At 51.5% G+C, this 132030-nt stretch overlaps 8 protein-coding genes and 1 long non-coding RNA gene across 14 annotated transcripts in view; 5 read left to right on the top strand and 4 right to left on the bottom strand.

Moving 5' to 3' along the window:
- Positions 1 to 3997: 3997 nt before the first annotated feature.
- LOC113630030 (putative SEC14-like protein 6) lies at positions 3998 to 9538 on the bottom strand. Its single transcript, XM_027125253.1, is given in 10 exon segments — positions 3998 to 4137; positions 5285 to 5454; positions 5534 to 5685; positions 5762 to 5864; positions 6209 to 6296; positions 6402 to 6462; positions 7641 to 7736; positions 8246 to 8434; positions 8523 to 8610; positions 9501 to 9538. Coding segments are annotated over 10 exon segments (1098 nt in total). The 5' UTR covers positions 9512 to 9538.
- Positions 9539 to 16574: 7036 nt separating this feature from the next.
- GAL3ST1 (galactose-3-O-sulfotransferase 1) lies at positions 16575 to 23239 on the bottom strand. Of its 2 annotated transcripts, XM_027124306.1 has the most exons (4): positions 23153 to 23239; positions 22900 to 23033; positions 18793 to 18932; positions 16575 to 18009 (listed from the first exon to the last, which is right to left on the bottom strand). In XM_027124306.1, exons 2-4 carry the CDS (start codon positions 22945 to 22947, stop codon positions 16869 to 16871), a joined length of 1329 nt encoding a protein of 442 aa, XP_026980107.1. In that variant the 5' UTR covers positions 22948 to 23033; positions 23153 to 23239; the 3' UTR covers positions 16575 to 16868. The 2 variants fall into 2 exon arrangements, with proteins under 2 accessions (XP_026980107.1, XP_026980106.1); XM_027124305.1 differs by having other exon boundaries at positions 22900 to 23239.
- Positions 23240 to 33531: 10292 nt separating this feature from the next.
- PES1 (pescadillo ribosomal biogenesis factor 1) lies at positions 33532 to 50361 on the bottom strand. Its single transcript, XM_027124304.1, has 15 exons — positions 50229 to 50361; positions 47547 to 47626; positions 43735 to 43888; positions 42473 to 42582; positions 40887 to 41058; positions 40714 to 40803; positions 38158 to 38274; positions 37964 to 38038; positions 37674 to 37763; positions 37394 to 37521; positions 36877 to 37002; positions 36561 to 36745; positions 35930 to 36096; positions 35628 to 35789; positions 33532 to 34050 (listed from the first exon to the last, which is right to left on the bottom strand). Exons 1-15 carry the CDS (start codon positions 50250 to 50252, stop codon positions 33967 to 33969), a joined length of 1764 nt encoding a protein of 587 aa, XP_026980105.1. The 5' UTR covers positions 50253 to 50361; the 3' UTR covers positions 33532 to 33966.
- A 261-nt stretch (positions 50362 to 50622) lies between these two features.
- LOC113629681 (uncharacterized) lies at positions 50623 to 71013 on the top strand. Its single transcript, XR_003436658.1, has 4 exons — positions 50623 to 50700; positions 61050 to 61158; positions 69178 to 69300; positions 70903 to 71013. It is a non-coding gene; the product is annotated as an uncharacterized LOC113629681 (long non-coding RNA).
- TCN2 (transcobalamin 2) lies at positions 71002 to 84789 on the top strand. Of its 4 annotated transcripts, none has more exons than XM_027124300.1 (10): positions 71002 to 71119; positions 71422 to 71632; positions 74615 to 74807; positions 75547 to 75704; positions 76701 to 76862; positions 78095 to 78267; positions 78393 to 78579; positions 79422 to 79593; positions 81968 to 82083; positions 84219 to 84789. In XM_027124300.1, the coding sequence occupies exons 2-10, from the start codon at positions 71569 to 71571 to the stop codon at positions 84278 to 84280; spliced, it is 1287 nt and encodes a 428-aa protein (XP_026980101.1). In that variant the 5' UTR covers positions 71002 to 71119; positions 71422 to 71568; the 3' UTR covers positions 84281 to 84789. The 4 variants fall into 4 exon arrangements, with proteins under 4 accessions (XP_026980101.1, XP_026980104.1, XP_026980102.1 ...); XM_027124301.1 differs by having other exon boundaries at positions 71003 to 71119; positions 71425 to 71632; XM_027124303.1 differs by lacking the exon at positions 76701 to 76862.
- Positions 84790 to 86366: 1577 nt separating this feature from the next.
- SLC35E4 (solute carrier family 35 member E4) lies at positions 86367 to 96587 on the top strand. Its single transcript, XM_027124297.1, has 2 exons — positions 86367 to 91039; positions 95584 to 96587. Exons 1-2 carry the CDS (start codon positions 90421 to 90423, stop codon positions 96015 to 96017), a joined length of 1053 nt encoding a protein of 350 aa, XP_026980098.1. The 5' UTR covers positions 86367 to 90420; the 3' UTR covers positions 96018 to 96587.
- Positions 96588 to 109845: 13258 nt separating this feature from the next.
- Positions 109846 to 113603, bottom strand: DUSP18 (dual specificity phosphatase 18). Its single transcript, XM_027124299.1, has 2 exons — positions 113212 to 113603; positions 109846 to 111307 (listed from the first exon to the last, which is right to left on the bottom strand). Exon 2 carries the CDS (start codon positions 111235 to 111237, stop codon positions 110671 to 110673), a length of 567 nt encoding a protein of 188 aa, XP_026980100.1. The 5' UTR covers positions 111238 to 111307; positions 113212 to 113603; the 3' UTR covers positions 109846 to 110670.
- On the top strand, positions 113524 to 119746 carry CUNH5orf52 (chromosome unknown C5orf52 homolog). The gene is made up of 4 exons (XM_027125281.1): positions 113524 to 113625; positions 113743 to 114005; positions 116083 to 116196; positions 118976 to 119746. Exons 1-4 carry the CDS (start codon positions 113524 to 113526, stop codon positions 119151 to 119153), a joined length of 657 nt encoding a protein of 218 aa, XP_026981082.1. The 3' UTR covers positions 119154 to 119746.
- Positions 119747 to 127309: 7563 nt separating this feature from the next.
- Positions 127310 to 132030, top strand: part of OSBP2 (oxysterol binding protein 2) — a 139503-nt gene continuing 134782 nt past the window's right edge. For both annotated transcript variants that reach the window (XM_027124295.1, XM_027124294.1), the window contains exon 1: positions 127310 to 127965. In XM_027124295.1, coding sequence (XP_026980096.1) covers positions 127310 to 127965 — 656 coding nt within the window. The remainder of the gene's footprint in view (positions 127966 to 132030) is intronic.

The raw sequence follows: 132030 nt of genomic DNA, 5'->3' as shown, positions 1-132030 counted from the left end.
TGATTGCAAACAAACTGCCAAGCAGCTGTAATTCCTCTCCCAACATTGAGAAAATAATTCTCTAATAGTTAAAAAATGTATGGTGCTGAAACACCGGCTTGGGTAACTGGGTTTGAATCTTGGCTTCCTCTCAAATGTGCTATGTGAGCTTGAGTCTCAGATTTCTCATCTGTAAATTGGGGCTAATAACATTCCCTTCTTATAAGGTTAATGGGATGGTTAGAAGAGGCCAATAAGGTACATCACCCACCACCTGGCACATGGTAAGCACTCAATAGTGTTGGCTTTTATGGTTATTATTGGGCTGCTCACCCAGCCTGCCTTCAACTCCAGGACAAGAGCACGACTAGGCGAGCCCATCCTTTCTGGTTACTGGACCTGTAAAATGGGGCTATAATTCCCATCTCCTTCAGGGTTGCATGTAAAGGGGCTGTGCAAACTGTGGAATGCTGTGCCATGGAACTCTGGTGAAGCCGTGACTGTCCCACAGTGGTGTCCTCTCCAACCTGGACTCTTGGAAGGTGAGCTGGACTGGGGTGGAAATTTGGGGGGCAGGAGAGCCTTTCCAACTGCATTGAAAAAACCCCTATAGGTCCCTCACCTGCATCCCCCCCTCTCCCGCCACCAGAAGATTGTGGGGCTTTCCATCCCAGAAGATGTGCTGGGACCGGGAGGCCCTGCCTCCGTTCCTCTGGACAGGTGAGGCCTGGGTATTTCCAACCACCTCATTCTGAGTAAGTTTTGATCTGTGGCCTCCTGCCAAGATTCTGCCATTCTTTCCTGACAGACAACACGGCTGTTTTGTAATGTGCCTTATAAAATGGTTTTATTAATAATTATCAAATGTGTATACACAGTTGTTCGCAAAGAAATCATAAACATCAGAGAGCGCCGCCCAAGAGCCCTTCCGGCACCCCTCCGGCCTCAAATACCCCACAGCCACCCTCACCCCATTCCTCAGTCTGTAAGACTCGTCCGCACCTGGTCACCCCCCCACATCTCTCAGTTCTCCCTTCAAGGGTCCCTTCCTCGGACAAAGTACATCTGATTCCCCATCAGGCTTCTTTGCTGAGAGCTCCCCTAGAATTTGGCTTCTGCCCCTCCAAGCACACGTGGTGATGACACGCCCACTTGATAATCATTGGAGTCACTTCTGCCTCCCTCAATATAGGTGAGCTTCCTATTAGCGTCAGCCCAGTCTCCCCGAGGTCCCCAGGGCCTGCAGTACCTGGCGCTGGGCAGACACTCAATAACCGTTGATGAATGAATGGATAAACAAAGAAACAAGCTTCGGGTAAACAGCCCCTTTCTGGCTACTTCCTTTTTTTAAAATTTATTATTTTTTAAATTAATTCTTTTTTGGCCTTGCTGCGCAGCATGCAGGGTCATGTAGGGTCGTAGTTCCCCGACCAGGGATTGAACCCGGGCCCTTGGCAGTGAAAGCATGGTGTCCTAATCACTGGACGGCCAGGGAATTCCACCACACACACCTTTTTTTTTCTTAAAGTGTTAAGACACAGGGATGGAGGTTGCTGAAGACATGCTCCCTTTCTATCTCCCAAAGTGCCCCTCCCCCCTTGCCAGGTAGGAGATTCTGCTCTCACCTCTGCAGGTGACTGCTGCCCTGCCGGCTTAACAGAGGTGTGCTCTGCCAGCTCTGGGATTCAGTGTCGCTGGTGCCCACACCTGACCCCCTTATCACAGCCATATTTGTATAAATTCTCTGTGGTCAGAGCCTTGGGAAACCCCTGTGCAGCGGAGTCTTTGCTGCCTGCAAGAAAACCACATGAGGCAGTGCTGATGGTGGGAAGTTGGCTATGAGTGGTTAGAAAGGCAAGGGTCATTGTTCACATCTATGGACCCCTTGTCTTTACGTGGGGGGCATGAAGGTGGAAGTAAGGCACTGTGAGCCCCCATCATGACAACAGCTGGGAGCAGTGAAACCTGGCACAGGGTCCTCCCAGCCCCAGTTGGCCGTGCCCTCCATAGCCTGCCATGGGCAGTGGGAAGATGGCCCTAGGAAGCCAGGACCTCTGGGGGCTCTGGATATCCCTGCATCTGGGAGGCTGCACAGAGGGTGGCTGTGCAGTGCAACTGGGGTGACGGGAAAGCCTGCCACATCTGGGATGCAGGAGAGGACCTTGGACACAGAAATGTCATGTGATTTTTGCCTGACAGCCTCAGGCCATCTCTTTGGTGCTGGTATGCAGTTTTTTTCTTGCCAAACTATTCAAACACTGTTGGGCCAGGAGTGCCTCATGGCGCTGGCTTATGGCATTTGGTTTTATTTAGTTTGCTTTTTATAGCAGCAGAACCTCTGCTCAGACTCTGTGCTCCATCACTCGTGGTGGATGGAGGGCTGGGGACCCAAGGACCTCACCTGGCTCACCGGAAGATCCCACCTTCCCAAGCCTCATCATGCTCTTGTCTAAAACAGGCTCTGGGAGATCGAGAAACCTCTTATTAACTGGAGAAGATGAGAGCACAGAATCTGAGAGTGGGAAAGGGACCAGAGCTGGGCTTCTTGCTGGTAAAGCACCTGGATAGTGGGGCTTGCGGAGGCTTCCGGTCCCTGGGAAGGGCCTGGGCAGCCAGGATGCTAATGCTTTGCAGCAAGGACCCCTTTTACACGTACGTCTGACCACTCACTCCCGGGGACGTCACCTGGGTGGCCAGCACTCCACCCCGTGGGACAGTAGTACAGGCGCAGGGATCCAGAGCCAAGGGCCGAGCCACCCTGGGGTTGGGTCTTCAGAGGTGCTGGGGGCCAGTGGCCTGGCCCAGCCAGAGGGCAGGGAGCAGGATGAAGGGGGCAGGGCAGCAAAGCCTGGGCTCCCAGGCCCAGGCTGAGGGCTTCATTGCCACCTAGAGTCAACCACAGAGGCACAGCCATCTCAGCGGCTTCCTCGGCTCACTTCCAGGCATGGGCTGCCCTGCTGGGTGCAGTGCGGCCAGCAGCGGTCCTGACTGTGGGCTGTGGTGTCCAGGAGGGCCAGCCATTGAGAAATGAAGCCTTCACTGGCCAGCTACTGAGTTGCATTTGGGGTGGGGGAGGAGGGGGGTTGGCAGCCAGCCTTCAGCTGTCCCCTTGGTGAGACACAAAGATGGAGGAAAAACCTGATGGTTCTCCAAGAAGCAAGTCAGAGTCTAGGATGAGCACCCTGGGAGGGCAGCTCCACCCTGCACCCCAGTATGTTCATTCCACCTCCCTCCAGCTTTGCTTCGGTCCCAGCCCCTATCAGAGCCGGAAAGAACCCAAGTTGAAGGTGGGCTGGATCACAGCAGGCTGGGGGTGGGGAGACACTGGGAATTCCCCGGAGACTCAGTCACACCCACTCAGCTCTGCGTAAGGCTGAGCGCGGGCTCTTCCTCCTGATGGTTGTTCCTGCCGGCTCTCGCTCTCCGTTTCTGATTTTCCCTCCAAATGCAGTAGAACAGCCCTGGAGGGTTGATGCTCTGTCAGAACCGAGACTCTCAGCCCTGCCCGTCCTTCCACCCAGCTGTTTACAGCTGGCCCTGCCCATCCCTTCTGACCCCCTGCATGTGGAGAATGGGGCTTCCCTGCTCTTCAGGCCTGAGGCTGTGCTCCCTGCAGGCCCTGGCGCTCATGCGCATGTCCTCCAACCACGATGCCAGGTGTGGGTGAGGCCTGGGATGGGGGGGACCTTGTCAGGAGGGACACAAGGGCAGCTTCTGCAGGTAGGACCCTTCCTCAGTGGACACAAGCTTATCCTCAGGGTTCTCATCCTCATTTTCTGTGAACAGGGGATGGGGTGTCCGTCTGAATCCTCAGCGTGGCCTATGCACCAGGGTTCCCCTTCCTGCTCGGCCACAGAGCCAGGTTGGCCCACAAGGAGCTGAGATGGTGATGGCTGAGGTGGGTGGCTCTCTGCAGTCACCTCCAGCACCGCCCTTCCTGGGGGCGGCGGGCAGGGTCAGGGGACAGGGAGGGGTGCTAAGGGGTTGGAGAGCACAGGCACAGGGGCGCCCAGGGTCTTCATTGCAGTGGGGACTGTCTTGTTGCCTCGAGACTCTGAATCTTCTCCTCGGAGGCCTTGTCGGGGAGCAGCACCTCCACAGTGTAGCTGACCCTCTTGGCATGCATCAGGCTGTAGGTGTTGTCAAAGCGCAGGACGTCTGCAAGGACGGAGAAGTAAGCAAGCAAAGCGAGCCTGGCACATCTGCACGCCCAGTGCCCTTGGGAGTGGGCCGCCCAGAACTGTGGGTGGGGCTGGAGGGTCTGCCCCAGCCCATCACTCCTGACTATCTCCTTGGCCGATGCTTGTGCCAACCAAAGGAATAATGGTAACCACCAGCAGCGTGCATCAGCCCCGTCTACGGGCACTGAGTCGGTGCTCACAGCTCCCTGAATCCTCAAAGCAATCCCACAGAAGGCACTATCACCCCCATTTTATGGATAAGGAAATGGGCTTAGAGGTTGGTAAGACTTATGATTCCAGAGCAAGGGAGGGGAGGGACTGGGATTCCCTTATCCTGATGTTCCAACCCAGAGGGGAGCCCTGCTTTCCCCAGAAGAGAGGGCTGAGTTCCATCAGCCACATTCTCATCATGCCTTTTTTAGAGGCATTTTGTTTGACACCAAGGTCCAACATGAATGCTGGGACGTGGTGACTCATCCAGATTTCTCTGTCTCCACCCTTCTCATTCTCCCTTTGCCACGAAGATGAACTAGATGTGGATGAACTAAAGCATTAGCAGAACTCCTTCTCTTCTCCAGGGGAGATCAGCTTTGGGTTTCCCTTCTCCTAGCTCTGTTCCCCACAGAGGTGGGAGGTTAGCAGTGGTCCTGGGCAATGTCGCTTCTGCTAAAGCGGACCAAACTGCATCTGGCCTGGGAGGCCTGGGAATGGGGGAACAAAAACCTGGAAGAGTCATCTCCTCAGGATTCCCAAAGTGGGGTGGTCCACACATCCGGACAGGCTGGGAGCCCTGATGCTGAGCCCATGGCTGTTTTCCAGCTGTCTCTTACTTAGCCTGTTGAGTGCAGTGAGGGGGCTTTCCAGGAGCTGAGCCCACGGCTGTGAACTGTGCTCTCCACCATGTGTCTCTGCCCTTGTATCCACACCTGGGGGCCACTCATAAGATCCAACACCTGAAACAAATGTCCCTGGTGCCTGTGGGATCTAGGAGCTAGCGCAGACTCCCACACCCTCCCTGAGATCTGGAAAGAGGAGAAAACAGAGAGGTCAGACTGGCAAGAGACGTCAGATCATTTCTCCGCCATGAGGAGGAAAATGACTCCAGCGAACCCTATAGATCTTACTGACGCCGGCCTGGAGGCAGGTGAGGCTCCCGTCCTCGGGCACCAGGTGGGTGTTGTAGCGCTGGCTGGGCAGAACCTCCATCATCTCCCCGGCCCGCTGCCGCTCTCCCATCTTGGTCTTCAGGAAAACCCCGAAGCCTATGTCCACCTCGTCCGATGCGAACCGCCACCTGTAGGGGACAGGGCCCCACTGACAACCACCTGCCTGGGCTCTGGGCCCCTCCCAACCATGCCCAGGTGTGGAGTGGCCGCCATCCCTAACTGAGCACACAGCCTGGGAACAGGATCTCGTTCTCCACTTGCAGGGAGGAGCCTCGGCCCACGGTCACCTGGTGCTTGTACTGCACCCTCACCTGGTTGCGCAGGTAGTAGCTCCTGGGCACCTCGCCCCCGTAGTTGATCTGTGGGCGAGGGTGGGTGAGAGGGCACTAGACCATGGCTGTCTCCCCTCCCTCCCCATCCTCTGGGCACCTGTACCTTGGTCAGGCACTTGGGGTTGCCATCGGTGTCAGTCATGGTCCCCCCAAACTCCACAGGCAGCTGGTCGGGGCTGGTGAACTTAGGCAGCTCTTGCTTCCAGCTGTCTGTGGGGGCAAAAGTGGGGTTCCATGTGGGATCGGGGAGGCTCGACTGAGGGCAGTTGGGCCAAGCCCAGGGCTGTTCTGTGCCATATAGCTCCCTCCCCCTATTTCCCACATCCTCCTGGTGCCCCCGAGGACAGACCCCTACTGGCCCCTCTGCCCTCTGGCAGGTGGACACATTGGCCTCAACGTTGATGCCATAATGGAGTGGGTCCTCCAGAGCAGTGGGTCTGGAGGAGTGGGTCCCCGAGCCTGGTGCCCTCGGATGCAGGAGCTGTCAGGTCTGCAGAGGGGCAGCCCCCAGCTCAGGCTCTGGGCTGCAGAGGAGGCCAGAGCAGCTCACTCATCTCCAGGAATCACCACCTTCCTGCGCATCTCCTCAGTTATGTACGGCTTGATCAGGTTGAAGGCCACTGGGAACAGCTTGGAAGCTGAGAAAGGCACTGTTTCAGGGTCTCCTGGGGTCTCAGTTCCCTGCCTTGTTGCCTCCACAACCCCTGCCCCCCACTCAGCATATCCCGGGCTGGTTCACTCACCTCTCACAATAATTATATTCCTCAAAATCTCAGGGTAATTTGCCTCGAGTGCTGTGAGAAACTGTGAGGCCAAACTCAGGTCAGTGCACAAGCTACAGGTGCCTAAATGCTGCCCCCTTAAGGCTCCCAAGGCCCCCCAGACACCCAGAACCCACCCAGACAAGAGAAGCCGCTGCTTTCCAGTTTGTTGGGTCCCAGTCACAGACCCTCCTGAAGCCACTAGTGCAAAATTCTTGACAGATTTCAAGGGGGTGACCCCACCTACTGCAGAGTAAGAAAATCCCCCTCAGGACTCTGGAAGGTTCCCCTCCATGTGGTTTAGACAATAGTTCAGCTTCAGAAACAAAAACTTTTAGCATAAGAAAGATTCAAAGTTGTAAGACATACCTTTTTGTTCTTAATTGGGATAGAATTTACATACCATAAAGTTTACCCTTTCAAAGTGTACGATTCAGTAGTTTTCAGTATATTCACAGAGTTGTGCAGCCATCACCGCTGTCTAGTTTCAGAACATTCTCATCACCCCAAAAGGAAGCCCGTACCTGTTAGCAGTCACCACCCCCACCATTTCCCTCTCCCTGCAGCCCTGGTTAACCACCAGTCTGCTTTCTGTCTCTATGGATTTATCTATTCTGGGTATTTCCTATCAATGGAATCACACCACATGTGGCCTTTTGTGTCTGGCTTCCTCAATTTAGTATGTTTTGATGATTGTTAAACTTTTTTAAAGTTTAGGTTCTCTGCTATTCTGGGTTAAGCAGAAAGAAAAGAAAAGGCAAGCTGGCTGCCCCGGGGGCCCAGGTCTTGTCAGGGCCTCCTTTCCCTCCTTAGGGCTCTCAGAGCAGACTTGCTTCCAGCCGCCTCCCAGACAAAGCAGCAAATGGGATGGGGGGAGGGGCTCAAGCCAAGGGCAGGGGGTGGGGCCGGTAGGGAGGAGCGGGGAGGGAGTATGAGAGGGAAGGGCATCGACAGGGACCCTGGCAGGCCTGGTGACCATGTCCAGCAGGTCACCTGTTGTTGTGACCTGCTGGACTTGAAATGGTGACATTGGGGTGATGAGTATGATTTAGCACAGCCCCAAGAGATTGTGGGTTTGAAAATATCCCTGCAAACAGCAAGTAAGGAGCTGCAAACCTGTGGGCGGAGCGAGGACCCCCCCATACACACTCCACATCAGCAAGCGAGGGACAGAGGCCCAGGAGGGCGGACACCCTGCCCCCCTTGGTGGGGTTCCCTCACCTCCTGGGCAAACTCCACTCCTGGCTTCCACAGATGCCTCTGGCTCAGCCCCTCGAAATCGAAAACAGCTATGATTTTCTCCACTTTCTTCCCCAGGTGCAAGGGAATGATGGGAAGTGAGACCCCCATGAGGGTCAGTGCCCCCCACACCCCACCAGAGGTGGGGCCGGGCTTGAGCCCAGGGCACTGGCCTGGCTTATCCCGGCTCCGCCTGGCGTGGAGGTTTCATGCCAGGAAGCCAGGTGCAGGGGGATGGGGCCGTCCCAAGGGGCGCCCTTCCCACATCTGTCCATGGGAAGGCAGGTCGCCATGCCTCAGTTTCCTCCTCTGTTCAGTGCGGCTGAAATACCTGTCTTTCTCCATCAAATGAGGCCACAGAGAGCAGCGTGGCCTGGTGCGTGGAGCTGGGCTTTGGGGCAGTGAGCCCCAGCGTGGACCACTTAGTGGGCTACTGGCCTCTGAACCCTGTGTACGCTCAGAGGTGCTGGGAGGAGCCGAGGAGACCAGGGAGGTAGGTTCTGGGTGCCCAGTGCTGGGGGCTGCCTTGGAGGCTGCCAGGCTGTGGCTGCCCCGGGGGCTGGGAGGGCCCCGTGGGACCCTTGCCTCCTTGCTCCTCTGCTCGCACACTCCCTCAGGGACAGCCCACAGCTCTGGGACTTGGCCCTGAGCAGCTCTTGTCTGGAGATGGAGAGGAGGAGGCCCTTGAGGTCCAGGCCTCTGATGATGTGGTACCACATGGGGCTGCCCTCGTTGTTGTGGCCACAGGTGCTGTTGGCGTTGTATAGCCTGACAACCTGGATGCACGAGAGAGAGGGCTGGGGAGGGGGTGTGGGTTTGAGGGAGACCTGGGTTCCGAGGCGGCTGGGTGGCCGGGGATCTCACCTCTGGAGGCTGCCATGCAAGGATGTTGTGCAGATCCTGTTGCTTCCGGAACTTCACCTGCTACAGAGACACGGGAGGAGCCGAAGACCCCCCCCCCCCCCCCCGAGCCAAAGGCCTCTGCAGGGACCCAGGGACACTTGGCCAGGCCCCTCTGCCTGCAACCACTGAGGGCCTGCCAGGGCATCTGGGGCTCCACGGGCACAGAACTGGGGATGTGGACAGGAGTGGGACAGAGGAGACGTGGGTCTGACATAGATGTGGAGGGAAAAATCTCAGAAAGGAACAGGTGAAGCCAACAGGTGCAGCTGCCTCTCCCTGCATCCTTCCACCTGCTTGCCACCCTCCATTCCCCACATGGTCTCCCAGAGAGTTCTGGGAGTCAGACTTCACCCCCTAGCTTCCAGTCCTCCTTAGTCAAAAACCTAGACTCCGATGGTGGCCTGCAGCCCCACCCCACCGCCACCACCATGGGCCTGCGCCACCCACGCAGCTGCATCTCTCCCCTTTCTCTCTACAACACAACCTCCTGTGCTCCTGGATTGCTCCAGCTTGCCCCCACCTCAGGGCCTTTGCACGGCTGTGCTCTCAGCCTCCGATCGTCACCTGCCTGCCTCCTTTCAGGCATTCGTGCCACAGCCAAAATGTCACCCTTCAGCAAGGAAGACCTCCCTGACCTCCCTCACTTCCTTCTATCCCACTGCCTTTGTTAAACTTTCCACTCTCAGGAAGCGTCTTGTTTACTTATTTATCTGGTTTCTTTTCTCTCTCTTTCTACCACTGCACTCTCCCCGGTGCCAGCACCGGCTAGACTCACCTTTGGGGCTCAATAAACAGTCATTGCATGAAAGAAAGAAAGAAAAAGAAAGGAATGAAGGAAGGGAGGGAGGGAGAGAGGGAGGGAGCGAGGAAGGAGGGAAGACAGGAAAAAAGGAAGATCTCAGAAGACTTGGGGCTGGTCAGGGAGGCGTTGCCCTCACCTTCCGCAGCATGTCATCGGATTTCTCCAGGTCAAAGCTCCGAGCTGCAACAAGGGGACAGGCTGTTGTTGTAGAATCCTGGGGGCCTGTTCCAGGTGTCTGAAGAAAGAGGCCCCACTCCACCCTCCCACCCGCTTTGCTCAGAGTGTCCCTTTCCTGACATGGGGAACCACAGTGTGGCTTGGGTAAGAGCTGAGGTACCCAGAGCCCCAGGAAGACTTGGGTACAGGCCCCCTGAGTTCCTGGGCTGATGGCAGTGGGTGTGCCCCTGGGCGGGCCTTGGTGATGGTGGTAAGCGGAGAAAGAAGCCACCACCCAGGAGGAAGATAGGAAGAGAAGGTGTCCAGAGAAACAGCACATTGAGTCCCTGTCACACCCACGGCCACTGCCAAGGCCTTGGGGACCCCAGCTGTGCCCGCGGCCCTTTTTCTGATGCTCCAAAAAAGTTGTTAAGAGATCAGACCCTGGGACTTCCCTGGTGGCGCAGTGGTTAAGAATCTGCCTACCAATGCAGGGGACACGGGTTCGAGCCCTGGTCAGGGAAGATCCCACATGCCGCGGAACAACTAAGCCCGTGTGCCACAACTACTGAGCCTGTGCTCTAGAGCCTGCGAGCCGCAACTACTGAGTCTGCATGCTACAACTACTGAAGCCCGCACACCTAGAGCCCGTGCTCCGCAACAAGAGAAACCACTGCAATGAGAAGCCTGCGCACCACAACAAATAGTAGCCCCTGCTTGCCGCAACTAGGGAAAGTCCGCGCGCAGCAACGAAGACCCAATGCAGCCAAAAATAAATAAATTTATTTTAAAAAATAATAAAAGTGCAAAAAAATCTCAGTGATCATTTTTATATTGATTACATGTTGCAGTGATACCAATTTGGCTCTGTCAGGTTAAATAAAATATATTATTGGGAATTCCCTGGTGGTCCGTTGGTTGGTACTCGGCACTTTCACTGCTGTGGCCAGGATTCAATCTCTGGTTGGGGAACTAAGATCCCGCAAGCCGTGCTGCATGGCCAAAAAATAAATAAATAAAATATATGATCAAAATTGATTTTACTTGTTTCTTTTCCCTGTTCTCACGTGGCTACTAGAAAATTTGAAATGACATATGTGGCTTGCATTTGTGGTTTGTGTTATGTTTCTATTGGACAGCGCCAGTGTGGACTCTGGCCACCAAGACTCTCAGAGTTGAGAAGCAACCCGGGTGTGCGGAGCTCAGAGGAACCTCAGGGGCCTTGGGGGCTACCTCTTCTGGGGCAGAAGGAGAAATTGAGGCCGGTGCAGGGCTCTCTCCCCCACCTCACCTGGGCTAGCATCCTCTCCTGCGATGGGCTCAGCTCACCCTCTTGCCCGCTCATTCTCCCTACAGTGGTGGGTATGGGGTCCAGCTGGCTGGTCCCGAGTGCAGGCCCCACTCTGTGGCTCCCTGCAGACCACCTGTCTTCTGCCCAGCTGGCAGCCCCGCCCATGCCTACCACTGCTCAGAAGCCCCGCCTCTTCCTGCCAGGCTTCTTGTCCCTACATGGCAAGGTCCATTCCTTGCTGGGTGCCTAAGGCACCAAACCTTGACCTGACTGGCCCAGATTCAAATCCTCATGTGTGAAATGAAGACAGCGATCTTTGCCCCACAGCATGTTGAAAGTGACACCGCCTGTTGTCATGCACACAGGGGCTGCTCTCTACCCTGCCTCTCAGTCCCCACCCTCTACTCCTGCAGTCCCATCAGATGCTTCCTTGAGCCAGGAAGGCCACCACTCACACCCAACAGAGGTCTGAAACCACTGTCATTGTGCCCCGACATGTCCCAGGCTCCAATTACCACCCCACGTGTCTGGAGCAACTGCCCATGATTCATCACAGCCTTTAGGGCATGTGGCATCGGGGGTGAGGAGAGACTTCCCAGACCCAGACCCAGCAGGTGGATGGATGTGCAACCCTGAGCTGGGCCACACCCAGCCTTCAGGTGAGAGGTGACAGGAGACTCCTGGTTACAGTCAGCTCCCCCACCCCTGGACAAGCAGAAAGCCAGAGCCCAAGACGAGGACACGTGGGATCATGCTGCATGAACGGGACCTGCACACAACAGGCACTTGTCTGAGATAAGCACTCCAGTGCAAGGAGCTTATTCCGGAGGTGATCCGGGGAAACACAAATAGGAGAGTGAGGAAGTGAGACAGAGGTGGGGAGGTGGCTGTACGGGGAAGTAATGAAGAAAATAAGGACAAGTCGGTCCCAATGGGGATAATGGGAGACAGTGTGGAACGCTCACCTCAGAGTCCCGCCCAGGGTCTGAGGGTCTTTAGACACCTTTGCTTGAGGGCTGCTCCAGGGGCTGACGATCCTGCTGGCACCTGTGGCCCTGGAGGCTGGAGAAAGGCCTCAGGGGATGGTGAGGTTGAGGGGATAAGGGCAGGGGACACGGGCAGGGCACCAGCAGCTTCACCTCTAATCTGGGACCACGTGTTGGGCTTTGTGCCTGCTTCTCGGACAAAGGCATCCCTGCTCTGTGAACCCCTTACTGTTCCTCCCGGAGCCTGGAAGATGGAAGTGGAGTGCCCGAGCCGTGCAGCAGTTGGGTGACAATCAGGACCGTCTGAACTTGGAACTTACTCAGGACTCTGTCTCTCACATGCCGGCGCCAGGCAGAGCACACACCTGGGGCGCCTCGCTGAGCCCGAGATGCTCCCTCCTTAGCCTTGCACGGGAGTAACTGGAGTGGATCTGCCTCTCTTGTAGGGCGAGGTCTCCCTAGAACCCCACAGACCCATAGGCTAGAGCTTTAGCCACAAGGGGCAAGTGTGGGCCACCCTCCCCTGCTCCTTCCCTGGCTCAGGCCCCCATTCCTCTCCCTGGTTCCCCACCCCAGCACCTCCGAAGCCCACCTTTGAGTAGTCCTGCGCCTCCTCCAAAGCCTCCCTTGGCTCCTTGTCACTCTCAGGAGAAACTGCAAACTCCGTAGCCTAGAGCGCAAGATCATTTGCTGTCCTTGCTGAGCGGATTTCTCCTGCTCTCCTCCTTATTCCAGCCCCCTTGCCTCTCCACTATTACCTGTCCAGTTTTTCTTATGCTGTTCCCTCTCCCTGGAATGCCCTTCCTTGCAACACCCTGCATCCAATCCCTGCCTCCCTCAAGGCCTATAATCAAAGCCCTCCTCTTCTGCAAGGTCTTTTCTAATTGGTTTTATTTGCTGGGAAGTGAGTCCCAGTCCAGTGAATGCAGCGGGCACGGGGCTTGCACACAGTAGGCACTTGTCTGAGAAAAGCACTCCCACTGTGGCACGCTGTACACAGTAGGTACTCAATAAGAGTTTGCCAAAGATGTGATGTCCAGGGAAGCTGGGAGTGGCCACCTCTCCTTTTTCAGTTCTTATATGGCTCTCTGTGCTCGTGGGTGCCCAGGGCCACCCACTCTCCAGACTCCCTGCCTCTACCTGCCCGTGTCAAGACTTACCTGACCTGTGTCCCGCCCCAGTGTCATGTGAGCCTTCAGCTAATGAACTCATTCCAGCACTTGTGTGCCTTGGCTAATCTATTATCTTTCCCAGGGACACAGGCCCCAGTCAGTTAGGACAAGTATGAAGAAGGCCCTCAAGGGCGAAATAGCTCCCTTTCTCCCCTCTGCCCTATTTTCACTCTCTCTTTTTTACCTGTTCCCTCCCTCCCTCCTTTCTTCTTTTCTCTCTTCCTTCCTTTTTTCCTTTCTCCCTATTTCCTTTTTTTCTGTCCTCTTTTTTTTTGGCCATACCACATGGCATGAGGGATCTTAGTTCCCCAACCAGGAGTGAGACCAGAGACCCCTACAGTGGAAGCACAGAGTCCTAATCACCGGACCACCAGGGAAGTCCCTTTCCTCTGCCTTTCAACATTTATTAAGAACTGACTGTGTGCCAGGCACTGGTCTGGGCACTGGAGGCCTATTGTTTCCATAAGACCCGGGCCGCATCCTGGAGGGCCTCTCAGACAAGCAAATCCATGGCTCTGGCCCTGGGCAAGCAGAGCTGAGATGGGGAGCCTGGTGGCCCTAAGCTAGCTTGGGGGCTGGGCTGTCAGGGAAGGACACCCAGAGGAAGAGGCAGAACTTGCTTTGAAAACACGTAGCAGTATTAGGCCTGCAAAAGTAAGGGGGCCTTATAGTAGAGGGAACAGCATGTGCGAAGCCCCAGAGGCATGCAGCTGCCTGGCTTTTCCTCAATGGAAAGGAGGATAGTGGAGGGCTTGGAGCAGAGGACAGCCTCTGGCTACAGGTGGAGGGTGGCTCCTAGGGGCGAGCCTGGGGGAGGGAGGAAAGGAGGGGTTCAGGTGAGGGGGAGATGCCTCACCCAGGAGAGTGTGTTAGTGTCCTGGGGCTGCTGTAACAAAGTACCACAAACTGGGTGGCTTAAAACAACAGTTTATTCTTTCACAGATCTGGAGGCTAGAAGTCTGAAATCAAGGTGTTGACAGTGTCACGTTCCCTCAAGCTCTGGATAGACTCCTTCATTGCCTCTTAGCTTCCGGAGGTGGCCATCACCCTTGGCGTTCCTTGGCTTGTTGCTATATCATGCCAACCTCTGCCTGTCTTCACATGGTGTTGTCCCTGTGTGTCTGTGCCTTCACATGGCATTTCCATCTCTTATCAGGACACCAGCCATATTGGATTAGGGCCCACTCCAATGACCTTGTCTTCACTTGATTATATGTACAAAGACCCTATATCCAGATAATGTCAGTCATAGGGGACTGAGGGTTAGGACGTCAATGCATCTTTTTAAGGGATACAGTTCAACCCATAACGGAGAGGAACATGTGGTTTCACTTAATTTCTCCCAGGGGGCAGCCTTGATCCCTGCCCTGGCTCTCATGTGTCCGGTCTACAGATGCCTGGTCACCATGGGCGCCCCCAGCTCCCACTGGCCAGGAAGGTCAGAACTAGGCAAGACCGAACTTGGTACCATGGCGCCTTCTGCTGCTCAGGTGTAGCAAGAGCAGTCTGGTTCCTGAAGGCTACCCCTGTAGAGCCCCTTGGAGACCTCATACTTCTTCAGCCATGGGACAGCCCTCAGTCCTGAGGCTGAGGTGGCCAACTGGAATGGCGCTGAAGGTCTGGAGGCCGCAAGCACCAGCCTCGGCATCTGACTGACCTAGGTTTGCATCCTGCCTCTATGGCTGCTGGCTGGGTGACCCTGGGCTGGTTGCTCTGCCTCTCTGCATGTCAGTCACCTCCTTGGGGGAGCAAAGGGAATTGTGCATGTTCCCACATGGCACAGGGCTGAGCACAGAGTGGTTGCTCAGTACCTGGTAACTACTCATTATCAAAGTATTAATTACATTAATAAAGGAGTTAATAACTATAATGCTTTTAAAACAAACCAGGCAGATAGTAAATGCTGATGAAGTAATTTATGTTCTTAGCATCTACTAACTGCCAGAACTGTTCTCCTTGGATCTTGAAAGGACCTAAAAGGGCCAGTATTAATAATAATAAATAATGTAATTATATATAATATTATTATGGGCATTTCTAGGCCCTTAGGGGTCCAAGGAAATAGAATTATGGGGTTCCACAAACCCAGGAAGCTATCATATTGCACTGAGTCACGTCTCTCTTTGATTAATAAAAGGAGGGAGAATTCTCTAATAAATGTGGGGTCAGTTACATCTTTTCCTGCAAATAGTCTTAGATGTTGTCAGTTTTATTTATTTATTTTTGCTTATTTTTCTCCCTATGAATTAAATAAAGACTCCAAGGCCGTGCTAATTTCTTGCCACAAGGAATATTATGAGGGTGTAGGCAGTGGTCCCAGAGGGTTGGTGGGGTCAAACCTGTCCCATACTGACCAACTGTCTTAGTTGCCCAGGACTGAGGCACTTCCTTCAATGTGGGAACTTTCAGTGCTAAAACCGGGACAGTTCTAGAAAAGTGAAACAGTTGGTCACCCTAACTCCTTCCTACCCTCCTTGGACCAGAAGCTTCCTCCCAGGAGGAAGATTGACTCAAGCCCAGGGAGGTTGAGTGATCTGGCTGACTGATCTGACTTTGAATTCTGACCCTGGCCCTAATTAGCTGTGTGACCTTGGGTAGGTCACTCAACCTCTCTGAGCTTTGATCTATAAAGCTAGGATGTTGTAGGTATTCAGATAAGTTATGTAAGCACTTGGCTTGGAACCTGGCACAAACAGGTCTCCAGTAAAGAATCTCCTGGCTGTGGTTTCTGCCTTTCATATCTGGCTGCTGGCTACTGGTTAGAGACTTGAGGAAGGGCCTCTGTTCCCCGGGGAGGCTGACGGAAGCAGATGGTTAGAGCTGACACACCCCTGCCATGGTTGATCATACCCGACATGCCTTGGTTGCTCTCTGGACATGAGCTCCAGGAGGGTCTAAGCCAACTTGCTGACTGCTGTCTGCTCAGGGCCAGCTCAAGGCTGGGGCGCACTACAGACATCTAATGAATATAAAATGTTTTTTGGATTAATTAAACTGAACTCCAGGGTGGAAGGGGAAAACCCAGGACTTAGGTAGGGTTAGAGCACAAGCAGATGGTGAGGCAGCCTGGAGTGGTCAGTAGGGGAAAGGGGGCAGGCAGGGATGGGTGAACAGACATTGGCTATGGAAACGGTTTGGGTTCCCAGAGAGATGGCTTAGTACTGGGTCTGGTACATCTTGCAACATGACCTCAAGCATTTCCTTCCTGCTCTCAGAATGTCAAATCCCACATGTGTAATATGGGATGGTAATTGTGCCTACCTCAAAGGATTATTGTGAGGACTAATGAGATTGCACGAGGAACCGTTAGCCTGGGCCCTGGGCCTGCTGTTCACGGCTCCACCAAGTTCTCCCCACCTCCCTGTTACACACACACACACACACACACACACACACACACAATCTTCCAGGTCTTGGTAGCTCATGGGACCCCTTCAATCACACAGGGCTTCAGCATGTGACAGATACACACCAAACCCTGCCATACCGCTGGGCTCTGCCCCACAGACACGCTCAGCTGCCCATCATGCTCCCTTGGGTTCCCCCAATCCCGACCAGTCATCCCACACACACCAGGGCCCCGCCAGTCAGCACCACTGAGGCTGATTAACAAAAACACATCAAATTCTTTTACTTCTGAAGTCTCCCCTTTAAGGGGAGCCAGAAAATAGAACATTCTTTTTTGGAGGGAAGGGGATTTAATTTAAAAAACGAAAAACCCAAAACCAAAAACTATAATTAGTCAAATACTGATCTCAGGCCCTGTGTGCAGTGGGCCCAGTCCTTGGCTGGTCGCACCCCTGCAGTAGCCCCGCCTCACCCCAGGGGCTGGGGTGGCACCAGGAGGGCCGTGGGGGGAGGCCAGCGGGCCCCTGCTCAGCCCTCCTCCACGGGCGGGCGTCACCACTGCAGGAAGTCCCGGATGAGCTTCCAGAGCTTGGTGACCCACAGGTTGACGCCCAGGTCCATCAGGTACTGGATCTCGGGTGTGAGCATGCGCCGACAGAGCTGCGCGTGCCGCCGCCCAATGCTCTTCTTGAGGTTGTAGCCCAGGATGGATTTGGTGCCCAGCGGCTGCCAGGGCTGCATGGCCGAGTCCTGGATGGCGGTCGCATCCACCGCGTGGCCGCCGTCTATGCAGATGCGGCGCATGCGCTCGTTGGCGCGCCTCAGGGCGGCCACCTCGCGGGCCATGCGCTCGCGCCCAAAGGCCTCCACCTTGCGCCAGAAGCTGGCGTTGAAGTGGCGGTAGAGGCGGGCGTCCAGCACGTTCCAGGCTGTGGCGCGCCGGTACAGCTCGCCGGAGAGGCGCGGCACTGCCGAGGCGCGGCGGGCATTGAGCTTGAAGTAGAGCACGTCCTCCAGCTCCCAGCACAGCAGGTCCTTGAGCAGCACTAGCGACTCGTCGAAATACTCCTGCAGGAGCACGAGGTGAAAGCGGCGCTCCACCTCCAGGATGTGCTCCTGCACCTGCGGGCTGCCGGGGTCCAGGTCGCTGTCGTAGCCCAGGTCGAAGAAGAGCAGGTTGTGGAGGTAGTGGGCGTTGTAGCCGTGGGGGTCGTAGTAGCGGTCTGGGTCCTGCAGGAACTTGGCCAGCTTGTCGCGGCCCGAGAGTTTCCACGTGAAGGGCACCACGGAGCCAAAGTAGTGGAAGGAGGACTCGAAGAGGCGGGCGGGGTCGCGGAGCACAGTGATGAAGGTGGCGTTGGGCGGCACCAGGCCCCGGACCTCGTCGTAGTGGAAGCGCATGTGGTTGCAGATGATGTTGAAGCAGGCCCCGGGCCGGTAGTCCTGCACCAGGCTGCGTGCGAAAAAGGCCGGGTAGTCGAAGTCGTTCCGGCCGTTGGGGAAGGCGAACTTGAGCCCGTGCTTCTGGCCGAAGCGGAACAGGATGTTGAGCAGCGTGCTGCTGGCCGTCTTGTGCGTCTTCATGAACACGATGTCGCGCCTCGGCTGGCAGCCTCCCACCGAGCCGTTGGCCGGGGTCAGTGCCTCTGGCTCGCTCAGGGCCGGGGAGCAGGGTGCTGTGCCCTCGGGGGTCCTGCTTGGGATGGAGTGGTGGCAGAGCCTCAGGACTTAGCACCCTGGGCTCCGCTACCCCAGGTCTAGAGAGCAGGCTGCTGGGGGTGGGGTGTGTGGCAGGGGAGCCCAGGGACCAGATGGGCCTGCATTCAGGCTGCAAGGCCTAGGTCAGTTGTTTGGCTTCTCTGGCCTTAACTTTCCTCATCTGTGAAACGGGGACAATAAGCCTGTTCATGGTGTTGCTGTGAGGACAATAACACGTCTCATTCATGGCCACTGTTAAGTACATTTATCATGAATTAGCATTAGGTAGGACCACATGAAACTTTGCAGGCCGAAAATGGTCAGTTATTAGCAGTTTCCTCTAGTTCAACTTAATACCTCCAATTAAGGGCACAGGCTGTGCTGCGTCCTGGGCAGAACAGCCCTGTGGGGAGGTGGGGTGGACTCATGCTTAGGAGCCAGGCTTGGAGGCAGACAGACCCCAGTTTGAATCCAGGCCTGTGCCAGCTGTGTGCTCTTGGACAGGTCCTCCCCACCTCCTGGCCCCATTGGAGCCCACCGTGCAGATGGTGTTATTTGATTCTTATGCTCCATGTCAGGCTCTGTTACTATACCCACTTCACAGATGAGGACACTGAGGCCTAGGGTTCCACAGGGTGTTCTGCTCTCAGTGGGATTTCTGCCTGGCACAGCATGATGAAGGGCACAGGGTGGCCACCCAGGAGGTAACCGTGGTCACGGGGGCAGGAGCCAACCCTCCCCCACCCCCAGCCCTCAGCTGCCCAGCAGGGCCACTCACGTGGAGGCCAGGCCAGTGTGCAGCGGGGGGACGGCGTAGGAGTACAGCAGTAGCAGGAAGCTGGTGAAGAGTGCTCCCAGCACCAGCCCCTTGGCCATGGACTCCCAGCGCTTCTTCTGTGGCAGCGGCATCTCAGACACCTGTGGGGAGTACAGAGCAGGGAAAGCGTTAGGGGGCTGGCCGCAGGGAGCCCCCACCACCATCTCAGGCCTGGCTGGCTTGAGAGGCAGCCTTCAACATTGGGACCTGCCTTTGCCAGCTCTGTGGCCCCCCAGCAGGTCCAGACAGGGACAGGAAGACTCTGGGCTGCAGGTGGACCCGCTGGGCAAAGCCAATGCAAAGAGAGGCTAGGGAGTGTGGCAGGGAGAAGGTTCTGCTGCCTGGTTCTGTTTTAACTTTTAAGCTGAGTGGTGGGTACGTGGGTGTTCATTAGTTTATTTTTTACACCTTTTGGGGCTTCATGATGAAATCATGTTGTAAGTAAAAAGGAAAAGAAGACCCTTTCCCAGTGCTCTGTCCCCCCAGGCCTGGGGCCAGGTTTGTCTACAGGGAGGGGCCTGGGCCCGAATCCCTCACCTTTCAGAAGGCCCAGCCAGCCCACCTGTCCCCCGTGCCACCCTTCCCAGCTTCCCAGTGAGGGGCCAAGGCTCCTCATCTCTCCTTACTGGCCCCCGTGCCCATGGGATCTGTAGGGGAGCCAGATGGAGAAACTGAGGCTCAGAGCGAGGAAGGAGAGGGCTCAGATCACACAGCCAGCCCGGCCTCTGTCCACATGCCCATCTTTTCTCCAACTGCCGGCAGGCAGGGTTAACCGGGTAAGTATGAATTTCAGATAAACAACGAATAGGGACTTCCCTGGTGGCGCAGTGGTTAACAATCCACCTGCCAATGCAGGGGACACGGGTTTGAGCACTAGTCTGAGAAGATCCCACATGCCATGGAGCAACTAAGCCCGTGCACCACAACTACTGAGCCTGCGCTCTAGAGCCTGCAAGCCACAACTACTGAGCCCGTGTGCCACAACTACTGAAGCCTGCGTGCCTGGAGCCTGTGCTCCACAGCAAGAGAAGCCACCGCAATGAGAAGCCTGCACACCGCAATGAAGAGTAGCCCCTGCTCATGCGACTAGAGAAAGTCCATGTGCAGCAACAAAGACCCAAAGCAGCCAAAGATAAATAAAATTAAAAAAAAACCCCACAACAAATAAAACTTTTTTTAGTATACACGTGTCCCAAATATTGCCAGGGATATAGTTATACTAAAAATTATTCAATATGTCTCTGAATATCAAATTTAACTAGATGTCCTGGCTTTTTTGTTTGTTTTCAGTTTGGGGGGTAGTAGGTTTTAGGTCTAACTGTGGCAACCCTGTCGGCAGGGGGCTGAGGCCTGAGCTGTAATGGGGGCAGTTCAGGCTAAGCCATGGGGGGTCCAGGAGAGAGCTGGGACTTGGGAGCCTTCCCACTGCCCCTTAGCTACAAAGCCAAGGTCCAAAACTTTCCACTGCTGCTGTGGTGCATGCTGCACTAGGCCCTGGGCCCCAGAGGCCAAGAGAGATCACGCGTGCTGCCCCGAGATCACACGCATGGCACGTCACCACTGACCCTGCAGCCAGAGGTCAGCCAGTCAGCCTGGAGGAGGACCCTATGTAATTCCCCCTGGAAAAGTGACCGGAGGCACCCACAAACCTTTCCCAGAGAATGGGTACTCCAGGTCTGCCTGACTAGCCCCTGAGTTTTCCGCTTCTCATCTAGAAAGTTGTCCTCACAGGAAAGGACATGAAGAAGAAATTTGCAGAGGAAGGAACTATATAAGAGGGAATTTGGCTTCCCTGGTGACAATGACATATCTCTGTTCACTCTTAGGTGGGCAAGGTGGACAGGGTCAAGGGTGGACGAGAGTGTGAGAGAGTCTCCGGTACTCCTATCAAAGGAGGAAGGTACAAGCTCTTCCAATTCCAACTATTCTGCAAAAACACTTGGGCAAAGTCACCCATGCAAGGGTGTTCATGGCGGTTTGGTCAGAAAAAAGTTAGAAACAACCTCAGTGTCCATCAGCAGGGCACCTGTTCCACAAACCAAGGCCCCTTCCCAGATGGAGGCATCTGTACCCGCGTAACAAAAAAAAAAAAAGGAAAAGAGAAAGAAAAAAAAACAAGGTGGAGCTGAGTGGACTTGCTTGAAAATACACCATGATCTACTAATGTGGAAAAAGAAAGTTCTGGAACACTATGCCCCCAAATCCATATAGGCAATAGGTAAATATACATAGGCCCAGAAAGAAACCACTGTAGGGGCATATTCTAAGTTTTAACAGTGGTATTCTCTGCGTAGCTGGGGGAGGGGTATAAAAGGTAATCGTTTTCTATATTATGCATTTCTGTAAGGGTTGCATTTTTTTTAAGGAGCATGTATTACTTTTAATCAGAAAAAGGCAATAACACGTATTTACTATATTTAAATAGTAGATAAAGCTTGCAAGGTGGGTAAAGTCAGCTGGCGAAGGTCTGGTCACGAAGAGGCCTCAGGAGAGGGGAGGAGCCAACCTGGAAGCCCCGGGCCTGTGTTTCAATCACAGGAACCCCTTGGAGCCTCAGTTTCTCATCTGTTAAGTGGGGAAGCTGGTAGTGCTGGCTTTTCCTGCTGGCAAAACGACTAGCGCATAGTTACCGCTCAAAGAGCGTGGGGACCTGCTCTGGGTTCCTGTCTTTGTCGCCCTCAGGGTAGTCTCCCCCTGAACAAGGAGTGGCTGCCCCCAACCCGACCAAGCACAGACCTGCCCCCTGCCTCAAGTGACCCCACCAGCCTCCTGTTCCTCAGGGGTCCCAGCAAATATCAGGACAGAGCCCTGGGCCAGGCCAGAGCCTCAGATGTGAGCCCCAACCCTGAGTGGGGCCCTGGGCTTCGGTTTCTCTGACTTTAAAATGGGGAGGGATTCGGATTGTTGCCCTCTAAAAAACCCCGGGGCCCACCCCTGCCCCAGGAGCCCCACTCACCAGGGCACTTTCTGGAACTCTGGGAGGGGGCTGGCAAGGCTCTGGGTGCAGGTCAGGCAGCAGGGGGCAGACCTGCCTCCCAGGACCACCAATCAGGCTCTGCCTGGCCCCGCCCAGGACCGCCCCCTCAACCCCCATCCCTGCTTCCCTCATTCATTTGTTCATTCCCCAACTTTGGCTTCCTCAAAACCAGCCGGGCCCTGCCCTGATAGGTGCTGGGCCCTGGGCCCTTTCCACCCTCTGATTTCACTTTTGAGCCCTGCTATGAGCCAGGCCCTGGGATGGGGTCTCCTCCAGAGCATCTCACTGACTCCATCCAGCTATCCTGGGAGGCAGACCCCACTGTCACATCTATTTTGCAGATGGGGAAACCGAGGCTCTGGGAGGTGATGTGACTTGCCCAGGGTAGCAAGGCAGCGGGCAGGGCTGGGATTCGAGTTCAGATCTGTTGGCCTGAAATGTGCATGTTCCTGTTTGTCCATGGCGGCCTCTGCCTGGCATGTCCCAGGCCCAGCCCAAGCCCGTGGGAAGGAGGGTGTGCACAGCTGGATGTTCCATCACAGAAGGCTGAGGCTTGCAGGCAGCTGACGGTCCCAGGTCTAAGTCCATGGGGTACCAAGGACAATCTCAGCCTGGCCCAAGCCTCACGGCCTGTAGCCTGGAAGACAGTGCAGCAAGGAGGCTGAGGCTCAGAAACGGCAGAGCCACCATCAAGGTCACACAGTGCAGCAGTAGCAAAGACAGGGCCAGAACCTGAGTCTCTTTCCTCTGCTATGGTGGTGACAGTCCCAGGCACTCAGGGCAGACCATCCCCCCTCCCTAGCTCACCCTATCTATTCCTCTCCTTCTGGGCTACCCTAGCCACATCACCCTCCGTCTGTGCCAATGGCTGGCTCCTGGCCAGGCCCAGCAATCCTCCTGTTTGGCTGGACCAGCACACTCCAGGGAACAAAGGAGAAACAGGACTCATCCCCCACAGCATGCACACGGGGAAACCGAGCCCGGGATGGTGAACCTTCTTGCCTAGAGCATCACCACCAGGCAGGCCTCAGTCCCAGGGTGTCCTGCTCCCCCCAGGGGCCTGTGCGCGAGACAGAGGAAGACACACTCACCTCCGGCCGTGTCTGGATGCCCCTTTCCTCTCCCTGACTGAGCCACATCTGACTCCCAGGCTGCCTCTGTGGTCACTGGGAAACAGGAACGCTCCAATGACACCCAGGAGTGTGCTGGCTGGCTCCCTCATGCTCTAGTGGGTGTGAATATTCATGAGTTCCCTCCCTGGGGAGAGCAGGTGGCATGTCCCTGTACCCTGGAGGTGCTGCCCTGGCCCTCTGCCCCCTGGGTGGTCCCCAAACCTCTCTGGACCTCAGCAGCCAGGCAGCTCCTTTATCCAATGGCTCAGCAAGGCCCCTGGCGTCCTTGGGCCAAGGACAAGCAGCCGCAGAGCCCGGCAGAGAGCCTGGGACCGGCTTGAAGGCCATGGGAGGGACAGCGAGGCAGGTGAGTTTGGGGAAGCTAATTTCTCCTCCAATCACATCTCATTTAAGTCTCACAGCTACCCTATGAGTCAAGTACCATTGTTAGCCACTCCCCAGGTAAAGATACCAAAGCTCAGAGAGGTGAAATCACCTGTCCAAGGTCACACAGTTAGCAAAGAGCAGACAGAACCAGAGTCAAAACAGGGACTTCCCAAACTCTAGGGCTTAAAGATGCCAAGACACAACCTGAGACCAAGATTTGCCTAAAATCTGTGAGAGCCCAGAGAGCAAGCAACTCAACCTGGAAGGCCTGCTGGAGGAAGAGTACCTGACCAGGGCTGGGAGGTACTGAGTCTGATGAGATTCCACCTCTCTGACCTCCAAATCCTTTATCAAAGAAGTACGGTACGGAATCCTGCCTGTCCTGCCTCCACCCTGTGTGAGGGATGGTGGCACAGGACACCCTGGACCAGCCTTGAGGAATTTGGGCTGATCAGAGATGCTGATCCTTCCCAAGGTCTCCCTAGGAAGAGGCAGTTCTTGGGGCCAGAGGCCATCGGGCTCAGCCCAGGCACTGGAATCTCTCGCATCCTGTTCTTTGCTGGGTTCAGGTCTGTTCTCGCTCAGCCTTGCCCATGGACAGAGGGTGCCCAGAAAAGCCCCCCACATCCTTCCGTCAGCACTGATGCCCAGAGCTCCCACCATGGCCCATGCGTGGGGCTCTAGGAACCCAGGTATCACCATCAGTTTTTTAATTAATTAATTAATTAAATTTTTAACATCTTTATTGGAATGTAATTGCTTTAAAATGTTGTGATAGTTTCTGCTGTATAACAAGGTGAATCAGCTATACATATACATACCTCCCCATATCTCCTCCCTCTTACATCTACCTCCCACCCTCCTTTTTTTTTTTAACATCTTTATTGGAGTATAATTGCTCCAATTGTATAAAAGTATAATTGCTTTACGATGGTTAGTTTCTGCTTTATAACAAAGTGAATCAGTTATACATATACATATGTTCCCATATCTCTTCCCACTTGCGTCTCCCTCCCTCCCACCCTCCCTACTGTGACGGTCATTTATCCCACATCGAGCACTTTCATAGGACGAGCAGCTGCCAGTCCCTCCCAAGGAGCAGCAGGCATCTGACAGTGTGCTCTGAATGCTCTTTCCCCCAAAGCCCCACCCAGCCGGGGAGCAGCCCAGCAAGCACCCACGAAACAGGGGAGGCCCAGAGTCCTGATCTCCCTGAGTGCTGAACCAGGTCCAGGGCATGGGATAGAGATGTTTTATCTTTTCTGGGCTGAGCTAGCTTGAAGACGGATGCATGGGAGAAAGTTGGGGCAGAGCTGGCATCAAATAGCAGACATGCTGGTTTATGAGCGTGGACTCTGGACCACAGCCCAGTTCTGTGCTCAGGACTTCCCATGCATCACGCACCCTCATAATCTTTGCAGAGAGCCCTTTAGATCCCCCACTTTGTTGTATATAAGGAAGCTGAGGCACAGGGAGGGGACGTGACAAGCCCAGTGTCACAGAGGGGTAAGAACCTCGTCCATGTAGGAGTGGAGTGAAAGCTTTTGAGCAAGAGGTGAGATCGTGGGAAGAGTGGGAAGCTAGTAAAGAAGAGCCATATAAATATTTTATTGACACACATATATATCTGTAACAGTAATATATAGTTTTGAAAAAATTAAACATTGAAAGTTTCATATTTCTAAATATTGTTTTTGTCATAGTAGATCAAGGCCAACAATAAGGAAAAATCTATTTGTTGCTTCTGCTCTTAATATTTCTATTTGGAATTTGATCACTTCCTTTCCTCTTTGATAACAACCCTACTCTAGTAGCCAATGCATGCATTGCATTGTATACATTTTATTCAATTAATTTGATTCAACTGATTTTCATACAGTTCTTTATTAGCTGACCTTTGGGGTTAGACTTACATAAGCACTAATGCTACAAAAACTTCATTTTAGAATGGCAAATGATCATCTAATAAGAGTTTTGCTAGGAAAATTATTTGAGGAATGCCAGAGGATGCCTAAGGAACATTCTGATCCAGTGACACTCAAAGTAAGAAGCGGAATATAAGATAAACTGGCAAAGATAGAGGGAAATTTCAGTGTAGCATAACATAGGCTTTTACTTTTTTATTATATATTCATTAACATCCAGAAAAACGAAGATGAAATTCTAAAGATGCAAATGCATACTAATGCTCTAATCCTATGTCAACACCAATTAATTTTGTATGCAATTTTTCTTCCAGAAATTTACATTTCCTCTCCCATAAAATTAGTCTAGAGGCTGGACAAGTTACTAGTAACTAGTTTTTCGATTATAAGTGACCATAGCCTAAAACTGGCTATAATACAGACATAACACTCTGAACAGCTTCCTATACACTACCAGTTGTAAGGCTTTGTACAGATATGCCTTACCATCTTACAGACATTCAGTTTTAAAATGTAAATGGTACAGGATATTGATAAACCAATTAGTGCTGATGCAAAGCAAATTCCTCTTTTATCTCAATTACAACATGATAATAGTTCAAGATAGTTTAAGTCTGAGACAAGGGCAACTCAATAAAACAACAGCATCTTGATACGGTAAAGAGGAAAATGTGACTCAATTACTGTTTTAAAAATATCTCAAGGGCTTCCCTGGCGGCGCAGTGGTTGAGAGTCCACCTGCCGATGCAGGGGACACGGGTTCGTGCCCCGGTCCGGGAATAACCCACATGCTGCGGAGCGGCTGGGCCCGTGAGCCATGGCCGCTGAGCCTGCGTGTCCGGAGCCTGTGCTCTGCAGCGGGAGAGGCCACAACAGTGAGAGGCCCGCGTAGCGCAAAAAAAAAATAATAAAAAAAAAATCTCAAGAACTTTGGCTCTTTTCATTGCTTTTATCAAAAGCTATGATATAAAACACTACTCTGATTTTTTACATATTTAGTAAGCAGTTTGGGGAAGTATGAAGAAAACACCTCAATAAAAGCATTTTCTAAAGTAAGAAATGTTTAGGATTAGAAGATGCAAACTATTATATATAGAATGGATAAACAACAAGGTCCTACTGTATAGCACAGGGAACTATATTCAATATCCTGTAATAAACCATAATGGAAAAAGAATATGAAAGGAATATATATATATATATATATATATATATAACTGAATCACTTTGCTGTACACCAGAAACTCACACGACATTGTAAATCAACTATACTTCAATAAAATAAATTTAAAAAAGGAAAAGAAGAGCCACGTGAAGCCAAGCTTTCCAGAGTGGGAGCGTTGATTGCAGAACCTGCGCCTCCAGCCCTGCCAGAGGGGTCTCTTCCCCCAGTGTCAGTGACGTCGGCTCCGGCTGGTTCTGCCCCCACCGGAAAAAAATTGTTGTAATTATAAAAGCAGCACATGCTCAATGAAAAAAAGTTCAGACAATTACAGAAAAATATAAAGAGCTCCATCCCCAGAGGGCAGCACCCTTAAAGCTTCGGCACAAGCCTCCTCACATTTTTTCTATCAATAGAGGCAATAGGAGGTGTCTCTGTTGGGGAGCACATTTTGTTTTTTTCACATGTCAATAGATTATGGACATCGTTTTGTGATCACAATGAGTTTTAAATTGATCTGTTCTGCAGGTATTTACTGAGCACCTGCACTGTGCCCAGCACTGGGGTGCCTGATGCCCGGTGCACGGAGCTCGGGCTCTCAGTGCTGGACGTGAGAGAGGAGCAAGCTGACAGCTGCAGATGCTGTGATAGAGGACACACTGGCAGGGCTTCCTGGAGCACAGAGAAAACACCTGATCCAGCCTGGAGGCGGGAGGAGCGTGGCCAGGGAGACTTGCTGGGGTAGGGGGCCCCAGCGGCAGAAGCTACAGTGTGTTTTCCAATTTCCAAAGGCAGTTAGTTCCCTTTCTCCCTGGGTACATGGCTAAACTACATTTCCCATTCTCCCTTGCAGTTCAGTGTCCTCACGTGACTGAATTCTGGCCAGTGGAATATGAGCAGAATGAGCAGATAAAGGGCCTCCAAAGACATTGGCTACAGAATATTCCGTGGAACCACTGCTCCTGTGAACCATTCCCTGACTGATGGGCATCCATGCTGTTTGTTCAGTGCGCACACATAGGAACAGGGCTCTGGCAGAGATGGTGGTGGAGTGAGGGTGTCTTAGGGCTGTTTCCTGTGGCTGGAAGGGAATCTTACGGGGACAATGGAGGAGACTTTAAGAATAGAGCAGAAAGACTCTCCCTACAGTGCTTAGAATGCATATTTGACAGCAACTGTTATAGCTCTAAAAGTGTCCGTCCTCAGACCCAGCACTTCTACCTGTGGAAATTTGTTCAAAGAAGAAAATCTAACAAGAGATCTGAGACGGAGCACAAAGATGTTCATTGTAGTATTATTTAGCGAAGGGGAAAAATAGAAACAACTTAAGTGTCCAACAAGAGGGGATGGTTAAAAATATGTGACATTCATCCAAATGGTCTAATATGTCCTCATTAAAATGATGCCCATAATATATAATGAAGTAAAAAAACACATATATACACACATATATGTACACACATACACGCACATAAATATATACTTACACACATATAATTTTGTTTTACAAAGAGTCTGTATTACTTTGGAAAAAATTAAAATAACGACGTTTCCATTTTGAAAAACTGCAGTCTGGCTGGAGGAGGAGGGAAACGTGGCTAGTCTGAACCATGCCCCACCTTGTTGTGTGACCACGGCAGGCATGCTGCCCTCTCTGAACCTCAGTGTCCTAAAATGGGGAAGAGACAGCAAGGGTCTGGGACCAAGAAGAAGCTGGAAAGTGTGAGCTGCACAGTTGAAGGTGCAGATGGAGAGGTTGGCCCTCCATCCAGGAGCGCTGGGGGACTGACTTGCAAGAATCTGGAAGCTTCCCCCCTCTGAGACCCTCTGGAGGGGGTGCTGGAGTAGAGATGGAGAGGATCTCCCGAGGGGCACTTCAGCTTTCAGGACCACCTCCAAACTTGTCAAGGAGCCCTGACAGCTTGCTCCTACTGCCCCCTTGGCTGGGGGAATGGCTGCAGCTGGGTACCAGGCCTGGCAGCTGATTAAGAAGGCAGTGTTCTTTGATGACTAGAAAACTTTTTGATCTTGCAGGGTCAATCACCTATTTCCACGGTTCCAAATGGCAACCACACAGACACGCTTAGTGTCACCTGCTAGCTCATGTGACGGCGGGGACACCGAGGCTCAGAACTACGAGCAAGCCCACAGGTCTTGCCTCGCTGCTTTGTCCAGGCAAAATCACCACCCCTCCTGATGGCAGATTTGAGTCGCCCCAAAGTAGCTCTAACTGAAGAGTGGCAAAACACATGTTAAGCAAGTAGTCAGTCCCTTCTTTATTAGCTTCAAAATCACTGAGAAGCCCTCAGGTGAGTATGTGAGAGTTGGTAGTATCATTCTCCTTACCTTCTAGCATGACTGAAATGTTTTTTAAAGGGATATCATGCACTTGTTTGCATAAAAATATGTAAAATATAAAGGTTTTTTAAAAGGTGCTGAGCACTTGCTATGCACAATGCCCTGGATCTTCCCGCCCGCCTCACTAATCCTGGAGAGGTCTGCCTATAAATCCCAGCTCCCCAGCTGGGCGACCTTGGGCAGGTGACCTCCCCTCTCTGAGCCTTGGTTTCCTAACAAATGGGGATACTTCAACCTTCTCACGGGTTTGCTGTGAGGATCAAACGGGGTGAGGCATAAGGAGCCCTCTGCACACACCTCGGGTTATTATCATGACCCTTCTAGATCCACCTGGCAGGAGAGGCAGGACCCGCCAGTACCATCTCCTGGAGGGCCACCCTCCCCATCCAAGCACCCATACTTCCCATGCTCCAGACCCAAGGTCCCTGACTCCCAGATTTCACATCTGAGAAAATCAAGGCACAGAGAGAGAAGGACTTGCCTAGGGTCCCATGGCAAGTCTGGGCACCACTGGGATCAGATCTGGGGGTGCCCAAGCCACACCCCATCTCTGCCCTGGGGCTGGCAGGTAGGAAAGCATGTTTCCTCTGGAACCCCACTTCCTCTGAACCATCACTCCTCACCTGGCTATTCCCCTGACCCCAGCCTGCTGACCCCCATGGGCGCTCTGCTCCATCCTGCCCTCCCTGTCTGGAGTAGGACAGGGCTCCTAAACAGGGATGGTCCATATTCCTTGCTCAGTCTGAGGGAAGCAAGAAGCCCTTCACAAGCCTGTTGCCATGCCTGGAATTCCAACATCTGTGTATCGTTCTCCCAGGTTAATCATTGCCTCTTTCACCAGGGTGACACAATTAGTCCCTTAAAGCCTAGAGGGAAGGACACACTCCTCCCTTGCTGGATTGGACCCATGCCCTCAAATATCAGACCCATGCGCATCAGACAAGGGGATGCACAGGAGGCAGGCGTGCTTCTTTGTCCACAGGGATTCCTTCAGGCAGGGCTCTGCCCAAGTGAGAAGCAGGGAGGAAGCAGTCCGAGGTGGCAGCTGGGAACAGGGCTCTGTTGTCTCTGCTCCCAGGGTAGCAGCCTGCCCACCCCCCGAGTGTCAGGCAGAGCTGGGAGCTAGGGAGGCAAGGGGGGAGGGGTCCTGAGCTGGGGGCTGGGGGCAGCCATGGAAGGTCTAAGAGGCTAGGACCCCAGAAGGGCAGACAGATCTTGAGCAACGCTGGGGTCCTGAAATGGGGACTCGGGCAAGCCACTGAATTTGGAGTCAGTTTAGCCACATTTGAACTATGTGACCTTGGGCAAGTCACCGAATCCCCCTGAAACTCAGTTTCCCCCCTTGGATAATAGGGTTAGTAACAATGCCTCCTCTGAGGGGCAAGGGACAATGCAGCAGCACATGGTCTGTTCCAGCTCAGGCCTGCCCATGGCCTTACCGTCTCTGGGCCTTATGTCACCCTCTTTGTAAAGGCAGAGGTTGGATTCTGGAACTGGACTGTCCTCCTGAGGATTTCCATGGCACCTGTCACCGGGGCAACCCAGGTGATCAGGTGTCAGGTCTGTCACCCTCTCTCCCTCCCTCCCACTGGTGTGGGTTACTGCAGCCAGATGTGTGCCCATCACCTCTCCTGCTCTAGGCAGGTGGGAGGGGGTCCCTGCTGGGAAGGAACCACAGCCTTGTTCTGTAATGTTACCAAAGCACCTTGGCTTGGCACCAACGGGGGCAGACCAAGATGGACCCCCTTTCTGAGCACTGGTCCAGGGAACAAGGGAACTGTTGGGTTACCTACGGGGCCATTCCTGGATACCAGAGTTTATCCCACTCCCACAAGCCTTTCCTTGGTGGCCTTGCCCCCTAAGCGGTAGAGGACAGGGCCTTCCCCAGGCAGAGGGGATCCATTATTTACGCTGATGCCCAGCCCCTGCTCTGACGGCCCCTCTTCTGGGGAGGGCTGGTGGGAAGAGGGAAGATCCCTGCCCCTCCTCCCCCAGGGCTCTGGCACCATGTCCAAGATTAATGATTAATGAACTCCCAGTTCCAGCCCAGCTCCAGCCCCACCCGCCCCAAGACCAAGGACTGGGTAAACCCTGGAAATGGGACCGTGGGGAAGAAACCAAGGGCCGGGCGAGCACCAACCTGCGCCACCCCCCTCCCCGCCCCCCCGCAGGCCCCAGCCTTCCCACCCTCTGTCAGCTCGGACAGGTGCGTGAGCCCCAAAGCGGTAGTGTAGCACTCCCTCACCACTCAGGTCTAGAGTCTGGCGTGCGCAGCCCCAGTTCCGGGCGTGGGCAGCGCGGGCTTGGACCCCAGGGGGTAGACTGAGGCAGGGCGCAATCTGGTGATGGGTGCTGGGCCCCCAGGACGTACCTTGTCCCCGTCCTTCTCGGCCTTGGCGTGCAGGCTCGGCCCCGGGCCGCGCCGCCCGGGCGCTTACTAAGGCGGCGGGGCGTACCCGCCGGGTCCCCCTGCTCGGCCGGGCCTGGACCATGTTCCCGCCCCCGCCGCCGCCGCAACCTCTCCGGCCAGGTGCTGCCGCCAGCCTGGCCCGGCCCCCCCGGCGCCGCGGCCAATGGGCGCCCCGGGGCCCGGCCCCCTCCCCTCCCCTCTGCGCCTGCCCGGGTCGCACAGAAGCCGCATTCAGCGCGCCGGGGCGCAGCGTCGCGCCCCCGCCGCTGGCCCAACAAGGCGCGTTTGTCTCGGATGTGCCAACGGGGCCATTGTCCTGCCGCCGGACCCTGAGGCTCGGCTGAGCTCCCAGCTCCGTAGAGGATTCGAGGGTGCCTGGGAAACGGGGTGGCGCGGTGATGGTGAGGGCAGCCCAGCTCTGGGAAAAGGGAGGAGGCTACACTAGCTGCTTAACTTTATTCACTGGAAGATATGGCCTGTGGCTCTAAAGTCAGTGCAAACTGGGGACACATTTTTAGCATCTGAAATGTGGATGAGAGGAGTAGGGGTGGTCATACCACCGGGAGGTCTCAGCTGACGCCCCCCCTCCAAGGTGCCCATCACTGAGCACAGTGCCATCAGGATGCAGGTGCCGCATTCAGGATCTGACTCTTTCCAGTCCCAGGCTTCCCTCCTTCACCCCAGAGGAGCAGGCCCAAGGATGGGGATTAGTGCCTGCCTGGAGCTGAGAATGCTCAGCTCCAGCTGTGGGCAGTGCAAAACCAGCTGGCCACCCAGTGGGGCATAAGCCACGTCAGAGCCCCACTGCCCCTGCCATTACTGGGTGACTCCGGAATGGGGAAAATTCCACGTTAGCATGACTGCCAGGGATTTTTCCATATCTTTTTTTTTTCCTATTTATTTTTGGCTGCGTTGGGTTTTCATTGCTGCGCGCAGGCTTTCTCTAGTTGCGGTGAGCAGGGGCTACTCTTCATTGCAGTGGGCGGACTTCTCACTGCGGTGGCTTCTAACGGAGCATGGCCTCTAGGCACGCGGGCTTCAGTAGTTGTGGTATGAGGGCTCAGTAGTTGTGGCTCGTGGGCTCTAGAGCGCAGGCTCAGTAGTTGTGGCGCACAGGCTCAGTTGCTCCACAGCATGTGGGATCTTACCGGACCAGGGCTCGAACCCGTGTCTCCTGCATTGGCAGGCAGATCCTTAACCACTGTGCCACCAGGGAAGTCCAGGATTTTTCCATATCTGATGGGCCCGCTCTCTGGCCTTGCCCTGGCACCCCTGCCGTGGCCCTGGGATGTACATGCACCCAGGCAGGACCAAGTTATCCCCTAGGGCTGCAGACTTTGGCTCCAGAGACCCTGACCCTGTCCCTGACTCTAGAAGACCACCCCCCTCACACACACCATGAAGCATGTCAGAGTGGAACATAATCTCTCTCTGATACCCACAGCACACCCACGGTGAGGCCCAGTGAGACAGGAGCCCTAGGTTCTCCACTCCCTCAGCCAGAGAGCCTGCCCAAGCTCTTGCCTTCCCCCTGCACAGGGTGGGTCTGAAGACACTGCCCAAAAGAGTTCTATAGAGCCTGGGCACTTCTACAGAGTGAGGGGCAGAGGGCCAAGGCCCTCAAATGCCTAGATTTGGCAAAGGAGGAGCCCAGTTCCAAACCCATACTTCCCCATCCTGTGCCCTGCTCCTGAGAGCACTCAGCCCACAGGAGCACCCTGGGGGGGCATTCAGAATCTCCCTGCCTGACCTGGGAGGGGTTGAGTGGCCCTGGCTCTGCCATGAGGCACCGGCAGTCCAGGCAAGGGCATGTCCCCTTGGGCCTCTGCAAGGGCACTGCCAGGGTCAAGTGGGAAGCTATAAGGATGGCCCAGCCAGGGTTACAAGTCCAGCTGCTGGCAAAGCCACATTGGGGGTCATTGGCAGCTCTGCCCATAAGCCCACAAGGTAAAGCTAGGTACCCTCAACTCAGGCCCCATAGATCCTTCAGACACTGGCTTTTACCTCCCACGCTGACTCCAGCAGGAAGTGATGACAATCACGGTTGGTGTTTGCTGAGTACTTTACCTACCAGACACCTGACACTAGTGACTCTCTGAAACATTATCAGTGAACCCTTCACACATGCCTGGGAGGAAGGCTCCAGAATTTCTACGCTTAGCTTACACGTGAGGAAGCATGTTCACAGAGGAAAAGTCTCTGGGCTGGAATGTGCACCTACCTTCTGGCACCCTTGGACCCCAAGGGATCCACAGGCAGCCAGAAAGCTCTGAGCAGTGACCGGCTCCTCTCAGTGAATACTGAGGGCTGGCCAACCTGGAGCACTAGGTGGCCCTTCTCCAACCCCAGAAAGGCTCACGAACACAGAATTCAACTGGCTGCAGAACTCCAGCATTTAATAACAAATGCTTCCCCACCCTACCCCCCATCAGAGCACTGGGAAAATCGTGGGTCCAACCGTACGTGTGGGGGAGGGGACGCAGAAAGCCAGGGTGAATGGGAACAGTCAGTGAGGGGCTGGTTGGGTCCCGCCCCCTGTGTCGCTTGACCCCCGGGAGCATTGCGGGGTCAAGGAGAGGCAGAGGCCTCTCTGCCCAGCCACCAGCAGGGAGCTCCATCCGAGCGAGGCTGGGGCTGTCCATGGGCCCAGCCAGAGATCTTGAGAGGAGGCCAGGGCCGGCAGAGGGAGGAGAAGGATGAAAACAGAAAAGACCCTGGTCTGTCACCAAGCCCAGGCCCTCTGGGTCCCTGTGCCAAGTCCAGCCTCCGGGAGCTGGCCTCACCCATGGCGAGGCTGCCACCACTCACTCCGGCCTTGCCTTCTTGGCCTTCTTCTCAGACCTTACAGCCTTATCGTGGGCCTTCCGCTTTTCCACCAGTTTGTTGGCCTGTGAGGAAGAAGGGGAGGATTAAGCTGTGATGGGGGGAGGTCGGGGAAGGGGACTCCCCCTTCTGCCACTCAAGGCCACCCCTTAAAAGCAGAGCTTCCAGGAAAGCTAACAGGCAAATTACCAAGGGGAAAAAGCAAACCCCTCTGAAGAGCCTCAGGTGAGGAACCGTGCCTTCACCCCTGCCTTTATGACTCTGTGAAGTTATGGGCCCACAGCAAGTCAGGAGGATTGCAGGCTCCCAGAGCTGGAGGCAACTGCCCCACTGACCCCCTTCACCTGGGAAAGCTGGGGGCCATTCAAACCTTCACCAGGAGCTGCTAGGGTGGGGTCGACCTGGAACAGTCCTTCCCCGGGGCCATGTGGCACTATCTATTCCAAAACAGGTGGCCTTTCAACCTGGCAATTACACTCCTAAGATTTTACCCTGCAGAGACACTTGGAGGTAGGAAGAGAGGTGCTCAGGACTGTTCTCTGAGAACGACTATAAAAGGGAGACAACCTAATCCTGTCAGCAGGGAACAGGCCATGCACTGTATGATGCCACGGACAGTTCATGCTGTGGTTAAATAACAAACACACAGCAGAACAACCTACAGGCAGACCTCGGAGATATTGTGGGTTGGATTCCACCCACCACCCCAATAAAGCAAATACTGCAATAAAGGGAGTCACGTGAATTTTTTGGTTTCCCAGGGCATATAAAAGTTCTGTTTATGCTATGCGGTTGTCTGTTAAGTGGCAATAGCATTATGTCTAAAAACACTGTGCATATACGTTAATAAAAAATACGATACTGCTAAAAAAAACCTAACCATCGTCTGAGCCTTCAGTGAATTATAGTCTTTTTGCAACAGTAACATCAAAGAACATTGATCACAAATCACCATGACAAATATAATAATAATGAAAAAGTCAGAAATATTGTGAGAATTACCATCACTGGTGACACAGAGACATGAAATGAGCAAATACTGGAAAAATGGTGCTAAACAGATTTGCTCAACACAGAGTTGCCACAAACCTTCCATCTGTAACAAACTCGTTATCTGTGAAGTGCAATAAAGCTAAGTGCCATGAAACCAGCTCTGCCTGCGTGTGTAGCACAATGCCCCCCAAGTAACATCTGTGTTATCACATGCACAAAGAAACCTGGGGGGCTGTTACTACAGATCACCCCAAGGGCAAGACTGTGAGCCACTTCTGCGTCCATTACAAAGTTCTGGCATGCACAGACTCTCTTAAAAAATTTTTTTCTTTTATATTGAGCATATGTGGCTCTGTGAATGAGAGGAAACAAAACAGAAGCTGAACCAAAACCTCCCACAGTCCTTCCAGCTTCACGCACTTCTGTGAAGTGCAGGCCCCGAGTCTGCTGCAGCAGCTCTGGCCCCCAATCCCAGCAGACTCAGAAACCACCGGATGCAGGAAGGAGACTGACACCAAGATGCCCAAGGCAGGCAGACAACGTCAGAAAAATGCTAGAAAAGGGCCCAGAGACTGCCCGGGAGAGCCAGCCGGCCTCGAAGCTCAGCTGTGCGGCCCCAGCTGGAGCCTCAGGCGGCGGGGAGACTCACCTCGCGGATTTTTCGCCTCTTGCCAAACATGATCTTGTTGTAAAGGTACTTCTCCCGCTTCTTCATCATCATGATGGCCAGGCGCTTGGCCTCACTGTCCTCCTCCTGGGCCAGCCGCTGCTTATCCTCCAGCTTCACTGTGCCCACCATCACCTTGGGCTTCTGGGGACACAGGGGGGACACTTGTGGTTGCAGGTTGACCCCCACCCTCTACCTCCAGCCCCCTGGCTCCCACCCTTCTGGCACCAAGGTGGCCAGTGGGGCTGCTTCCCAGGCCGAGAACCCAATCAACTCCCTGGTACCTTCCCCTCCAGCCTCGGCTCCTCCGGGGCCGTCAGTCGGGCCTCTTCCTCCCTTTCCGAACCAGCCTCCTTGTCTTCTTCCTCCTCCTCTTCTTTTCCTCCCTCTTCATCACCATCACCTTCATCATCTTCCTCCTCATCCTCCTCTTCAGATTCATTCAAATTTCCTACAAACAGCCGAGGATTACGAACACCCGGGAGCCTGCTCTTCCCCTTGTGGCGTGAGAACTGGCGCCAGGCACCACCCTCTTTGGCACAGACGTTCCAAAGGCAGAGCAGGGCCATCCTGACCACAGGCCCTCTGGCACCTCTACCACAGGCCCAGCTGCCTTCAGAGCAAACTCCAGGCCCCCAACCCCTCAGCTCTGCTGCCTCGCGTGGAACTTCCAGACCATTCTGCTCAGTCACTCTGGACATCAAGGAACACTGGATTATAAGACACAAACGTTTCCTCCTCCTAAGCCACGTTACTCCGATGAGAGTTTAAAGGGCTTTGTACCCCTGCTGCCCTGTTCTCTGGAGCTTGCCACCTTTGTAGCCAAGAAGGGAAACAGCCAGGTGAAGCCCCTGGAGCCGAGGCCAGCCTGGAGGAGCCTGCCCACCCCGCCCTGCCCAGCTCCCTTTCACTCACCTGGGTGCTCTCCCCGCTGCAGGGCCAGCAACTTCTGCTTCTCAGGGGGCACATAATCACCTTCCTTCTCTGACACGAAGGGCGAGAGGTGTGGAGGCAGCTGCACCCCGGGAAAGTAGTCTGCCACAGGGAGGAGGAGCCGGGCGTTCACGGAGTCAAACACCCACTGGGGCTGCACGTAGTACCTGCGCAGGGTGAGGGCAGAGAAAGCCGTGTTGCCACCCGAGACCCCACTGCATCTGCAGGGGCCTGGAGACAGACCTCCGCCCCCAGAAACCCAAACAGGCGGAGGAAGACGAGGGCCTTGGGGGCCTACCTGCCGATGACGGGGGTCTGTTGCCCAGGCCGGTCGACAATCTGGTGGGTGATGCCAGAGTCTGTGACGTCGTATGTGGCCCCAATGCACAGAGATTTGTCCCAGGACACGTTCCCTCCAAAACTCCTACAGGCACAGGGGGAGCCCATGAGGGTACTGAGGCATGAGGTGCCCACCCTGGAACCCACTGGCCCACAAGCTCACGCTCCTAGGACACACCTGTCCCCTCCCCACCCCAGGAACCCCCCCTTCAATTGGCCGACGCCTCCAGTGCTGGCCCAGGGGAGACCTTCTGCCCTAAGCTGGTGAGGAAGTGATGCCAGCTGCCCTCTAATGGGTGCTTTCCACGTGCTTGGGGTGTGCTGAGTTTTCCACACCCATCTTGTTGAATCCTCACAACAGCCCTAAGCAGCGGATACTGACGCCAGCCCATTGTTACCGATGGGCGTCCAGGGTTGCGCTGTCTACGGCAGGACCCAGCCCAGTATGGCAGAGCCAGTGCCGTCAGGCTCCCCACCTGATGACAAAGGCCAGGGCCTCCCGGGGCACCTCACGGTTCAGGAAGAACTTCAGGCCCTCAAAGAGCTTCTTGTGCTTTTCCTGAGCCTCCAGCTCCTTCCTGCAGTCCTCCTGCGCCACCATCTCCTGCCGAGAAAAGGGGCTGCTCACACTATCAGGCCTGCTCGCACCCCACTGGAGGCAGAGGCTGGAGACGAGCCCCTCCCCAGCTTCCTTCTAAACCCCTCAGTCCGCCCGCCTCCCCAACCCCCGCTTCCAGAGGGCAGCGCAGTCCTCACCCCGTCAGCAGGAAACTCATCCACCTCGGCTTCCTCCTCCTCCGCAGGCACCACCACACGGGCCAGACTGGCACTGAGAGAGGCCAGTTTCTGTGGGAAAGCAGCAGGGTTTCAGGGATGCTGCTTGCGGGTGGGGAGGGGTAGCGCTGGCAGTTCTTGGCCGGGTATCAGTGGGTTTGGGTTCTGAGGGTAAGCCCTGAGACCACCTGTCTAGCCATGACCGCCTCCACCCCCAGGCCAGGAACCACCCTTCTGGGGGATGCAGGGCCAACGCTGGAAGCCTCTCTCACCTCCATAGAGCTCTCGGAGTCCAAAGCATAGGTGTCCTCGCTGGCCTTCACTTCTGCATGAGCCTGACCCTCGAGCTGGGAGGCAAGGGGAAGGTCAGAGGAAGAGGATGCCCCTAGCCCCCACCTCCACGTGGGGAGAGAGGCCGTGGCCTCTGCCCGGTGAGGAGAAGGTGCTGGGCTGGGCCGGGGCCTACCTTGGGAGGGTAGTGCAGGTTAAGCGACTGGTAGAGGCGGAAGTTGACGAACCCCAGCAGGGTAGTGTAGAACTCGGTGAAGGTGGCCATGACCCTGTAGTCCACGTCTGTTGGGTGCTGGGGACACAGAGACGCATCAGCAGTGTCAGTGCAAAGATGGCACTGACAACCCATGTGGGGTGGGGGCTCCAGGTGCCCAAGGACCAGGAGCTCCTCCAGGGTGGCCCCGCCTTCGGAGCTCTGCCCCAGGAGAAGAGGCTGTGTGGCATGGCCCTACCCAGGAGCATTCTGGGCACCAGTGAGGCTCTGGACAAGGGTCCCAAGGCTTGTCCTGGAGACCAGTGCCAGATCCCCGTGCCATAAAGGGGATGCTAGGAGTGAGAAGAGGGAAGCCTTTGTCACGAGGTTCCCGGGACAGGCTGGTGCCCCCGCTCCCTGCCCCAGCTCTCCCCTTCACCCTGCAAGGCAGACTTCTGTTCTTGCAGAGGCCGCTCACGCCTGCTCCCTTAGCCATCCCGTAATTTCCATTTACTGTCTTTTCTGGGGCCAGCCCATGAGCACCTGGGGGCCTGGCTGGGAAAGGTGGCCCTGGATCAGCCCATCTGCCTGGGTGGGGGTAGTGGGCGGGCGGCACTCAGCACCTACGAGCCCTGGCAGGAGCCTTCGGACAGATACTCAGAATTCAGCAACCCTGCCTTGGGCCCGAGCCGGAGACAAAGGCACAACCCGAGGACCCAGGACAGGCTGGGCAGCTGCCTGGCGCAGCCCCAGGGAGCTCCTGAGAAATGCTGCCTGCTTGGGGCAAAAACACAGAGCAAGCGGGGGACACGGGAGGGCTCGTCTTAAACCTTGAGGAGTTGATAAAACAAAACAGGGCAAGGATCTGAGACCCAAACCAAAGTGCCTCGACCCTTGAGCAGCACTGCCTGGCATACCAGAGAGGCCAGGCCAGCCTGGCCAACTTCTGAGACCTGGACAGGGGGATACGCCAAGCGATGATGAAATCAGTAATGATCACAGCATCCCTTCTGTGCCTGTGCGCCTGTGACGCTGAGCTGTTTCTACATCCTGCCAACAGGCAGTGACTGGGCTGTGGGGGTAAAGGGGCCAAGAGGTGCCCCACCTGTCCCCCACTGTTACCTCAGTCCTTCCATGAGCATCCACCAGGGCCTTTGACGGGCCTGCGAGCACGTGAGCGGTGACTGCCCCACAGCACAGCAGCCCCCTGGGCCCCGCTACCTGCCTGGGTCCTGCTGCCAGGAGCCCAGCACTGGCTGCACAGGGGCCCCAAATATGACCCAGGGCTGGTCCCCCATCCTCTTGCTGAGAGGAAGCAGTGGCAGTGAGCTGGCCAGAGAGGAAGGAGGAAGGGGTGGCCCGTGCCCTCCCCCGTTCCTCCAGGGCCAGCTGTGTGGAGGCCGGCCTCCACAGGGCCCTATTCACCACTGGCAGTACAGACAAAGACCAGTCTGAGCAGTGAGGGGGTGGGACATCAGAGAGAAGGAAGGAGAGGGAGGGGCAGAGAGGAAGGAGGGAAGGCAGGGCAGAGAAGGCAGGAAGGACAGAGGAGAGGAGGGACAGAGAGGGGAAGAAGGAAGAGCACAGACTTGCACACACACCTGCCCCCAGGGAGTGGGCACAGGGACTGCTGAGGGCCGAGCACCTCTCACCCACAAAGACCACAGGCTGCCACCAATTGTCACTGCTGCTCTGCACTCAGCGGGGGTTCCAGCCTGTGGCCCCCAGCCCAGAGTAATCAGCAGTGGCCCAGGGGACCCAGACCACCAGCCCCCGCTGCCTGGCCAGCAAACCTGCCGTCCAGCTGAGTCTCCACTGAAGGCACCAGTTCTCACTCAAGGCACAAGCAGGAAGCAAGGCCAAATGCAGGCCCACAGCAGGATAAGTCAGGCGCCAAGCCTGAGACCCTGTGGGAGACTAGAGGCTAACAACCCCCATACGGAGGCCAAACCAAGATTTCTCTCAACGGATCCTGCCAAAAATTCTCACAGTCTTAAAAAGAAAGATGAGTAAGAAATAGTGCCAGTAATAAGTAGTACTCCTCTTGTGCTCATCCTCCCCAATCTCACACAGTCCCCAGTTCTGGGTGGGGCACAGGAGTGGGGGTGGCAGAGCGGGGTGAGCACCTAGCAGGTTGGAGGGCAGGGCCGTGTATACAGGCAGTGCTCGGCCCTGGTGGCCGCTCACTGTTGGTTCTGCAACCCCCGAGGGCCAAGCACCAGGCACTTTTAAAGCTTTTTTCCCTCAAATCCTCACAACAAGGCTTAGAAGGTGGAAGCATGTTATTAACTGGGCACAGAGAGGTAAGGGAACACGTCCAAGGTCAACCAGCTAGAAGGTACTGGAGTCAGGCTGGCTCGGGCTCTTGTTACAATTCTGTACCACACCCCCCCCCGCCACTGCCCTGTCCGGCACTCAGGAACCCAGCTGGTTCTGCAGGACAGGAAGAGCCCCCCTTCACCCACACCATTATCTCTGTCTAGGAAGCAGAGAGGGAGCAACGGTCCCTGCACAACCCTTCCCTGTGGGCACACTCACATCGTGGGAGAAGGTGTAGGGCGTGATCCACACGATGGGCTGGCCCAGCACCTCGGCCTGGTAGTAAATGCCTTTGATGGACAGGAAGACCTGCGGTGGAGCGGGGACAGCGTGGTGAGGACATGGGGGTGCGGGGCGGGGGGCTGGGCCCCACTGGGTGGCCCCGGGCTCACCTTGCGCAGGGCACGGGCGGCGATGACGTAGTGCATGAACTCCACGGCCAGCCGGTGGCACAGCTGGATGGTGTGCACGTGGCACTTGCCGGTCCGTGGGAAGGTGGAGAAGAGGAAGCACATGGAGAGGGCGTCGTCCAGGTCCCGCAGGGCATCTATGAACGTGGGGTACCTGCGTGGCCAGGAGGGTGGCGCTCGTAGGGTCGCACAGCCTGGGCTCTGAGGGGCCCCTGAACTCGTTGCCCCACCCCAGGCCCTGCCACCGCCATCTCCTGAACAGGGAGCTGGGCAACGCCCTGGGGCCTGGCAGCGCCAACCTCCCCACAGCTTCCGGAGGAACACGGAACCAGGATGTGCCCACTTGGCTCTGAGGTCAGAGAAATATGAGTCAGGAGGGGCCAGCCAGGTCTTCAGACACAGAGCAAAACAGAAGAAAGGTCCGCAGGGACCTCTCAGAACAAGAGAGGCACTTGGTATCCTGGTTCAGAGGCCAAAGACTCAATCAGCCCCCTCTTGTGCCTCGAAGTTTCCTCGCTCTGCACCTCACAGACAAACCCAACAACCCGGGCCTTTCCTAGAAACAGCACTGGCCATTCTTTCTTAAGCAAGGGCTGAGGAGAAGGAGGTGACGCAGAATGGGAATGCCACCATACTGCCATCTAGTGTGCACATGAATCCAGACACTTGCTTTTTTCTTGCGCATTTTTTTTTTTTCATTTGTTCCACAGGACAGCTGTGTCACACGCGTCATCTCTCTGTTAGAGGAGGACCTGCTCGGAGCAGGAGCAGTTCGTGGACTGCCCAGCTCGTGGCCACGGGCTGGGGTGAGAACACCTGCTGTCGAGCTCCCAGGCCAAGGCTGTTGCCCTGCTAGCCCATGGCTGGCCCGACTCAACGAAGCCAAGTCCATCCAGCCTGGAGCTAAGTGTTCCCAGGGCCAACAGCCACCAAGAGAAGGCAGACATTCAGTTAGCCCAGAGTTTCTGCACCTTACCACCACTGACATTGTGGGCCAGGTTGTCCCATGTCGTGGGGGCTGTCCTGTGCACTACAGGGTGCTGAGCAGCATCCCTGGCCTCTACTAATTAAATACTAGTAGACCCCCTGCCATCCAAGTCAGGAGAAGCAGAAGTGCCTCCAGACATTGCCAAGTGTCCCCACTGATTTAGTCAACGAATGACGGGGACTGCTGAGAAGGATGGGCAAGAAACAGTTGAGATCAGAGGTGTCCAGTCACGTCTTCCAGGACTGACCATGCACCCCACGCATACCCCCAGGACTCCGGCTCTCTCTCACCACAGGGCGTTTGCACTTGCTGTTTGCTCTGCCTGAACCATGCCTCTCCTGGCTGGCTCAACTGTCTTCCCCCAGAGACCTCCTTTGACAAGCCTGTAACTAACGTGCGTCCTCCAGCTCCCTTCCTGGAGAGCATCCCTCGTGGCACTCGTGTGGACTTGCAACCATTAGAACAACTTGGCAGTTTGTTTTCTGGTCTGCCTCCTCCAACAGGACGCCAGCTCTGTGAGCAGGGTCTCGGCCCCGTTCCCCACTGTACCCCCAGCACCAGGTCAGAACCCCCGGCTCACCGCTCCTTGACGATGTGGTCGAGCTTGTAGTTGGGCTTGTTGTCCTTCAGCCGCTCCACCGTGTTCCACTCACTCTTCCCATAGGCCTTCCGCAGCTTCCGGACGAACACCTGGGAGAGAGGAGGAGACCGCTGATGTGGGGCCAACGGCTCCCGTACACCCCTTCCGTGGAGGAGGGATGCTTGGGGTAGGAGGGCTCTCCGACCACGGCTGTCTGCCAGCACGATCTGCCCCCTCAGCCCGGGGTTTGCACAACAGCCACCTTCACGGAGCAGCGAACCTGACCCAGACTGACGACAGAGCCACCCCACTGCATCCCGCTGACAGATGAACAGGGATAAGCATTCAGACGGGCTGACTCCGCATGTTTACGTGAAAGTATAACGTTTTCAGCCCTATTTTCCAACTGAGAAGTGAGACAGACCAGGGCCAGGAGGCTGGGCCAGAAACACCAGTCCGCATGTGTGTGAAACGAGCCTCGGGCCCACATGTGGGGCTGGGCCACACGAGAAAATGCAGTTGAGGCCAATGGTGGCCCCAGAAAATCCTCTAAACTGACCAACTGCCTCCCCCGAGCACTTCTTCAGAGGCTCAGAGGCCACCTGCGCTGAGACTGTAAACAGCAGCTCTGAGACAGCCAGTCCCACAAGGGGCCCAGTTCCAATGCAATGAGCTGGGGTGTCTGGAAAACCCAGCAGCAGGACAGGTCCAGCCGCCCACCTCGGCCAGCTCTGGCGAGAGGGCTACCAGCAGCTGTACCCCACAGCCTGGCCCTGCTGCTCGGCAAAGGCTACAGTAACAGCAGTCTACTTTCAATTATTTGCATTTGGTATAATTAAGTTTCTTCTTTCCCTGCAGTATTTAAGCATTTAATCGTTTCTATTTGAGGAATGAAAAGCTTGGTCTCCTGGGAACAATTCCAGAAAGAACCTGAATAGGAGTGGTTTATTTGGGCAGAAAACACACCAGAGAGCCCCTGAAAGACCACAATCTTTGCCTCAGAGGCAATACATTTACCCTTCTCCAAAAGAACCAGGGGAAAAGTATGACAGGTAATGCATTAATCATTGGTCAGGTTCTATGTAAATGATTTCCACACCTAAGATCTCAGTCAATCCCCCTGACACCCTTTTGAGGTAGAATTACCTCACCCTATGTACAGGCTTGCTCAGAGAGATCAAACGATTTGCCCAAGGTCAGTGTTAGTGGGTCTGCATAGAGCTGGGAAGGGCCCCATCCAGACCCTAGAGCCCAGGCCTCACCTTGTACTCCCGGAACTTGTTGACAATGGGTTCATGGAGGAGGAATCTGATGTCTTTGATAAGGTAAAAGGTTCGGGCTGCCGTGGAGCCCTTGTTGACCTTCTTCTTGTGTTTGGGTTCATGGGGATAAATGCCCTTCAGGATGCACAGCCGCCTGGAAGACAAAGGCCACTCCTTCTATCAGCAAACGTGCTGAGCACTGGGCACGCTGGGCCTGGAAAACTGCAGTGAACAGAGAACACAGGAGCCCTGCCCTTTGGAAAACTCACTTTCTAGTGCAGGAGTCCGACAGTGACAAGTTCCCGACAAACATAGTGCAGACAGTCCCAAGCACCAGAAAGGAAACAATCAGGATATTGACAGGGGCCAACTGGTAGGTACCTCTTTTAGCAAGGAGAGTCAGGAAAGGCCTTGCTGACAAATCAACATTTCAGCCACATGGAGGTATACCTCATTTTATTGAATTTCACTTTATTGCACTTTGCAGGTAATTGCATTTTCTTTTTTTTTTTTTAAACAAATTGAAGGTTTGTGCAACCCTGCATTGAGCAAGTCTATCGGCGCCATTTTTCCAACATTTGCTCACCTTCATGTCTCTGTGTCACATTTTTGGAATTCTCACAATATTTCCAAACTATTTCATCATTATTATATGTTATAGCGATCTGTGATCAGTGATCTTTGATGTTGCTATTGTAATCATTTTGGGGGCACCACGAATAGCACCCATACAAGATGGTGAACTTCATCAATAAATGTTGTGTGTGTTCTGACTGCTCCACCCGACCTGCCATTCCCCAGTCTCTCTCCCTCTACTCAGGCCTCTCTACTCCCTGGGACACAATATTGATATGAGGTCAACAAATAACCCTACAGTGGCCTCTAAGTGTTCAAGTGAAAGGAAGAGTCCCACATCTCTCACTTTAAATCAAAAGCTAGAAATGATTAAGCTTAGTGAGGAAGGCATGGTGAAAGCCAAGACAGGTCGAAAGCTAGGTTTCTTGCACCGCAGCCAGCCAAGTTGTGAATGCAAAGGAAAAGCCCTTGAAGGAAATTAAAAGAGCTACTCCCGTGAACACATAAACGATAAGAAAGCAAAACAGCCTTATTGCTGATATAAAGTTTTAGTGGTCTGGACAGAAGATCAAACCAGCCACAACATTCCCTTAAGCCAAAGCTTAATCCAGAGCAAGACTCTAACTCTCTTCAATTCTATGAAGGCTGACAGAAGTAAGGAAGCTGCAGGATGAACTCTGAAGCTAGCAGAGGATGGTTCATGAGCTTTAAGGAAAGAAGCAATCTCCAGGACATGAAAGTACAAGGTGAGGCAGCAAGTGCTGATGTAGAAGCTGAAGCAAGTTATCCAGATCTAGTTAAGATAATGAACTAAACAACAGATTTTCGATGTTGATGAAACAGCCTTATATTAGAAGAAGATGCCTACTAGCACTTTCCTAGCTAGAGAGAAGTCAATGCCTGGCTTCAAAATTTCAAAGGACAGGCTGACTCTCTTGTTATGGGATAACACAGCTGGTGACTTTAAGGTGAAGCCAATGCTCATTCACCATTCTGAAAATCCTGGGGCCCTTAAGAATTATGCTAAAATCTACTCTGCCTGTGCTCTATAAATGGAACAACAAAGCCTGGATAACAGCACATCTGTTTACAAAAAACAACGTCAGGGGCTTCCCTGGTGGTGCAGTGGTTAAGAATCCACCTGCCAATGCAGGGGACACGGGTTCGAGCCCTGGTCCAGGAAGATCCCACGTGCCGTGGAGCAACTAAGTCCATGCGCCACCAACTACTGAGACTGCGCTCTAGAGCCCGTGAGCCACAACTACTGAAGCCCGTGCACCTAGAGTCCGTGCTCCGCAACAAGAGAAGCCACCGCAATGAGACGCCCACACACTGCAATAAAGAGTAGCCCCTGCTCGCCGCAACTAGAGAAAGCATGAGCATCAATGAAGACCCAAAGCAGCCAAAAATAAATAATAAATTTAAAAAAACAAAACAAAAAACATGGTCAATGACTATTTTAAGCCCACCCTGGAGACCTACTGCTCAGAAAAAAGTTTTTTGTTTTTTCAAAATATTACTGCTCATTGACAATGCACCTGGTCATCCAAGAGCTCTGATGGAGATGTACAATGAGATTAATGTTTTCATGCCTGCTAACAAAACATCCATTATGCAGCCAATGGATCAAGGACTAATTCTGACTTTCAGGTCTTATTAAGAAATACATTTCATAAGGCTATAGCCACCATAGACAGTGATTCCTCTGATGGATCTGGGCAAAGTAAATTGAAAACCTTCTGGAAAGGATTTACCCTTCTAGATGCCGTTAAGAATTTTCGTGATTCAGAAGAGATAAAAATATCAACATTAACAGGAGTTTGGAAGAAGTTGCTTCCAACCCTCATGGATGACTTTGAGGGGTTCAAGACTTCAGTGGAGGAAGTAACTGCAGATGTGGTGGAAACAGCAAGAGAACTAGAATTAGAAGTGGACCCTGAAGGTGTGACTGGATTGCTGCCATCTCATGATAAAACTTTAACAGATGAGGAGTACTTCTTATAAATGAGTGAAGACAGCGGTTTCTTGAGATGGAATCTACTGTGGAAATTGCTGAAATGACAACAAAGGATTTAGAATATTACATAAATTTAGTTGATAAAACAGCAGCAGAGTCTGACAGGATCGACTCCAATTCTGACAGAAGTTCTACTGTGGGTAAAATGCTGTCAAATAGCACTGTGTGCTACAGAGAAATGATTCACGAAAGGAAGAGTCAATCAACGTGGCAAACCTCACTGTGGTCTTATTTTAAGAAACTGTCACAGGGCTTCCCTGGTGGTGCACTGGTTGAGAGTCCGCCTGCCGATGCAGGGGACACGGGTTCGTGCCCGGGTTCGGGAAGATCCCACATGCCATGGAGCGGCTAGGCCCGTGAGCCATGGCTGCTGAGCCTGTGCTCCGCAACGGGAGGGGTCACAACAGTGAGAGGCCCGCGTACCGCAAAAAAAAAAAAAAAAAAGAAACTGTCACAGCCAGCCCAGCCTTCAGCAACCACCTCCTTGATCAGTCGGCAGCCGTCAACATCGAGGCAAGACCCTCCACCAGCAAAAAGCTTACCACTCACTGAATGCTCAGATAATGATTAGCATTTTTTAGCAATGAAGTATTTTAAATTAATGCATGTTCATTTCTTTTAGACATAAAACTACTGCACACTTAACAGACTACAGTAGAGTGTAAATGTAACTTTTATATGCACTGGGAAACCGCTTCATTGTGATATTCATTTTATTGCAATGGTGTGAATCTGAATCCACAATATCTCCAAGGTCTGCCTATAAAGGGCAGAGGGAAGAGAATCTTAAGAAGGACAGCGGCTGTAAGAGTGGGAAGTGCTGGGTGCGTTTGGAAGATGAAAAGTGAGCCAGGCAGCAGGACGCAGGCTGTGGAAGAGTCTGGACTGGACTCTCCAAGGAGCTGAGAACCACAAGCTGCAGGATCAGGGGTCACTACTGCCAGAAGGGAGAGGATGGGTGACAAAGACCCAGATAAGAGAGCAGCAGTGCATTGCACCAGTGGGCCCATTTTGATGACTCAGGGTGACATGACCCAGTTCTCCAGCTTCCCTGTGGACCACACCTGGCAAAGCACAGCTCACTAAAGCAAAGCCAGGCAAGAAAGAGAAGGAATAGCAGAATCCCAGACAGAGTTTGCAGCAGTGCAGTTAAGAGAGGGATGTGGCTGAGTTTTCACTGGCCAGGCACCCGAAGTCCCCCTCTCCTCTCCAACCTCACCTGAAGTCGGCCAGGCTCAGTTGCAGCTTCTTCCGGGCTTTGTTTCGGGTGATGTAGTTGGTAGCAGCGCCTCGTTCATACTTGGGGAGGATAAAATCAATTCTCCATTAGCAATGATTACAATGACGGAGAGCAACCTCTGGACATTGCTCATGCAAGAGGCGACTATTACTCTGGATAAATGGCCAAGAGGCTGTGGGGACGGAGCGCTCCTGCACTGTCCCTGCAGTTGTCAGCACAGAGGAGGACACACACATCTGCACGATGCAGGACCATGAGGTTGCTGTGGATCAGGTGCTATGCCAAGCACTTAGTAGTGGCTGTAAGTACTGACCATTATGATTACTGATTTGCACACATTATTCATTTAATCCCCACAACACTGTGAGGTGGGTGCCATTAAAATTCTCATTTCACAAGGGAGGAAAACAGGCTCAGTAAAATAACCTGCCCAGATCACATAGCTTTTTAAGAGCTGGGGCTGGATTCAGACCTAGGTCCAAGTCCAGAACCTGAGTGCCTCATCCACTAAGCCAGTGTTCTCAACTTCTTTTTCATTATAACCACCCCTCCACCACCAGAGGCCTTTTTAGACCTTTTCTCCCCTTTAATCACCCTCTCTCACAGCCCCACAAAATGTTAATACCACAGGTACACTGTAGATGTTTCTGTAATGTGGTCCTTCTGAGGGCTACACATCATTGTAATGTCTAAGATGTCCCCCAACCAATTTCTGTTCCCTTCGGCATGACACCATCCAGTTGAAAATGCACACTCTAAGCCACACAGCCTCTCTCCTTCCTCATTCATTCAACAGACAATCACAAGACCTCTACTATGTTCCAAGTGTTTAGCTAGATGTTAGGAGGTAATGAAGACAAAAGGCCTGGTCTCTACCTGCACCCAAAGAGCATGTTGTGTTGTGCAACCATCTGGACATCTGTGGTGCTAAGACGCTGCCTCACACTCACACGTCTGTATCCCTGATAGAGCAGCAGTGCACTGTACCAGCTCCCTGCAATGCTAACCAAGCACGTCCTTCCCAAACGAGGTCTTCCTCTGGATTAAGACAGCATAGGCCTCAATGGCCAGGTCCAGCTCTAAAGGGACAAACCTGTAGCCTTCTGAGGGGTATGTTTATGAATAATCCCACAGTCACGAAACATGCCCTTCATTCATTCTTCCCTTTAGACATTGTCTACTGGGGATCAGGCCCGCGCCAAGTTCTGAGGGTACAAAGATGACTTTTAGACTGTCTTAGGGAAGTTGCTTTCATTCTTTCATTAAAATTGTTTTCTATTGCCCTACACTGTCACCATTCTTATTCTTTCAAACATTAAGGGGATAATTAAAGTCAACTGGGGTGACTTTACTCCCTGGATGTATGGCGGTGTATTCAGCATTTTGGGCTGTTAGATGCTATTGGCACCTAGGGGGTAAGAGGCCAGGAATGCTGCTAAACATCCCACAACTCACAGGACAACCCTCCCCACAACAGTTATCTGGCTCAAAATGTCAAAACGGTTGTGAAACCCTGCTTTAAAAACTGTCATGAGTTGTTGGGACTTCCCTGGTGGTCCAGTGGTTAGGACTCCAAGCTTCCATTGAACGGGCCCGGGTTCCATCCCGCAAGACGCTGGGCGTGGCCAAAACAAAACAAACAAACAACAACGACAAAAACTGTCATGATTTGTTTACATATCTGCACCTGTACCTCAAAGTCAGGTTTTCAATGTTACATCTTTGTAGTTCCAATCACTAGCACTTAGCTCAACAGCTGGATTAAAAACAGATTGGCAGCAGGAACTTTCCAGCTGACAGAAACAATCGAGGCAACTACATCTTCCTCATCCTCATCCCCATCCCCTCTCTAATCTCTTCATGCCATCAAGGTGATTCTCCATACAGCAACAAGAACAACTCCTTAAAAAACAGATATTACTCCCCCCTCAATTGATTCTTACTGCTTTTTGAATAAAATCAGTCTCCTCACTGTGCCTGACAGGCCTTGCGTGACCTGGTCCCTGTCCAACCGCAACTTCACCAGATGCCACTCTCCTCTTGGTTTACTATACCCCAGCCAAGCTGATATCCTTTAATTCCTTGCACACAGCAAGCCTTTTCCACCCGAAGGCCTTGGCACTTAGTTTCCGCTGCCAGGCTTGTTTGTGATCATTTTATTTGGTTATTTACTTTAGTGTCCAGCTTCCCCACTAGAAAGTGAGCTCCACGAATGCAGGGACCACAACTAGTTGATTATATCTCCCATCCCCAATGTCCAGGACAAAGCCTGATTCAGCAGAAAAGGGAGTCACAAGTTTTAGAGATGATGAGCTCGAAATAATGGTGAGCTCTACGTAATGTTCATCACTTTCAGTAAAGTTATCCTCCGGCTCGGCCTGTTTTGGGGTGCAGCTCTGCTTGGTAACCTCAACGCTCTTTCACAGCTCTACTCCAGGGTTCTTTCCCCTATTTTACAGAACAAGTACTGCCGTCCTCGCCCATCCTCGAACCCCTTCTGCCTGCTGTCTCCTGTCGCGTTGATCCCAGCCGCTTCTGCACCCACGAGGATCCAAGGCCGGAGAAAGGCGCAGTCCCCGGGCTCCATCGCTCCCGTCTCCTACCTCCTGAGGCACCCCCGTCCCCCTTGCCCCAGACCCGCCCTGGCCTCTCGCCCATCACCTTCTTCTTCTCCAGGCCTCCCATGGCTCCACGCAGAAGAATCTACAAGCACCGCGTAGACACCACCAGTTCCTCTCGCACTTGCCCTGCCTAGGGCCCCGAGGCCCCCGAGCCGCCGGCCTGCGCGTGCTGTCCAAGGAGGTGCCTGAGCGAGTCTACTGAAAGATGGAATTTTTCTCCTGGAGATTAAAACTAAATCCTCTGAAAAAAAATCGCTAAGACATATCTTTTGGGCTCTTTCTCATCGGTGAGCCTGTTACAGACATTTTTAATGTTTAAGCATGGGCGTATATTCAGGCATTTCTATAATCATCCTGATGACGAGCGTTTGACGTTATAAGCCCCGTTGCCTGTTGGGATGGAAGGGGGCGGAAGACTTAGAGGCGACGCAGCGCCTTCTGGGATGCAGAGGAGAGAAGCACTCAGAGGTGTGGGAGTACGAGTCTCCCTTGTCTGAGAGGCCGCCTCGGCGGTAAGTGAAGCTGGGCGCGCTTCGCCGGTGGCTATTGGCTTTTACGTTTGTCCATTCGCTGTTACCGGGATAAACAGAGCAAAAGCAGACTTTTTTCTTCACAGGGGTGGAGAGACTCGAGAGGCCACTTATATTTTCTGAGCCTTAGCGGAGGGTTGAAAAATGACGAAAGACCAAGCAGAATTACAGAACTCGTGGTATATTTAAAATGCACATTTAAGACGTTTTGAGCTTTTAATATGTATACACAAATTTCGTAGTGTGTTCCTCAAAGAATAATTACAAATTTATACAAATATTCACACCAAGTGGTGTGGTCTGGGAAGCAGGTAAAATTTGTAAAATTTGATGTTTTCTTCTTTCAGGCCTCTAAACTCCATTTGGAGATTGCCTCAAATTTTTATTTATTTATTAATTATTTAAGTTATTTTTGACTGCTGCGGCACATGGGATCTTCACTGAGGCATGGGGGATCTTTCGTTGTAACTCACAGGCTCCCCGGTCGTGGTGCGTGGGCTTCTCGCTAGTTCCGGCATGAGGGTTTTTCTCTCTCTAGTTGTGGCGCTCTGGTTCCAGAGCGTGTAGGCTCTGTAGTTGGCGGTACATGGGCTCTAGATGAGGCGCGAGAGCTCCATAGTTGTGGCGCACCGGCTTAGTTGCCCCTCAGCGTGTGGGATCTTAGTTCCCCGACCAGGGATTGAACCTGTGTCCCCTGCATTGTAAGGTGGACTTTTTACCACTGGACCACCAGGGAAGTCACAAGATTGCCTCATTTTTTTTTTTTTTTTGGTACGCGGGCCTCTCACAGCTGTGGCCTCTCCCGTTGCTGAGCACAGGCTCCGGACGCGCAGGCTTAGCAGCCATGGCTCACGGGCCTAGCTGCTCCGTGGCACGTGGGATCTTCCCTGACCGGGGCACGAACCCGTGTCCCCTGCATTGGCAGGCGGACTCTCAACCACTGCGCCACCAGGGAAGACACTGCCTCAAAATTTTGAATTTGAGGCCCTGTGAATGTGACCTGACCCAAAGTTGTAGTGATAGAACTCACCCTTTAAAGGTAAATACAGACATTAAACACTGGCTAGTGCTTGTTTTGAACAATGTGCATTTTATTATGTACTTTCAATTAAAGCTAAAGTAAAGTAAAAACCTAGTGATTCTACAAACAGCGAAAAATGAAATGAAATGAAAACCAGCTAGGGGAAGGTGAGCTGGCAGAACTTTGAATGAACTTGCCAGAGAGGTGTGAGGAAAACCAGGGTCATGTGGTGCTCCCAGCAGAAGACCAAGGAGTGTTCCAGAAGTGGGGCAGGAGAGAAGGAAGGATGGCAAAGATTGGTGCCACCATGAAAGTTATAAAAGGTGCAGAGGTGGTGGTCTCTATCACATCTCTGTTTAATTCATCAGTCTGGTGCCTGCAGAAACTGGATTGATTCTGGAGAATGACTATAGATTACTGTGCACTCAAGCAAGTAATAGCCCTGATCACAATTGATGCGCTTGAAATTGTTTCATTGCTAGAGCAGATTAATAAGGCTTGAGGTATATGGTTTGTTGCCATTGATTTAGCAAGTTCATTCTTTTACATTCCACTTAGAAAAGAGGATCAGGACTTCCCTGGCGGTCCAGTGGTTAAGACTCCACGCTTCCAATGCAGGGGGCCCGGGTTCGATCCCTGGTCTGGTAACTAAGATCCTGCATGCTGCGTGGTGCGGCCAAAAAATAAAGAGGATTAGAAACACTTCTCATTCTCATGGAACTGACAATAATATTCATTTAGTTTTACGTTGGGGCTATGTTAACTCTCCTGCCCTCTGTTATAATACTAGTCTGAAGAGATCTGGATCATCAGAACAGCCCACAGATGTGACACTGATCTGTTACACTGATATCATGCTGATCAGACAGGACATGTAGAGAGGGCTCTGAAGCAGGTCCTGGCTGCAGAGCAAACCGTGCCTCACTTGGACCATCGGATCCAGCAGACCCTATGGTGTTGGTGGAGTCAGCGGAGGGAAAGATTCAGTATAGAGCTTATGGCAAGCCCCAGTGGGAGAATCACAATGCAGAACTCTGGAATTCTTGGGCAAGGTCATGCCACCTACTGCAGAGAAGTGTACACCATTGAAGAAATACCTGCAGGCTTGTTACTGAGCCCTGGTATAAAACAGTTGGCCATTTGTCATCAAGTGACCAAGTTCAGAACTTCCAATTATGAGTTGGGTTATTTTGGACCCAGTGAGGAATAAAAGTAAATGGGCCCAGCAGAGGTCATTGTAAATATAATCAAGCCCTCCTGGGACCAGAGGGCACAAGTAAGCTGCATGAGCGAGTAGCCTAGGACCCCTATTGCACACAACAGTTGCTCCAAAATCCCTTCCCTGTTTGCCCCTAAGCCTGTATGGAGGTCCCACATGACTAGCTGAAAACGAGGAGGAAAAGACTCAAGCTTGGTTTATGGACAGGTTGGCTCAGTGCACAGGTGCAAAGCAAAAATAGACCACAGCTACATAGCAGCCACTTTCAGAGTTGGTCTTGAAAGACAGTGGAGATGGAAAATCTTCCCAATAGGTGGAGCTGCAAGCAGTCATCCGCTTTTTATGGAAGGAAAAGTGACCTAAGTTGAAAATACAGATAGGTTCCTGAGCAGTGGTCAGTGGTCTGGCTGTCTGGAAGGGGACCTGGAAGGAAAAGGACTAGAATGTAGAGATAAGGAGATCTGAGGTAGAGGCATATGGCTGGATGAGAGAAATAGAGAAAACACTGAGCCCCCAGTATGCCACTACTCCTTGAGGAGACCAACTGGCCACTTGACAATTCAGCTACAGTGGGCCTTTCTGTCCTGGAAATGTCACCAGTTTGTCCTGAGAGAGAGAGATACCTAACCTGGGCAAGGGTCTGCCTTGTCTGCCTGCAGACTCAGCCAGAGCCACTATTCAGCAGCCTATGGAATGCCTGATCTACAAGCATGGAATCCCACGTATCATAGCCTTCAACCAGGGACCTGTTTTACATGCAGGGAGGTGTAGGAGTAGGCCCATGGCCTTGGGATCCCATGGATATACCACCTACTGCACCATCCAGAGACATCCAGCATCACAGAATGCTGGAACAGCCTTCTACAAGCATAGCTGAGGTACCAGCTTGGAGGAAATACTCTGTGATAAGCCAACCCACTTACTCCCAATGACTCACTGGGAGAATATTGTGCTTCCCATTCCTGCAACTCTGAGCTCTGCAATGTTGGAGACCCTGGTCCTCAAAGAGGACATGCTTTTCCCAGGGGACACAGAAAGGGTTCCATTGAATTATAAGTTGTGGCTACCACATGGGTACTTTGACCTTCTTGTGCACAGGGACCAGCAGGTTTGAAGAATTTTTCGCACGGTTTGCTCTGCAGCCAGGACCTGCTTCAGAGCCCTCTCTACATGTCCTGTCTGATCAGCATGATATCAGTGTAACAGATCAGTGTCACATCTGTGGGCTGTTCCGATGATCCAGATCTCTTCAGACTAGTATTATAACAGAGGGCAGGAGAGTTAACATAGCCCCAACGTAAAACTAAATGAATATTATTGTCAGTTCCATGAGAATGAGAAGTGTTTCTGATCCTCTTTATTTTTTGGCCGCACCACACAGCATGCGGGATCTTAGTTACCGACACTGAGAGGCCCGCGTACCACAACAACAACAAAAAGACACATGCACCCCAATGTTCACAATGGGGATGGGACAACACGTGCAGAACCCAGGTGAGCTGCTTGGGAGCCTCCTGGCACTCCATTGCCCACTGCAACTGAGAATGGACACATGAATTACCCCTGGCATGAAAAGAGTTAACACACCAAGGGTTCACGACCCTCAGCAATAAGGTTTGGGTTATGCTATCAAGACCTGCTGAGGTAAGAGCTGAGACTCAGGTGAGTTTAGGATGGATGGTGGAAGAAGATGAATACCAACTGCAGCCCTGAGTCACGGATCAACCAAAGCAATGGAGGTTATGGTTTATTCTAGTAGCATCCCTTTTCTTAGGTTCCACTCAGGAAGCGAGGCCCATGGAACTATCTCTGAACCTGTGTGGAGAAGTAAATGTATGTGGTGCAAGGGGTAGACTGTAGTGGCTTCAAAACATGTCTCTCAGGCCTCCTACTGTGGGGAGCACAATTGCCCAATCGCCCCAGCTGTGCTCTGAAACCCATCGAGTGCTAGTGCAAAGGCTGTGCTTTCCATGGGCTCCCAGCCAATGACTGAGCACAGCAAGGATACTGAGGGAGGCCTGGTCCTTGGAGTCACAGGGCTCCTCTGTTGGGTGACTGTTTTGTGTCAGTCTCAGCCTATCATCGATAGTGATGCTATTGGCTAGGAGTGCCTGGGGGGCCTGTACTACCAGTGGGAGCCCCCCACACCCCAGACGTTTCCCCAACTGGAGCCAGTGTCGTGGATGGACTAGTCCTTGTGATTGCAAGATACACCTCAGCAACAACCATTAGGGAACTTTGGGGGGAAAAGAAAAGGTTTATTACAAGTCCTGGAGGGTACCTGGCACGTCTGGGGCCACACAGCAAGGTCACAGGTAGAGAGAGAGAGAGCATGCATCTGGGGTTTTGCCTTTATTGGGGTTGAGGATGAGGTGCCTAGGGTTTCACAGGTTCACTCTTTATTGGCAAATTTAAAACAGAAGAGCCAGAATTAGGACACAGGAAGGGAAAAGTGGGGTCACTCAAGCAGTCAGTTATGTAGGTTACCCAGGACTTTCTAAAAGGGGAATTTTGGGGAATTCCCTGGGGGTCTAGCAGTTAGGACTCTGCACTTTCACTGCCGAAGAGGCAGGTTCAATCCCTGGTCAGAGAACTAAGATCTCACAAGCCGCTGGGCTAAAAGAAAAAAGTGGGGGAGGGACTTCTTGGGTGGGGGCAGCCTGTCTCCTTATCTATTTGTTTAACTAGTAACTGTGTTCCACAAAATGTTTGAGGTGCGTGTCTTTGAAATGAATGCCTCAGCAATCGAAAGCTTAATGTCAGGCACTTAAAATTAAAAAAAAAAAAGCTTACTGTCAGGCACTTACACTACAGTAACTTCTTTTTTTTAAATTTATTTTTATTTTTGGCTGCATTGGGTCTTTGTTGCTGCGCTCGGGCTTTTCTGTAGTTGCGGTGAGCAGGCTTCTCATTGGGTGGCTTCTCTTGTTGCAGCCCACGGGCTCTAGGCACGTGGGCTTCAGTAGTTGTGGCTCGCAGGCTCTAGACCGCAGGCTCAGTAGTTGTGGCGCACAGGCTTAGTTGCTCCGCGGCACGTGGAATCTTCCCAGACCAGGGCTCGAACACATGTCCTCTGCATTGGCAGGCGGATTCTTAACCACTGAGCTGCCAGGGAAGCCCCACTACAGTAACTTTGATCCCAGGGCTTGCCGTAGGCCTTGCTGAAAGTTTCTTAAATCTCTACAGCATTAATTATTAGAGAAATGCAAATCAAAACTACAATGAGGTATCACCTTACACCGTTCAGAATGGCCATTATCAAAAAACCTAGAAACATAACTAATAAGAACCTGCTATATAAAAAATAAATAAAATAAAATTCAAAAACAAAAAAAATCTAGAAACAATAAATGCCGGAAAGGGTGTGGTGAAAAGGGAACCCTCCTGCACTGTTGGTGGGAATGTAAATTGATACAGCCGCTGTGGAGAACAGTATGTAGTTTCCTTAAAAAACTAAAAATAGAACTACCATATGACCCAGCAATCCCACTACTGGGCATATACCCAGAGAAAACCATAATTCAAAAAGACACATGTGGGCTTCCCTGGTGGTGCAGTGGTTGAGAGTCCACCTGCCAATGCAGGGGACAGGGGTTCGTGCCCCGGACCGGGAAGATCCCACATGCCGCGGAGCGGCTGGGCCTGTGAGCCATGGCCGCTGAGCCTGCGCGTCTGGAGCCTGTGCTCCACAGCGGGAGAGGCCACAACACTGAGAGGCCCGCTTACCACAACAACAACAACAAAAAGACACATGCACCCCAATGTTCATTTCAGCACTATTTACAATAGCCAGGACATGGAAGCAACCTAAATGCCCATCAACAGACAAATGATTAAAGAAGATGTGGTACATATATACAATGGAATATTAGCCATAAAAAGGAACGAAATTGGGTCATTTGTAGAGATGTGGATGGATCTAGAGACTGTCATACAGTGAAGTAAGTCAGAAATAGAAAAACAAATATCGTATATTAACGCATATATGTGGAACCTAGAAAAATGGTACAGATGAACCTGTTTGCAGGGCAGAAATAGAGACACAGATGTCGAGAACAAACGTATGGACACCAAGGGGGGAAGTGGCAGGGGTGGTGGTGGTGGTGTGATGAATTGGGAGATTGACATATATACACTAATATGTATAAAATAGATAATTAATAAGAACCTGCTGTATAAAAAATAAATTCAAAAATTCAAAAAACAAAAACAAAAAGACATGTACCACAATGTTCATTGCAGCACTATTTACAATAACCAGGACATGGAACCAACCTAAATGTCCATCAACAGATGAATGGATAAAGAAGATGTGGCACATATATACAGTGGAATATTACTCGCCATAAAAAGAAACAAAATTGAGTTATTTGTAGTGAGGTGGATGGACCTAGAGTCTGTCATACAGAATGAAGTAAGTCAGAAAGAGAAAAACAAACACCGTATGCTAACGCATATATGTGGAATCTAAAAACAAAAACAAAAAAAATGGTACTGATGAACCTATTTGCAGGGCAGGAATAAAGAGGTAGACATAGAGAATGAACTTGAGGACATGGGGTGGGAGGGCGAAGCTGGGGTGAAGTGAGAGTAGCATTGACATATATACACTACCGAATGTAAAATAGCTAGTGGGAAGCAGCAACATAGCACAGGGAGATCGGCTTGGTGATTTGCGATGACCTAGAGAGCTGGGATAGGGAGGGTGTGAGGGAGGCTCAAGAGGGAGGGGATGTGGGGATATATATATGCATATGGATGATTCACTTTGTTGTACAACAGAAAGTAACACAGTATTGTGAAGCAATTATACTCCAGTAAAGATCTATTAAAAAAAAATATCTCTACAGCAGTCTCAGACCTCCCTTACCTATTTCCTTCCTTCCCTCTCTCCTTCACAGGGGTCAGACCTGCACCATAGTCTGACAGGTCCACTGGCTTCCTCTGGTTCCCTTTCCCTTTATACTCATAGAATTTTCCCCGATCAATCCTATGCACATCTAATACCATCTTGGCATCTGCTCTTGGAGGACCAGGACTAACACAACCAGTCATAGATTTATAGCTTGATTTTTCACAAACCAAATACACCCATATAAGCAGTACCCAGCTCAGGAAACAGAACGTGACCAGCGCCCATGAGCCCTCCCTGCAGTGCCCCCTTCCAGTTCCTATCCCTCAAAGAGAATCACTAATCAAATTCCCACATCATACCTTAGTTTTGCCCATTTTTCAGCTCTCTGTGGACAAAAAAATGTCACCTGCTGTATCAGTAAAAAAAAAAAAAGGATGTTCCTGCCATCAGGCCATCAGCCACTGCAGCAGCCTCACTGGGCATCCTTGCTACGAAGTCCAAGCTCATACTACTCACTGCACGACAGGCCAATAAATTGAGAGATGAGTTGTTGGGGCAAGGAATAGCGACTTTATTCAGAAAGCCAGCAGACCGAGAAGATGGTGGACTCATGTCCCAAAGAACCATCTTGCCTGAGTTAGAATTCAGGCTTCATTTATACTAAAAGGGGAGGGAGTAAAGTCAAACATTTCCTGGTTCTGGTCAGCCTCAGGAGGGGATGTGTTAGTTTCCTCCTTCCTGTAGTCATTCACAGGTGGGCCTGGTCTGGATGTGAGCCAAACAAAGGGATTTTAGCTTAGTGCTCATCACCTGGGAGGCAGGGGTCCCAGAGGAGGGTCATTATAATTCAAGCTTATAGGCAACATCCCTTTAGTGATTAACTTGTAATAGAATTCCCTATTACACCCTGAAGGGATTCAGATGGAGAAAAACAGGATACTAGCCCTAGATAGCTAAAGTGCATATCAAAGGAATGATTTCAATGAGCCCAGACTCTTGCATCTTCCCATACATAGAAAAGCACTAAATTCATTAACTTGAGATGTCTGTTTTCTCTTTAATTAACAGTAATCTTTTGATGTTCCAACTACCTGGGCTTTTTGTTGTTTTTCGTTTGTTTGTTGTTTCTTTGTGTGTTTTTTGTTTATTTTTTTGCAAAAACTCCTCTATGTATCCTGGCTCCTCCCTTACCTCTTCAGAACAGTCCCTTAGAGTTATCTGAGAGGCTGTATCCTGGGCTTAAGTCCTCAGAAAGTCTGCTGAATAAAACATAATTTTAGGGCTTCCCTGGTGGCGCAGTGGTTGAGAGTCCGCCTGCCGATGCAGGGGACACGGGTTCGTGCCCTGGTCTGGGAAGATCCCACATGGCGCAGAGCACCTGGGCCCGTGAACCATGGCCGCTGAGCCTGCGCGTCCGGAGCCTGTGCTACGCAACGGGAGAGGCCACAACAGTGAGAGGCCCGCGTACCGCAAAAAAAAAAAAAAAAAAAAAAAAAATTCGGCATGGGGGAATTCCCTGGCAGTCCAATGGTTAGGACTCTGTGCTTCCACTGCAGGGGGCACAGGTTCAATCCCTGGTCAGGGAACCAAGATCCCTGTGTGGCACAGCCATAAAAAAAAAAAAAAAAGAAATTGGGGATGGGGTCAGTTGACTGTTTCTGTCTATAAGTCTTATGCAGTTGAAATCATGAAAGCTGGAATAGTCTGAGGGCTGGAGAAGCTGGGGGCTGGCTGGACATGCTTCTGTTTCTTCAGGTAATCACAGGGCTTCTTCAGGTAATCATGTGGATTACTTTCCTGGGCCAATTTAGGCTTCCACCCAGGATAGCAGCCTCAGGGTGGTTGGACTGTTTACACAACAGCTCTCAAGTGTTGCCAAGAGCAAGGTGGCAGTGCATTATCTTTTCTGACTTGAGGTCATATATTATCACTTCTTGTATATTCTGCAACTTACAAGCAAGTCACAAATCTGCCCAGATTCAAAGGGAGAGGACTTAGACTTTGTGAATGAATGACAAAATTATAGAAGACCACAGTGGGATGGGGTATTGTTGCAGCCATCATTGCAAAATACAATCTGATATATGCTCTTTGTCTCTATTAATGCTTTTTGCCTAAGACTATTTGATCTGATAATAATATAGCTAAGCCAGCTTTATTTTGGTTGGTATTTTTCTGGTATATCTTTTTCTAACCTTTCACTTTTAATCTTTTTGCATTTTTATGTTATAGGAATTTCTCTTGAAAACAGAATATAGCTGGGTATTTTAAAAACCAACCTGATAGTCTTCGCCCTTGAACTGGATAGTTTAATCCATTTACATGGATTGTGATGGCTGATATATTTGGGTTTCTGTCTTCTGTCTTATTTTTGTTCTACCTATTCAGTTTTTCTGGGTTTCTTTTTTCTCCCCCTCCTTTTTGTTTTCTTTTAGATTAAATTCTCCCCACAATAATTCTGTTTGTCCTTCTACTAGTTTACATACTGTTTCTGTTCTTTAAATGATTATCCAAAATTTTTAACTTACACTTAAAATCAATAGACCCTCCAGAACATAGGATTATTTATTTAAGGACACCAGCAAAATACCTTCAAAGTCCACAGAAATGATGAGATGATGATTTTAAGGACTCCTCCTTTTTTTTTTAAAAGAAGTAGACTTTATTTTGGGGACTTCCCTGGTGGTCCAGTGCTTAAGAATCTGCCTTCCAATGCAGGGGACGTGGCTTCGATCCCTGGTTGGGGAACTAAGATCCCACATGCCACGGGGCAACTAAGCCCACGTGCCACAATTACTGAGCCCACGTGCCACAACTAGAGAGAAGCCTGCGAGCTGCAACTAAGACCCAGTGCAGCCAAATAAATAAATAGATAGATAGATTTTATTTTTAATTTTTCCCCCCCGCCACACCACACAGCATGTGGGATCTTATTTCCCCGACAAGGAATTGAACCCACACCCCCTGCATTGGAAGCGTGGAGTCTTAACCACTGAACTGCCAGGAAAGTCGCCAGGACTTTATTTTTTAGAACAGCTTTAGCTTTACATAAAAATTGCGTAGGTAGTGCAGAGAATTCCCATATATCCCTCAGTTTTTCTTATTATTAACATCTAACATTAGTATGGTACATTTGTTACAATTAATGAACCAGTATTGATACTTTATTATTAATATACATTATTCAGATTTCCTTAGTTTTAAACCTAATATCTTTTTTTTTTTTTCTGTTCCAGGACACCACGTTACATTTGTCATGTCTCCTTAGGCTCCTCTTGGCTGTGACAGTTTCTCAGACCTTCCTTATTTGTGATGACCTGGACAGTTTTGAGGAGTCCTGGTCAGGTATTTTGCAGGATGTTTGGAATTTGTTTTTTTACTCATGGTTAAACTGGGGGTTGGAGGGACTTCCCTGGTGGTCCAGTGGGTAAGACTCCGCATTCCCAATACAGGGGGCCCAGGTTGGGTCCCTTGTTGGAGAACTAGATCCCAGATGCATGCTGCAACTAAGACCCAGCATAGCCAAAATAAATAAATAAAATAAATAATAAATAAATTTTTAAAAAACTGTGGGTTGGAGGAAGAAGACCACAGAGGCGAAGTGCCATTTTCATCACATCCTATCAAGGGTGTATGCTGTCAACATGATTGTTCACCTTGGCTTTGGTCATTTGGTTGATGAATTGCTTGTTGGGCTTCTCGATTGTAAGGATGCTCTTCCTCCCGCCCACTTTCCGTACTGTATTTTTTGGAAGGAAGTCACTCTGCACAGCCCACACTTAGGGAGTGGGGAGTTATGCTCCCCCTCCTTGAAGGCAGAGTATCTGCATATATTATTGGGAATTTTTCTGCATGAGAGATTTGTCTCTTATCCATTTGTCTTAGTCTGTCTGGGCTGCTATAACAAAATACCATAGACTTGCTATAACAAAATACCATACCATTAGTAGCTTGCAAAGAACAGAAATTTGTTTCTCACAGTTCTGGAGGCTGGAAAGTCCACTACCAAGGTGCCGACAGATTGGGTGTCTGGTGAGGGCTTGCTTTCTGGTTCATAGACAGCCAAATTTTCACTGTGTCTTCACATGGCTGAAGGAGTGAGGGCTCTCTCCGGGGTCTCTCTTTTTTAAAAAATTTTATTGAAATATGGTTGTTTTATAGTGTGTTAGTTTCAGGTGTATAATAAAGTGATTCAGTTATTTTATTTATATAGATATATTTATAGATATATTTATATATATATATTCTTTTTTTTAACATTCTCTTCCATTATAGGTTATTACAAGATATTAAGTATAGTTCCCTGTGCTATACAGTAGGTCCTTGTTAGTTATCTATTGGGGTATCTTTTATAAGGAGTCTAATCCCATGCATGACGGCTCCTAATTACCTCCCAAAGGCCCCACCTCCAGAAAACATGGCATGGGGATTAGGTTTCAACACATGAATTTGGGGGGACACAAACATTCAGTGTATGTCAGTGTTTATTTATTTGTTGAATCATTTATTTATATCAGTATGTAAGCATGGATATTTATTTTTTACTTTGGGTTATAGTCTAATATCACTTTTGTTGCTCAAATTATTCCAGCTTTGGCCACCAGGGGCCCCCCTTCAGTTTGCTCCTGTATCCCTTTGACATGATCAGTGTGGGTGCACGTGTGCATGTGTGTACTTCCTTACCTTCTGGACCTATAAGATGCTCCAGGCTCATCTTGCATATTTCTTGTCCCAGTCCTAGTATCAGTCATATTAGGGGAACCTGGTTCCTTTTATTGGAGAATGGTTATTATAAATCAAAATCTGGGCACTCAGTAATCTTATTGCTACTGTGCTGTCTTTGCTTCTAGACCCTCTCAGCTGACAGCAAAAAGTATGTTTGTGTATACTGTTCTGTTGTGTACACACATACCTATAACTATTTCTGGATGTAACCATCTTTGTCTGTATTTAGCTAAACATGAATTCATGCTGATGTCTCCACCACACCATCACCACACAGATCATTCTAGCCTCCTCCCCTTGCTTGTCTGTAAACCCCGACTCCAACAGTGAGAAGCCTGACTTCTGTAACCTGCCATCCATTTGCTTAATTGTTCAATTCCAATACTCATGTCTGCTAGCATCAGAATTATTAACTCTCACCCTCATGATATAGTGCTTATGTGCAGATCTTCTTGCCTTTATTCTACAGACCCGACTCATCATCACAGTTTCTTAGGCCAGCACTCTTTCCCCCACTCTTTTTTTTTTTTTTTTAACAAATTTATTTATTTTTGGCTGTGCTGGGTCTTCTTTGCTGTGTGCGGGCTTTTCTCTAGTTGCGGTGAGTGGGGGCTACTCTGTTGCGGTGTGCGGGCTTCTCATCGCGGTGGCTTCTCTTGTTGCAGAGCACAGGCTCTAGGCGCGTGGCCTTCAGTAGTTGTGGCTCGTGGGCTCTAGAGCACAGGCTCAGTAGTTGTAGCACACGGGCTTAGTTGCTCCACAGCATGTGGGATCTTCCCGGACCAAGGCTCGAACCCGTGTCCCCTGCATTGGCAGGCGGATTCTTAACCACTGTGCCACTGGGGAAGTCCTCCCCCACTCTTTTGGTGAGGTTGCTTCATACATTTGTAATACAATTAGATTGTTTGTCACATTCTGCATTCTATCCTGGGATCCCGTCGTCTCCTGAATAATATTTTTTTAATTTGCATGCGTTAAGTTCACTGTGTGTGCTGTAAAGTTCTATAGGTTTTGACAAATATGTAGTATTATATATCCACCATTATACTCTCATACAGTTTTGCCATACTTGCTTCACCTATTCAACCCTCCCTTCCCCTACTCTTTCCCCCCAGCCTCTGGCAACTACTGATCTTCTTACTATTTACCATAGTTTTGCCTTTTCCACAATGCTGTGTAATAGGAATAATCGGAGACCTTTCAGTCTTGCCCCTTTCTTCCCTCGGCAATATGAATTTAAGTTTCACCCCTGTCTTTTTGTGGCTTAATAGCTCATTTATTTTACTTTTAAATTTTTTTTGGCTGTGCCACTCAGCATGTGGGATCTTAGTTCCCTGACCAGGGATCAAACCCATGCGTCCCCTGCATTGGAAGTGTGGAGTCTTAACCACTGGACAGCCAAGGAAGTCCAATAGCTCATTTCTTTTTTTTTTTTTTTTTTTTTTTTTTTGCAGTACGCGGGCCTCTCACTGTTGTGGCCTCTCCCATTGCGGAGCGCAGGCTCCGGACGCACAGGCTCAGCGGCCATGGCTCACGGGCGCAGCCGCTCTGCAGCATGTGGGATCTTCCCAGACCGGGGCACGAACCCGTGTTCCCTGCATCGGCAGGCGGACTCTCAACCACTGCGCCACCAGGGAAGCCCCAATAGCTCATTTCTTTTAATTGCTATTTTCAGTTATATAATATTTCATAGTATATATGTACCAGAATGTGTTTATCCATTCACCTATGGAAAGACACCTTGGTTGCTTCCAGTTTTTGGCAATTATGTATGAAGTTGTTATAAACTCTCACATGCAGATTTTTGTGTGGATATAAGTATTCATATCTGTTGGGTAAACAGCTAGGAGCACGATTGTGGAATCTGATAGTGAAACTATGTTTTGCTTTGTAAGTAACTGCCAACTGTCTTCCAAAGTGGCTGTACCATGTTGCATTCCCACCAGCAGTGAGTGACAATTCCTGTTGTTCCACATCCTTGCCAACATTTGGTGATGTCAGTGTTTTGGATTTGAGCTATTCTAATAGGTATATAGTGGTATCATTGTTCTTTTAATTTGCAGTTACCTGGTGACATATGAAATGGAGCATCTTTTTATATGCTTATTTGCCATCTATATATCATCTCTGGTGAGATGTCTGTTCAGGTCTTTGGTCTATTTTTAAATTGGGTTGTTTGTTTTCTTATTGTTGAGTTTCAAGGGTTCTTTGGATAACCATCTTTTTTTTTTTGCGGTACGCGGGCCTCTCACTGTCGTGGCCTCTCCCGTTGGGAGCACAGGCACCGGACGCGCAGGCTCAGCGGCCATGGCTCACGGGCCTAGCCGCTCCGCGGCATGTGGGATCTTCCCGGACTGGGGCACGAACCCGTGTCCCCTGCATCGGCAGGCAGACTCTCAACCACTGCGCCACCAGGGAAGCCCCTGGATAACCATCTTTTATCAGATATATCATTTGCAAATATCTTCTCCCACACTGTGGCTTGTCTTCTCATTCTCTTGACAGTGTCCTTAGCAGAGCAGAAGTGTTTTTTTTTTTTAAATGAAGTCCAGCTTAGCAATCATTTCTTTTATAGACCATGCCTTTGATGTTATATCTTTTTTTTTTTTTGCGGTACGCGGCCCTCTCACTGTTGTGGCCTCTCCTGTTGCAGAGCACAGGCTCCGGACGCACAGGCTCAGTGGCCATGGCTCACGGGCCTAGCCGCTCTGCGGCACGTGGGATCTTCCCGGACCAGGGCACGAACCCGTGTCCCCTGCATCGGCACGCGGACTCTCAACCACTGCACCACCAGGGAAGCCCTGATGTTGTATCTTAAAAGTCATCACCTCTTCCAGAAGTTTTTTAGTTTTGTCTCTTACATTTAGGTCCACTTTGAATTAGTTTTTTGTGAAAGGTAAAAGGTATATGCCTAGGATTAATTCTTTTTTTTTGATATATCCGATTGCTCCAGCACCTTTTGTTGAAATTACTGTCCTTTCTCTATTGTCAGTTGCCTTTGCTCCTTTGTCAAAATACTGGTTGACTATTTTTGAGGTAGTCTGTATATGGGCTCTCTATTCTGTTCTGTTGGTCAGTCTGTTGATTTTTTGACCAATAGTACACCATTTTGACTACTGCAGCTTTATTGTAAATCTGGAAATCAGGTAGTGTCAGTCCTCCAACTTTGTTCTTCTTCAGTGTTTTGCTGGTTATTCTGGTTTTTCTTTGCCTTTCCACATGACCTTTAGGATCAATTTGTCAATATACACAAAATACCTTACTCGGATTTTGATTGGGATTATTCAAAACTATAGATCATGTTGGGAAGAATTGACATTTAATAAAATTGAGTCTTCCAATCCATAAACACAGAATGCCTCTCCATTTATTTAGAACTTCTTTGATTTTTTTTAAATTTTTTTTCCAGGGTTCTTTTTTTTTTTTTTATTAAAGGATAGTTGATTTACAATGTTGTGTTAGTTTCAGGCATACAGCACAGATTCAGTTATATATATATATATATATAACTGAATATATATATATATTCTTTTTCAAACTCTTTTCCCTTATAGGTTATTACAAAGTATTGAGTATAGTTCCCTGTGTTATACAGTAGTTTCTTGTTGGTTATCTATTTTATATATAATAGTGTGTATCTGTTAATCCCATACTCTTGATTTATCCCTCCCCTTTTGGGATTCTTTGAGGTATAGGTTTGAAGTACATTATGAAAGAGATATCATTTTTTTCTGCCATGTACCAGGCTGGTTTTTAAAATATTATTTATAATAATAATAAATCACTTTAGTCTTCATTATTATTTATTTATTTATTTATTTTCTTTTGTGGTACGTGGGCCTCTCACTCTTGTGGCCTCTCCCGTTGCGGAGCACAGGCCTATGGCTTACGGGCCCAGCCACTCCGCAGCATGTGGGATCTTCCCAGACCGGGGCACGAACCCGTGTCCCCTGCATCGGCAGGCAGACTCGCAACCACTGCGCCACCAGGGAAGCCCATAGTCTTCATTATTATTGAAGGTCTTAACAGTGGGAATGGAAGCGCTCCCAGAAAGGCAGGAGCAACAGCAGAGGAAGGTCCCTTGGCCACTGCCTGCCATGACCTCTGTCAATTGTCTCCTCAGAGCCTCAGTTTCTTCATTAACAAACTGGAGGATGATGGAGCTGTTCTGAGGGCTAATTGAAAAAGATGTATGTCCGTTGGTACAGGGGCCACTCAGTTTTTATATCTTGAGTCAGAATCTGTTTCATGAACATAGACTGCAGGCCAGTTTCTTGACCTACTTGAATCTTCATAAAAACTCTCCCACATGTGGGTATTGTTATGACCCCTTTAGAGATTAAAAAAACAGAGGCTGAGAAATTAACACGCCCAAGTCTACACAGAAGTAAAGGGCATGTTCTGCGTCTGAGCTCAGTTGGTCAGATGCCAAGTGTCCTTCTAGCTTAGCCATTGCTGGCCGCACCGTGCAGCATACGGAATCTTAGTTCCCGCGACTGGGAATCGAACCCTCACCTCCTGCAATGGAAGCACGGAGTCCTAACCACTGGACCGCCAGGGAAGTCCCTAGCTCTGCCATTTCTGATCACCAGGACCTGGAGGCATTGCCTCTTCCACTGTTCCCCTGCCGATCCTCTTTCCTCGGCTACCTCCAGCCTTTACACATGCTGTTCCCTCTGCCTGGAATACTCTCCTTGGCTGGATAAGTGGCCAAAGGAAAGGAAGATGAGCCCTATATTTACTTTGAAGCTGGACCCAGACCTCTGCAAGAGTCGCCTGTAAATTCAGAACAGTTCCAAGGATCTGTCTGAGCAGCTCTCCTGGGACCTGCAAGTAGGAATCCAGTGTGTCCCCTCCTGAGGTCCTGTCAAGACCGCTAGCCTTTGAAGAGGGAGGGGGAATGCAGGGGAAAGAGGGGAAGACTGTCGGACAGGATTACTCCAATCCTGCCACAGCATCATTTGATATTTCCCAGCCTTATGCTGGGGAGAAAGAATTTTCCTCTACCCTTCAAAGGTTCTTTTGGCTGGTCTGATGATCAAATTGACATGAGACAGAGTAACAGAAAATCAAATTTAATTTTGTAAGTACGAGAACCCCACATACATGAGAGGTTCAAAGATAGAAAGGTAAAATGAGGTATTTATGCCATCCTGAGCTAAGGAATGGGATAGGGACCTGGGGCTTCAACAGGAAGGAGGGCAATTCACAGGCACAAGAAGCAAAAGAGCAAACATTTGGTAATTAGATATTTGCCCTGCCACACAGATGGGTCACTCAGATAAGATTCATCTCTGGTAATAATTCTCATTTTGGGAGAGACTTCCAATGTAAGTTCTTCCAGGTAGTTAAGGGAGGGAAAGATGTTTCTCTTGAGCCCACAGGGTCTTGATTTCCTTTAGCTCAAAAGAATCCATATGCCATGGCGTGTTTGGGGGAGGCTGGAGCTGAACCTCTTCAGTTGCATGGCTTAAGATGGTCCAACAGTCTTGTGTTACATGCAAGGCTGTTTTCTCTTACTTAGCTGGAATCCAGATCCTTAGAATTTGGAAACTTGCTAAGTGGACACTGACTGTTCCCTGTAACATTCTTTCCTGGATTTTGACAGATAGTTATTGATAAGCGCTGAAAGTGTTATGAGCTCGAACCACACACTAGGCACCGGTGGTAAGCATTTTATAAGCATTCTCATTTGATCCTCATGAGAAACGTATGAGCACAGTGCCACACGCCCATTTTACAAGAAACAGGCTTAGAAAAGGTGTCTCTTGCCAAAGGTCACAGAGGCAAAACTAGAGTCCAGGTCTGTGGGATGACCCCTTTTTTGGTGTTGCTGTTGAGATTTAATAATTTTTTTTTTGGCCTTATCAAGGACATTCTTAAGTGAAACCAGGTTTTCCCCACCTTGGAGTGCACGGGGGTAAAGAATACAGTGACTACTAGTACAGTTTGGTGTCACTGCCTTGATTCCTGCTAAGACACTAGCAGTTTTAGATGCCACTGCTTTACACCATGAGTGCAAATACCCAAAAAGCAAACAAGGCAGATAATGTCTTAGTATTTTCTAAAGTAATTTTGAACTCACAGACCCCCTAAAAGGGTCTTGGAGGCCTCCAGGGATCCACAGACCACACTTTGAGAACAATCCTCTGGGTTATGGGACTATCAGTGATTTTCTGGTTTTTCTTTCCCTCTTCTTCCTCTACCTCCTTCTTCTCCCTTAACACATTTTCTGATTTTTCATGCAATCCACATATCTTACTTATATAATTTTTAAAATTTAAGATTAATTATGAACATCTTTCTACGTTAAATGGAGTCTAAGATTTTAATATATTTACATTTTTAATTAAGAAAATGGATTTTCCATATGTAACGATACAGCCATGTATTTATTCTTCTCATGCCACCTTCACACATACAATTTTTTTCACTTCACCTTTTTTTTTTTAAAAATTGAAGTATGCTTGATGTACAATGTTATATAAGTTTCAGGTGTACAACATAGGGGTTCAAAATTTTTCAAGGTTATACTCCATTTATAGTTCTTATAAAATATTGACTATATTCCCTGTGTTGTACAATATATCCTTGTTCATGCATAAAATTTAATTTTTTTCCTGTTGGATTCTTTCTTAGGCTGTATCCTAGTCCAGTTGTCCTGAGACCACCAAGAACAAACCTTTAGTCTGACAGTCAGCTCAGTTGATCCACTGCAATGAGGGGGAGGAACTGAGGGCATCTGACTACACAGAGGGCAAGGTGATTACAGGATTTGGGTGAAGAGTGGGGTTAGGTTAGGTGAAATGTAAACCAAGCAGTGCTTTTTTTTTTTTTTTTTTTTTGGCCGTGCCACGTAGCATGTGGGATCTTAGTTCCCTGACCAGGGATCGAAACTGTGCCCCCTGCAGTGGAAATGTGGAGTCTTAACCACTGGACTGCCAGGGAAGTCCCAACCAAGCAGTATTTTGATAGGCTCAGCACAGCACAGGGCTGCGTGAGAAGTGTCAGCTTCAGGTTTGGACAGCAAAGTATCCTGTGTAAGAGGAAACTACAAAGTTGAGACAGGCATGGAATGTTGAGTCCAGGAATTCCATACTGGGGCAACTTCTCTGTGTCAAAGTGACTTGGCGCCTCTGGGGTTGTTTCTTTCTTACTAACATAATTTCAGGCAGCAAATTCCTGATAGTTTGTGATTGTAGGGGAAAAAAGAAATCCCTGTAAAAAAGTACAAGTAATAGTCACTCACACAGCATGGTTATCGGGACACTTTACAGTTGTTGTAACGTGACCTTGGGAGAAATAATGTTTCCTTTTTACATTGCAGCTGGCTTTGTCTGTGCCTGTCTGGACAGGCAAACTTTTACCTGCTCATTCCAAGCTAATCTTTACTTTCTCAGCTATAGACCCCCAAACAGAAGTCCTGAACCAAATGATTTAGTCGTTTTTCTTTTTCACTTCCCCTGACTGCATTACCTGAAACAGTCCAGTTCCACCCCCAATCAGTCACTCTGTTTCTGATAGCTATGGAAATGCACCTCGTCCCCACTGGTCACTGTGGTACATTCGAGTCCTCAGGGATCAGAGGTGACTCTCCCAAGGAAGCTGCTTCTCACCAGAGGCTGCTGTCCTGGAGGTGGCAGGAAACAGAATCATTGACACTGGCCACAGGCAGAGGGTTGGGGAGCGGGGCAGTCCCATCCCAAACCAAGGCAGCTCCATTGCCCACAAATTTCCAAGGCCCCCGTGGAAGTCTGAACCCAAGAATCTGCAGAAGTTGGGCCTCTAGCTGGCATCCCTCCTTCCCTGGAACTTCACCCTGATGGGCCATGCCCAGCCTCCTTGCACTAGACGATCTAATTTTATATTTATAAGGTACTTCCGTAAACAGATGCAGTCTCTATTTATTTATGTCTGTATTTATTGGCTTGTGATAAGTCAGGCACAAAACTGGATTATCTTGAAAGACTGAACTGTGGCAATTTGCCATAAAATGATTGCAGTAAAAATTTTATTTAGAAGTGATTAGAGATGTTTTAAGGTCGTAACATCTTCACAAGTTGAGCTGGAAGGGAGCTTAATTAGAATGATCTTCTCTAACCCTTTCAGCTCACACAGGAGAAACTCTTTCAAACTCAGAGAGGTTAAGTCACCTGGCCAAGGTAACACAGCACCTCCAGAGCTAACTCTTGGACATAGATTCTCCTGTGGACCTAGGCAGGTGGGGAATCCTTTGTTCTCTCTCCTCCTTGAAGAGAGTTTTTTTAGGTTACTTTCTTAGTCCTGACAAGTGGCCCTGCTAACCATGGCTTTGTGTCTCAGATGATTAAGTCTTGTTCATTAATGGCTTTGTTTTGTCTCCAGGAGGCTCCCAGCTTTCTGGTCGGCTGAGAAAACTGGCCTGTCTGGTCCGGTTCGGCTGCACTCCACACACCCCCACCCCCGCCCCACCGCCGGGGCGGGCTGGCAGAGAACAGCTGACTCCAGCCGCTGCTCATGTGACCGTCGCAGCTCCCTGTCCTGCTCCCTGTCCCAGGCCAGAGTGGACACTTTCAGGGTCTCCTTCTGGGAGGGGTACCAGGTAGGCACCCCAGCCCTGCCCGTCCACCGCTGGAACAGCCAAGGGGATACAGGACAGGAGTGGTCGGACAGACTTGGGCAGATCAGAAGTCAGACCTCCTGTGCTGGTCCAGGGCTCTTTGGGCAGCAGGGACAGAATGTGGTTGGCTTCGCAATGTCGCACACCACCACTGCTTGCCCTCCCCCTCCCCCTGTCCCCGACCTCCAGGAAGGCCTGCTCTGCCCTGCCCTTCCTTCCTCTGTTCTTTGGCCTTCCTTTCCCCTCAGCTACAGACCTTTTCCCCTTTCTCTCTGCTGACTTAGCAGCGTGCCGCCGGGCGTGGACGGATTAATCAGTGACAGGAAGCTGCCTCTTTCGGAGCAGTGACTGCTGTAGTCAGGAGAGCCTCTGCCAGGCCAGCCCTAGGAATCTGTCCTGCTCCCCGCCTGCTGCTTACCCCTGCTCCTGCCATGGGGTGCCTTGGGGCCCTCCTCTTCCTGCTTGGGGGCCTGGGAGCTCTCGCCCAGATCTGCGGTGAGTACCTGGATCTACTCCGTGCCTCTTGCCTGCTGGGTCCTTAGGAGAGAGGACCGTCTTGTCGAAGCCCCTCATTATATAGCTGGAGAAACAGGCTCAGATGTGTGTGTGTGGCAGGGATGACTTAGCTGCCCCTCTGGGCTCCCACAGCAGTTTGGACTTAGCTGGACCTCAGTGTTGTAGCACATTTTATTGAGATGAATTGTATGTCTGACTCGCCGCCAGACAAGATCACTTCCATTAATTCAGTCATTTGTTCATTTATTCATTCAATACACATTGATTGAGCCTTCTCTTTGCCAGGCACCATGTTAGGCTTTGGGGAAAGAACAAAGAGCAAGACAGGTCTCCCCCCATCCCTCCTAGAGCTTCCATTCTAGTGAAGGGGATGGTGGTCAAGAGGCAAGTCAGTGCTGTGTTGGGGGCTGTGATGAGTGCCAAAGGAAGCCCAAGGCCTGGAGGGGGTGGGGGAATGCCAATTCAGGGAGAAGGGGTGGGAAGGATTTCCAAGGACCAGGGAGTGATGCAGAAACTAAGACCCGAAAGAGGAAAAGGAGCTGGCAAGGAAAGGAGTGAGGGGCGGGCACCCCGGCAGAGGGAAAGCGAGCGTGTGGAGACCCTGGCGGGTCACGGTGGCGGCAAGGCGTTTGCTTTACGTTCCATACAGGGGCCTGCCTGCTCCGGTGCCCCTGGGAGTATCTCAGGAACTCTTGGGACCTGTCTGGGAGTTGGAGCGCACAGGCTCAGGGCTGCTCGTGCCCCGGAGCCCCACGGGAAGCAGAGGCAGGAAGGGAAGGTGGGCCGCCCGCCTCTCTTCATTCCTGGTCGTCCTCTGCCCACAGCATTTCGCTCTGCCTACACCAGCAGGGTCTCCTGTGACCCTTGCAGAAACCGAGAGGCAGGTTCAGTCGTGTGCAGGTGACTCATGAAGCAGTCAAGGGTTGAAGGGGCCAGGTGACCTGCCCAAGGCGCCCCAGCTTTCCAGGGCTTTGCTGGACTCAGTTCTCAGAACTCCAGGTCACGGTCTTCCCTAGGCACCAGGAGCCTCCCGCCCGGCGTGTTCCACAAGTGCCACCAGACCCCTCAGCCCTTGGCTCTTGGTTCCTGTCCAGGCAGTCCCCAGGGCAGACCCGGCACCCTCAGTGGGTATGAACCTTTCAACAGTTGGTCCATAGGCCTGACCCCAAAAGAGCCCTGGACTGGGTTCGGGGGTGCAGCCCACTGCTGCTGGGCCATTTAGTCACTCCCAGTCTCATTCACTCACTTATAAAATGGGCTAAGAATGCTCCCCTGCCTTCCTCCTTGGTGTGATGCAAGGATCCCACCACCTGCTTTACCAGGTTCAAGCCCTGTGTGGCTGTGAAACTGACACAGATCTGCACTAGTGCCCATGCAGGATGGGCTTCCGTGCTTCCTCTTGTCAAAGCCAGTCCTCAGCAGGCAGAGCTGGGCGGCCCTGTGAGCTGGAGGCCCTGAGGGGAGGGAGCTCGCCCAGGCTCACTTTTATTACCCTGGGTGAACCTTAGCAGCTCCTTCCTGCTAAGGAAGCTGAACTGTGTTTACCCACCTCTCTTTACAGCACCAGCTCCTCTTCCTATCCTGCTAATCCCAGGGCTGACTCACCCGCTGGAGGTCAGAGCCCAAGGTGGGGGCGGGGCTCCCTCTCCAGTTTGAAGAAAAGGGAGAGGAAAAGAGAACTGTGGAGGGAGAGATAAGGAGAGAGACAGGCTGAGAGATGGAGAGAATGAGATAGATCCAGAGAGAGAGAGAGATTCCTACAGAAATGGGGGCAGGCACACAGAAAAGCACTGAGAAAGAGAAAGGAAAAGAGAAACAGCCCCCTCCCCAGTTCCTTTGCTCCGTCCCCTGGGAGGGGCGACCTGCCCAGCAGCTGGAGCCCCACAGCAACTGGGAGGCAGTAAATGGGGAAAAGTCTAAAGTGGCTCCAAGGCCACCTACTCAGCTCAGGTTCCCTCCCTTCGGGAGGAAAGCGCCAGTCAGCTGGAGCTGGGAAACACCCCTAAGGGCTTCTGCTTCCCTCGTGGGGAAATCCCGAAGCACACAAGGATGATGGCTTTCTAACAATTCACCTCACAATCTCAGGTCCTTTTCACCTAAACTGAGGGGGCAGGGAAAGCGTTATTCTGAGATCTGCCCAGAGGAAGTTCACCAGGCAGCCCCAGTTAGCCAGTGGGCAGGCTGCAGTGTTTTTGTTTTTGTTTTTTTTTTAATTGGAATATAGTTGATTTACAGTGCTGTGTTAGTTCCAGGTATCCAGCAAAGTGAATCAGTTATACATATATATTCACGTTTTTTGAAGATTCTTTCCCCATATAGGTCATTACAGAGTATTGAGTAGAGTTCCCTGTGCTATACAGTAGGTCCTTATTACTTATCTATTCTATATATAGTAGTGTGTATATGTCAATCCCAGTCTCCTAATTTATCCGCCCCCCTTCACCCCTGGTAACCGTAGGTTTGTTTTCTACATCTGTGACTCTATTTCTGTTTTAAAACTGGTTCTGTAACCTGTTCCCTGTGTGAGTTGAAGTTTTTGTAAATGGGTAGAACACTCCCACACTTTGGACTTCTGTTTCCTTTTTTGTGCAATGCGATGATGACAGTACCTACGTCACAGAGCTGGCCTGAGGACCGAGGGAGGTGGGGTGCAGTGCCTGCGGCACCCCACGCTGCTCGGCATCCAGTCTCTCTGTCACTCCTGATGGGCAGAGTGGCTGCCTGGCACCCGCTTCCTCTGCCCTGGGCCCACCAGCTCTCCCTGGCCCACTCCGGCCACTCTTTCAGGATACCGGCTTTTCCTGTTACCGCTGCCTCTTGTTACAGTCGGACTCCGCATACGAGTAGGGTGTGTGCCAGGTGACAGTAAGGTGGGGATGTTTATTCCCTGGAGAAGACCCTGGTAAGGTGTCACTGGTGGCATGGCCCTGCGACCTCACTTGGCCTGTTCTCTTTCCTAAGAAATAACAGAGGTGGACAGCACGCTGGTGGAGAGGCTGGGCCAGCGCCTCTTGCCCTGGATGGACCGGCTCTCCCCGGAGCAGCTGAACCCCAGTATCTACGTGGGCCTGCGCCTCTCCAGCCTGCAGGCTGGGGCCAAGGAGGCCCACTACCTGCACAGCCTCAAGCTCAGCTACCAGCAGAGCCTCCTGAGGTCTGGCCATGCTCTCTCTCCTCTTTTCCCCATGGCGTGCTCCACATCCTAAGAGACAGGAGATCTGTGTTCCGGTTTGGGCCTGTCACTGCTTTGTTGGGAGACCTTAGGGCAACTTTCATCTCCTCTGGGCCTTTCTCCATCTGTGGAATGGGGTTGGTCCGACTAGACTGGAGATGCCAATCTGGGGCCCTTGGGCGGCTACTGTACCCTCCGGTACCTGAGGCAGACATTACTAATCCATGGCCACACTCTTTCATACTGAGCCCAGCAGCAGTATTGGACTATCCGTGCTCCCTTTCCAGGGGCATTAAGAGGAAGCCTGTTCTGAGGTCCAGCACAGGAGTCTGAATGAGAGGTGAAGGGTCAGGACCACCATGGAGCATCTCCTGCTTGGACTCCCTCTTGAGAAGTGGATGCAGGGCAGGGAGAGGAAAGAAAGGGGAGAGTGTATGGGTGAAGTGTGACCAAAATGGTGCGGCAAACAGGTCATTTGGATGCAAGAGCCCTCAGAGTTTATCCTTGAGTTTAATTTCTCATCTTTATGAAATAAGCGTGACATACACAACTTACATAACTGACTACATCTGCTTTTGGCAGGTCTTGGAAACGTTCCAACTGCTAGGATTTTTTTTCCGCTTTGTAGTGGTGGTGGGGGGGCACTCCAAGCCAGGCTTACCAGGGTGGCACTTTCTCACTGAAGTGTTGTTAACTGGCGTTGTCCTATGTCTGCCTCCAGCAATGACAACAGTGACTCCGAGGCCAAGCCCTCCATGGGCCAGCTGGCCCTCTACCTGCTCGCTCTCCGGGCCAACTGCGAGTTTGTTAGAGGCTGCAAGGGGGACAGCCTGGTCTCACAGCTGAAGCGATTCCTGGAGGACGAGAAGGGGGCCATTGGTGAGGAGGCGAGGTCTGCCGGTGTGGGGGAGGGCACATCAGACAACATTGTCTGGTGAAACGTCTACATTAGAACTTCGGGTTTTCTCCCCAGGCCTCTTTCCTGCCCTCCATTCTGCCTGTCTCCATATCTGCTAGAGGCTTGGGCCTGTCCCGGTAGCCATTCTTGATCAAGCCTTTCCTGCATTCCACATACACTCTGTTGGCAAGCCCTGCTGCTCACCCACCAAGACTGGCCTGATTACCCACCCCTGGGACAGCTGCACAGCCTCCCTACTACTCACTCCTTACCTCTCTCCACTAACTTTCCTGCCTCCTACCTCAATCTGGCACACACAGAGCGAGCCTTTAAATATAAATCTGATCTTGTTAGCGCTGCTTAAATCCTCCAGCAGCTGCTGCCTGCTGTGGTCACAGCCCTCAGGCCCAGTCCTGCCCACCCACCCTCTGGCTCACCCACTCGCCCGCCCTTCCGTGGGCTCCGGCCACCCTGGCCTTCTCTCAGCTCACAAACCAGCGTCTTGACATATGTTCCCTCTATCTGGAAGGTTTCCTTCCCCTTCTAGCTCACTCCTACTCCACCTTTACCTCTCTCCCGCCCTTTCTCCCCAGCATCCCTGACTCAGAGAATCCTTCCCCGACTCCCCAGCTACTCAAAGACCTCTGTTATTTGGCCACGTGGACCTCGGTCCACAGTTCAGTTATAATCACGATCTCGTGATCGTGGGTTGTGTTATTTCCGGAGGCCCTGGCTGCACTGTGCCTGGCCTGTCATCACTGTTCATACCTCCAAGCACAGCGTCTGACACTTAGTGGGGTTTCAGCAAGTATGAGTCAAGGGAATGAAGGAAAGATGGATCCCACGACCCAAAGGACGGTGTCGGGAAGTACAGGCAATGGGTCCAGTGCTGGCTGTGCTGGTTGCTGGGAGGGGACAGAGAGGTCACTCCTCAAGCCCAGCATGACAGCCCCACCCTGTGGTTTTCTCCCTCCCAGGGCATAATCACCAGGGCCACCCTCACACCAGCTACTACCAGTACGGCCTGGGCATCCTGGCCCTGTGTGTCCACCAGAAGCGGGTCCATGACAGCGTGGTGGGCAAGCTCCTGTATGCTGTGGAACACAAACAGCATCTCCAGCAGGGCCACCTCCCTGTGGGTGAGTGGGCCAGACCCTGAAGGCCAGGCTGGCACTCCTCCAGCCCCCGGCCCCAAATGAAGGCCTCCACCTCTGGTCCCATGCTCACCTTTCCTTGGGACCCCTCCTATCGAGTCCACTAGGAGCGCAATGGTGAGGGTTTGTTGTGGTGCAAGGGCTGCGAGCCAGCGCTGGGGCTGGACTGGCTTCCTGACCCCATCCTCCATCACATACTTACTGTGGGTCACCCTGGACAGATCAGCTGGCCTTTCTGGCTCAGCTTCTCTGATAAAATAACACCCCAGCAGCATCTCAGTAAAAGATGCTTTACATGTAAAGGGCATAGCATGGTGCTCAGCATGGAGAAAGTCCTGGATACACAGCTATGATGTTCTCATCAAATGAGCTGAGAGGCCTGAGGCCTGGATACTGGATCTGCTTCCTCACTGTGTGACCTTGGGTTTCCAGTGCCCTTTCTTGTCATCATGATTGCAAGGTCTCTTCTAGGCCTGGCTGTGTTCTGTGAGTGTGTGTGCCTCGCATAGGGCGGGGTAGGATGGAGTAGGTTGGAGGTGGGGAGGGTAGGTACCCAGAGAGAAGAAGGCAGCAGGGCCCCTGCCAGCAGAGAGCTTGTTCTGCCTCAGAGGCTTATAGAAAACCCACCGTGGACACATTAAATCATCCCAGGGTAGGGAGCTTAAAACCCCCCAGGGCCCAAGCAGCTCCCTGGACCTAATAAACCAGACCACCTGGGGGTGGACCCAGGCACCTGCTCCTTTAATAATCTCCTGGTGAGGAATTCACTGGCAGTCCAGTGGTTGGGACTCTGTGCTTTCACTGCCGAGGGCCCAGGTTTGAGCCCTGGTTGGAGAACTAAGATCCCACAAGCTGTGTAGCACGGCCAGAAAAAAAAGAAAAAAAAAAAAAGAAAAATCAAACAAACTCCCCTGGTGATTCTAAAGTGCAGGCAGGTTTGGGAACAAGTGTGTAGGCTAAAGTCCTCTTGGCCCTCCCTCCTCCAGTCTCTCTCCCCAACCTCTAACCCCCAGGCAGCAGACAGGGATACGGTGACCACCCATCCCAGTTTGCCATCCTGGAAACTGGGAAGACTAGGTTGTTGGTCCCCCTAGCTGGTGGAAACTTTCTGAAATGCTGCTCTGACCATATTGTCCCCCTACCTCCAGCCCTCCTGTGGCTGCCCATTGCCCCAAGGTCCTGCCCGGGCTGACCCCACTTGGCTCTGTCCCTTGCAGACACACTGGCCATGGCGGGCTTGGCCTTCTCCTGTCTGAAGCTATCCAACCTCAACCGCAATCTGAGAAACCGGAGCACTGTGGCCCTCGGGAGAGTGCAAGAGAAGATCCTAAAGGCCCAGACCCCAGAGGGCCACTTTGGGAATGTCTACAGCACCCCTCTGGCACTGCAGGTGGGAAGGAGACTCTGGGCTGGGCTCCACCCTGGTGGCTGGTGGGAGGTGGACTGGTGGAATGCTGGAAGACCTGGCCCCTCCCCGCTGGCTGACCCACCTCCTCTTCCCCATTCCATCACCAGTTGCTGATGGCCTCCCTTAGGCCCACGGTGGAGCTGGGCACAGCATGCCTCAAGGCCAAGGCTGCTCTGTTGGCCAGCCTACAGCACAAGGCCTTCCAGAACCCTCTCATGATTTCTCAGCTGCTGCCCATCCTGAACCAGAAGAGCTATGTGGATCTCATCTCTCCAGACTGTGAGGCACCAAGAGGTAGCCGGGCCTTTCATAGAAGCCCTGCTCTTTTCAATCTGCAATGAGGTCTGCCTGTCCCAGGAAGGGAACTTGCTCCATCTTGATTTGCTGAGTCAACAGGGGTTTGCAGGTGTGCATGGGACACACAGGCAGCTAGAATGCAGTCACAGATGCTAGAAGCTCACAGTGTGGGGAGGGAGATATCAAATGGTGAGCTCTGGGCAGGCCATGAATCTCCAGCCCCTTGTGTGATACCCAGTACAGAAGTGTTCGAATGAATGAATGGCGAGAGACACATTTCTGTTAGCTCTGATACATCATAATGAGTCCCAGTTAGCTGCTTGAATCAGGGCTTCATCTGGGAGAGGGACTGGGGTGGGTGGGTGAGATTTGCCAGTGGAGAAGAGGGGAGGAAAGGCAGAGCAGGGAGGGGGCAGCAAGGGCAAAGGCTCAGAGGTGTACAAGACTGGAGTTGGGGGGAGGGGTCTCACTAAAGAGTGGGGTTTGAGAGAATGAGCTGGAGTGGCAGGCAGGAGGGTGAAAAGGAGGGGAGGCCCTCAGAGGTAACATGTATGTTCTAGAAATAACCCTGGGTGGGGGGTGCTTGTGGCAGAGAGGTGGGAGGGGGGTACTAGAGGCAGAAAAACCAGTGAGGGGCCTGACCTTGGGTGGCGAGGGTGGTGGGAGCTGAGAGACGGGAGGCTGGGAAGGCAGCCAGATGGTGGTGGTGTTGACCGGAATGGGACCGAGGGGAAGGAGGAGGTCTCGATGGGCCACAGTGTCTTCCAGGGAAGAAAGGAGGACTAAGGCCTTGCCCCCTGCCCTCAGATCAGCTGCCCCTTCCCCTCTCCCTGGCACAGTCCTGTTGGAACCAGCTACGGAGACCCCTTCACAGACCCAAGTCCCAGAGTTCATCCATGTCACGCTGAAGGTCTCCAGCACCTTTCTTTCGTACAGACACTCCGTCTCTGTCCCTGTCAGCTCCTCTTTGGAAGATGTCCTGAAGAAGGCCCAGGAGCACAGCAGATTCACGTGAGACTGCCCCCCCACCCCCCGCATCTCCCAGCCCTCACCCGACTCGACCCCACATCCCCAAAATGGGACGTGGATGGGGCAAGGGATGAAGAGAGGGTTCCCTTGGGAGAGGCCCGGGCTCTCCTCCACCTTCTCCGCTGCCGACTCACCCACGCTGTGGCGGAAACAGGCATCATGATTAGGAGAGCAGGCTCCCGAGGCAAACCCTCCACATCTGGAATCCCAGCTCCGCCTCTGTCCAGCTAGGGACCAGGCCAGTTATTTTCCTGCAGCTCATGAGGATGGCAGTTGTGCTCCCCGCATCCACCAGAGACCATGCAGGAGTCCAGGAATTAGTGCGCAGAGAGGACATGGTACATGCTTTTTGTGTGCAGGGTCCCGCACTTAGAAGTGCTTGATACATGTTAGCTTTCAGAAGAATAAGAATTTTTATTATCAAACGATCTTGGTCTAATCCCTGTGATTATTTAATTACCTGGGCAACAAGCCCTCTGCAGAATGTGGAGGTGGGACAACAGCCTTAAACTTGCTTCTCACCCTGAGATTTGACAGATCTGAGGACAAGCATTTCCAGAGCACTGCTCTGTGCCAGCTGTGTCTGTGCCTAAATAAGATGGGAGGGATCACCAATGGGGATCTGGCCCAGAGAATGAGTACCTTCCACCAGACCCCACTAGACCCCAGACTTCTCTTCTAGAAAAATGTGCCTCAGTTTGAGAGGGTCCCAATTTCCGTTCCCAACTGGAGCCCCCAAAGGACAGCATCCTGCTGCCAGGGAGGACCCACAGCTGGCACCTTGGGGTCATCTGGGGCAGGGAATTTCAGGCCAGAGATATGCAAAAACCCCTATAAAGGCTGAAAATTCTCCCAGACCCCAGGTTATTTCTGTAATAATATGACTTAGATGTGTACTAATGTTTACTATTTAAAGTCCTTTCTCTTTTTGGCTCTTAGACGGCTATAAATCCTAAATAGCTTTGCAAATTAAGTACAAAGAAAACTGTGAAACCAATAACATTCAAATAGGGACTGTCTGCTGAGGAGCAGGTGTACACACCAGTGCCAGTGAGCCCGACGTGCTCAGCACTTTCTTGGGTTTGAGCTGCTGTCAGGCGGAGTTTGCACAGGCAGCTGCAGCTTGTACACTCTTCCCTGGCCCCGAACATGCCACTTATTACCAAGCCGACCTCAGTCCTCTGGGGGCCACACACCCTTGGGCACCCTTGGGAGGCCTTAGTCCGGCAGGCCCTGGGATTACCTAGAACCTGCTGGTATTCGTGTTTGGATATTGTCATCAAAATGGAAAAAAATTTGAACTTAACATTTTTATTCAGAACTCCAGGACCTCTGAGAAAACGTCAGGGATACCAATCTGAGAAATAATTCTCTTGGTGGTGGAGGGGGTGTGGAGGCACATTTGAGGCATGTAAGTGCACAGCAGAGAAAGCTGGATTCTAGAAGGAGAGAGAGGAAAAGAGAGAGAGACGGAGAGAAAGAGACAGAAAGAGGAGAGAGAGAAACGGAGAGAGGCTGGTCCAGAGCGGTTCTCCGGGCAGCCATGTGGCCCCGCACTTAAGGGAGGACTGGGGACGGGCTGCTGCCTAAAACCTTCCCTTTGACCAGGTCACCCTGAGGGTATTTCTGTTTCTTAAAACTACGAAAACCCTCCCTCTCTAAGAACACCACCATTGATAAGGAGACAGGAAGGACAGGGCCACAGTGTTTTAAGAGGATCCCTTTGGGGACTTCCCTGACGGTCCAGTAGTTCAGACTCCAGGCTTCCACTGCAGGGGGTGCAGGTTTGATCCCTGGTCCGGGAACTAGGATCTGGGATCCCTTTGTGTTTGTGGCAGTGGCGTCAGGGAGGGGTGGCGTGAAGAAGGAGTCTCTTGGTTGCAAAAGCCAGGAATCTAATCCAAGCCTCTCTGGTAGTGGGGAGCATGGGGTGTGTACAGTCGGAGAGAAGACTGAGCAACCCAGCCATAAGGATGGGGGTGCCCCTGAGCCACAGAAACTTACGGAACCAGAGACCCAGAGCCACCACTGGGCGTCTCTGCCTCTGTCTTGCCTGTTCCTGCTTCTTTCTCACGCTGGCCTCCCTGTCTCTCGTGGGCCGTTTTCAGCTTCTGATTCCCACCCCCTGCAATGTCAGCCCCCAGAGGGGATGCAGTCCCCCGAGTGGGCGGTGTCCTTCGGGCTGGAGAGGAGGCGTGGAGGAGAGACCCATGGTGAGGTGGCCCAGGAAGGGTTTGGCTAGCGCTGCCCTGAGAGCGAGGGCAGGACTTGCCTTGTGTGGGTGGTTCTACTTCTGCCCTTGGGTCGAGGGGAGCAAAAGTCACCTTTCCTCCCTCTTTGCCTGTCGCTTTGGTAGGTATGCAACACAGGCCTCCTTGTCAGGCCCCTACCTGACCTCTGTGATGGGGAACAAAGCTGGGGAACGTGAGTTCTGGCAACTCCTCCGAGCCCCCGACACCCCCCTGCTGCAAGGTGAGTCTGGTGGCCAGCCCCCTCTGGACGTGTCCCCCAGCCCAGCCCTGTCCCAGCACTGAGGCTTTGTCGACTCACGCCAGCTTTCCCCTGAACCTTCCTGGGCCTCAGCCTCAGATAACCACTGATGCTCAAGTTTGCATATAATATATTTAACTGTATTCTGAAGAATTTTTATATACGTTATTGTGGCAACTCTAGGAAAGCAGATAGGCAAAAACTAAGAAAATTAAAATTGCTCGTAATCCACTACCCAGAAATAACTTCTTTTAACTTTTGGTGTATTTTCTTCCAGATAATTCTTAAAATATGTACGTTTGTTTTTTCATAGAAATGAAGCCATACTCTATAGCAGTGCTCTCTGATAGAAATAAAATGTGAGCCACATGTGTAACTCTAAATTCTGAAGTTGGTGAAAGTAACATTAATAATATGTCTTATTTAGTCCAATACATCCAAAATATAATTCCAAGATGTGATCAATGCAAAATTATTAATGACATATTTTGCATGCCTGGTTTTTGTACTTTTCAAGTGCTCAGTAGCCACATGTGGCTGATGGCTGGCATATCGAATGGCACAGCTCTATATACTGTTTTGCAATTTATTTTTTTCAGCTGTAACATATTGTAGCCATCTTTCTATGTTGGTATATGTAGGTCTTCCCCTTTCTTTGTAATAGCCACATAGGATATCTCATTCAGCAGGGTGCTTTGGGCTGCAAGTAACAGAAATGTAATACAAACTAGTTTCCACGACATCCATTGGCTCATCCATTGGCTCATGTGACCAGATTCCAGTGGGAGCAAGGACTTCAGCCTCAGCCCCACCTCCCTGTGACTCTCCTCCTCTCTTTGCTGGCTTCCTACCTCCAGAGAGGCTACTCTGTGTCTTCCTGGGGCTGCTCCCTTTTATGACTTGGGAAACTTGTCTCTGAAACCCCCAGCAAATGTCTCCTGGCATCCTGAAGGTGGACTTGGGACACAGGCGCGTTCCTGGACCCATCCCTGTTGCTAGGAGATGGCCCAGATTCTGCGCCCATCATTGGCTAGAGAGAAGGGACCATGGCAAGACTGGCTTAGGCCAATTAGGGCCCAGCCCTGGCGTGGAGTGGGATGGGTGGACCACAGCTTATCAACTCCTGCTGGACCTTTAGGGTGTCTCCAGTTTTAACTCTTATGCCCCAAGCTGTCATAAGCATCCCTGAGCATCAGCCCAGTTACCAGACAGACTCTTAAGGGTCATCTGTCCCCACTCCTGCTACCTGAAACTTCTAGTGGGCATTTGCCATGGGCCGGGCATTGGGCCAATTGCTTTACAGAAGGTGGGACTTGCTGAGGGAGCCCAGTAAAAAGCATTCTCTTTTCCTGCCTGGCTTCTGGACAAATGGAGAAATAAAACCAAGAGGTGACAGATGGAGAGACCAGATCTGGCCTCTATTACTGAGGAAGACTGGACAGAGGAGGTAGCCGAGAGGGAGAGCCCAATGGACTCGGCCATGAGGCAGACATGGATGGTCGTGTCCTCTACCTACCCCCTTCAACTCCCACTCCAGCAGGAAGCCCACTCCCATGGGGAAAAAGGAGGGCCCGGTTGTTGATATCACTATTATCCTCATTTTAGAAATGGGAACACCAGCACTCAGGTTAAATAACCTGCCCAGAGTCACACCCCTAGTGAGTGCAGAGCTGGGGCTTGACCAAGGTGTCGTGCTGGAGCCTGGATTGTCCCTAGTGAGCAAAGGCTCACTTCACTCATGGTCCCCAGACCACACCGAGCAGGTCCCTCTTCCTGATGGCCCTTTGGGGGACTATGAAGACAGTGACCCTGCTGGTCAGGTGTTGTCAGGGTCTCTGGTTCTTTTGGCCCCATGTTGGTTTTCCGGCGTGCTGTCCCATACCCTCCCACACCCTCTGGGGGTCCCCCACTGCAAAATGAGCCTGTGGGTCTCAGCGACCCTGAGGTCACAACTGAGTTCAGAGTCTCCAGACTGGCTCTGGACAGGCCCCCAGTCTCCCTCCACCAAGCCCTGAGCCCATCTTACAGACCGTGGCCTCAGGGCAGGGGTCCAGAAGGTGAGGTTGGTGGGGGGAACACTCCGCCCTGTTAACTCCCAGCCCACAATATTTCTGCAGGTATTGCTGACTACAGACCCAGGGATGGAGAAACCATCGAGCTGAGGCTGGTTGGCTGGTAGACCCCAGGCTCACCACCCCAGCTGCCTCCCACACTTCCTGGGCTTCTGCCCTCCCTCCCGACATCCCTGTAACAGGCACACGCCTGACCCTGCTGCCTCCTCTTGTGCACTTGTCCCCGGATCGCCACAGCCACCACCCCTGCGGGGGTCCTAAACTACCACCCACCCTGGAGCAGGGAGCCCAGCACCTTCCGCAGCAGGTCTGTCTGCCCAGGTCTGGCCCCACCTGGCCCCGCAGGTGTCCCATGAAGGCCACTCATAGGCTGGAGGGCGTGAGCATCTGACTCCTTGGCAGGAGGAGGCCACCGGCCGCTGGCGTTGTGAGTACCGCTTGCTCTGGGATGGGGGTCCCGCAAGGAGAGCTCTGTGGCCCTGACCCTAGCTTTCCACTCTTTACTCCATCGGGGCTGCTGCCCCAGAGCCGACTGCGGCATAGCAGCTGGCGAGGGCTCTGCGGGGCTGCTGTCAGCCCACTTCCAAAATGATTAAAGAATTGATTGTGCACATGCCCCAGGGTCCTGATGTCTCATGCTTGGAGCCAGTGCGGGGGCTGGGAGCAGAGAAGGAGGAGAGAGGCCCGTGGGGAGCAGAGGAGGGGGGTAAGCATTCTCCTGGGTACGGGTGAGGGGTGCACAGGAACGGTGCTGGCGGTGGTGACGCTGATTACTGTTCAGGGAGTGTGTACTTGCTGGACGCTCTCTTGCACAACTCTGAGGTTGTTGATGTTTCTGTTTTCCTCTCTGCTTTACAGAGGGAGAGTGTCTGGTGGGGGGGGCGTGGCTTAGGAGACGACAGACCTGGCCTGGGGAGGCCTCCTGGTTCCTCCACTCAAACACTGAAAATCAGGGGCTTTCATGATTGTGTCGACTTAAAAAAAAGCATAACATGAGAGTAGCGAGTTAAGTTTTCTTTGGGGCAAAATGAGGACTATAGCCCAGGAGACAGCATTTCAGATAGCTCTGAGAAACTGCTCTGAAGAGGTAGGGGAAGGGTCAGCACTATATATGATCTTAGTGAAGGGGGTACATGTGGTCAAACACACATTTGGGCAGAGATCTGCTGCTCGTCTCGTGAAGGTTACTGCTAGTCACCATTACTGCTAGGCTCCATTAATGATTTTAGTCCTTTTCTAGATAAGAGAAGATGCAAGAATTGGGCTCATAAAATCTTCTCCTAAAAATATCTGCCTGTTCTGCCTGTTTTTCCCAGAGGACAGAGTGCCTCATTCCTGATCTCCACCCTGAACTCCTTTCAGGGTGTGTCGAAGGTCAGCGGCTACAGGAGCTAGTGACCTAATCCTCGTAGAGGCAGATGGCGGTTGACAAGTTTTAGTTGGCAAGTGTTAGGATTACATGGCAGAGTCCAAATGCAACTGGAGGCCCAGGACCCTAGAGCTTTTCCCTAAGGCACAGTCAGGCGCCACCCCAGGCCTCAGCGGCCAGTGGGGTGGGGACCCTGCCTCTCTGTGGGAGGGCCTGGGCTCTGGGCTGCCCTCTGGGAAGTAGGGTTCAGGCCAGGCAGGCACCCCACAAGCCCCACCCCACCGAGGTTAGGAAAGGGGTCTGCCCTTGGAGGGGCCCTCTGGCAGCATGTCAGGTTTCAGAGTGACTCTCACAGGGCCGTCCACGCCATGGATTAAACATGTGCTTCTTCCTCCGATATTTAGGGTCTGGGCAAGTAGGGGAAGTAAGCGATTTAAAAAGTGCTTTACAGGGCTTCCCTGGTGGCGTAGTGGTTGAGAGTCCGCCTGCCGATGCAGGGGACACGGGTTCGTGCCCCGGTCCGGGAAGATCCCACATGCCACAGAGCGGCTGGGCCCATGAGCCATGGCCGCTGAGCCTGCGCGTCCGGAGCCTGTGCTCTGCAACGGGAGAGGCCACAACAGTGAGAGGCCCGCATAACGCAAAAAAAAAAAAAAAAGTGCTTTACAGACATCCAAGTACCTAAAAGCCAAATGAAAAAGCCGCCTGTTTTTTTTTTTTTTTTCCGGTATGCGGGCCTTTCACTGCTGTGGCCTCTCCCGTTGCGGAGCACAGGCTCTGGACACGCAGGCTCAGCGGCCATGGCTTACGGGCCCAGCCACTCCGCGGCATGTGGGATCTTCCAGGACCGGGGCGCGAACCCGTTTCCCCTGCATCAGCAGGCGGACTCTCAACCACTGCGCCACCAGGGAAGCCCGCCGCCTCCGTTTTGAAGGTGAGATGTCTGCTCAGATCCCCAGAGTGCTTGTTCGCCTGTCCTTTCTTAATCTCGGCCAAGGGCACTTTAGAGAGGATTCAGGACCTGCCCTGGGACCCTCTCCTCACAGAAGGGTGGAGGCTCAGAGAGACCTGCAGCTTCCCTCAGGTCACACAGCCTGTGGGTGTCAGAGCCAAGGTCCCTACCCATTGACCCCAGCCCTTTCCCCTGCACCGCCTTGCTGCCTCCTCACCTCCTGAGGAAGCCAGGGCCCTCCCATATAGGGGAGGCCAGCTGTGGCAGGTCCCAGGCCAGGCTAGGGGGAGGGTGGACTTAACTGAAGGGAGCACCCCTGCACTGGGCTTTCAGCATCCATGGTCTGGATGTGAGCCTCCCTCTGAAGGAACTGTCTTAGTCGGGGTGTGTTTGGCTCTGAGCAACAGGGAGCTACTGAATCCTGCTCAAATCAAAGGATATTTGCTGATGGACTTCCCTGGCGGTACAGTGGTTAGGACTCCATGCTTCCACTGCAGGGGGCATGGGTTTGATCCCTGGTCAGGGAACTAAGATCCCACATGCTGCTCGGGGTGGCAAAAAAATAAAAAATAAAGAAGGATATTTGCTGAAAAGACTCAGCGCACCAATTTAAGGGCAGCCAAGGGCAGTAGGGAAATGGAAGTTGGGGCTCAGGGCTCCATCCCTCCACTACCCTCAGGCTCTCTCCTCTCCGTGTCCTCCCCCTCTGTCAGCTTCCTCTGAACGTGGCCCCAGCAGTGACTCTGCTGACTTCCAGTTTAATTCCCCAGGCCCTCTTATCTTCTTAGCCTGTGTCCCAAAGCCTGGAGAGGGGTCTGACCGGCACAGCCCGCTTCTGGGCCCTGGGTCATGTGTCTAGTCTGGCTCCATCAGCAGGGACCCCGAGAAGGGGCATGGGTGGGAGGACAGTCATGTCCACAGTAAGAGTTTGACAAGCAGCGGCCGCTCTGGAATGGGGGCCCAGGTTTGCGTCTGGCCTGCATTTAGAGCTGTGTGACTCCAGACAAGCCCCGTCCCCTCGTGCAGCCTGTTCCTAACTCACATCTGTGGGGTGGCGCCTTGGTTTACATTCATGCCTGTGAGCTCATCATAGATCACAGGTGGGGAGACTGAGGCCCCGCAGTGAAGTGACTAGTCTAGAGACATGCAGCGACAAGAGAAGAGACCCATCCCAAGCCTCTGCAGCTCAGTTGCTGGAAATGGGTTCTTCTTCCCTCCTGGTGCCTCTCAGGGTCCCGCCCCGAATCACCTGCTTCCCGCAGCAGCGGTGGGGGCCGGCAGGTGAAGGGCAGCACTCAGACCGGAGGGATATGAGAGCCTGTGGGCGGGGGCAGGCTGCTCGGGGCTGCTCTGGGCATTCAGGTGGACCCCAACAGGTGTGAAGGAGCCCCTGCTGCTCTGCCCTCTGTGAAGCTGGGTGCCCACCCCCACCATTCTCCCACAAGGGAACATCCTATGGAGAGTCTTGCTGCCTGCAGGTCAAGGCAGGTTAAAAACTGGGGCTCGGGAGCCAGGTAGATGTGGTCTGAATCCCCCACCACCACTCAAGCTGCACGATCCCTGCTTTGGGCTCTGCCCTCAGCCTCCCCCTCGCCCCCGCTCCCCCACAAGGGTGTACAGCGCTCTCCCTCCCACCAAGGCCAACACAGGCCTCATCTTGGTTAATCCTCATTCCTCATAGCTCACCCCTCACCAGGCCGGGCAGGTGGGAGTGCTTTTTGGCAGTCTTGGAGGAGGTGTAGACACTGCCTACCACTCCACAGTAGCTCAGCTCTTAGAAGATTGGGGGGTGTTTACTATTTTTTAATTCATTGCTGTTTTTTTAATTAAAGGAAGCTTAACTGGAAAACTGACAAAATCTCAAAAAGAATCTAACCCTTAGGGGCCCTGATTCCTCCTCTTCAGGAAATGTGGGGCTAGGGGGGCTTCCCCCTTGGCTGGCTCAGTTTCCCTCCCACAACCACTCCTGGAAAAACGCCATCTAAATACCTGCATATTTTGGTCTTTCACCTGGAAATCTCCTGCCCTACAGTTTGGACTATTCAGCAGTGATTTGCAGGCTTATGCGGGTGTCAGAATCACCAGAGGCAAATGAAAAAAATTCACATCCCTGGGCCCACCAGAGGGTATCTGAATTCAGCAGGTCTGAAACAGTAGTGAGGCTGGGGAATTTTAATCCCAGTCCAAGGATTGTGATGGGGATTAGGGGACACTTGCAGCCATTCTGTGTTCTGACCACCAGAGGGCGCCGTGGACCGAGATGAGCGGTCTCCCTTTGCGGTCTTGTTCCTCCAGACAGGTTGCTGGTTCCTCCATCAAGGACTTGCTGGTCAGACGACAGGCTAGGGGTGAACCGTGTCCCAGTGGGAAGGAGCTTCCATAGAGAAGGAAGCTGGACGTCAGGAAAGAGGCTCACAGTGGGCAGTGATTCTTGCACACTTGGACTCCTGAGCTCAGAGAGGCCAGGGCCCAGCCTGGAATCCCTATCAGCCTGTCCTGCTCTGGAGTGTGCTGTTTACCCAACACCGATGCAGGGGCAAAGGCTTAGTGGCAGCTGCTCTGGCTCCCAGCCCACCTAGGGCTCTTTGTCCTGTCAGGGGTGGGGGCAGAGGGTGGACCCCAGGAATTTCAGCTGTGAGTCAGCTCTGAGTGCCCAGGGGATGGGACAGGGGCTGCTGGCCAGGGATAGATGCTGGCCGGCGGGACCCTGCTTCCGCAGCTGTGGGTGGCCTTGGTGATTCAGCTTCCCTCTGCCTGCCTAGAGGGGGCCCGCCCTGGGCTGGGAGAGGGAGGAGGTGTTCGGGTTAGGGAGGGGCGAGGGAGGGGTATTAAGGGGCCCCGTGGTCCAACTCTTCCGGATGCAGAGGCCCCACGGGATAACTGTGGCCAGAGATTGGGTGGTTCCGAGACTGGTCCTAGGATGAGGTCTCCTGGGGGGAGGGTGTCCTTGAAAATGAAATCTCCTGAGAGGCTAGGGCTTTTTATTAGGCTCCCTCAGAAAGATACCCCAGGGTCTCCCGCCCTGTGTTCATCTCTATGGGGGGCCTGCCTTGGCGCTGCGTGGGGAGGGGCCTGATCCCCCACCGGTGTGGGGAGGGGGACAGACAGGCTGACCACTCCAGCTAGGAGGAGGTCTGCTGACGGAGGTAAGCTAGGCTGATGGAGGAGGAGCTGCGAGCGGGCGGCGTGGGGGAGGGGCGAGACATCCCTCTCGGCTTCGGGGGCGGAGCCTGGACGGAGGTGGCGCCTGGGGCTCAGCCCAATTTTCCGGGTGAGGCTCGAGGGGCGGCCGCGGAGGCGGGGCCTAGAGCACGGAGCCTCGCTCTCCGCCCGAACCTGGCGAGAGACCCCGCCGCAGCCTGAGCCGCCGGGAGCCGGAGGTGGCGCGGAGGCCCTGCCGGAGCCGAGCTGAGTCGAGCTCGCCGCCTGACACCGGCCGCAGCGCAGGCCGGCGCGTCAGCCCGCCGCAGGGTCTGGGCACTGTCGGAGGTAGCGAGCCCGTCCACCGGGACCACCGGCACCACCGGGCGCGGGAGCCCGGATCGCCCTTGCAGGCCTGGCCTGAGCACGCTGGAGGACCTGGGGTTTGGACTGAAGAGAAAAGGGATGGAGGATTCCATGTAACCATAGCGTGGGCACTAGAAGGGGAGAAGAGTGGAGACTTCGCCTGGCACGGGGCAGAGGTGCCCGGCGCTTACTAGGCCAGGCTTGAGCACCAGGGAGCCTGGCATCCCAGCAGAAGCGACCTAGGCTCTGCCCTGCCTGAGCCGGGGACACAGCATAGCTCTTGGACCTCGGCTGTCGTAGGCCGGGCACAAGAAGCAGTGTCCTCACCTGAGACCGAGCGGGATCTACAGTGGGGCTCTCTGGTGGCCCAGAGCTGGTCGCTGGGGAGCCGGCCTCCTGACCCGGCCCCACTGGTACGGATGTGCCGCTGCCCGCGGGAGCGCCATGACGGCAGGATGACCTCAGCTGAGGCAGTGGCGGTGGCTGGCGGTGCTCGGTGGGCCGGGATCCCCCAGTGGCCCCCTGACACCCCGCAGGTGCTGCGGCGGCCTGGCCGGGCCTGGGTGGCCGTGGCAGCGCTGGTGTGGCTACTGGCGGGAGCCAGCATGTCGAGCCTCAACAAGTGGATTTTCACGGTGCACGGCTTCGGGCGGCCCCTGCTGCTCTCGGCACTGCACATGCTGGCAGCTGCGCTGGCATGCCACCCGGGGGCACGGCGCCCCATGCCCGGCCGCACCCGCCGCCAAGTGCTGCTGCTCAGCCTCACTTTGGGCGCCTCGATGGCCTGTGGCAACGTGGGCCTGAGCGCTGTGCCCCTGGACCTGGCGCAGCTGGCCACCACCACCACGCCACTGATCACGCTGGCCCTGTCCGCGCTGCTGCTCGGCCGCCGCCACCACCCACTGCAGTTCGCCGCCATGGGCCCGCTCTGCCTGGGGGCCGCCTGCAGCCTGGCGGGAGAGCTCCGGACACCCCCAGCTGGCTGTGGTTTCCTGCTGGCGGCCACCTGCCTCCGTGGGCTCAAGTCCATCCAGCAGAGTGAGTACCCAGGACACTGGTCGAGGAGCTGGGGATCGGGGTGGGAGTGTGGCCTGGGTGGCCCTGTGAGGGGCTATGGCCATTATCCAGTTTTACAGATAAAGGAACTGAGGCGCATGGCTTGGGAAGAGTCAGGAACTGAGGCTCAGAAAGGGCCAACCGCTCAGTGAGTTCCAGGCCCCAGACTTAGGCTCTAGAGGCCCAACCAGTGTTTCATCCAGTTGGCTGCCATAAATCTGTGGTCCATGTTTTGTCAAGCCTGGATCTCCATACCTGATCGAGGAAGTCACTGTATTGTCCCCATTTGACAGGTAGAGGGGCTTGCCCTGGGCCATGTGAGCAGCAGAGGCAAGATTTGAACCCAGGCAGGCAGACTTCATGCCGTCCAAGTGATGTGGCATAAGGCTGTGGACCCGAGGGAGGCCTGATAGTGGAGACTAGGGAAAGAGAAAGAGGGCAAGGCCATGAGCTGGGATTTGGAAGTTGAGGGCTTTTGCTAAGTCTGGGAAGGGCTGGTGTTTACTGGGAGCTGCAGTGTAACTGGTCCCATGCTAGGTGTTGACCTTGGGTCTTCATGGCAACTACCACCTTCATCCCCATTTTACAAGATGCTGGAACTGAGACCCAGAGAGGTTCATGATTTGCCCACAGGCACACAGCTCCTAAGGACTGGAATCCTACTCCATGTGACTCTGGACCTCAGCTCTGATGAAAGGGGGTTGGGGGCTCTGGACAGAGGGTAAGGTGGAGGCTCCAGGCCTAGACCCTGCTAAATCACTCTGCCTGAGGGTGGAGACCACCTTCCTGCCTGTCCTACTGAGGGTCCTTTGAGTCACAGCCTCCACCATCTCTCTGCCTCAACCCAAGGGTGCCCACTCAGGTTGGGGAGGCCTGGGTTCCAGCCACACCTGGGCTCGTGCTTCCTGGGCAACCTTGGGCAGAAGGGGAGATCTGGATCTTGTCTGGGTCCCATCTGTTTGGTGGAGGAGGTCAGAGTTGATAGTCACAGGGCTTTCTTGGTCTCCCTCCCTTTCAGCTCTGAGATCCTGTGACCCAGGCCTGGGAGAGAGAAGGGGCTGCTCCAAGGACCCTGGGCTGGGGTTAGGGCAGCCTGCAGCCAGAGAAGGTTGAAGTCAGAGCTCAGCCCTGCCTTACAGTCATCGGAGCCAGGACCCAGAGTCCCTGTACCCATCCTCCAGGGCCCTGAGGTAGGGCCAGAGCCCAGTTCTATTTTTGCCTTCAGGTTACATGAGAGCTGGGACCTGAGCTCTGGGCATGAGTCAGTGGGAAACTTGACCTTGTACCCTGCCCTGGGCAGGGCCAGAAGGCTGGGAAGGCCCCAGCCTCAGGGTTCACATCACGCCTGCTAAGGCCCAGTGCTTCTCACACAGGAGGAGCCCCAGCCTGCAGGACAGGCTATGGCCGGCCAGGCCTCAGGCACATGGACATGGGGTGGCAGGTGCCTGGCATCAGGCTGCTCCTTGGCTCTGCCAGCTCTCTCCTTGTCTCCTGCCTGCCCCTGAGGCAGGTTGGTTGCTTGCTCCAGGTGCCCACAGCATCCTCTGCTTCCTCCATCAGGACTCCACATGCCTTGTATTATAGCCTCTTGTTTACCCGTCTGCCTCCCACCAGACAGGAGCTCTGAGAGGGCATGGCCTGGTTTTGAGGCAGCTCCATGTCCCCAGCACATAGCCTGGGGCCTGGCCCAGGTAAGGTACCCCTTAAATGGTGGATTTATTAATGGTCTGATGGCAGAATTGGCAGGCTGGTTAAACTCCTTGGCTCAGGGTGCTAAGGAGGGAGCTTAGGAGGCTGGAGGCCCCACCAACAGAGATGGGAGCCCAGCAGAGGTGGGGAGGAACAGACTAGAGATAAGGGGTGAGATGGGTTTTGGACAAGAGGAGGTTTCTACTGCCAGACTTTCCAGGAAAGTCATCAGGGCCAAATTTAGACTAGCGTGTGAATGGCTGACACCAGCTCCTTCCCTGAGGGCAGACTCCATGGGAGCAGAGGATGAAAGTCCAGAAAGAGGAGTGCCCAGCAGCCACGGGCAGGTCCAGCAGTTTCTCTCCTTCCTGGGCCAGTTGTGGACCTGGGGGGCTACACGGGGAGAGGAGTGATGCCACCTTCCCACTCACAGAAAGGCTGGGAAGTGGGGTGCCAGTGTGCTGAGACTTGTCCTCAGCTACATCCACCTGCATGAGGGAACAGCCTGACCCTGCCCACTGAGCTCTCAGGCTGGTGAGGAGAAGTAGAGATCACAAGGCAGGGGAGAAGTGCTGGAGCCAAGGTGGGCATAGCTGTGGTTGGGTGGCTACTTCTAGGGGAAACCAGAGAAGGCTGCCTGGGGGAGGAGGCAGGCAGTGCTGGTGACAATAATGTAATAATAGTGGCGAACACTTGCTGAGCCCTCACTGTGTGCCCACACCATGCCCAGCTCTTCATACAGCCAGAGTAGGAAAGGGCGTTCTGGGAGGGGGAAGCAGGGCTTGCCAGGGCACGGGTGTCAGCCAGCCGGGGCAGCATGTGGGGGATGGTGACAGCTGCGGTGGCCAGCAGTTGCTGCTGGGCTCCAGGCCCTGCGCTCAGCACCTCACAGGCCCCCGTGAGGGGCATGTTGTCACCTTGCCCATGCTCCCACAAGAGGACAGGCATAGAGAGAGGGCGGCTTGTGTCATATCACACAGCTCGTGACGGAGCAGAGACGGGATAAGCCAGAAGCCAGCGGAATGGGGTCTAGAGAACATTTGTCCACAGGTGACTGAAGCTTGGCGTGTTCAGATGCTGAAACAAAAGTGTCTTTGGAGGAAGAGAAGTTGTTTGTTTTTTGTTTGTTTTTGGCCACACGTGTGGCATGTGGGATCTTAGTTCCCCAACCCCACGCCCCCTGCATTGGGAGCACAGAGGCTTAACTGCTGGACTGCCAGGGAAGTCCCAGGAGAGGTTGAAATGCAGGGTTTGGTGGGAGCTGGCAGAGGAGGGGTCGCTGAGGAGGCAGTATGACAGGCTGGCATTTTGGGGCCCCGGGTGGGTGGCCTCTGGCAGAGGATCCCTGCTCTTTCCCTGGACTGCAGCAGAGGGAGGCAGAGGGCTGGGTGGGATGCAGAACAGGAGCAAGTGGCAGGGGGAGGAAATTAGGACCTTCCTGCCTGGCTGCCTCTCAGAGGGTGAAATTTGCCAAAGGTGAAGTTCACCTGAAATCCTAAACACCTTCCAGTGATCGCACCTTTAACAGGCAGGCCACAGGCAGCTCGTAATGGTGCTAAATTTGGAGCGGACGAACAGGAGGCATTCCAGTTATCTGTTCATTTCTAGAAATGCTTGACAGAAGGACTGTTGCCTAGAGAACAAAGCCAAAACATCAGAATGAAATGGAGGGAGAAATAAGATTTCCTATTCTAAGCATAGCCTATGAGTAAGCGCCTCTGTGGTTCTTTGGAAAGTGTGTGTCAGAAAATGCATAGAGGCTCAGAGAGCCCTGGGAGGGGATGGGGAGCCATGACTCATCTCTCTCCACAGAAACTGTCTCGTTGCCTTCATGCAAGTACTATCATTTCATCTGAGCCGGGTGTGATTCTATGATGGGCACCACTGGTTTTGTGAACCAGCTGGGTGGTAATATGAATACACACACACAGGCACACACGTGCAAGGTGGTAGGATCCCCTCTTCCCTTGCAAAGACTAAGGTTTCCTCTGTGTCCTGGATTCATCTTGACAAGCCCCAGCGTTGGTAGCAAAAGATGCTGATTATCAGCGATAAACAGTGAGTGACAGCCGGGAGCAAACAATGACCTTGTTGTTCCCTGTCATCCCAATGGTCATAAGTGATCGAACATTTGATTCAAACGGTCTTTATTATTTCAAACTCTCTATCTTTTTTAAGCTAAAGGCCACATAGCTAGTAAGTGGCAGAACTGGCCTGCTGGTGGCCTGTCCCTACTCTGGCATGGGAGCTGCACTGTGGGGCTGAGGGTGCGAGAAGGGCTGAATCCAAGAAAGCTGGGTCGGGCCGCTTGGTTCAGGGCCTTCAAAGTTGGTTAAGAGCCCAGGATGTTTTTCTCCAGGGCCTGGGGAGCCCCTGAAGAATTTTTTTTTTCACATTTATTGATCAGTGGGACATCACAAGCAGATTATTGTTTCAGCCTGTGGGAGGAGTAGGTGATAACGCTTATTTGTTTTATCTTTTTACATTTACTGAGCACTTACCTTCTAAGGGCTTTGTGTACATTATCTATTTTAATCTTTACAACAACCCTGCATGTTTAAGGTTTTATTATCCTCCGATTTTGCAGGTGAGGAAACCTAGGCCTATAGAAGTTAAGTGCCTGGTCACAGGTAGTCAGGAGCGGACCCGGGTCACCACTCAGGCAGTCTGACTCTGGATTCTTGACCTTCTCGTTACAGAGCCGGAGCCACTAATTCCGCCTGAGGGGTTGGGGCAGGCAGGCTTCCTGGAGGATGGGCCGAGGAGGAGGTTGTGCCGGGTTGGCCTCGTGGGGGGTGTCTCGCGCCGGGTGCTGATGGCTGCTGTCCTGGTTGCAGGTGCCCTGCTGCAGGAGGAGAGGCTGGATGCGGTGACCCTGCTGTATGCCACCTCGCTGCCCAGCTTCTGCCTGCTGGCAGGCGCGGCCCTGGTGCTGGAGGCTGGCGTGGCACCGCCGCCCGCCCCCACCGACTCCCGCCTCTGGGCCTGTATCCTGCTCAGCTGCCTCCTGTCTGTGCTCTACAACCTGGCCAGCTTCTCCCTGCTGGCCCTCACCTCGGCCCTCACTGTCCACGTCCTGGGCAACCTCACTGTCGTGGGCAATCTCATCCTTTCCCGGCTCCTGTTTGGCAGCCGCCTCAGCACCCTCAGCTATGTGGGCATTGCGCTCACCCTTTCAGGAATGTTCCTTTACCACAACTGCGAGTTCGTGGCTTCTTGGGCTGCCCGCCGGGGCTTCTGGCGGAGAGACCAGCCTGGCAAGGGTCTCTGAGACCTGAGGGAACACAGGGACCACGCGGGACTGCCTCAGCCTGAATCCAGCCTTGGCCCGTGGCCATGGGAAAACGGGGAGAGTGGGCAGCCTCTGGGGCTGTCGGGGGAGATGGGTCTTCCTGCAGGGCCATCTTGGAGGCTGGAATGGGGACTCCCAGAGAGACCCACCTCCTGTCCCTGCCTGCCTCTCCTCATCACAGACCCCACTCACCACTGGATGGTGGGTCCAAGCCCGGCACAGTCACTGTGCTTGTCAGAGTAATTATTACGATTAGTATCAACTACTACGCCGAAAACTGCTGGCCAAACTTTGAAAACCTCACCATGTTCTAATGATGAAGATGATGATGATGGTGATGATGATGATGATGATTCTTGGGGGGTCGCACAATCCTTCCTCCAAGAAATTGGGGAGGCAGCTAGGAGGCCCAGGGAAGGGCTTCTTTGCTGCTGGGCTTCCCTAGGGAGTTGGGGTCGTCTGTGCCAACTCCAGGCAGCTGCTGTGGCCTCAGCCCTGGGCCCCCCAATTTTGGGTCTTCCGTCCTCAAATAAACTATTTTTGCTTGTACACCTGTGTCATTCCTCGGGGTGGCAGCCAAGGGCCGATAGCTGCCAGCTGCCCACAAGGAAACGAGGCCCCCCCCCCCCCCCGCCTTACCAACCGGGGCCTGGCCAGGCCCCCACCCCAGCCCTCTGCTCCGGCCCCTGCACGCCATCTTCCCGCAGCCCCGGGGGCATCTCCTAAAACACACTCTTTGTGTGGCTCCACACTGCTCTTGGGACAAGGTCAGAGCGTCCTACCCCAGACCATAGGGCCCTCAGGGCCTGGCCCCACAGCTTCACCAGGCTCCTCTCCCCTCTCCCCTCTCCCCTCCTTGGGCTCCACCTTCCATCTGCACCCGCTTCCTTCAGGTCCACCCCCCTCAACCCCCGACACCAAGCCTCCCCACCGGAGCCTCTGCACGTGCTGGTCCCCTGTCTGCTGTCCACTTCCTACATCTGCTTCTCCCTTTCTCATGGCGAAACCCTTGCCTGGGGGTGAAAACCCAAACATGCAACCCTCCTCTAAAAGAAAAACCAAAAAAGAAGCCTGAGGAAGGAAGGGCCTGGACGAGGGGCCGTGCCCAGGGTTGTGGGCGCAGAGGGCAGGGAATCGAGTGGCTCCATGGAAGGAGGAGCACTGGGGGGCGGGGGCACCTGGAGGGCTGGCCCAACTCAGCTGCATCACGTCTCATCCTTCCCTTGGCGGTAAGCACTTAACTCCTGCTACCTACCTGCCCCTGCTGGGGGCTGCCTGTTAAAAACCATAAGGTCCCTGCCTGGGTTAGAGAGACCTGGGGCCTAATCCTGCTCTGCCTGCCTCACTGTGTACTTGGGGTAGGTACCTTCCCTCCCTGAGCCTCAGTTTCCATATCTACAAAATGGGCTGATGATCCCCGTTGGGAGGATTCCAGTGAGGAGCCTGGTAGGCGGGGCCCGGGGAGGAGAGAGAACGATGGGGCCAGTGGGCTTGGTCCTTATCTTGGGCTAGTCATCCACTCTCTCTGAGGCTCTAGGCTCATCTGGAAAATGGGAGGATGGGAGTTAGACCAGGCCGGGGTTGGGGTCTCGGGGGCCTGGGACTCAGGGAGGAATCATGCATTCCTTCACATAGCCAGAATTCGTGGAGGACTGCTGTGCCAGCCAGTGGTAGACAGGGCTGCATGGAGGGTCAGCCCCAGGCTGGGTGTGGGGGCAGTGAGGGCCTGGGAGGCACCCGGCCCGGGCAGGACAGGCGCAGGGTTTCCTGGCTCTGGCCTCAGCCCAGGCCCGTCTTGCGGAGGGGAAGTGGTCCTAGGCTGAGTCACTCACCACCCACCCTCCCTGTGACTCAGAGATGCTACCGGCCCAGTCCCGTCCCAGTGCAGCCTGGATACCTCCGGGTTCCGCACTGAGGCTTGGCCAGACAGGACAGAGGATGAGTGGCTTCAGGTGGGTAGGGCCTCCTTGGTCCTCAGGACCCTTCCCCATTCAAGGAGCCCCCTGCCATAGTAGGAGCCTCCTGCAGCGCCCTGGCCCTGGCTCCCGGGCCCCAGGCAATGCTTGGCTTTAGAGTGAGCCTCCCGTCAGATCAGAGCCAGCCCCTGGCGGTTGTGGGGCCAGAGTGGGGGGAATTGGAGCTGTGCTTGACCTGGGGCCACCCAGCATTGAGGTGATTCCCTCAGGGTCAGAGTTAAAGCCCTCCCTACCACCCCTGCCAGCAGTGGGCACAGTGAGCACTGGCCTGGCAGTCAGAAAGCCTGGGTTTGTGTCCTGGCCCCCTTTCTCACCTATCTGACCTGTCTGGTCTCTGCCGGCTTCACAGGGATACTCACAGGGAAGGGCTTATCAGGTGATTCCCATTGACGGCCCTCTGGACTCTGCTTCTTACTTGTTCTGTTTCCTCGTGCGAGACACTTCACCTCCTCAGCCTCCCTCCTTGTGCCCAGTCCCTGCTGGGAAGCGATCTCTGGATAACAGATGTCACCTTCCTTTGGGGGCGGGGGGGATGTCTCTTCCCTACCCTCACCCCTCCCCTGCCCCATGCCAGGCTGGGTTGAAAGCCACAAAGCTCACGCCAGCTCCCTGCACCTCTCCAGGCAGGGCCCTGAGCACATCCCACTCTCAGAACTGCCTGCTCACCGCTGTCTTCCCAGCACCAGCACAGAGCCTGGTGTGGATGGAGTAGGCGGGAGAGAATACCAGTCAAGAGCAGGGGTTGGACCTGGGTTCAAACCCCAGCCCTGGTGTGTCTGAGCTGTGTGACTTTGGGCGGGAGTCTTCCCCTCCTGTGGCTCTGCGTGTTAAGTGGGGGCAGCGGCAGAGCCTCACCCGTCTGGCTCTGGGAGGCGGCAGGAGCTAACATACATGCCCAGTGCTTAGCGACAGTGCCTTAAACTTGTGGATGAAAAATTAACCAGTCGATCTAAGAGAGAAACGGAAATTTTATTAGAGCCAATTTGAGGATGATAACCCAGGATGAGCATCTCAGAAAGCTCTGAGAACCGTTCCGCCCATTAGCAGACCAGGCACAGTTATGTAAGGTTTTTTTAAGACAGAGGGCTGTACATCAAATGACATATTATTGACAGTTTACATAATCCAGATCTAAGCATCATCATGGTGGGTCATGTGACCCCTTACAAGATCAGGAAGGGGTGTTATCTTTTAAGGAGTTGCCTGGATGCTGGAAGAATGTTGCTCTTTGTGGTTGACCAGGTATTCCTGCCGATGCGGGAGGTTTGGTCGATGCATAAATGCAGATACACAATGCACAGTGTGGGGAGAGAGGAGGCCAAAAGGCAGAGAAGAATTTTATATGTTTAGGTTTATCCTGTCTTGCCATTAGATATGAATTTTATTTCACAAACCTAACAGGTCCTCGAGCCATGTTAGCAGACTGGCTCACTACAAACGCCTCCCAGTTCCTCTCCCAAGACTTCTCTTGCTGCCCCCACCCCCAGGCTTCCCTTGCACATCGAGGGCCCCAGGGCATGCTCTTGCCCCAGCTCCCACCCCCTCACCCTGCCTTGGAGGAAGCTGGGTCTGTGCTGGGCATCCTGCCATTGTGGATTCAGAACAAAGCTTCTGCCTTGTCTCAGCCCCAGCTGCCAGGGGGCCCCTCCCACCCTCCCCAGGGGGGCCTTGAATTGTCATTCCAGGGGGCCAGGGTAAACAAGGACTCTTGCTCCCAAATCAGCTCAGGGATGCCAGGGACTCCACCATCACACTGTTCCTGCTCAGTTGTAAATACTTCTGAGAAATAACACAAAATACAGTGGACAGCCATGGAAGGTTTTGAGCAGGCAAGGACTGTGATGGAACAACAAATGTTTTTTGATAATGGCCCTTCAGTTTGGTCTGGATCCTACGTGGAGGAGAAATTGAAGGGGCTTGGGACAGGAGGCAGGGAGACAAGGGAAGAACTATTGTTGTGGTCCATTGAGCAGATGACAGTGGGGCCCGTGTCTTGGGCGTGGTGCAGAGTAGCATCACTTGTACTGATTTGGGGTAACAAGTTATCCCCAAACATTATGGCTTAGAGCAATGAATATAAATTATCTCAGTTTCTGTGGATCAGGCATTTGAGAGTGGTTGAGTGGAATAGTTCTGACTTAGGGTCTCTCATGAGGTTGCAATCAAATGACAGCAGGGCTGCAGTCATATAAAGGCTTGACTGTGGCTGGCAGGTCCACTTCTAAGATGAGTCATTCACATGGCTGTTGGCAGGAGACCTCAGTTCCTTTGCCATGTGGGCCCTTCCACAGGGCTCCTTGAGTGTACTCATGGCATGGTAGTTGGTTTCCACCAGAGTGAGTGATTCAAGAGAGCAAGAAGCCACAATGTCCTTTTTGATCCAATTTCAAAAGTCACACTCATTTCTCTAATATCTTCATTTATTAATTCAAATTATTGTCATTTCTCTGATGTCTTATTGGTTACAAGTCAACCCTATTCAATGTGGGCCCTCCCACCTTGACTACATAATGGCATGCACCAGGAGGAGGGGATCATGGAGGTCAGTTGAGATCATTGAGGTCACCTCTGAGGCTGGCTACCACATCAGCTTGTTGAGTGAGTGAGTGAGGACACAGCCTGGGGCCATGCGGAATGAGTCTGGGAGCTTCCTGCTCCAGGCTGGATCTCTTCAGCTACACTTCTGAATCCTTCCTGACACAGTACTATACAATCCTGGCCCGCAGCAGGCACTCGGCAAATGCTTGTCTCTGTGACGGCTGGAGGCTTCTTCCTCTGGTCCCCACTGCAGGCAAGGAGAAGGCCTGGGCTCCTGGGTCTGGTAGGTAAAGCTCTGGTTCTCTGATGTTTCCAAGCCCACTCCCCGTGACCTCTCCAGCTATATGAGGCCACCCCTGCTCCCTGTGCCTGATGGAGCCTTCCAGTACCTAGGCCTCCTTCTGCCCCCTCCTGACTGCCACAACCCTCATGTGCCCCCTCTCTCCCTCTCCAAACACTGCCAGCATCCCAGTGGGTAGATTCTGGCTCAGCAGTACCTGCTGCCTGGGCTGAGCACTTCTCTTTATATGTTTAAACTTTCTTTGGTGGAAGAACCCTTGTCCATGCTTCTTATGCTGGAGCCCGATATCAAATAAGCCAAAGCAGAGTTGCCCTAGATGAACCAGGAACCCCGCACACCTCTGCCAAGTTTCCCAGGTGAAAACCACAGATCTTGTTTAACCCTTATACACATAGAAAACTAAAGCCCAAAGAGATGGCCTTAGTGCACTGGGCTGCTATAACAAAATGCCATAGACTGGGTGGCTTATAGACAATGGAAATTTATTGCTCACAGTTCTGGAGGCTGGAAGTCTGAGATCAGGGTGCAGGCATGGTCAGGTGAGGGCCCTCTTCTGGGTCACAGGCTTCATTTATAAGGGCTTCATTTATAAGGGCATTAATCCTATTCTTGAGGGCTCCACTCTCATGACCTCATCACCTAATTACCTCCCAAAGGCCCCACCTCCCAATACTATCACCTTGGACATTAGGTCTCAACATATGAATTTTAGGAAGACACCAATGTTCGGACCATAGCAGCGATCTTGCACAAAGAGGGAGCAGCAGGGCGAGGTCTTCATCTCCTAATTCTTGGGATTCTGCTGTTCCTTGCTCCCCACTCTGTTGTGAAGAACAGAGCCAGAGTGTGAGGTTATAGGGGTGTGCGGGGTCCGGCCCAGGTTCACAGGGGGTGTCTGCCGGATATTCCCCAGCTCAGTCAGCAAAACATTTTTTTCTTCAGGGGAAAGGCATTATAGATATTTTGCCAAGGGAAGTCTAGAAAGATCTGTGGTAAGAGGCTTTTATGTGTGTTTAAAGCTTTCTGCTTTTGCGTGTCTCTTGGCACCTGTGAGAGGGGGAGTAGGATGGTGTATTAGTCCAGGTCCTCTGAGAAGCAAGCACCAAGATGGGATTAAAAGTGCAAGGATTTTATGAGGGCAAACATTTGTGAGAGAAAATGGGAAGGGGGCTAGGAAGGCTAGGAGAGCCCATCAGAATGTGATGCAAGTGGAGGAGAGAGGGAAGGAAGTTTGGCGGGAAACGTTCTTGACCACACAGCTGACAGCAAGGAAGCCAATCAGAAGAGTCCATGTCTCCCAGGACTGGGCCTGCCTTGGTATCCCTGCTATACTGGGGAATTGGCTAGAAGGAGCCTGAGGGAAGTCTAGTCTCAGCATAAACATGGCGATGGATTTCAGAGTGTCACGGCGGGGCCCTTGTTCGGTATTGCATCCTGTAATCGGAGGCCTGTGGGACACGTTCTGTGGCCACCCCAGATGGCATGGTGACTCCCATTTTACAGGCAGAATTCCAGAAAAATTCCAGGGTCTGCCTGAAGTCACAAAGCAGGATGAGAATCCTCACCTCTCGACTCTCATCCCGAGCTCCTTCCTGTGTGACATAAGTCCGCAGTCCAGAGGTGGTTGATGGATTCTTAGTGCATCTGGACTTAGCATCCCAGTAGGTAAGCAGGGCTGTGTGCTTCAGGGTCAAGAGCTACCTGTCCCTAGATTTGTAATGAGATCACCACCTCAACAGAGGTTGTTCAGGAAAATCCTCAGGGCCACCGTTTATCTGGCAGGGTATTATGAACTTCACAGAAACGTCTCACACCAAATTTAATTGACTTTAATTCATCATAAAGAAGGAAAGTGATTCTGTACTTTTGAAGTAGGAAAGTTAAAAGTTCATGAAATCAGAGGCTTGGAATCTCTGCTCCAAGCCAGGCTGTTGGGCTGTGAGGGACATTTCATTCTCCCCTCTTACAGGATTGCGTTAAAACTCCAACATGACAGGAATTCCAATGGTCAGGACTCTGCGCCTCCACTGCAGGGGGACACAGGTTTGATCCCTGGTCAGGGAACTAAGATCCAGCCTCTCTACCCTGAATCCAGAGGAACAGAGTAGACTGTTTGCAAAAAAGGACTTGGACCCTCTCAAGAGGTCTCAACCTCAACTTCTTCCACTTGGGATGTGAAATGCTGGTCCTGCCATATCCAAATCTGAATATTGAAAGAATAATTTAAAAAGGAGGATCCAAAATTATATTTTCTCAACTATGAACAAAAAAAAATGCATAGAAAGAAGGAAATATACCACAATACCTAAGTGTTGACTTGGTTACTGCTTGAGGATAGTATTGTAGATGGACCGTATTTATTTTCCTTTTTCCACAAATGAGTATGTAGTTTTAAAAATACATTTCTTAGGGTGCCAGTTCTGACTAAGATAGAGTAAACATAGTCTGTCCTTCCCACTGAATGCAAATAAAAACCCTGGGCAGAATGCAGGAAGCAGCTCTCTGAGGACTCTGAAAAAGAAATGGTAGCATGTGGACTGGGAAAGGGAACCAGAACTTGGAGTATAAACAATCTGGTGGCGAGTCTCCTGTTTTGCTTTTTGTTCCTGTATCTGCTGGCCTGGTCTCAGAGGCAGCGTGACTCCTGGAAATGTGCAGTGGACATGGAAAGAAAGAATTCCAAGAGCAGCCCTGTCTTTCTGGTCTAAGGAGTAGGAAGGAAGCCCTCTTCAGGACAGAAAGAGTGAGGGAAATCTCTTTTTTTGTTTTTTCTTCTCATATAGTCCTGTCCCCGGGCAAGCCTCATACTGAAGTTGAAACTGGGCAGCAGAAGTAGCAGTAGCAGTGGAAGCCAGGAAAGCACCTAAAACTCGGAGGGGAATCCTTTTGTCTGACCAAAAGAACTGTGGCTTGAAAGGTGTGTGTGCTGGGGAGGAATCCCCTTGCTTTTTTCCCTCTGTTCGTCCTGTCACCTGGTCCTAAAGCAGAACCAGTCACAGAATGTATGCAGGAGAGCAGGGAGACTAAAAGCCCTGATTTCTAGCTGGAGGACCAGGGAAAGGGTGGTCTTGAAAACTGGGGAGTGTGGGAGAAACTGTGGAGAGGAGGAAGCTTGAGAAATGGATCCCATAGGCTCACGTGTATGGATCTGACCCTAAACATTACTCCAATGACTTTGAGAATGAAACTACTATGCAGACCACCCAGATTTCAGACTGGGACCTGGGTGGCACAAGCTTAGGGCAGATTTGACTTACGTTGCAAAAGTTTTGAAAACTGATAATTGAACTATGGCCCTGTTAAAAAAAACAAAATTCAACTGCGTAAATTTAAAAAATCTTATTGGCTTTATTCAGTGATTCATGAATTGAGAAGTATCCAATCTAGCAAACATAAAGAGCTCTGAGGAGCTGTACAAAGTGAAAGACTTTTATAGGCAAAAGGGAGCAGAAACAAGGAAGTTATTCTAGGCAGAAAATAGCATTGGTTATTGCAAGGTTACTTTCCTTTAGGGGATAGCAGGGGTCTATCAGGCAGATTACCTAACTAGTGCTGATCAGGTGATTCCTGTTTGACTGGTTTAATATTCCATTTCTGGGTTAGCTGAAACTAGTTAAGTCTCAGTTTGGTGATGTGAGGCTTAGCATAAGTGACTCCATTTGGGGCCTGTTGTCTTGTTTTTAACAGACCACAGGAGGCGGACCAGAACTGATCCTAAATGGATCAAATGCCTCCTAAAACAAAGACTCAACATTTTCCATAGGATTTAACCAAGACCTAGAGTCTCACAATATAATATTCAAAATGCCCAGGATACAATCCAAAATTACTCTGCATACAAAGAACCAAGAAAGTCTAAACACTGAGATGACCCAAATGTTGGACTTATCAGAAAAAGACCTTAGAAATGAAAAGATAGAAAGTCTCAACAGAGAAATAGAAGATATAGAAAATAACCAAATTAAAAATTTTAAACTAAGAAAATACATTAATCAAAATTTGAAAATATATTGGATGGCCTTAGTAGCAGAATGGCAGAGGAAATTCAGCGAACTTGGAGTCAGATCCGTAGAAATTATCTGTAGTGAGCAGAACGTCCACCTCTGCCAAATGCCCTGTTCCCTGGAACATGTGACCGTTACTTTACATGATAAAAGAGAGTTTGCAGATGTAACTGAGGTTATGGACTTTAAAATCCGGACTATCTAGATTATTGGGTGGGCCTAGTCTAATCACATGAATCCTTAAAAGCAGAGATTTTTCTCTGGCTGGATTCGGAGGTGCAGCAGAAGGAAAAGTCAGAGGTATTCAAAGCTTGAGAGGGACTCAACCCACTTTTTTTGGAGGGGCCACATGGAAAGCATTAAAAGGAATGTGGGCAGAACAGAGCAGACCCCAGCTGATAGTTAGTAAGGAAGTGAGGTCTTTTTCAACTACAAGGAACTGAATTCAGTCAACGATCTCAATAAGCTTGGAAGCAGAATCTTCCCCAGAGCCTCCAGTAAAAAACACACATGATTTCAGCCTTAGGAAATGCCTTGATTTTGGCCTTGTGAGACCCTAAGCAGAAGACTCAGTCAAGCCCAGCCAGACTTCTGACCTATAGAAATTGTGAAGTAACAAATAGGTGCTGTTTTAAGCCACTAAGTTTGTGGTAATTTGTCATAGCAGCAAGAGAAAACTAATACATTTCCCAATATGAATAGCAGTGAGAAGTAGTAAGATATTAATTTAAGTGGATTATGAAAAGTTATATGTATATTATAATCTCTAGTGCAACCTCTAACAAAAACTATACAGAATTAAAGTGGAATACTTAAAAATATTAATAATTCAAAAGAAGGCAGGAAAAGGGAAATAAAGGAATGAAAAACAGAAAGGACCAATAGAAAACAATAAAATGGTAGACTTAAATCCAAATATCAATATTTTGGGCATAAACATACCAATTAAGAGACAAATTGGATGTATTAAAAAAGACCCAACTACATGCTGTCTACAGGAAACACACTTTAGGTTAAAAACAAATGGATAGGGCTTCCCTGGTGGCGCAGTGGTTGAGAGACCGCCTGCCGATGCAGGGGACACGGGTTCGTGTCCTGGTCCGGGAGGATCCCACATGCCGCGGAGCGGCTGGACCCGTGAGCCATGGCCGCTGAGCCTGCGCGTCCGGAGCCTGTGCTCCGCAACGGGAGAGGCCACAACGGTGAGAGGCCCGCGTACCGCAAAAAAAACCAAAAAAAACAAACAAAAAAAATGGATATAAAAAGATGTATCACGCAAACACTACTTAAAACAAAGCTGGAGTGGTTATATTAATGTCAGACAAAATAGACTTCAAAAAATTAAGAAGGATAAAGAGACAGTGCATATTGATAAAAGGGTCAATTCACCATGAAGACATAACAATCCTAGGTATGTATGCACCTAAAAACAAAGCTTCAAAATACATGAAACAAAAAATAATAGAATTGAAAGGAGATGTACACAAATCCACAATTTTCGTTGGATACTTCAACATTCCTCTCTTAGTAATCAATAGAACAAGGAAAAAGAAAACCAGGAAGAGTGTAAAAGAATTGAAACCACCATCAATCAACTGGTCCTAATTGACATTTATTGAACACTGTATCCAAAATAACCTTTTTTCCCCCAAGTGCATATGAAACATTCACCAAGACAGACCATATCCTACGTCATTAAGTAAACATTAACAAATTTAGAAGAAATGAAATCATATAACATATGTTCTCTGACCTTGATGGAATTAAACTAGAAACCAATAACAGAGAGATGGTTGTAAAATTTCCAAATACTTAGAAGTTAAACTACACATTTCTAAATAATACATGGATTAAGGAGGACATTACAAGGGAAATTAGAAAATGTTTTGAAATGGACAAAAATGAAAATGCAGTATATAAAAATTTGTGGGATGCAGGTCTCAAATCAATAATCTAAGTTTCCACCTTAGGAAATTAGAAAAAAGAGCAAAATAAACTCAAAGCAAGCAGAACTATGGAAATAATAAAGAGCAGAAATCAATGAAATAGAAAAGGGAAGAACAATAGAGAAAATTAAAGACACAAGGTAGGTAATTCTTTAAAAAGATTTTTTAAATTGATAAACCTCTAGCCAGACTAACAAAGAAATAGAGAAGACAAATAATCAGTGTGGAGAATGGAAATGTGATGTCCTATAGACCCTGAAGTTAATAAGGATATTAAGGGAATACTATAAACAATTCCACATGCATAAATTTGACAATTAGATGAAATGGACCTATTCCTCGAAAATCACAAACTACCAAAACTCACCAAAGATGAAATAGATAATTTGATTAATCCTTTAACTATGAATGGAATTGAATTCTTTGTTAAATCCTTCTGAAAAAGAAATCTCCAGGCCCAAATAGTTTCACTGATGAAGTCCAGCAAACATTCAAAGAAGAAATAACACCAATTCACATATCTCTTCCAGAAAATAGAAGAGAGAATACTTTCCAACTCTTCCTTAACCTAATAAAGGGCAACTACAAAAAGGCCTATAGCTAACATCATAGTTAATGGTAAAAGACTGAACACCTTCTAAGATTAGATATAAGGTAAGACTTACTATAAAAGCTACAGTAATCAAGATAGTGTGGTATCGGTAAAGAGACAGACACGTATCAAACAGAATGAAGAGTATGCAAAGGCAGCTCAACGCACAAAGGACAGCCTTCAACAAATGGAGCTGAAACCATTAGACATCCACATGAAAAAATATGAACCTCAAACTAAACCTCACACCTTATACAAAAGGATCATGGAAATAAGTGAAAAGTTTAAACTCTCAAACATTAGAGAAAATCTTTGTGATATTAGGTTAGGCAAAGTGTTCTCAGACGTGACACCAAAACAACAATCCATAAAAGGAAAAACTGGTAAGTAGCACTTCATCAAAATTTAAAACTTTTGCTCTGAAAAATACACTTTTAAGAGAAATGAAAAGACAAGCTAGACTGGGGAAAAATATTTACAAATCCATATCTAATAAAGGACTTGTATCCAGAATATACAAAGAATTCTCAATATTCAATAGTGAGAAAACAACTCAATTTAAAAACGGGTAAAAAAGTTGAATAGACACTTCACCAAAGAGGGAATGTGGAAGGCAATTAAACACACAAAAAGATGCTTAGGGCTTCCCTGGTGGCGCAGTGGTTGAGAGTCCACCTGCTGATGCAGGGGACACAGGTTCGTGCCCCGGTCCGGGAAGATCCCACATGTCGCGGAGCGGCTGGGCCCGTGAGCCATGGCCGCTGAGCCTGCGCGTCCGGAGCCTGTGCTCCGCAACGGGAGAGGCCACAACAGTGAGAGGGCCGCGTACCGCAAAAAAAAAAAAAAAAAAAAAAAAAAAAAAAGATGCTTAACATCATTACAGAAATGCAAATTAAAACTGCAATAAGCTAATACCACACACCTATCAGAATGGCTGAAATAAAAAATATTGGCAGTTCCAAATACTGGCGAGAAATTGGATCTCTCATAGTGGAAGGCAAAATGGTATTGCCACTCTGGAAATCTGGTAGTTTCTAAAAGTTAAACATAACCTTTACCATACGACTGAGCAATCCCACTCATAAACTTATGTTCACATAAAAACCTATACACAAATATTTGTAGCAGTTTTATTCAAAATCGCCCCAAACTGGAAACAACCCAAATATCCTTCAACGGGTGAAGGTAAAACAAACTGTAGCGCATCCAACAATGGAATACCACTTAGCCATAAAAAGCAACATGTGTGAATCTCAAAGACAGACAGAAAGTAGCCAGTCTCTAGATGTGACATCCTCTATGATTCTATGTATGTGGCAATGTGGAAAAGGCAAATCTATAGGGAATGGAGAAGAGATAGGTGTTTGCCAGAGGTTGGTGTGGGGCAAAGGTGTGACTGCCAAGGGGCAGCGTAAGGGAATTCTTTGGTTGATGGAACTGCCCTGTGTCCTGATTGTGGAGGTAGTTACACGAATGTGTTAAAACACAGAGAACTTTACACAGGAGAAAGTTAATTTTATGGTATGTTAATTAAAAATTTTTAAAAACTGAAAAAAAAGATATTCAAATAAATTTCTCTTTAAAAATGTTTTCAAAGAAATTTTCCACCTGGGTTTCTTCCTGATGGGTTTCTTCTGCTTTGGGGGGGGCTCTGCCATACCAGCCCTGGTGTTTGTGGTTCTGTTTATTCATCTGTAAAATGAGATCAGTCTTGAGTAGCGATTTTCCTTCTCCCCTGACCCTAAAATTACACCCCTGGGCAGGCCCTTTGTGGAAGTGAGGGTGGGGCAGGTTTGGAGAAAAAGAGCATTTGGCCTCCAGTGGGCTCTGACCCACGAGCAGTTGTGCTCTTGACTGGCCCATGTACTGTTTGTCTGAAAATCTCTAGATTAGAATAGCTGCTCTTGACCCAGATCCACACACACCTCGGGGGTTTGAACAATCCTGGATTTCAGGGCCTACTGGTAGGGCCCACTCATTTATCCCTTTGGCACATACCCCACTGGACCCCAGCGGTCAGCCAGACCAGGGCACTGGCTCTAATGATCAGCAATCTAAACAAGGCCCTTTGGGGGAAGCTGGAAGTGTGCTCCTTGTTCTAGGAGTCCCAGATTGCACATGGATTAAACACTGTGCTTAATCCAATGGGAAGTCTGAAAAGGCTTCGAGGTCTAGGCCTCCTTAAAGGCAGGGTCTGAAAGGACCGAAACCATTTTTCTCCCACACAGGATGACTTCTTGGAAGAGCACTTTCTAAGCAATAAAGGGCTGTGCGCAGGCGGGGAGCTGCTGTTGTGAAGACGACTTGCTGACCCGGGGCAGCAGGGCCAGAGTATCATTTGTGATGAGAGCTGCCAGTTACACCAAGCACCAAGCACCTACCATGTGCCAGGCACCGTGCTAAGGAAGCACTGAATCTTCACGACAACCTTGTGAGGAAAGGGCTGTCATCGCCTGGACGAGGAAACTGAGGCTCCAAGAGGCCCCACATCACACAGGCAGGAGGTGACAAGGCTGGGTTCCGGTCCACAGCTCCAGCCTTCTGAGCTGAGGCCTGTGAGAGAAACCTCTGAGCCTGATGTCAGCCCTGCTCTCCACACGTGCCCTGAGATGGAGACTAATACCACCTTTCATCAAAGGCTGGTAGGGGATCTTGCCACGTACAACAGCACTCAAGAAGAAATGTTTTTAAAGACATTTTATACAATGGAATGCTTCCTTTGAAAACTATCTTATGCGTAAGTCCAATCTAGAAGACCAGGGTTGAAGGTGGAAGCAGGGTTGGCTTGGGGCCCCCAGGGCTCCTGGAGTACTGCTTGAAGGCTACTCATCCAGTAGGTTGGCACTTACTGTGAGAAGCATGGGAGGTGCCATGATGCTTAAGGCCGGCTTCGTGTTCAAAAGAATGAGGCGGGATTGTGGCAGACCCATTCCTGGGTTGGTCGGTCGTGGGGAGGGCTGCAGAATACCAAACTTGCCATATGCGCAGGGTGCTGGTCCATTTGGTTCACTCTTCCCTCTGGTCAGCAGCCATGAGCTGTCACTCACAGGGTAGGAAACTTATCTTCACCATCTTACATTTAATAAGCTGAATCTTTAAAGTTATGAATTATAAGATTAAGAGCTGCAGTACCCTTCCTTTTTACTTGCCCTTAAAAAAGGCATCATCTGGTTTTTCTGTATCAGTGAAAGTAGAATGTTTTAAGTACAGATCTTGGTGTAGGATCAATGGCAGATCTGTACCTCTGACCCTGGGGCAGGGGCTGGTGGAATGGCTCACAGTGGAATCATCAGACGGACCTCCTTCTCATAGATGTCGGGGATCACTCCCATGGGGGAGCTGACCATGTGCACAGTGTTCTTGCCAAACAGCTGGAACTCATAGTGGATGAGCTGTTCCCAAAAGCCATTGTTGGGCCGGATGATGGGCCGGCATGACTTGGTCCATGTGTGGGCATCCAGCAGAGACATGGCGTGGTATTTCATGAGATAGGCAAGGCAGAGGGCGGCCGAGCGGCTCACGCCGGCGGCACAGTGCAACAGGGTGCGGCCCTGCTTCACCTCCACGCTGTGGATGTGGTCTGCAATGGGGTCGAAGAAGTCACAGAGACGCGACATGGGTGTGTCAGCCACAGGCACCTGCACGTAGTGGATGTCCTCATATAAGGTGTTCACCACCTCCACTGAGACGTTGATGACTGTGGTGATGTGGTTGCTGGAGAGCAAGAGCTTGTTGTTGGCTGCTACCCCGTTGCTGATATACAGGCTGCTGGTGATCTGTGAGAGGCCGCTGATGGAGGGCTGCCGGAACTGAACCGGGAAGGCACACGGAGATGCTGTCATCGGGCTGGTGGGTCAGCGGCCAGTGAGACATAGATGCTGCATCTTCCTGCTAGTCTGTGTCCGTAGAAAACTGCAAGGAGGGAGAAGGGACAAATGAGGAGCCAAAGTTCTGTCCCCCCCCACTTAACATAATTCAGTGGCTGCCCACTGTCACGATGAGATGGAGCCCCTAAGCTTGGCTGTCAAAGCCATTTGTGGCCCAGCTCCTGCCCATCTCTTCAGCCTCCTGTTAACCTTTCCCGCGTTCTGAAGGGCCTTGGCTGGGCTGAGCCACTTACAGTTCCATATGGAGGGTGGTCCTCTCTGGCCCAGGGCCTTTCCTGCTCTCATCCTAGAACCCCCTTTCCTTACAAGCCTGTCAGGTCCTAATCTGTTCCATTCAGCAGAGGACTGTTGAGCATTGGGATCGTAGCCAAGGGTCACTTCCTCAGGGAAACCTTCCAGAACGACACCCCTCCCCCATATTTGATCAAGTCCCAGCTCCAGGCAGACCCTATGTGCCCTGCTTCCTAACATTTCCTGAAGAAGTGCTTTTGCCATGATCTGTCTGTGAGTTCTCTTGAGATATCACTGTATCTATCTTCACGCCTACTATATCACCAGTGCCCAGTTGCGTGTCCCCACAAGTAGGTACTTAAAAATATTTGCTGAGTGAAGAAATGACTCCAACAACCACAACTCTGCCTCCTGAGAGGTTTTCTGGAAAAGATGAGGTCTCTGGCCATGTTTCTCTAGAACTTTGGGGAGGAGCTGGGTGGAGGTGAGGGTGGTTCTTAGGCTGCTGGAGAGGAAGGCCAAAGGCTGCATCGACATATCCTACCTGCCAGTACCCCAGAGTCCAATGCAATAGGCTCACCCCAGGTAGGGCAGATGGGGTTGGTTTGTTCTAGAAGTCTTGTGAGGGTAGGGGAAAAGACCCACCCCCAACTTCACCCAGTTGGAAGCCTAAATGCTAAGGAATGTTCCAGATCCTCATCATCTGAAAACCCAGAGAGAAGTGGACTGAGGGCCCCCAAAACTAGTACCTAGAGGGCCCCCAAAACTAGTACCTAGGGCCCCCAAAACTAGTACAGGAATAGGGGAGACTGTTGTTCATCACAGGGACAAAAACTGTGCAGAGGAGATACTGCTCTGCAAGGTGAGGGTAGTAATGAGAGGAAAGTCATTTTCATGCTAGTCAAGAAATATTTATCAGGCACTGTAGTAGGTGCTGGGGATACTGAAATGTACAAGTCAGCCATGCCCCCCCCCCCTCAGAGCTCAAAGTCTAGTGGGAGAGACAGACATTAAATAGGCAATTATGGGTGCAACAGAGTTGGAAAATAGGGATAACAGTACCTACCTTATAAGAATCTTCTGAGGATTAAATGAGGTAGCCTGGGTAAAGTGTTTAACAACAGGGCCTGGCACATTTATCTACAAATGATAACTACTGTTGCTGTTGTTAGGGAAGTTAAAATGCAGGGCATTATGGGAATGAAGAATAATGGTATTTATTTCAGGCTGGGGCTACGGAGTTGCGAAGATCGCCTGAAGAAATGTCACAAAGGTCTGAAGAACGTTTAGCGTGAGGGAGAGGGAGAGGGAGAAAGAGCGACTCGGCAGCATCTCAGTTTCACCATTTTATAGCGTACAAAGCCTTTGGTTCGATCTCCAAAACAGCATAACGAGCCGGTGTCTGGAGTTAATATCTCCATTTTACACACGGGGAAGGTGAGGCGGAGTGGGGAAAAGGACCTGTCTAGGGTCACAAAGCAAGGTTCAAAAGCCGGTCTTTCTGGTCTCATTATGTGTGGGAAAAGTGGGTAAAAACCGCGGAGTTTTCGTTAATACTGGGTTATAAACGTGGAACAAAGTCCAAGGGTTGACGGGAGAAAGGGGCCGCTTCCAGGGGTGAGTCAGGTAGGTTTCCTGGGGAGTTGGCGTTGGAATGGGCTTCTTCGCCCGCTCAGTGTCAAGACCTCGGTGTCTTACCTCTCTCTCGAGGGCGGGAGGGCAGGTTAGTTCAGGAAACAACCTTGGGCGAGGGTCCCCAGGTGAGAGAAGACCGGTCACGACCCAGGAGCCACAATCCCCGCCGGCCCGGTGCTCCAGTTTCCATAGCAGTGGTCCCTCGTCGCGGGGAGGAATGGGCCGTGCTGGGTCTCCGCAGAAACCCAGGCCTCGTCTCCCCGTCCCGGAGCTGCCCCGCCCAGATTCACCCGGTTACCCGCCCTGCGATCACGCGGGGACTACAGCAGTCCCAGTCAAGAAGTAGGGTCTGCTCTGCGCGCTGCAACCGGCAGCATGTCCCCAGCCAGTTTCCATGGCAACGCTCCGGGCCGCACCACGGCAGCCGCCGAGGGACAATCCTGCCGCGTCCGCAGCCTTCGGGGCTTTGCTCACAAGGCCCGCCCCCACCCCCCCACCCCGGTCCCGCCTTCCTCTCGCGTCTCCCTGGCAACGCGCGGTGTTCAGCGCCTCGCGTCTGCGCAGAGGTTCGCTCCGCGTCTACGCCCCTCACAGATCTTGGTTATCGACCGGGCTCCCGTTCCCGAGTCGCTCTCTAAGGTGGAAGGAGCGAATCCTGCAGTTAGCCAGCAGCCCAGGCCCTCCGTCACATGGAACCTAGGCTCGCCCATTGCTTGTGCGGTAGCCCCCCAGGCGACCACCAGTTCTGGCACCAGCCCGGCCTCGGCCTTCTTCCGGCAGAGCCAGAAGGCTCGGCAGCCGCCCCGACAGATCTGCTTCCTGCGGCCGCGGACCGCTCAGTCGCCGGTGCTCTTCAGGTGCGGCCCGGGGGCCCAGAGCGTTCGTCAGAGCCCGGGCCCCCGGCGGGAGCCGAACTCCCTCAGACCCCTGCTCCCTAAGCCGGCCGCGGGGACCTTGGCCCTGGCTCTTCAGAGCCTCGGGCCCCTCAGAGCCCAGCCCTTTCTTAGACCTCAGGAGAGTCTGAATTTCCCAGCCCAGCGCCTCGCCCGCCGTGGAGCCCGAACGCCCTCAGTCCAGACTCCAAGGGAGTCTGGAATTCCCACCTCCAACCCACATATCCTCCGAATCGCCGCGGACCCGGCTTTCTAGTGTCCCAGGTTTGACGTCGTGTATCCCGAGGGTCCCTAGCGCCCTCTGGGCCGAGCCTTGAACTTCTTCAGAGCCTGATGAGGCGCAGGTCCCCTCAGGCCTGACACTCCCCTCCTCAGCCTCTACTTTCCGCAGTGGCCCAGGGAAAGCCCCCAGTTCCCTCAGCCGGGCCCCAATCCCCACAGACCCCAGTTTCTCCTCCCCTCCTCCATTTCACAGCCCCCTCACAGCATCCTCCAGGCTCCCACAGAGACCTTGCTTTGGAAAGCAATTTGGTTCAAAATGATCATTATTTATTACTTGAAAGGGAATATTTCCATAAAACTGCCTTTTCCCCCCTTCCCAGGAATTAATGGTAAATTTGGTGCACCACTGAGTGGGTGAAGACTGTTTCATATGTCTTTAAGTATTTTAGGTCTTTTTTGTTTGTTTTTCTAACGGAATTTGGGAGACTTTTGTGAGCATCTTGATCTCTAAACTAACCTTTTCCAACACCTCATGTCTTTGCTTTCAGAAAAAACGTAAATGGGAGATAAGGGGTGTTTGTTTCTACTAGTTTGTAAATGTAAAAACATTCATAAAACCACAGTTCCAAACTGGCTGAAAATGAATTAGGAAAAATTTTAATCCTTCGAAATGTTTTATCCTTAAAAATTGTCCTATCAAAATAATATACACTTATCATAGAAAAATCAGGCAAGCAAAATGAATGGCTAGAGACAATCACTATTACCATGTTGGTGTATATTGTTCCAGATCTATTCATATATATGTACTGCAACATGCTTACACATTTTTTTTTGCGGGGGCTTGTGGGGGTATATGTCACAAAACAGTTTACTATTTTGTAATCTTTTTTCCCCCACCCAATACACTTTGGATGTCTGTTTTATTCACAACTGCATAATATTTTATTGTATGACCTAACCACAATTTATTCATTTGCTTCCCTATTGTATATATAGGTAGTTTCCAAATTTTAGAAAGAAAATATTATGAATAATTATTTTTAAGTGGGAAAAGATATGTAGTTGCAAAACCACTTCACAGTGTCACCAAATTATCAAAAAGTGAAAACTCAAGGCCTGGTATTATCCATTTTTGACCAATTCCTCATTTTGACCGAATTGTTATCTCTAGTTTGGCCTGGAGCACCTGGCTCCATTCCATCACACCCCATCCCATACCTCTCACCCTCCAGAGTCTCCTCAAGTCCTTGTCCACCCCAAACTTCCTTCACTTTTCCAGACTTTTCCCAAACCTTTTTCCCTTAGAATTCCCCCATCAACCAACCTAACCTCTGTCCAAACACTTTATTCTCTTTTTTCCTGTTTCCTCTGACCTCCGCCACCCAGATCCCCCTTATACCTAGGCTTGAGCAGTGCCCCCCCACCTCAACCCCCCTCAGATTCATCCCTCTGACTTTGCTTCTTTCATCTAAGATCCTCGCCTCCCATTTCAAACTGTGTTTTCTTAAGATGACTGCTCCTGTGAACAGTTCTGAATCCCTGTTGACACTTCTTTTGTGGATTACTTTGACCTTTCTGCATCCTTCTCAGGATGGTTTTCCCTCTCAGCATCCAAGAAACACCCATTTAGCGCACATTTCCTACAAGAAGAAACCTAGGCCTACTCCCTTGCTCCTCTGACAACTATGACAGGGTGGTGCCTCTCCCAAGAAACTTGGGGAAGCCTCAGCCACTACCCCAGGATCCCATCAGATCAGGTCCTGTCCTAGCCCTGGCCTAGCCATCAAGCCTGTACCACCTTGTCCTCCCTCTCCAGCTTAATGAATTCCAGTGAAGCAGCAGTGAAAAAATTTTTGCCCAAGAGCCACTTATCTCGGGTGATTATTCGTGACAACCTCAGTGCACAACGAATCTATGAGATGGAGGTAAAGTTGTCACAAGCTTTTGCATTAGAGGGTGTTAGTGGCTTGATCCATGTTCATTTCACTCTCCCCAAAACCTTGTGGGGAGATCACAGATCTTAGAGGTGATAGGAAGCCATCAAAGTACTCTAATACAAGCCCGTTTTACAGAGGAGGCAGTTGAGACTCAGGGTTACTGATTTGCCCAAGGTGTCACAGCTGTTCCTGAGCTGAGGGAACCAGGGAGGACTCCATGTCTCTTGGCTCTGGTGGCATTTTTTTTCCTCAAAGTACATTAGCTTTCTGTTTAGGGACTCCCTGAATGGATTCCTACTATCTCCCATAAAAAGAAGTCTTGGCTCTTAGAGCTTGAAGTGGCATTGACAGCATTTGGTCATTTTTTTCCTTCAGGGATTATCCCCCACTTTCCACATGAGAACTGAGGCTCTTCTACTTTTTGTTTATGGACAAGAAGGGTTTGACCTGCTTACCCAGAAGCCCTCGGAAGAAGAGGGGAACTGCAGCAGCATCATCCCACAGACCCTGATTAATTCATTAAATACATCTTTGGGGCCTGCTTGGGACAGGCACTGTTTTGGGCACTAGGAAGAGGCTAGTGAACATGATGGACTCTGAGAATGTACTCGTTTCTTCCAGCGGAGCAGGCAGCCCAGAGTTGAACCGCTGTCCCCTTCTTGACTCTGTTGAACCTCCCTCCATGTTCCAGGACCAAATCTGGATGGCGCATGGGATTCTGACATTGAAAACAGTGGGAAAGATGTAAGAGATAGTGTCAGATCCTCTTAAGGGTCACAGAGACCAAAAGAAGACTGGAGGCCTGGGTGTTTCTCCCTCTGCTAAATTTCCAGTGGCGTGGTGTAGTGGAAATAGGGTGGACTTGGACATGGGCAGGCCAGCTTTGTGTGAACTTGGGGAGTCACTTTTCCTCCAGGACTCTTTTCTCATTTGTAAAACAGGATCTATTGGGATCCTCTCAGTTGCAGGTGACACAAACTGAACTTGAACTCGTTCAAGCAAAATAGAGAATGATGAGTTTACATAATCAAGGGTAGATAGGGCAGGGTCACCAATGTTTGGGATGAGTGATGTCAGGGGCTCCAATGCCATTGGATGTGTCTTCCACTCTCCCTATCAACTCCCCTTCTGCTTCTTTCTGCATGTTGGCATCGTTATCAGGCTGGCTGTCCCTGGGGAGCATGGCCACAGGAAACCCTGGCCTGTAGCCCAGAAAGGAAATGGAGTGCTTCCATTGTTGGTCAAGTTAGACAAATCCTGGAGAAGGACTCCAGTTGGCTCAAGTTGGGTCACGGGCCCATCCATGCCCCAGTCAACTGTGGTCAGGTAGTGTAGGCTACTCTGACTGGCCCAGGATGGGTTGGGGGCCAACCCCTATAACCAGTGGGTTTGGAGATATTGCACCTCTGGTAAGTGGGGTGAGGATCTGTGAGATATAACTGGAAACTCTCTTGAGTTGGCTTTATATGTGCCATCCTCCAGCCATCCAGAAGGTCTCCTTTTGAAGCCGTATTGAACCCTTACATGTTTTGGGTACACAATGTCCATTATGTATTATTACCCCATTTAATAGTTCAGCAAACCGAGGCTCAGAGATGGAGTAACTTCACTAAGGGGTATCGTGGACTTGCAAACCCAGGTCTGACTGACCATGGTGCAGGATGTTCTCCCTAAGGACAGGGACTGTCTTCTCTGTAGACCCAGTGACTTGCTGCAGGCCCAGCTTGTAGGAACTCAGTAGATTTGAGAGGCTTGAGTGGCAGCATGGCAGTCTTTCTCTCTCCCCCGCAAAGCGCTCCCAGCTTTGGCTAGCCACTGGCTTCTCAGGGCCTCCAGGAGGGCAGCTAAGATCTAGTGTCTTGGGAATCCTCTGAGCAACGCTCTGAGAACAGTGGATGATGGCCGGTATCCCTTTATCTATGGCCACAGTTCTCAACCAGGACGGCTTTGCTCCTCAGGGACTCTGGCGCTGTCTGGAGGCCTTTTTGGTAGCACAAGTGAGAGTGGGATGGTGCTACTGACATTTAGTAGGTGGAGGCCAGGGATGCTAATGCTGCTAAATATCTTACAATGCACAGGCCAGCCCCCTGCCACAAAGAATTACCTGGCCCCATGTCAGTAGTACCAAGGTCAAGAGACCCTGATCCATAGTAAAAGTGCTATCACTCTGTGCCTTGCTTAGAAATATCTGGGCATGTGTCCCACCTTCCTGACTAATGTTGTAGTTGCTGTGAAGACCTGCAGCTGATTTTTCATAGTATCCTCTCCACAGCTAACTCATTGGAATAAGTAAATGAATAAGACAAAGGATATGCCTTCCCAAAGCTAGCAGTCTTCTTGGGGACAGGATAGAAATGGTAGAATAGAATAAATAATTAGAGTTCAGTGTGACATAGGGGGTGTCACCAACAATATGTGGGGGGCACCAAGTGAGTAATAGGGACTGGGTGATAGGAGTTAAGGAAGGGGGTTTACAAGATGCACCCTTTCTCCTCCTCCCCTCCCCTCTCTTTCTCACCACTCTTCAAATAGAGATGTTAGGTCAAAATCAGGCTCTGAGGCTGCAGACTGTCAGAAGGTACCATAGGAGTTACCTAGCTCAATGCCCTCACTTTAAAATAGGGAAACAGAGGCTCCCTGTGAGCCAAGTTATTGATGAAATATTGGGTCCAGCTGGCTCCTTTTCCACCCTCATATCAGGAGCACAGATGCCTCTCTTACTGTGAAGTAGCTTCTTCATCCTAAACTCACCTCTGTTTTTTGTAAGACAAGAGCCTCAGAGAAGACCAAGAACAAGATAGGCCACTTGTATGACCACCTGAAAATAAAATTCATGACAGACCAGCTCAGAAAGCTGGGGCACTGGCGACGGGAATCCATGAACGTCCGGCAGTACCTGGATAGCATCCGAGTGTACAAGGAGCCTAACAAGAAAGACCAACCACCCTAGTCAAGGCAGAGTGATCTGCCCTGGGGCCATGACGACACTAGGCTGACGGGAGAAGAGCTGGAAGGGAGCCATTCTACACCACTGTAGAACAACAATAAATGAGACTAGTGGACAGTGGAGCACAAAACCCCTCAGCAATTCTAATATTTCTTGCCCTGTCCCATCCCCTCTTTTCTGGTGAAGGTGATTCTGATAGTCCTGTAGCTGCCCAAGTGGAAACGGCTGAATCGAACCAGCTTCCAAGGTTAAGGTATGACCTTTGGTACCCACATGTCTGGTACAATGCCAGGCCAGGTGCACTGGGACAGTGGTACCTTGGATGGGAAGGGCTTGGTAATGCCGCTGCCTGGCATTCCAGTGGTAAGGAGTCAGGGTGGGCATCAGGCAGACCTGGGTTAAGGGCTATTTCTGCCATCCATCAGCTGTGTGACTTTGTAACCTCTCTGAGCCTCTGTTTCCTTATCCTAAAGAGTGGGGAAGTAGTGCGGGAACCTACCTCCAAGAACTGGCATGAGGATGTGGAGTGCCTGGCCCGGGGCCTGTCATTCTCAGTGGCTCTCATCACGATGCCTGCAGTTAGGTTCCAGCCTTGTCAGTCCCCACTTCCTGGCCTGCCTGCTGTCCCAGCTATGCCCCAACAGCCCACGACATGCCTTTACTTGCTCAGGCTCCTCATCTAGAATGCCTCTTCAGCCCCTCAGGGCTCTTAGGAAGCTCTGCATCCTTCAAGCCTTATCTCAATGCCATCCCCCCCACCCCACAAGCTTCTCTGACCGTCTTCTGCCTCCTGCCTGCCCCTCCCCCACCCTGCCCAAGCCACGTGGGTTCCCCTCCACTCTGAACTTGGCTTACCTGTGGTGGCTTCACTCTGCCTTCCATGGTAGATGTTGGATATTTGTCCCAGCCCTTGATTAGACTGTACAGTCTTTGACAGTGGGGGCCAAGGATCCCCCAAGATTTAGTTCAGGCCTCTTCCGTGCCATTTCCCCCACCCAGCCCCACCAGAAAAGGCTACTCCTTCCTGTGCCAACACATCTGTCTGCACTGAGCATGCAGTTGGCCATTTCTTGTTGCTCCCTGTCTCCCTGACCACATTGTGAATGTCTCGATGGCTAGGATGCTGACTCGTTCATCTCTGCAACCACAATGCCCAGTAACATTGAGTAGTTACTCTATGTTTTTTGAATAAATGTTCATTCCTTTGTTTAATTACAGCTTCAGCACAGTGCACAGAGTAAGGGCCTGGTACATATTTTTTAAAGTTAACCAAGTCCTCTCACTTTACAGATGAGGAAACTGAGGCCCAGAGAGGTGACCTGACTTGCCTAAGGTCATGCAGCAAGTTAGTGGCAGAGAACTAGAAGCAGGTTTCCCGACTGCCGTGGAGTGGTCATTCTGCATCACCACAGTTGCTAGGTAAGGACCTCAGTCCTCTTGGTGGCTTTCAGAAGCCCTCTTCATTCGTCCTCATCCTCATCCAGGTGTGGGGAACCGGATGTCAATGATGCTTTTATTTTCCCCTTTTTTTTTTTGGCCCACTGCTTGGCATGTGGGATCTTATTAGTTCCCCAACCAAGGATCAAACCCACACCCCCCTGCACTGGAAGTGCCAGATTCTTAACCACTGGACCGCCAGGGAAGTCCCCTATTTTCTCTTTTAATGGTCTTCTTTTGAAAACATGATACTTTTCAGTGGGAGCCCAAATAGTCTTTTTCTAGGTTTTTGTCTGTTTTCTTGGCTAAACACAACTGATTAGAATAATTGACTTTAAATATTTAAATTTTATTATACAAGCAATATGACCACATTTGCCCAAAACAAAAATTCTTCTATTAGATCAACCATTGCTAGCATTTTGATGTGTTTCTTATATTTTGTGTATTCGTTTCATTTCAACAACAGTCTTTTTCCTTGGCACTGTACCTAGAGAAGGGGAAAGGAAGGCTTTGGGGATCCTGGTGTCTTCAGAAGGCCCACAGAGCAGCCCCAGCCCCTCTTTTCTCCAGAATGTCCCCAGGAATTCTCCACCTACTAGATCTTCCCTAATGCAGCCTCTCTGAGACTCACCCCAGTCTAGCCTCTGGCCACATGCACCCTTCTTCCCTAGACGGCTGGCCTTGGCAGAGGGTCTTTGCATCCTCATGCTGTGGCCCAACGGACTGGGGGACCCCTGGGAGTGGGGCAGGTGGGGGAGTTGGCATGTCAACCTAATAAGTCACTTTATAAGCCACTAACTCATCTCAGACTGTGTGGACTTAGTCTTCCCACTTTTGCATGAAAAAACCAGAGGATGTTGTATTTAAGTAAGAAGAAGTGATGAAATTCTGGAGAAGCCGCCTAATTGTTGAGAGAAAAAAAAAATAAAAGGGAAGGAAAATCAGTGAAGGAAGAATGGAGGAGTGTTGGATGGGAAGATATTATTTGAGAAATAGAATCCTGAAGCTAAGGAGGGCCTTAGGGATTCTTTAGTCCAGAGGACACACACACACACACACACACACACACAAACAGAACTCTTAGTTCAAATGAAGTCTCACCTGGAAGCCCATTCCAGTAAAACCACTGACATATTCACATTTATTGAGCACTCATATTCCAGGCACAAGGCTCAGCTCTTTTCAGACATGAGTCATTGATTCCTCCCAACAACAAAGCAAGTAATTTTCTTAGCCCCGTTTTATAGATGAGAAACTGAGGCTCAGAGAGCAAGAATCCCACCTAAGATTGGGCAGCTAGTAAGTGACAAAGCCCACCCGAAGCCTGTCTCATCCAAAGACCATCTCCTAAGTGCCATGTGGTAAGCTCCCAATCTCTATCACTCTAGTTGGAAGTGGAGGCTAGGGACCCTGAGCCCTCGGGAGCATGAGTTCACAGACGGTGATGTGGAGCCTCAGCTGTGTTGTCAGCTACCTGAGGTTAGGTGTTTCACAGAGAGCTGGACTAAACTCCAGGTCCCCCTTCTACCGGGTAGCTAAGGGGAACTTGTCACCCATTCTGGGATGGACAGACTGTTAGGGAGAGTTAGGCTGCGTTAGCTGTGGATGAGGCACATGCCCACCCAGGAAGTGGAAGAACAGAACACAGGAGTCCTGACCATTGCCCATTAGCTATGTAAAGATGTTTTCAGTTTTGTCCTCAGGAAACCTTTGTGGAATACCCTTTGTGTCTGAAGAACCGTGCTGATGGCAGGGGGCAGATGAATGATGTTCTTTTAATGGGATTGAGTGTTTTGGGTGTACCTTTAATTCTTGCTGAAGACACATTTCCTTCCCTCCTCCCCTTTCACCACATGCACGTCACTCCTTTAGGGTACTTGAAAAGCCTTCCCAGTTTAAAAATCTTGCTAGGTGCACAGTGGACCTAGTTCCTTCTCCAGAGTTCTCCATGACCTGGAACAAAGGGAGGGAACTTCTGTTTACCGAGCACCTGTTACACGCAAGGCATTTTATATCCTACCTCATTCAGTCCTCACAACTGTACTCTTCAGGTATCACGCCCACTTTTAAGGTGAGGAACCCGAGGCACAGAGAGGCTAAGGAACTTACTTGGAGTCGCTAGGTTTGAACCAGGGTGTGAGATGCATAAGGCGTACTCTTTCCATGCCACCCGGCTGCCCCAGTGATGCTCGGCTTCATTGCAAGCACCGCCCTCAGTTTCAGCCATTGTCGGCTGCAGGAACTGCTCTGTGAGGGATGCCCATTCATGGCCCTGGGCCCTGACTTTCCTCCTAGGCTACCACTCTTGGCCATGTGGTCAGTGACATGACAGGGAGGAATTCTTGGGTGAGGACTCGTTCCCCTCATGGCACGTCCCAGCTCCAGGCTGTCAGGCAGGGGCAGTGGCTTCAGATCCCAGCAGGTGGATGTGGAGCAGCCTACCAAGGGGCTAGGCAGCTAGAATTATAGGGGCAGTTAGTCAGGGAGCAGGGGAGGCAGTTGCAGCTAAGAGTGATCCCAAAGTTCTTACGTATCCACCCCATCCATCTATCCACATACCCATCCACCCATCCACTCACTTATCCATCTGTCCATGTGGCACTTCACCCCACAATCAGAACACAAAGGTGGAGAAACTGATTTTCTTGTTTGCTGTGACACCTCTCACTTCTCCCAATCATTGTGGGGAAATGGGGTGACCTGCCGACTGGGAGTGCCTCTGCCCTGATTCACTCCAACCTTGGGCAAGTCACATCTCCGCGCTGAGAGTTTGGGGAGCTGGAAAAACCTCAGAGCTACCTCACGCAGGCCCTTTCTCTTATTTCATCAACGGGTGACAGAGGCAGAGAGTGGGGAACTGTCTTGCCAAGGTCAGATAAGGAATTAGTGTTGGATTTGGGACTGGATGCCAGGGCGCTGCCACGTATTTGTAAAGTGGGAATGGGAATTCTGGCTCTCCTCACTTCCTGGGATTGTAGGGAGGACCCCACGAGATAAGTGGTGGCAAAGTGCTTTGAGAAGTGAGGTCACCAGGGCAGAAAGTCCCAGAGGTGCAACCAAGGCCCCAACTGCTGGGCCAGCACAGATCCCACAATGACCACAAGGGGTCGGCAGACGCACATGCACTCAGCTGGGATCTGCTGGAAGGCGCATACCTGTGAGCCAGGGCCTGGCAGGGAGACCAAATCATTTAATTCCTGGAGACCCCTAGCACAAACAAGAGGATGGATGCATCCCAGCCCAGCCCATTGTTGAATCGGGAAGTGTTATTCGGGTATTACAATTCAGAGCCTGGTCCAGCCGCTGACTCGGGAACTCTGCAGGGCTTTGAGGGCTCAGGGGGCTGGGCCAGGAGCAGGCCTTGACTGGGACCCCCTGTCTCCCCCAGTAACCTTTCTCTGGGCTTCAGCTCTCTAACCTGCAACTGTTCCAAGGAGGGTGGTGCTGGTGGCTGATGTCTGCACTTCCTTCTGTTCTCAAGCCTGGGATGTGGCACAGAGCTTTGCACACATAATGCTCCATAAATGTCTGCTGAGTAAATGGGAGCAACTCCTGCCCCGAGCAAAGCCAGAAAAATCCAGGTCAGCTTGTGGCCACAGATACAAATGTAGATGCTGGTTTTTGTCTCCTTTACCCAGGAAAAGAGATGCACAAACTAAGAGGGAGGCAGGGCAGCATGTAGCTAAGAGCACAAATTTGGAAGGAAGGCCTCAGTTCAAATCCCAGGTCAGCTGCTTTCCAGCTCTATGCCCCTTAGCAAGTGCCCTGTAAAATAAGCCGGTGTAGATTTCCTCTGCTGTTATGCAATTAGATCTGGCTTACCTCTTGTCCCTTTGCCGAATGAGAATATCTGGCTGGAAGCTCTGCGTAGGGCAGAATGAGAAATAGCAGAGTCAGGAGGGCTGTGTTCTGTGGTGCCAACATCCACTATGCAAGCCCTTGCTGACCTCAGGTGTTTCATTCAGTTTCTTTAGAGAAGAGACATGTTTTCTGCCTGGGAGAAATGTTACCTGCACTTTGCAAACTTCAGTGTAGAGAGGGGTAGGGCAGTGGGTTGGAGCAGTTATCCTCCCACCTCCCCCCCACCCCCTGCCCCCACCGTCCGTGCTCCAGGTTGTATGTGAGTCTGTTTATTATGCACTGAGCAGATATGAAAGGATATTGGAAAATATGTGTACGGCATACAAATAATACCCATGGGCTCACAAACCTGTTTGAGGAATAAAATCCCCCATTTTAGTTCCCTGTTCTCACTCCTACCCTCTGCCATAACCTGTTGACTTTGAGCCCAAAGCTTCCCTGGATTCTCTCAAGCCAGCTGGCTCCTACCTCCTCTTTAGCTGGCTTAGACAATGTTCTCAGCTGCTGCTTCCACCTGTTTTGCTCATAAGAGTTCTCATCCTCTTTCCATATTCTAAGCACTTGTTGAAATCTCTCATTCATCAGTGATCCGTCTTTCTTTCTTTCTTTTTTTGGCCATGCTGCACAGCGTGCGGGATCTTAGTTCCCCGATCAGGGATCAAACCCGTGCTCCCTGCAGTGGAAGCTCGGAGTCCTAACCACTGGGATGCCAGGGAATTCCCTCAGTGATCCATCTTTATTTAAAATTGAAACACTCCCAACATGGCCTTCCCAAGCCCTCTTAACTGTTCTCTTTTTCTCCATGGCATGTCACCTTCTAAATGATTTATTTGGTATATTTCTGTCTTTTCTTACTAGAATGTAAGCTCCAGGATGGCAGGAATTTTTGTCAGATTTCTTTCACTGCTCAATCATCAGGGCCTAGAAGAAGACTTGGCATATGATATGAATTCAATGAACATTTGTTAAATAAAGTCTTCTTTCTATTTCTATTGCTGTTGAATGCTTAGTACTTTTGGAATTTTTTATACTTTTGTTTCAGTGGGGTCTCTTTGGGTCTCAAGAAAGATGGAAGGCAAACATGGGTTCTTGTCAGATACCCTGAGCTAAAAGTCTCAGTGTCAGTGGTCCTTAATGTGGAGGGATCATGGACCCCTTTAAGATTATGATGAAACCTACCACAAATCGGCACTTACACTTAAAATTTACATATAATTTATGAAAACCATACACTTCATCTTAAGGACCTGTTCTCTTAGAACATTTCTGGAAAGATGTGTAGAAACTATCAACACACTAGCCCCAGAGAGGAGGAAGAGGGGAGCTCTTCTTTCATTATATATCCTGTATAGTTCAGTTCTATATAGTGCAAGCATTACAATTTCAAAGTTTTAGAAACCAGTTAAATATTTTAAAGAAACCTATGTTCTAACCCCTTGGAGTGATCACAAGCTCACATGTGTTCAGGGGCTAGGGAGGTCAGTGCACGTGGCTTTAGGACAATAGGCAGAGGTGGCTAAACAGAGCTTGCATACTCCACCCCAAGATGCTTAAATGCAAATGGCATGAAAAACATGGTGTTGATCAAACTTTTCTGGACTGTTTTTTTAAAATATATTTATTTATATTTATTTTTGCCGGCATTGGGTCTTCATTGCTGCCCGCGGGCTTTCTCTAGTTGCGGAGAGCGGGGGCTACTCTTTGTTGTCGTGCACGGGCTTCTTATTGAGGTGGCTTCTCTTGTTGCAGAGCACCGGCTCTAGGCGCGCGGGCTTCAGTAGTTGTGGCACAAAGGCTCCAGAGTAGTTGTGGTGCACAGGCTTAGTTGCTCTGCAACATGTGGGATCTTCCCACACCAGGGCTCTAACCCGTGTTCCCTGCATTGGCAGGCGGATTCTTAACCACTGCGCCACCAGGGAAGCCCGGGATAGATTCTTTAAAATCAGTGATGTTTAACCTTTCTGGGATCACAGACTCCTTTGGGAAGCCCATGGAAACTAGGGACCTTCCCCCAGGAAAATGCACAGACAGGTAAAACTCCACAGGCTACTGCAGCATCTTCACAGATCGCCAGCTAAGGTTACCCAGGCATGTCCAGGAGCTCCAAGAACTTCGCTTTTGGATGCGTTCCTTGTACTAAAACGCTCGGCTTACTAAACTCTTTCTCTATTCCTTTAGAGAGCCTGAACTATGTTGCCACTTGCGGCGAAGTGCCCTGGCCAAAGCAGAGGCCAGCTGGCCCAGGTGGTGGGGCGGTGGCTTCGGGCCCCTGAGCCTGGTGGCAGCGGGAGGGACCCATAGACAGGTAATGGCTGCCATGGGGGGCGGTGGGCGTCCTCCTCAGCTTTTAGCGTCATCCGGCTGGGCCCCTGCGCTTCGGGCGCATGTTCTGGGTTTTGGGGAGCGAACCTGCCCGGGTCAGAGGCGGGGAGCTCCGGCGCGGGACCCGCGAACAGAGCTGCGCTGGGAGCCGGCGGGCTCCGCATTCATCATTGTTCCCACAGCGCCTGGCACGGGTTGGGGAGCAGGCAGGGATGGTGGTTCAAAGCGCGCCGTCCCTTCCGCGTCGCCCGCTCGCCGAGCTCTCGCCCCACAAGCGTTTCCTGGGCGCCTTCCAAGGGCCAGCCCCGGAGCCGGGAGCTGGCGACGCAAGGGAGGGACGAGGGTCCAAGTCCAGCCCGCTGCACGCCTGGGTGCAGGACCATGCTGGCGAAGGCGGCGCGGGGCGCACTGGCAGCGGAGAGACCCGCGCGCGCCCCTGCCGCGCGCTCTTGACGGTGCCCCCGGCCCCGCCCCAGGCCTCCGCCTCTCGCTTCCCCCCTCCCCCCGGCTCGGCCGCGCTCCTGTCGACGGGCTCCATGGGGAAAGCGGCCGCTCTGTGCCGAGGCGGTGGCTGTGGCGGCCGGTCCCGCGGGCTCTCGTCGTTCTTCACGGTTGTCCCCTGCCTGTCCTGCCACACGGCGGCGCCGAGCATGAGCGCTTCCACGCCCGGCTCCGAGCCGGAGCCCAAGCCTCAGCACCAGGCGGTGCCCCAGCCCAAACGGGATCTGGTGTCAGAACAGGTGTCGGAGCCAGTTTCTGAGCCGGTGCCAGGATCGGAGCCTGAGTCCAGGAAGATGTCTGAGCCAAGGCCAGGGTTCAAACAGGAATTGGAACTGCTGCAGGGGTTGGGGACCGGATCAGGTCACCGGGAAGAGTTGGGCTCAAGCCTGGGGGCTGGGCCCTTCACCAAGGCCCCATCCGAGCAGGTGCTGGCGCTGGGGCCAGTAGTGGGGAGCGTGCCCTTGACCAAACTCGAGTCTGGGTTGTTGCCGGCATCAAAGGCTCCGCGACCAGGGCAGGTGAAGACACATCTTGGGGCTCCAGTGCCAGGGAGTGGCTCGCCCTCCGCTCTCCCGATGGTCTCACTTCCTCTGGACAGCTTCAAGGGCTGGCTTCTCAAGTGGACCAACTACCTGAAGGGCTACCAGCGGCGCTGGTTCGTGCTCAGCAACGGCCTCCTGTCTTACTACAGGTATGGAAGTGTCAGGGTGGGTTGGCTGAGTTTGGAGGGTGGTGATGCTGCAGCCATGGTGACAGAGGGCATCCAGAGTTGGAGGGCACTGCCACTGGCCTGGAGATGTTTGGGAACTCGCACTCCAGCAGGAGAAATAATGCCTCTGGCCAACCTTCAAGGGCTGGGGCCCTGACCTCAGGCAGGGGAGCCCCTGTGGACATGACCTCTGGCAAGCTTGGGTCTAGGGAGTGAGCAGTGACGTTGGAGTGAGGGAGTGATTTGGGACCTCGGGACCCCTCTGGTCCTGGTAGTTGTGGGACCTGGAGCAGCCAGTCAGAGTCAGCCCCCAAAGTCCTTGATTCAGGAGCTTTCTGGTTCAGGAGCTAAGATCACTGTATAAGGACTGAGGGGGACAGTAACCTTGTTCAGTCCTTGGGACGCACTCATGGGAAGGGCTCCTGCTCCCTCCTCAGTTGGTCAGACTATTTCCCACTTTTCCTGGTGCCTGCTGGTTGCTGGGCCTTGGCCTGGGGGCACAGCAGGCTCACAGACGCATCAGACATGGCTTCTGCCCTTCAGGAGCCCATCTTGGCATTCAGTGGAGAACCAGGAAGCATCCCACCGTGGCCTTTCTTATTCTAGAAGCAGTGTGGGATTCAACAGTGAAGTCCAGTGGTGAGATAGCTAACACTGTGTTCCATTGAAATGGATTGAAAGGGGGAAAGATCCTGAAGGCTGTCTAGGTATGTTTCCTGGGGATGGTTTAAACTTTGAGATCTCTGATCACTCTATACTATCAATTCTCAAACCTGAGTGAGCAGTGGAATTCCCTGAAGGGCTTATTGAAACATCAAGTGCTCAGCCCCCCTGCTGAGTTTCTGCTGCAGTGGGTGTAGGAGGGGCCTGAGATTCAGCTTTTCTAACGAGTTCCCAGGTGATGCTGCTCTGGACCACAGTTTGAGAAGCACAGCTCCATTGTCATTGCAAACAGGAGGGCCCTGCCATTCTGTTTGCTGAAGCTCCGGTCACTTTGCTCACTTCACTCTGCTGGGCAGTATCTCTTCAGGTCAACCACCAGAGCATTTATATGGTCCTTCCTCACCTTTTTGGAGCACAGCTTCTAGAGGATAGTTGAATCTGTGATGCCACTGAGAATTTGGGAGCTCCACTGAACTTAAGTGATGGTTCCCACTCAAAGTGGGGATCACTGTCTTTAATTCCTGGCAGGGGAGAAAGCTGACCTGTGTTTCTATAAATTTATTTATTTTATTTTTGTGTTGGGTCTTCATTGCTGCGCGCAGGCTTTCCCTAGTTGCGGTGAGCGGGGGCAACTCTTTGTTGCAGTGTGCAGGCTTCTCACTGCGGTGGCTTCTCTTGTTTCGGAGCACAGACTCTAGGCGCGAGGGCTTTAGTAGTTGCAGCACGAGGGCTCAGTAGTTGTGGCTCGCAGACTGTAGAGCACAGGCTCAGTAGTTGTGGCACATGGGCTTAGTTGCTCTGTGGCATGTGGGATCTTCCCGGACCAGGGCTCGAACCCGTGTCTGGTGGATTCCTAACCACTGCACCACCAGGGAAGCCCTGACCTGTGTTTCTAATGTGTTCATCTCATGTGGTGTCGTTGGTGCCCCTCGGCCCACTTGGCTGCAGCATACAGCTCACAGGACAGAGTGTTCTTAGAATTTGGCAACTGAGCAAAAAGAGATCCTTTTCCAAATGGTGTTTTTATCCCACTTCCCATACTCCGTCAGGTGTGTAAACATTTCACCAAGGCATACAATGATAGGGATCATCATCATGATTTGCTATAAATAAGTGTCACTCTGTCTCATAGGCAAGGGACATAACACATAGGGCATGTCGACTGTGGACCACACTCTCTGCTTTATGTTATGTTCATTTATTTCATCCTTGAAATCACACTGTGAGGTGGGTTCCAGGATTGTACAAATGAGGAGTTCTGAGCTTTGCCAGAAGGATGTGGCTTGTCCAAAGTCACTGGGCAGGGTAGGCAGTAGAGAGAGATTCTCACCTAGGCCCTTTGCACTCCAAAGTCTGTGCCTGTCCCAGATGTGTGTCCTAATGCCTGTTCATCCTTGAGTTCAGCATTTCTGAGTTATCTGCATTTTACCAGGTACTACTAGGGGTCAGTAGTTGAGGTCAAGGTAATGTTTATGAGTCTAGGGTCCCACAGTGGCAGGGAGGCCTAGTTCTAGTGGAAGTAAAATCTGACCTTATGTATTTTTGTTTTATTTTAATTGGAAGAGCAAAAAAGTCCCTCTTTTTTTCTTAAGATAACTATGTATAGACAGCTAGCTTTTCAAGATTATCTCAAAAGTACAGATTCTCTGGGTAATTAAGAAAAATTCTTCTTGCTTGCTGTTAAGGTTGTGGGGACAAATACTGGTTTTGGGGGGAGAAGGGGTTGGGGACAAGTTTTCTTGTTGTGTGCTTTCACAGTCCAGCGCTGTAGTTTCATTTGTGGACATTTCTAGATTCCAGGGTGGGCAGAATTGTTGCTCGACTCACTTGGGTAGGATGAATGATCCCTGACATTTGTACAGCCCTCTCCCTCCTTTAGCCCCACATGAGGCCGGCCACGAAGATGTCTTCATTCCCATTTTAGAGGAAGGGAAACTGAGGCCGAAGGAGCAAACTTTAGTGGTGTATCCTGAGGCACCCACCTTGTGGACTGGGCCTCCAGTGCCACAGGAGATGAGTCAGTCTCCAAGTGCAGAAAAGGCCCTTCCGAGGTGGAGCTGGAATCACCACTTCTCCCTGCACTCCAGTTCTGCCTTCTAGAAGACGGCTTTGATCTGCTCTTCCTCGGGCCTCACAGCACTTCAGATGTTTGACACCACTCTCCTGTCCCTGCTTCTGGTCTGAATCCTGCCTTCCAGACCAGGCCTGGCTGTCCTGCCTGCTGGGCTCAAGGACTGAGCTCCCTTTGGGCCTGCCGCTCCCAGTCCTGACAGCGCAGGTTATCCTGGGTTCCATTTGCACCCAGCGCCGGGCATGGGTCACCTCCTCCAACCTGCCCCAGACCCCCAGTTCTCAGTAGTTCTCCAAGTGTGTGTGCTTGGAATAGAGGCAAATTCAGGTGCTCAGAGCTGCAAACAGAATGAGAGAACTTTTATTCATGATCTCCTTTCCTTAGGGGTCAGGTAGAGTCAGCTTTAGTCCTGGGATGACAGCTGGGGAAGGAATCAGAGCTGCTTCTCTTGCTAGCTTCCCTTTTGGAAAGACCACTGTCTAATTTTTTTCTTTTAATTAAGCAAAGTCTGTGTTTGGAGAAAATGCGGGCACGTGTCTTGTCCTCCCTCCCTGATCCTATCTTCCAGCCTTCCCCGCTCCAAGACAACCATCATCCCAAATCCTGGTCACTGTCCATTTTCTTTTCTTTTTATTTAGTTTTAGCTAACCTATATGCAATTTTTTTAAAAAAACACATTGTTCATTTCAACCATTTGAAACTTTATAAAAAAGCATATTGTACAGCATACGATTTGGGGGGACTAATTTTGACTGCTATATAACAGCCCAGGACGTGAGCGCAGTTTTTACTTATTCATGCTCCTCTTGATGGGTCACTACAAAAATGCTTGTACACGTGCGGGCGTTCCTCTTGGGTGAAATCACTGGGTTGTGGAGAATGTGAAGGCCAAACTCTTTTCCAAGGCAGTTGTGTCAATTTATAGTCCCACTGGCAAGAAATAAAGAGATTTTTGTGGATCTCTATCCTTTGCAGAACTTGGTATTGTCAGCATTGATTTTGCCAATTAAATGGTTATTGCACTGTAGTCTTGAGCTGCATTTCAATCCCCATTATTTTTACTTTGATAGATAATCAGTGGGGGTTTGGATTAGAATTTCTCCATTAAGTATCACTTCCTCGAGTGCTTCTGCCCTAGATTTTGCTGGAAAAGCTCATTCGATTGCTCAAGTTTATTCTAAGGGAGAAAGTACATAGTGCCAACAGCTGGGCTTAGTAAATTTATATTATCAAGAATAAAAAGATGCTCTTTGTAAATACTGTCACATATAGAAAGTATTTCTGGGAGGTATGGGTAATTGTTGGTAGGTTTT

Source organism: Aethalodelphis obliquidens, unplaced genomic scaffold (assembly GCF_003676395.1).
Source record: "Aethalodelphis obliquidens isolate GAN/ISIS:26980383/991018 unplaced genomic scaffold, ASM367639v1 scaffold28, whole genome shotgun sequence".
In the NCBI taxonomy this organism is placed as follows: Eukaryota; Metazoa; Chordata; class Mammalia; order Artiodactyla; family Delphinidae; genus Aethalodelphis; species Aethalodelphis obliquidens.
Note: the sequence above shows the minus strand (reverse complement) of the source record. Positions and strands in the feature narration are given on the sequence as shown.

Excerpts from the sequence above, each read along its gene's own strand:
- GAL3ST1 (XM_027124305.1), bottom strand. The coding sequence starts at position 22,947 with ATGTGGCTCAGTCAGGGAGAGGAAAGGGGCATCCAGACACGGCCGGAG. Across the intron at positions 18,933-22,899 it reads GCATCCAGACACGGCCGGAG|GTGTCTGAGATGCCGCTGCC; the intron begins GTGAGTGTGTCT and ends TACTCCCCACAG. Across the intron at positions 18,010-18,792 it reads CACACTGGCCTGGCCTCCAC|GACCCCCGAGGGCACAGCAC; the intron begins GTGAGTGGCCCT and ends CATCCCAAGCAG.
- PES1 (XM_027124304.1), bottom strand. The coding sequence starts at position 50,252 with ATGGGAGGCCTGGAGAAGAAGAAG. Across the intron at positions 40,804-40,886 it reads CCGCCCGTGCCCTGCGCAAG|GTCTTCCTGTCCATCAAAGG; the intron begins GTGAGCCCGGGG and ends GCTCCACCGCAG. Across the intron at positions 37,764-37,963 it reads ACTCCGAGAGCTCTATGGAG|AAACTGGCCTCTCTCAGTGC; the intron begins GTGAGAGAGGCT and ends GCTTTCCCACAG.
- TCN2 (XM_027124300.1), top strand. The coding sequence starts at position 71,569 with ATGGGGTGCCTTGGGGCCCTCCTCTTCCTGCTTGGGGGCCTGGGAGCT. Across the intron at positions 76,863-78,094 it reads GCAGGGCCACCTCCCTGTGG|ACACACTGGCCATGGCGGGC; the intron begins GTGAGTGGGCCA and ends TGTCCCTTGCAG. Across the intron at positions 78,268-78,392 it reads GCACCCCTCTGGCACTGCAG|TTGCTGATGGCCTCCCTTAG; the intron begins GTGGGAAGGAGA and ends TTCCATCACCAG.
- SLC35E4 (XM_027124297.1), top strand. The coding sequence starts at position 90,421 with ATGTGCCGCTGCCCGCGGGAGCGCCATGACGGCAGGATGACCTCAGCT. Across the intron at positions 91,040-95,583 it reads GCTCAAGTCCATCCAGCAGA|GTGCCCTGCTGCAGGAGGAG; the intron begins GTGAGTACCCAG and ends TCCTGGTTGCAG.
- DUSP18 (XM_027124299.1), bottom strand. The coding sequence starts at position 111,237 with ATGACAGCATCTCCGTGTGCCTTCCCGGTTCAGTTCCGGCAGCCCTCC.
- CUNH5orf52 (XM_027125281.1), top strand. The coding sequence starts at position 113,524 with ATGTCCCCAGCCAGTTTCCATGGCAACGCTCCGGGCCGCACCACGGCA. Across the intron at positions 114,006-116,082 it reads CAGTCGCCGGTGCTCTTCAG|CTTAATGAATTCCAGTGAAG; the intron begins GTGCGGCCCGGG and ends CTCCCTCTCCAG. Across the intron at positions 116,197-118,975 it reads ATCTATGAGATGGAGGTAAA|AGCCTCAGAGAAGACCAAGA; the intron begins GTTGTCACAAGC and ends TTGTAAGACAAG.